This window comes from Apodemus sylvaticus, chromosome 7 (assembly GCF_947179515.1).
Source record: "Apodemus sylvaticus chromosome 7, mApoSyl1.1, whole genome shotgun sequence".
Classification (NCBI taxonomy): domain Eukaryota; kingdom Metazoa; phylum Chordata; class Mammalia; order Rodentia; family Muridae; genus Apodemus; species Apodemus sylvaticus.
The window spans coordinates 77,047,326-77,191,504 of NC_067478.1; the positions used below are offsets into that span (position 1 = coordinate 77,047,326).

General features: G+C 41.5%; 1 protein-coding gene, 1 long non-coding RNA gene and 1 pseudogene across 2 annotated transcripts; 1 reads left to right on the plus strand and 2 right to left on the minus strand.

Annotated features, from left to right (window-relative positions):
- Nucleotides 1–13,942: 13,942 nt before the first annotated feature.
- Nucleotides 13,943–15,166, minus strand: LOC127689077 (uncharacterized). The gene is made up of 2 exons (XR_007978829.1): nt 14,460–15,166; nt 13,943–14,353 (listed from the first exon to the last, which is right to left on the minus strand). It is a non-coding gene; the product is annotated as an uncharacterized LOC127689077 (long non-coding RNA).
- A 10,991-nt stretch (nt 15,167–26,157) lies between these two features.
- On the minus strand, nt 26,158–66,565 carry Rdx (radixin). The gene is made up of 14 exons (XM_052188344.1): nt 66,081–66,565; nt 52,452–52,523; nt 49,515–49,598; nt 48,252–48,347; nt 47,513–47,787; nt 46,072–46,155; nt 45,309–45,455; nt 44,716–44,812; nt 43,830–43,993; nt 40,815–40,945; nt 33,588–33,748; nt 32,299–32,391; nt 29,690–29,932; nt 26,158–28,554 (listed from the first exon to the last, which is right to left on the minus strand). Exons 2-14 carry the CDS (start codon nt 52,461–52,463, stop codon nt 28,390–28,392), a joined length of 1,752 nt encoding a protein of 583 aa, XP_052044304.1. The 5' UTR covers nt 52,464–52,523; nt 66,081–66,565; the 3' UTR covers nt 26,158–28,389.
- A 50,990-nt stretch (nt 66,566–117,555) lies between these two features.
- Nucleotides 117,556–119,534, plus strand: LOC127689076 (L-lactate dehydrogenase A chain-like; annotated as a pseudogene).
- The last annotated feature ends 24,645 nt before the right edge of the window (nt 119,535–144,179 follow it).

The following is a 144,179-nucleotide window of genomic DNA, read 5'->3' on the forward strand; positions in this document are numbered from 1 at the left end:
ATAATCATTATTTATAGAAACAAAGATATACTACAGCACTGACTTTATATTTAAAAAAAATGTAAGCTTCCGGTTATGCTAAATGGTAATAGTGCATATTAGAGTGGTTCCCGTGTGGCACTTTTATTATTTTATTTTTGTTTGGATGTTTCCTGTTAAGAAAATTAGTTATTTTAAATGGTCAGTTTAAAAGAAAGCAGATGCAATCAATGGAAAAAAAAAGTTTCCATTTTCTTTTTTATAACTAAGGCAAAAGCTGTAACTATTATAGGTTAAAGCTTTGCTTTCCAGCTAAAATGTGCTTTTTGAGAGTAGGAATGGGATTGGAGTCCTTGATTTCCATTAACATGTATTTTTAATCTCTGTCTTTGTGGGAGGCACAGTACTGGATGAATAACCCTTTCTCAGTACTTGCCTGTTTTTAATGATCCAAGTATTCTCAATGCAACTTTTATATTTAATACACTCTAGCTTCCTGCTATTTATTGAGGCTGGTCTGAGATAGTCTGATGTGTTGAGGATATGCAACATTTACTGATACTGCACTATAGAAATGGCAACGGAGGACTTGTAAATGGTAACTTAAAAGTTTTTGTAATATATTGTATATTTTCCATTTTCCTGAAGGTAGTTTTTGGGGGCCTGCTATATTACTAAGGCCAGACTCTTGCCACAAATAGTGTAGTTTTAGATACAGACTAAAGTCTGTTCTAGTATTAGTAAGGGATATTTCTGGTTGCAGAGTCATGGGTTTTGCTTGCTGTAGTGACCTTTCTGAGCATCAGGAGATAGAGGTGTGGTCAGTGCAGACAGTGCTGCAATGGACAGACGCTGCCTCAAATTTTACTTGTTGCAACGACAAGTCCAGCTCTGATCCTGGAGTCAGCCTGGATGCTCTGGTCTGAGCCCCTGCAGTCTGAGAGAGGCAAAGCTCTGCAAACCAGAAAGCACCTTTTACTGTTGATACAAATTGTATCTTTTTAACAATAAGAACTATTTTGATTTGTAGATCTAGTTAAAAACACAAATGTGTAACTATAATTAGACTTTTGGGCAACATTTTATCCCTTATTTAAATACAAAAATTTTAAAGGAAAATTGAAGCCTAGAATAGGATAGAAAATAAAAGTAACAATTAAGGTAAATAAAGGTGTCTGTCTTAGTTTTATATATTAAAATATATTAAATTTATTGGCATTTTCTTTTTCCTAAAACTTACCTAGTGGGAACTTAACTTAAAATAAAGGTAAAATGCTGCCTGAAAATAATGTCCAAGCATCTTCGACTAGGATAACATTTTCACTACTTGTGTGACACCGTGTGTTGCATGGAGTAGGATTTGGGTACACAGTAAATGCTTCTAAACAGCATTGTGCATATTAGCATATCCAATAATCTGAACCATGTTCAGCAAACTTAATTCAGGAAAGTGATGTTCTGCAGTTACTGCTGTTGTGTTTGAGTGAGTGTGGCACACACCTTTATCCAGACTGCTGCAGGTGGTGCCATCCCAGCCATCCCGAGTGCTGTGTCTGAGAGTGACACAGCCAACCTGTGAAACTGTCCTTGATTCTGTCAGTCATAATCTGAAGAACAAGTTGAAATGTGGAGGCTAAGTAAATGCCAAGAACAGGGCTGCAAACATGGGCTCCTCTTACCCAGGCTGCCCAGGTGTAGTGTGAGGCTAGGCTAAGAAGTCACTTAACCAACATGTCACTTTTGCTTCATAGTAGCACTGTGATTGTTTAGAAATGGGCACACTTGACTAAAGTGATTTAAGTGAGACCTTAGGCAAAAAGGATATGACTTAAAATTCGGCCTTCTTACGTTTTTAGCTGAAGTTGCCCTCCTTTTCATCTTTGATATAATCTTTGCAGTGTATGTCATGGAGTGGGTAGCTCTGACCCACCCACCCACCCCTATATTTCTCAGTGCCATTGGCTGTGTGCTAAGAAAGGGTTTTCTTATGATAAGAGGGCAGTCTGCCTGTCTGTCCCCTTTGATGAAGCACCAATGCTGCTTTTAAACGTTAAGAATAAGGTGATTGGCAGATTTTAGCTACATCGATTTCTCCAAAAAAAAAACAAAAAACAAAAAACAAAAAAAAAATCCATTCAGGAAATAAGTAAAAGGAGTCCATTGTTAAATTTGTAGCTGATCATAAACCTTGATTTTTAGCTAAATATTTCTTCTCAATCTCTAATTTCTCTTTACCAGACTAGTAAATCAATCAATCAATAACCTAAAATGGTGTGCTAATGAGTAGTAAAAGTCAGAATTGGTCAGCTGATTAAAAAGGACTCAGACTGGAATATTCTGCCCCTGAATAATAGACAGTCAACTGTACTTTATGCAGTAATAGCAGTTTGTTGTCCCTGTGTCTTAGTCCAGAGGGAATAGTACCTAACTGGCCAAAATGGCCCTCAGAATTTCCTCTTTTCTTGCATGTAATACAGACATTTCAGTCTTGTTATCCTAATGGGAGTTTGTCACTGACCTAAACAGTGAAAGTAATGGTTGCCAGTGTAAAATATTTGACACTGGTGGCAACTTGAATTTTTGTTTTTATGAAAATACATTTATGAGAATATGTAATTACCTAAAGAGGGTGTTTTATATATACACATGTTTGTTATGAAGTATTAAAAAATAGGGGTTGTCTTTTAATAGATAACATTTTCCTGAGTTGTCTTTGAGTTGTGAATGACCAAGTCTAGGGTCTGTTTGACCAATGATAAGATTCAGAACTACTTACATGGAAAGAAACACTTGGTTTTATTCTTGGTATTTTAAAGATTATTTTGATAATTTTAATAGAATGTGTAATTTTTAAATACACAAAAGTAGTATTGATTATACAAATGATTATTTAACATGTCTTTTATGGATGTATCTATATGTATATAGACAGTAATATATTTATAAAACAAATATACTTTATGTTGTAAATTTTAGTTTGTCATGGATGTAAGTATGACTGCGTGTATGTGAACGAGCACACACGTGTGTACATGTGCACACATGTATTGGTGTCTCTGTCTGCCTTTCTGTGTTTGAATGCTGAAACCTTTTTCCCTGACTTACTGGGATTTACTCTAAACTGTATTTGGGTTTTGCTCCTTTTACTACCCTTGTTCCTTATTCAAGATAAAATAAGAGGTACAGTTTCCTAGTCTGTCTGTTCCAGACGGCTCTTCCAGTTTATTAACCTCTAATTCTTAGAGAATGCCTGACATCAGGTCTATTATGGCTGGAGATAATGATTATGTTCCAAATATATTAAATGTGCCCCCCAGCTGTGATGTGAAAGTTTGAGGACACAATAGTGAACAGAATAAGCCTAGAAGATGGAGTCAGCTCAGACCAGCATTCGAGCCTGCTCCCTAGGAAAGGGAAGAAGCACATGCTCTAGACGCTATAGGTGATGTGCCAGCAGCTGTCTCTGCCGGGTCTGCTAGTGAGTAATTCAGTCTTCTGAGAACCGATGTTCTCTTTACTGCACACCTTTGCCTTTACAGTGTAAAAGCCACAGGTAGCTCAGAGATGAAAACGTGCCCTTTTACATGAAATTTTATTTACAGAAACAAGCAACAGGCCAGCTTTTACCTGTGAGCCATTACCCAGCCCTGTCCTTGAGGGAAAAAGCCAGATATATCAAGCAGTAAATTCTTGTGCATGTCAATATAATCAACAATAGCTGTATCTCAGCAACCATCTAGAGGTAGTATGATAGTCGCTAGTGTCCTTCAGAAGACAACTGTGCAACAGTCATAGCAAAGCATTTGTTAAGTTCATCACACCCATCATTTGAGATGTTACCTGTCTAGCCACCAAGAAATCTATAAAAATATCAGAATTGGGAATTTTGCTTGACTTATTTTTAAATAGGAATCCTTTATCTTTTGTTTCTTAGTGGCCTCGTGGGCCAAAAAACAGCCTTTTTTTAAACTTAGTCTCTCTCTCTCTCTCTCTCTCTCTCTCTCTCTCTCTCTCTCTCTCTCCATTTTTTCAAGGTAGTATTTGTCAGTTACATTTTTCGGTTCTGGTTTTTGTCTTCTGATGCTTAACTGACTTACTCTCCTTTACAAGTTAAAGATTAACATACTGTAACTTCACAGTTTCAGATTTTTCTGTAATGTTTAAACTGACTAGACCAATGAGTGCATTTGTTAGTGCCGCTCTTAGAAGCACGTGTCTTATTTCGTGTCTTCTTTCTCTGTCTAAGCGTTCACTGTGGAGTGTTTAGATACCTTAGGGAATGCCATGGGAGTGGCATGCAGATGCTCACCCATAGGTCTGAAGTGATTGAAGGGACGCACCACTGAGCATGCTCAGTCACACTGCTTCATTCATTTTATCTGAGCAATAACACTATCTCACAGGATTGTTAAATAGCTACGAAAACCAACGCCTACCTAAGTAGTTACACTTTCCTTTAAAATCAGTGCAGTCCTGGTTTTATCAGTGTTGGTGTTTTGTCTGTTCTGCCCTCTCACCTCCTGCCTGTCACCCATGTTATGACAACACTGTCATATTTATACATGGCTTTTCCCCTAGGATCCTCAATCCTTCAGATTTAAACACAATTTCAGGTTTTGACCATTTGTAGACAATGTCTATGCATGTTTTCAGTCCTTATAAACCTATAAAGTTTTACTTCTTAATCCATGTACTGAACTTTCTGCCCAGGTATTTCAGGTGAAAAACAAGATATTTCCCAGAAAAGCTTTTACCACTTCTAAAGCAGCTCTTGTCTTTAAGGAAAAAGGAGTGCAGTGATTGTTTTGTAAGGTATAAACACACACGCACATTTGTGTGTATGTGTGTATGTATGTATATATATATATATATATATATACATACATATACATGTGTGTGTGTGTATATATATATATTCATTCTCTGGGGGTTTTTTAATTATAAATTTTCAACCTTCTATGAAATGCTCACAAATGGTCAAATACTGCAGACAGGGTACACCCCCGCTGTCAGCTCTCCTGTCCCTCTTGTAGCTGTCGCTGGTCAACCTTCAAGCTTTCCTTACAGGAAAAATAAGGTAATGAATATGTTTAGAGCAGCCACTTTATAAACATATTATTCTGTTTATCTGTATCTGTTCTGTATGTTTCTGTAATAGGATTTTTATAATTCCAAAAACAGTGGAAACAGCTATATGATTCTGCCATAGAGGGGGAAATTCTAAAATATCAATTTTTCCTGTGGTAAGTTGTTGTAACATGAAAAAAATAGATCTCATATGACAGCATAGATGCTAAATAAACAAGGCATTTCCTTCTCCGTCCCTCTGGCTTTCTCAGATTCTGTGGTTAATGACATTGGGCTACTCTGAAAGTTGTACACATGTTCAGCATTGATGTAAATGTTAGAGCCACGATTAATTCCTATTAAACTGAAATTAAATGTCAGAAACAACTAGTCATGATTCAAAACATGGTGAGAGTGTTCTCTTTCTCTTAGTCTCTAAGATGTTTTATTTCTGGTGATTCTGAAGTGTCTGGTTGTTTAGCTAAGACGGTGTGGTTACAGATAGGGACCTTATCCACTGAGTTTATAGAAAGGCTGGATAGTGTAGGTGTGCTGGTTCTGATGAAGGCTAGCAGGGCATTAAAAGGTACTGAGCAGGCTTCTCTTCATGGGGCAGTGTGGATGGGGGTGGTACACCGACTTGGGAAACTGTGAACTCTAAACAGACTCCATGTGCATCCTTCAGGTCTCTTTCTGGTAAGTTAAAAAGAGTCTAAAAGCAACACAGTCAATATGAGCAAGTATTAGAAAAAGAAGAAAAGCAGACCAAACAAATAATAGATAAGTTTTATTTTGTTGCTAGTTGAGGCTCAAAAACCTAGATCACTATAGAAGATATTTCATTTCTTTCAGAGACTGGGAGACTGCAGGCAGAGGTCAACACGTGAAACTCGTGCTTGAGTGCATCTTGCCAACGTTAGGATGACACGAGACACCACACACAGTATGCTGAGTCAGGCCGATCAGCTCCCAGGCATTCCCAAAGCCCCCTGTAAAGTGGCACTGACACTGTTTTCCTGTTTCTAGTACATCAGGAGGAGGAGAATTCAACAGCAAGGCAGATGTGCTGCCAGGCCCTGCTCCTGAGCCCTGCTGCTGTCTGGAGCTCATCTTCCTGTTATGATGGGATTTTGGCCAGTGGAAATCTTCTCCTTCATTGTGGTCATTCTAACAAGATGTTCTGATTAAATTCTCTGGGATTTTCCTCCCCCGCCACTTTGCCGGCCTTTGCTTTGCCTCCAGTACTGAGACTGGTACTTTCCGTGGGCCGGTGTCAGCTGCATCTGTCCCCTCTCCCGCTTTATTATCTACATATGAGCTGAGAACTTGAGCCTCACACTATGCTCTGCTCTGGCTGCACAAACACACTGAAACATTGATGCTTAGTTACCAGAGATTCCAACATATCCAAACGCAATAAATCAAAAGCAACACTTAGAGGGAGAGACTTCCAGCCTTCCCAGGATTACTTGAGGCCAAAGAGCAGCAGTTGGAGTAGAGTGTGAAGTCCTAGTCCTTTCTTTTTCTCAGGTCCAGTCTTGTCTGAGGACAAATGTTAGCACACACTGATGAGTTAATGCGTGGTCCTGCATTAATACTCATCATGCATGAACGAGAAGTGTCACAAAACTGCAACTGTAATGCTGAATTTACTCAAGACACAGTACCTGGCCCTGGGCCTTTGCCACCCTTCTGTCATCCCCCAGTTCAGAGGCAGCTGTGAAGCTGAGAGCATCCTTATCTGCCTCTGGGAAAGAACCAAACCAAGACTGTCAGGGATATTAGGATAAGCTAGCTGCTAGGAACTGCAGGAAGACAGGGAGTAACTGGCTTTGAAAGATTCTCCATTTCTCTCACAAGAACAAGTCTCTATGGTGACATAGAAACTGACAGACCCCCTGGGAAGAGTCTGGAGCAAGGACACAGTGATTTTAGCATGAACTTTGGAGTAGTGCCCCCATGTGCATATGACTTTGATCTTGAAGCTTGCCTATGCCTTCCACTATAGATGGACTCATTTCCCACCTCGTGGATCTTCAATTCAGTGATGACAGAACTCACAGAACTGATGTGGGACTCAAGATGAAGGGGTCTGGGGATACATGCTTGGGGACCGCTGGTTCCTCTCCAGGGTAGCTTCTGGTCCAGAAAGTATCCTGTGGAGGGAGGGAGAATTCCTGGAGTGAGGCGCCCCACTGACGCGGTCTTCTGTAGTTCTGAGACAGGAGACAGGATATCACAAATCCCTTCACCCACACCTGGTCACTGCTGTACTTTAGCTTGTCACTTCGCCCCATTGAAGAAGCCAGGCCATAGCCTACTATCCAGCCCTGCCATTCCAACCCCTCTAAAGCAATGGCACACCCATGTACAGATGCCACTGACTGGTAAAGGGAAGAGGTAGCTGACAGCCATGGGTGGATATTTAAGGCTACGAACAGAAGCCCCTTACACACGCGCCAATGTTTTGTGGCACTCCTGGTTTTCTTTCTGAATGTCAGTTCCACCCAATCCTAACAACCAAGGATCCTAACAATCATGATCAAGATATGTCCCCTGGTGCCCATGTGACTAGAGGTAGGAGCACAAACAGCACATCCTCCACAAGGATGTCGGGAAGCTATATCTGGCCCTCAAGAACTAAGACCAGATAAATAACAGGACAGTCAGATGCTCATACTGTGGTTTGGTTATGCTGAGTTTCTGGTGGTGAAACCTTAGTCCCCAAATTGGCAGCATGAAGGTAATGTGACCTTAAAGGGGAAGGACTTCATACAAAGTGATTAAGTCACAGGACACCATCCTTAGAAGGATGTTAGAGTTTCCATAGGACCTGAAAACTTAGGAAGTGAGCCTGCCCTCAGCCCTTCCTCACTCAGCCAAATCCCCTTCTGTTTCTTCACTGGTGGTACAATGGGCACTCCAGCCCTCACCAGGACCACATAGCCAGGATTTTTGGATGATCAGATTCATAAGTCAAACTTCGTTGTCAAGTACCCATGTCTTAGAGTATAATACAAGAGATAGATTACTGCCCTCTTAGAGTTTCTATTGCGGTGATGAAACACCATGAGTAAGTTGTGGAGGAAAGGGTTTATTTGGCTTACACTTTCACATCATAGTCCATCAGTGAAGGAAGGAAGGGCAGGAACTCCAACTAGACAGGGACCTGGAGGGATGCTGCGGACTGGCCTGCTCCACATGGCTTACTCAGCCTACGTAATAGAACCTAGAGCAGCAGCACTTACAGTGGGATGGGCTCTCCCACGTCAATCACTAATTAAGAAAATACCTACAGACTTACCTACAGCCAGATCTTATCGGGGGATGTTCTCAATTGTGGCTCCTCCCTCTCAGATGACTCTCTTGTGTGAAGTTGACAAAACTAGCCAGCCTCCCTGGATAGTCTCCATGTTCAGTCTCGATGGAAACTCATGACCCTCAAAATGCCCAGGAAGAAGGGCATCTGAGGCTGTGGTAGACAACTGAAGGCAGCATATTGGAGCCTTTCTGCAATACAAATGGGATGGGGGGCCGGGGAGGCATTTCCACTGGGGGACCAGATTGCAGGAAGACTAAAAAATGGAGAAGTCTAGGCATGGTTACCTACAGAGGCTTGGCTAGGAAGCCAAGCTGGGCTGAGACATTAGAAGGCTTGGCATCTCGCAGCCTTGATGGTAAAAGCTGGAGAAATGCTTGATATGATTGTCTCAAAAGCCAAAGGGGTGAAAGGCATTTGAGGAAATTCTTGTGTTGGTGGGGTGAAATCAGGCAATGAAGAGTGTATGCCGATTAACTCGTTATATATGAACTCCAGTAGGTGAAATCTACAGGGATGATACCCCTGTCACCCCTCTTCAGCTGGTCCCTCGGATGTATTCCCATTGTGAGGACGTGTCATAAGGTCTCCCGATGTCCGGATATTTGACTTTTGCAATTCCATGAAAAGCTGAATCATATAACTCACTTCTCCTACCCTTGCTGAAAAGCCTGGCTTTGTGCTTGTTTATCTGTGTACTGGGCTCTGTCTATAGTTTTATTGAGAGAAAATGGGATTCTGTCCTTAAATCACTATTTCAGAGTACAAGTGCGGCTAGCATCTGTTTACCTTGTGTTCTACCCATTCCGAAGTGAGGGTAATGCAGAACCACTTGTTTGTTCCCAAGGCCAAGACCAGAAGAGGATATTGATTTGTAAGAGTTACTCATGCTGACCAAGGAATGTTCACTGGCCCCCAGTTAGCAAATGCCACCCAGCTGACTCAGCCTGGAGAACATCTGGTTCTTGCACAGTGTCTTCGGAGAACAATAAATACAACTCTTCCTTCCAAACAAGTGCTTCTAGGTCTCTAGTGTGGTTCCTAAGGAAGGAGCCTTGGTCTTATCTAGGAATGTGCTAGAAACGGAGATGCTTGAGGCAGGACTGGGGTCGGTCTGTTCTACCAGAAAGTCTGAGAGATGATTCTAGCATGTTTCTTAGCAAGCCGTGCAGGTGAGTCAGATGTACATTAAATGAGAAACACCGGACTGAGCAGGGAAGCAAGAGATGAAGCAGGTGGGGGTGAGGGTCACGGTAAGCCTCCCTGCTAGCTGGGGTAGCTGGCCCTCCGGTCTACCACTGAATCCCAAGGCAGGCCCAACCCTCCCTGAGGTCACAGGTGGAGGTAGTGGACTTTCAGCAGCCGGCCAGCTCCCCCAAAAGGAAACACGAGAACCTGTTGTCCACAAACTCTGTCAATGCCTGCACCTTCCTGGGAAGAAATGCAGAATGCACCCCCTAGCCCAGGGAGTGCTCATCCTATGAACGGGTTCTCTGGGGAGAAGAGAAACCTCCCTACTGCCCAAGTGCTCCTTCAGGAAGCCTGTCGGCATGTTGGTACCTGCAAGGTATTGACTTCGCTCTCTCCGATGGTGACACCCACCGTAGGCTTTGGGGCTCTGAGCCATCCACCTCCTGTCCATTTGTCCACTGACACGCAGGAACATCATAAACGCAGCATGGGCAGAGAGCCTGATGTGTTCTGCCTCTGCGTAGGGAGCTGGGCTTGGTGAGCTCTGAACACAAGCACTCTCAATCCTCCTGCCTCCGTGGCCTGTCTGTGCCATCCAGCCACCTTCTGTTTAATATTAAAAGTAGGTGACTTCTTTCTCTTTTCCAAGACATATTACAAACAGAAATTAAGTGTAGAAATGGAGGCACATGGGTCATTCCTTCCTTCCAAACACCCTATTCTATAGCAGAGGTCCCTGGCTGGAGCCACTGGTCCAAGGTTCAGCCACTAATCCCCACTCATTCACAGCAGGTCACACACTGCAGCTTCAGGCTTATCACCTGCTGAGGAAATCCTTAGGCCTCTTCAGCCTCTGCTTCCAGGCAGTCTCCCCAAGCACTATCCCATACCCCACCACAGCATATCTTTTCTAAGGGCTTCTGCCTGTGTCAGTCGCTAGCCCCAGCCGGGAAGGAACTGTCTAGAAAAGCAGCATTGGCTGTGGATAATGGGCTCTCTCTTGAGCAGAAGACTGGCATCTCTGGAGGGTCTGCTAGAAACAGAATTAAGAAATGCTTTGAGACAGCGTGGCCATGGTCTGTAACTCAGTCTGAAGAGCCCTGAGTGCTTCCAGACCTTGTTTGTTTGTTTATTTATATACACACACACAGAAAGTCTCTTTTCCATTACTCCCAAGCCCTCCCTTGCCACAGTATGTTCCAATCTAGCTGTAAGACAATTTCTGTTTATGGCCAAGGAGAGGCCTACTGAGAAATTTGATAAGATATCTCCACTACAGCAAAGTACATGATTATCTTTTAAGTTATAAAAAAAATGCTGATGACAAAGGACTCTCAGTACAGGAGGACTGAGCAAACAAACACCATTCCATAGTAGATAAACAGTGCTGCTTTGATAAAGAGCTCCGCCCTCATACCCTGAACACCTCTCACCAGTGGGAAAAAATCTATTGTGACATACTTTGTATGTTTATGAAAAATCTTTAAAGTTTACCTTTGTGCCTGGCAAGTATCTGACACGTTCTTTGCAGCACAACACATTCCTAAGGTGACAGTTTGCAATGTGGCTCAGCCACCTGAACAGTCACTCTAATGTCAGACTGCTGAGTCACATTGCAAACTGTCACCCAATGCTTCAGTCCTCGTACATTCAAGCCTCCCTCAGCCAGGCCAGGTGCCCCTGCATGAATTACTAATGCGGCCTCACATCCCAGCTCTGCCCTGAACCCTCCTCACCCTTCTCCAAACCCTGGCCTGCGTCTTAGTAACACTCACTCAGTGCAATGGTGCAATTGGGGAGGTTCCAGTGGTCAGGGGGACCTGTTAGAGTGTGACAGCCACTGCCTGCCACGAGGTGCAGAGAGAACTTGGAACCCAGGCTCCAGATGATGTTAGAATATATTTATTGCTATATGTATATACAATTATACAAACAGCCCAGACAGGAGCGGTAAGTCACATCGATTTCTGCAGATTCCACAGGAATATACATGGAAGGAGGTTTATGCCACCACATTTGTTCTCAGAGAAAAGCCAAAGATAAGTCACATACATTTTTTTTAAAAAAAAAAAGGTTGTAAAGTCTTGAAAACTCTCCCCATATATCCCATCTTGTGAGCTAATTAATCGTGCAGAAAAAAAAAGCGTTGTGGGGGAGGGGAACCTGGGGGATTTCCAGAAGCTTATGCCATCCAGTGTGTGTGACAAAGTGGCATCTCAGAGCCAAGCTTAGCAGATGTTGGCTCAGGACTACAGAGCTGCCAGCATTCCCAGTCCTGGCCCACCTCCTGAGGTCTGACCCTAGGACAGGCAGTAGAGAAGTAGAGGAAGATGGTAACGGTAACGGGAAGAGGGAAACTGATAGCAAACGGCCAAGGGGAGCAGCATTGGGGAGTGCCCTGCGTGATGAAGATACCAGAGTATGTTCAAGACTCAGGGCTGTCTCGGCATATCCTTAGTCTAAGGCCCACCATGGGTCAGCCACCCGGGACCTGTACAGAAAGATGACAGGACAGTCAGGGAGAAAGAAGAAACTTGAACTTAAATATTCCCAGGACAGGATGGCAAGGGCATGGCCTTGAGAGTTCCCGTTCAGCACTCTGGGAATGTTTAGGGGCTGTGCAGGGAGTGGAACCTCGCTGCTGAGGGGATTCCAGGAGGTACAGGCTGCTCTCTGACCTCAGACGGGCTGGAACTGTTCAGGGCCTCAAAAGAAATCAGCAACAGGCTTGGGAACATTCTGACCCCAGAATCATGTGGACGGATGTAAAGTTACAGTCACAGGCAATGCTGATGTGAAGGAGAGGGTAGGGAGGAGAGGCTGAGGAGCGGGCTCATCTGCTGACACCAGCCCCGTGCGACACACACCTCAAGTCGCTTCCTATTTCAAGGACCCCACACTGAAAAACCTGAGGTCAGATATAATCTGGCCTTGAACCAAAAAATCATCCCAGAGCTGTGCAGAGCCAAGGCCTGGATGCTGCGAACAAGAAGCCTGTGATACACAGACAGAGCCAGCAGTTCAATCTGCTCCACCTCCTGACAGGTGGACCTAGGACAGGCAGAGAAGTACAGGAAGACGGTAACGGGGAAGAGGGAAACCTAGCAAAGGGGTGAGGGGGGCAGCATTGGGGAGCGTCCTGGGTGATGGAGATACCAGAGTGTGGGAATGTACGTGTTCAAGACCAGGGCTGTCTCAGCATATCCTTAGTCTAAAGCCCACTCATCGGTCATTTGGCTATAATCTGGTCCTGAGACTGTAGGGGGCTCCACCACTCAGCAAACCAGACAGCTAGCTCCTGCTTTGTGGCTTTGGATGTCACTTCTAAATTCTTGCCAACAGAATCCTGCAGGCGGGCTGATGACAGTTCTGGAGGGAAACCCTAAAGATGGAAGAACCAAGGCCAAAGGGACAACTGAGTACTTTTCCACTAACAACCAACTGCAGAGGGCACAGCCCCTCCAAGGCTGACAACTGTGTGACATTTCAGCTTGAAAGAGGTGGCGACTGCCAGATCCCTCAGGCCCTTCATGAATTCATCTCTGGATAATTCAAAATTTGTCATTTGAGCTTGGTGGCTCTGGTGAGTCACACAGGCACCTTTTCTCTTCTTTTGGCAACAATAGCTTGGTGACAGCCTCCTTCAAAGGCCTCATGGTGAAGGGCACAGTGTGAGCAGGTGAAAACCACTGAGACAGCAGCAGAGCGAGCCAGCCTATTTTACTCTGGGGTTTTTACTAATCAAACAAAATAGCGCAAATGAATTTCTGTACTGGAAGACAGGTCTCATGGCGAAAAGTTGCAGAGGATGTTGACTGTAGCAACCCATGAATGGTTAAGATGCGTTTCCAGCAGAGATTTTTGTCCAAATACCAGGAATAAGAAAGCTGAGTTCTATAAATTTGTTGGCCACACCCATTTCTAAATGAGAGCAGATGCAGATGGGTGTCCTGCAGCCCTCGAGTTAACTTTCAAACTGTGACAGTTTCAGTGGCGCCAAGAGTCTGGGAGTCTGGGAGTCTGGTGTGACCTGCGCCTCAATTCACAGACTCTAAAACTCAAGGCTAAGGAAGTCATTTCTGAACTTCCTCCCCTGTCAGACATGTAATACCCGTTCCATCACATGAAAGGAGAGCAAAAGGCACGGTGCTGCGACGCAGCCTGTGTCACGCCTTCACGCTGCGCTGCATGTATGCCCATGTGTAGCACGTGGGGAAATACCTGGAAAACTCTCCCAGAACATTAGGTTGATGCTCCCTCAACCTGCATCTGTCACAGTCTCTAAGATAAACTGAAGTGCTGCAGTTTCATTTAGAATTAAATAATTATCTAACAATCTGTTGTCATGGTGAGCACGTTAAAATGATTTTTTAAATACAGTCAGACTGAGGGAGGTGCATAACAACTTTATTAATAAAGTCTATGAACCAGTTCTTTGGTCTTCTGGCTCAACATGCATGTACAACATGGGCAGCTGCATGACATTAACACTCCAGGAAATGGGAAGTGTCACGTGGGAGGGAGCACTCTTAATACCCCCTTTCTCATGTATCCAGAGAGTCTTTCAAAATCCAAGAGAACGTCCTACAAAAATAGCACTTTCAGTAATCACTTGACCAGAGTCACAGATAAAAATCTCACTTTCATAAACTCGACCTGACAGGGAGGTGATTTATTGGAGGATGGTGTCCTTCACTGGTCAAGAGTCTGGCGGATGCGGACTATCAAGAAGGTCAAGGTGGTGCAGGTCGGGCCGCTACAGCACGCTCTGCCTCAGCTCCTTCAGCTGGACAGGAACTAAAGGCTCTGGTCAGCAGGTGAAGGACATAGGTTCTAGGGGGTCCCCCAGGATCTGTGCATGTCTCCTGGGATCACGCCAGCAGCAGCTGCCAGCTCTACTTACCTCATGAGGAGGAGGTGCCATCCCGTTACATCTGCTTTATGCTGCTTTGGCAAGAACGCATCTGGAACAGTGCATAGAGTTTGGGTCCCCACCTTTTGAAAGAGACATCAAGAGGTTAGGAACCTGGAGTGCAGAGGAGCGCACGGGTAGGCGAGGTGGGGGCAGAGGCAGCATGCTCGGCAGTTTCAAAGCTGGGAACATTTTTGGGGGTAGGGTGGGGCTTGGATTATCAGAGGACCAACTGGGGAACTCAGCAACTAACCTGATATCCTTTCTACCTCTTCTTAAAACTCACCTTTGAAATTCTCCTAGTCCAATATGGAAGTAAGAATAGCTGAGGCCCCTTTTGAGGCAGGTGCTAAAGGGTCCTCCAAGAACTGCAGCCCGTAGTCACAGACTGACCACAGACTGACTAGCTACACAACCATCATGGCTCCAAAGCCATCCATGTCAGAACTTTAACAGTGGGTGTCCTTGCCTTGCTGTGTAGCTAAGGGTGACCCTTGAACTTCTGTTCTTCAAGATCTGACTGATAGGTGCTAGATCTATAGGTGTGTGCCACCCCCTGGTTCCATGTGGTGCTGGCGATGGAACCCAGGGTTTCCTGGAAGTTAGTCAAGCACACTTAACAAGTGAGCTACATCCCTAGCCCAGATTTTTTATATTATCTTATAGTCTATCCTGTGATCTAGGAATGTTCAAGTCCTTGAGGGAACAACCAGCCTAACGGACCTAACAGATTTTGTGGTGCCTACTTAGAAATCACAAGTTGCTGTCTCTGAATGAACAAGAATCCTCAGTGTCCTAGGAAGCTGACGTTTGAAGAGAAGCAACAAGACATCCTCACGGCTGCCCTGGCACTGGAGACCAGTGCTGGCTGAAGCGATTCCTTATTGGACTCAACTGACGTTCTCAGATGCAGACCAAAACCAAGGTGAGGGCTAACCCAACCAAGAAAGGACTGCACTGGCCACGCCCGCTCACCCACCAGCTCCCCACTAGTACACAGGGGCACTTTCTGCACTGATGAGCTAAGCAATTAGAAACAGAAGTCTCTGTCTCCTAAGTGGGTTGTGTGCTCAAAGGCCCCTGTGGGGGCTATTTCCCTATAAACTACTGTGGATGGTGGTTCTGTAGCCATGTCATTGAACCCATAACGAAAACCGAGCCCTTACAGTAAAATATAGAGCTCCAAATTTGTCAGATCTGATAATAAAAGGATGGAAATAATGAGTTACTAACAGCTTAATAATTTTCTTTAGTACTTGAGCTTGTTAAACTGAGCAGAATTAATTAGAAAATGAGTAGCAATTGAAACGTGAGGGCATCTTAAAGGGATTTCAAGCACTTGGAGGATGTTATAACAGCTGTCAGCTGAGCAGCCATTATATCTGTGGTACCGATGCCCCTGCAAATATTAGTCGGTTGTGCTTTTTCCTTTGGTTGGTAGTTCTATGGGCTCCAACACTAACCACTGCCGAAGGAAGCTTAGACAGGTGAAGAGACAAAAGGAGAAGGAAAGCGGAGGAATTAAAGAATGGTTTGATGCACATGTTAACGTTTAGACAAAGGAGGGCAGGGGGTGAAGAGAAAGGGGCGACTTGGAGAAGACAGCTAATAAAGAAAGCCCAGAGCAAGAGGGCAGAAATTCCCAAGCTGAACAGCAGGTGGCGCTACAATACCGCACTATGTTGAAGACCAGGCCCTCTGGAGGGGAGAAGAGGGAGGGACACACTGACCAGACTGGCAGGATAGTCACAGTGCAGGTGGCTCGGGACTTGTGGAGCACTGGCCATAGCTAGGACATATGTTACAGCAAGTTATTTCAAACACATAAATTTGCATTAACATTAGATATATGTTCATCTAGTTCAGAAGATTAACCAAAGAATTCTTGAACAGTTATCTCAATATGCACACAAATTACAATAAGATGAATTTGAAATCCTCTTTTTGTAAACAAATCTCTTAGCAAAAATATGAATAAGCCTATAAAAAGGAATTTTCATTAATCTGGTAAAGGTCATGTCCCCAGCCCTAGGACACAGCATGGTATAATGTTAGAAACCTTGATCTCAAGGGAAACAGAGGCCACCAGTACTCAGCACTGAACTGGAAAAACCCATCCAATCAGCAACAGAATGGAAATGATCAATACTGGGAAGACAGACTGAAAACTGTCATTACTGCAGGAAATTTAGAATGCCCCAAAGAATGTGCAAATTATTTTAAAAAACAATTTAAATTCAGGGGATGCTCTCAAGGCCGGCAGAGAAAACCTAGTTTCAGTTTTGCACCCTAGCCAGAATACTTTCAGTCACAACCCTTAAATGACTGTGAGATAGGACTATTGGTGATAAACCGAGCAAAGAAAACATGTCATTGGAACACCTTAAGCACCTTTACCTAGTCACATGGTGAGAGACGCCAGTACTGAGATGATGTTACTGTTTCTAGGAGTCTTTAATATTGTACCGATGTAATTTCTTCCCAGACTAATCTATTCAAACATTTCTCATCAAAACCCTTTTCACCATTCAGAAACAAACACAACAAGCAAACAAACAAAACCCTAATCCCAAGATTTACACAAAGAGCTGGATCCACCAGAGATTTCTCATCAGAATGAAGAGAAGAAACTTCAGAAGTAAGCTACATCAGGAATGAAGACCTGTCACAGTAAAGCAGGGTGGTGCTGACCAACGCCCGGCCATGTCCTTTACTAGAGCATCAAAGTGAGATGTGGAAGAGGAAACAGCAACTACAACCGGAAGCCAGCCTCCTATGGCAAGGAAGGGACCTGGCACCAGCGCCCGCCGGGGTCCATCTACTGCCTGGGAACCGCGCACTGGCTGCCAGCTATGGCCTCCTCCAAGCCCACCAGCAGCTCCTAGGAATTTTGCTCCTGGAGCCCAGCATGCAGGGCTACCATTAGAGTGGATGACCCTCCCTCCTCCCTCCCTCCCCCCCCTCCCTCCCTCCCTCCCTCCCTCTCTAGAGGCTGCCCGGGTTACTCCAGGACACCCCGCACCAGCTACACAGAGGAGGGGGAGCTTTCACCCCTACTCTGACTTAGTGCTCTCCTGGACATTGTAAATCACCTCCCCTGAAAGAAACAGGAGAGGGAAGCAGCTAGCAAACTAGTCCGGGTGTGCAGTGTAGAAGAGAAGAAAATACAAGAAAATCCCAAACACCTAACAAAAATGACTCAGAAGCACTACCATACAAAGAATTCAAAAGAATGACTATTGCTGTATTCAAGTTACTCAAGACACGAATATATATCAAGAGGGAAGGAGGAAGGGAGGAAGAGGGAGGTGGGGAGGAGGGAGAGGGAGGGGGACAAGGAAGTTAATCCAGGATATGAAAACATGAAGAGAATTACTGAAGAGAGCCCAACTTAAATGATGCTAGAAATAAAAAACTTTAATAAGCCAAATATAAACCTCAGCGGGAAGCCTCATCAATGAACAGCTCACACTACAATCAGAATCCGGGAGGGAAGATCTGGCAGAGGGACCAGATGACTCAGCTGAGGCTGATGTCTCTCTCTTAGGTGACTGACCCTCCCTCAGCAGGCATGCTGGTTTAAGCCCATGCTAAAAGGTTTTCAAAGGGCAGGCCATGCCATTTACCACAACCAAGTAAACCTCCACTGAGACCCTAGCAACACTCCTGACAGACAGCCGAGAAATCCACACTGCTCACCACCTGTGGTCTTGTCTTGAAGTGCAGGGCCTGGGCTAGCCAAGATTTCATTATGTAAATTTGTCTTATGTAAAACTAGCCTTAAAATTAAGAAGCTCTTGCAAGCTCCAGCTCCCAAATGTTGGGTAAGAGGTGGGAGCCATCTTCCTGGCCGTGGACTCCTGGTTGTGGATCCAGCGAGCCAGCCTGGGGAGTAAGTGAATCTGCCTAATCTACCTTCCCACCAGTTTGGGTTCTAACAGTGATCTATGCTTTTTCCCTGTTGCTTGCAAATCTAAAGCCTCCCTAACAATGAAAAAAAAATACATGAAATGTAACTATAAATGAAGCTATGCTAAAACCCAGGCTTACTATTAGCCACACGTGCGATATTGATTAACTGCCTCATGATGGCAAAAGTGTAGTTTCTGGCCTTTACATGAATGATTTGCCGGGCCAGGTGTGACAGCTCACATCTGTAATCCCAGCACTCTGGGAAGCAAAGCAAGAGGCCTGGGAGTTCAAGACCGGCCTAGGCTATACAGGGAGCCCTTGTCTCAAATAAAAGGTCATTTGCCAATCCACACTCTGATTTGATAACCACCACCTACAAATCTAAATGTCATCTCTGGTGATCCTCTCTTAATAGTGTAGTTTTTCATTTCAATCCCAAGTAAAAATGCTATAGTTTAATAGAAACATAAAGGTAAATTAGATCCCTGTTTACCTGGAAACAGAACATCTGTAAAATGGTTTTTTTCCCCCAAATATCCAAATAAGGCACACACAACTGACTTCATAATCACACTCAGTTCTGAGAGCTGATTTAGTATTCCTGTCACACACAGCTCTATACTCCACAGCTACAGGGAACTATGGTCCCGGTCAAGCCACAGCTGCCCTCCCTCCTCAGGCTGCCCTGCCCGAGGCTTCCTCCCTCCATCGTGATGTGGCCTCACTCCTCTGGCTTCCTTCCTCGTCTGTCCCCTCCAATCTCAACCTCAATCTCAACCTCTTGCATTTTTCCATCCTGAATGTAGTCCCTATGTCCCAATTCCTGCTGAGTCCCGACATTTTACTCAACAGCTAGTAGGAATCTGCATGAGCCTGGATTTATCTTCCTCTCCGTTCCTGCATTCTCTATAGACTTAACTTTAAGAAGAATTTCATACGGAAGTACTGTGTTTACATCATTCCCATCCCACTCCTGCCAGCGTGTCTGTGTCCTGCCCACTCCCTCAAATTCATGACCTCTTCTTTAATTATTGCTGCATGTGTACACATATGTACACAGACAGTTTGCTGAATACACTTAGTGTTGCTTCTACGTGTTTGCCTAGGCCAACCACTTGTCAGGATGACCTATCAGAGGGCTCGTCCTTGAAAGAGAATGATTCTCCTGCTCTCAACAGTGATTAGTTGCCTATAGCTCCTCACCGCGATCAAGGCCACCCTCTTGGGTGCTTCTCTTTGAGTTGGGGCGCTTTAACAGCCAATGAAAAGATAGATGCACACTCTCCCCATGCAAGAGCCAGTCACCTATCACAGTTTGAATTGAAGCCACATTCACCTCATCTTGAAGCAGCAGCAGGAGCCTAGTCTCCCACTGATGGTGTTAATTTTCAGTCCGCCACCACTGTTACATTTGAACTGAGGGTTCAATATATCCAACCTGGCCTCTAATGGATTCTCACCCAGGTATACGCAGACAAGATAGGCCTACAAGAGCACTCAGGCCTAGCTTGTCACTTTAATATAGAGCATCATGATGTATACAGAAGATATGGATATACAGATCTGGACAATTACAGTTCCCACTTCAGTACAAACAAAAGTTCAAATACAGACTCTGCCATGATGGTTGTCTTTGGACAAAGTACAGAGTAACTCACCTACCCTCAAAGCCACCTGCAGCCTGCCTGACACATTTCTGTGGGAAAAGGCAGAGGTGTCCTTCCTCCGGCAGGCGCATCGCTGTGCCTGGCTCATTAATTACTGGATTAACACCACGTGCACCCAGTCAGAACCCAGTGTTTCTTCACCCTCTGTCCCTCAAACTTCTACTGAAAGGACACTTTGGGCCTAACTCTGGGGATCTTGTCATTTCCAAGGCAAAACTGCTCGGTGGACTCATGGCCTAGGCACAAGGAACTAGGAAAGGTGTGGTCTGGCCCCTTTCCAACTGACTCCATACACGTCTCCTCTGACCCTGTTCAGCCATCGGTCATGACCCTTCCCTCCTTCTCCTGAAGCCAGCCCAGCCCTTTCTTGCCTGAAGGTCTTCCGTGTGCTATTCTCTCTTCCGGGAATGCCTGTAGCACAGACTGTGGACTGCATCCAGTGGGATCCTTCAGGTAAGCAGGTACATTGAGCTCGACTTGTTAAGCTTTTAAAAAAAGTTTTAAGCGGCAGATTTCACACAAAATTACATTTTATCTCCCATCTAATCTACTATTTTACTGAAATAATCACCCCCAGTTTGGAGAATCAACTTAGCATTCTTCTCCAGACATGCTGAGGTGAGCCTGTCTGAAGCTGTGTGTGACTTCACTTCCCAAGGCCTCCATCCCTGTCTTCCCTCTGATCCTCACTGCTAAACTGCTGTTTCTGGATGTCTTTCCAACTCATCTTTGAAGATAAGAAGGCACGGCCTCCTTACGTTAGGGGTCCTGTGTCTGAGGAACCACGTGTGCCCCAGAGACAGCACATGAAACTCCTGGACTAGAGTTCTGGCTAGGCCCAGACCACTTACCATCCTGATTTAAGTGAAGGAGAGATAAGGAGATTTCTCTTCCTTCAAGTGACAACTTACACACTACCTCTTCATGGGAACCTTCGAAGGGATCCTCATGACCTTCTAAACCCAGATTATCCGGCCCAACGGTTTCCCTAATTCAGTCTTATGCTTTCAGAGGTTAAGTGGAAATAAACCAGCTCAAGGACTGTTGAATCCTGCCCAGGTCGCACAATTACACCTAGTATGGAAATGTGCAGCGCCCTAATTTTGCTTACTGAAACCTTCTGCTTTTCCCCCAGAAAGTGAGGTCATTAGGGCAAGGACTTACGTCACGATGACGTCCTGGATGGCTAGCATACCGAGTCTGGAAGGTTCTAAGCACTAAACTATTTGAATGACTGCATTCGAGTTCTTTCCCCACCAAAGACCCTCAGCATTTCCACAACAGATCTTAATCTTTTCCCTTGACTCATCATGACCCCAGCAACTCAGCACTGCCCTGGACCCAGCTCCAGAGCAGGCTCCTGTCCCCAAATTCAGTCTCTGCCCACAGAGCTGATGCCCTTGGCCGAAGCATGGAGGCTACTTGGAAGTGTCACACTGTCGCCCAAGGGCAGAGGACCAGGGGTGACCACACTGACATCCGTAGTCTAGCTGACAGCAGCAGGAGCCCGGATGGATCTGTCTGCTGGCTGCTAGCTCTCCTCTGCTGCTTCCTCCTCTGACTGCACTCCTAACTGATCTGTGAATCCTCCAGGCCTTGTCATTAATAAGTGTCCCCAATAAGATTATGAAATTACAGAATCATTTAAGTGCCACATGGAGGATATTTACCCCACAAGATCATCAGATCCACGGTAAGCCTGTGGATCTGAGATGCTGGAGTGTCTGCTTTAGGCCCTTGGAGATGACCCAGGACTGTTAGAAAGAACACGCCCCTGCTCTTAGAGACTTAAGGATCACAGAGATCTATGAGAAACACCTTCCAGAACACCATACACTTCAACTAAACTGTAACTTCAAGTGCCCTGTCTCCCATGGCAGTGTGACAACTGATGACAGTGCCCCACTGTCTTGTGGCCCTGGAGTTTGAGGGGAGTCAATCTTCTACAGGGTCTGGGCTCTTCCCTCTCCATGTTCCTCTGTGTTGCTGCTCCCCAAGGTTCTGCCTAACCCCACTTTCTTCTTTTAGCATTTCCCCCCAATTCCATCAGCATCCTAAGTACACAACAAACCTACTTCCCCGCATGACTTCCCCAGGTCACATGCTACCTTGTGAACCTTGGCCTGGAATATTTCAATATGATCTCTTATGCTTATCGACATTTCCAGGATGGATTGCCCAAAGACACTGCGGCCAGTAAATAACTGTTCTGGGTGATCTGAAATAATCACCACTGGGTCATATCTTGATGACAAGGGCCCTTCACAGTGACCTGCAGCAGAAGCTGGCTCTCTAGTCTCTAGAAACCTGTTTAATGAACACATGAGATTATTTGGGTCCTCTAGGAGCACAGAATTACTGTAATATGCACCATATTGAGGTAACAGCTTTTCAACTACACGGAAGAATTGAAAAGTACATGCATATTAGCCAAGTTAGCCAGTAGTTTTCAAAAAACATATCTGAAGTCAAAGTTACTCATTTTTGAGTCTAGAAAAGTGCTCTGACAAGGCAGTCTGATTTAAAACTATGAACATGGTAGTCAGAATCAAGATACAGCATACTGCATACACTTAGATTAGAACCCAGCATCTTTAACTCCAGTTCACCAGGAATCCTCCCACAAAGTCACACAGGGTCAGAAAAAGGTCCTATGGGTCCCCAAAAAGATCCTTTAGCAAAGAAACAAGAGTACTGCCACATTCAGCAAAGCTGAGGTCATATCCACCTATTTCTTAAAGTTCCTGGGAGGTGACAATCTCCTCCTCAGGGCCACAGCCTTCCTGCAGGATAACTACTGAATGCAACCCCAGGCTTCCTTCAACCTCTGCACTTTAGTTATGTAGCACATTGCAACATTAGTTATCCAAGTGACCAGTTGCCCTTGCGTCAAACCAACGCACCCTGGCGTGTTTCCCAGCTGCACGTACCCCTGGCACACCCTCTGGCTGTGTCCTGCCGTCAGTGCGTGGTGACTCTTTGTCCACTCACTTCTCATGTCTACAGACTCCCATCTTGCCTTTTGTTAGTGATGTCTTCACCAAAGCCTGCTCTTCCTAAGTAAGCAGATAGTGGGCTTGTAATCCCAGCACTTGGGAGGAGGCTGAGGCAGGGGTACTGACATGAGTTTAAGGAAGTGCGAGCCCACCTTAATAACCAAGAATTCCACAACTCTGTCCCTTCCTTATGAAAAGATAGTATGAGAGTTTTTCAAAAAACTAATCATAGAATTACCATCTGATTGAGCAATCCTATTTAGGGAATATAACATTTTTGTACCAAAGTTCACAGCACCATTGGTAAAAATGTGGAAAAAATATGGTATAATAATAAAAATGTGGAAACAACTCAAGAAATGGATAGAATGTGGTGTAAACCGTGGGACATTTATTCAACCTCAACAAGGAATAAAACACAATAAAATGAGTGTCACATTAAGTGAAATACACTAAGTATGCCAGACACAAATGGACAAATACGTATAGTTTACTTTGATGGGCTGCCTAGAAACCCCACAATTTAGAGACAGAAAATACCAATAGTAGCAACCAAGAACTAGGAAGAGCTGTCATGGAGTGAGTACAGCTTCAACATAGATGACATTCTGCAGACGGATGCTAGTGACAGGTACACAACAGTGAGGATCTGGCACTCCCTAACTTTGTACCCTTGAAATGATTAAAACATTCCCTTCACCTTACACATGGTTTAACATGAAACCAACCCATAAATATTCAACCAAAAACTCCACTAAATTGTCCTGTAATACACATACTATGCTATTTGACGGGGTTATCAGCTGGGCTTGAATCTTGTTATAAAGTTACAGACTTAAAACCTGAAGCTTCTTCTCTTAGGATGTCTTTATTAACCAACGCTAACTGCTTGACCCATGAGATGGACAGTGCAACGCAGCAGAAAACAAGCACCCCGGGGACCCACAGCCAATACTCATTGCCTTGGCTACTCAAGTCTAGGTCTCATCATCATAAACTACCATCTTTTAGCCAATACCATGAGAACTTAAATGATTATGTTAATGGAGCAGTAACATAAAAGATTCAAAGGCTATATCTAAGTTTCACAGTTTGTAGTATAAATAAAATGAATGAGACTGCCTTAGGATTCTAAGAAATACATCTATTTCTTTCTCAGTCTAACATAATACACAAATTGAGAAATTGAAAAGGTTGTATATATTTTGATGGTGTGAAAAGAATCAACATCTAATGAGGAACATTTCTAAGTCATCCCCAAATCCTTACAGCATGTCCTCTCCTAAGCATTTAGCTGTAAGAACAAAGGCCAAGTAAACCTGGCACCATCAGTTTTTAGAAAACTAATCTGACAACATGCATATATATCAAAATAAAATCCAAGCTTTAAAGTGACCAAACAGAAATAAGCAATTAGGATATGGAAATAAAAGTAAACTTCAAAGATGGAAGTAGCCCTGTTAGCTGTAAGCATGGAAGACAATGCACTCAAAATAACACAAAGCAACAGCAGAGTACTGACATTTTAAAAGCAAACTGACTCTGTGACCGAGAAGGGCAAATCGATGAAAAGAGCCACAATAAATTAATACTTGAAGGCCATAGTCGCTTTTATCTTGCTTCAAGCCCTCAAATGTAGCAGGCAATTAATAATAAAATTTTTTTTGATTAACTGAAGGTTACTAAATAAGAATGTGGGACCAGGTATGCCCCAGAGCTCCACAGACAAGACACAAAGGTGACCTAAAAGAGGCTTTCTTAGCTGGGCTATATAAAGTTCTATATGAGATCAGTAAATACTCGAGTGCTTACGGCAGTTTGTGTAAGGGTAAGCGTAAAGGAACACGTCACCCCTCCCTCAAGGCAGTGTGTAGGAGGAGGAGAATGTTAGGCTTGAGGCAGGGCTCCAGTCAGAGCGTCTGGTTTCCAGAACAGAAAGGGGTCAAAGAGGAGACAGCACAGGGGTCACGGCCTTTTCCACCAGGAAATGGCAGCCCTTAAATTCCTCAAAGATGGGCTCATTATCAAGAGATAATAAGTCTACTAAGGAAAAATAGGAGTTAATAGTATTTAACTGGAAAATCAAGGCGGACAATGTGTTATAGTTTTCCAGTGTGTGGAGAACACAGGCGTGCCTGTCTGCTTTACTCAGCAGGACAGACAGACAGGGCTGCAGCTAGCCTAGCGGGGCCTTCACCTGATTCTCCTGCCTCCCGTCCTGAACTCTGGGATTACCACACCTGGCTTTTGGGCATTTGAGGAGACCACTGCCCTACCTGACAGGCCACAACTGCCTCACTGGTCAGTTAGCAAATTAATGTAAATTTAACACATGTTACTTCAAGTTTTAACATTTAAAACATGAGATTTCATTAGGCACATACAGGTGTGAATTTAATGTTTATCCTTTTGTTTCTTAAAAACAGTCCAAATCTTTAAGGTGATGAAAATTGAGGGGAAAAAATAAGAGTTACTCTAAACTACAATGGTAATATCAAGTCACTTTTTTCTATGTGTACTAAAATTTCCAATAATGTGTTAAATTTAAAAGTAGTGATTCTAGTTCTTAAAAAAAAAAAAAAAGGCTCTCTAGATTTAAAAAACCCATTCTATAAAAATGTCTTTGCTTTTCAAGATCAGTGAAATCACTACCTACTCCTGGAGACAGAAATAAAGTAACAATAGTTGGCTTAAAGTGTTCTAGATGAGAGCCATTATTCCTTTATTTATGAATATCTGCCAAGTATTAGTGAGAGACCATCTAAAAGGCAATTCTACATTTATGGTACCTGCCCCTACACAACTTTAGTAAGAACATCTGTCTGGGTAAAGGTGCCAGCATAAAGTATGGAGAGCACCAGAGACTTCAATGTGAGAGGAATCAAGAATGATGCCTTCCTTGGGAAAAAGAATCAGGACGGTGTAAGATAAAGCAATGCCTAAATTCCCTCGGACAGCTAGAGTTACTCATGAGTCACTGTGACCTACCTCCATAGTAAGTTTTTGAGGATTCAAGCTTTGTTCCTAAAGATATCTCATCATAGAGTTCACGACTCAATTCCAAGAGCTATGCGAGAAAACCATGTTAAATAACAACAGAGGACCTCAAAGGCATGAGCTTTTGTCACTTTATTGTTAACCAATGAATATTATCCAAAATTAGAGATGTAATTGTAATTTACTTGTACAACATGAAATTATGCTAATGGGAAATTACCAAATACTCATTAGTGTGTTTTTACATTGCTATATGAACATGTGCTCTCAACCTCTAATGATAAACGTTATAATTGATGCAGTCACTATGAAAACCCATTGTGCAAATGGCTGTTCCTGTTTAGAAAAATTCATACAGCTATAAAAAAATGGATTAAACCCACTTTAATCCTAATCTACAAAATAGACTATTAACAGCAAATATACCTGGTAGCCTCTCAACACTGTAACAACTGGTGTAGCAATGATAATGTACACAATGCAAATAGAAAAAATATCCATAAAAATCGGAGGGATTTTTCTTTTAGCAATTCTTTTAGCAATAAGGACTATTGCTCTAATGCTTTGGAAAAGTGAACATTTGTACTTCAAAGTTTGAACAATAAGGCTGACCATCTCTCCCTCTCCCTCACAAATGATGCACGTGCACAGCCACTGTACACCAGTCACCTCAAGGCTAGCCAGGTGTCCTTTGTCCTACAGAGTCCAAAAAATATATTAACCCTTTCCTTTTTTATAATGTCTGCCCAAATTAATCCTTTTTAAGTCAGCAAAAATCAAAAACCAGCACAAAAACAAGTTGAATCTACTGTGCATGAAAATCGCTTAATAAAATGGCAATTGTAATAGGTAAATGTTAAGTCTGAGTGCATAATACCAAATGGGAAGCAGCTGAGCCACACAGAGAAAACAAGGCTTTCTGAATCTTCAGACTCAGGTGCTTCATGATCAGAGAGCATAAGAGCATTTTTCTAGCTGCAAAGACTTCTTCAGTAAGACGTAATTGAAATTAAATTTGTTTTTAGAGATTGCAAATAAAATAAGCAGTGATTTAGAAACCAAATATGCTAAAACGAGGTCACCCATCCCATCAAGAGCAAAGAATGGGAACACTTCACGTGCAGCAAAGGCAGTGTCTTTCTCACAAAGGATCACTCCACTTCCTCAGACACAGAACACCCTTCAGGGAACAGCATACCAGTGAGAATATACAATCTAAACACAAAATCAGAGCCCCACAATTCAACAAAAAGGCAATTAAAACATCAGCACTGGAATCTCAAAGCATACTCAATGAAGGACATGATTGAGACTGCGCATGGGCAACAGACATGCAGGACAGACTGTGTGAACAGTCATCACATGAAGAGTGAGGTAGTATTATGTTCTCGGAACTTATGCTTCCATATGCTGCCCTTGCAGAAAGCCAAGGTTTGGGGTCCCCCTCCCCTTCAACAATTAGAATTAGCTATCCTCAACAGTTATCTCCTATTGGACATCTGTGTTTCTAAATCAACCTAAGAACAAAACTTGAATTTTTTTCAGAGACCACATACTTGCAGACAGTGCTTCATCAATGATTTTCCTAGAAGCAACTGCCTAGTGGCGCTCTCTAAAGTGACAGGCGGGGGAAGCCACGATAGGACTACAGAGCGTGAAACAGCATCACTCAAGCTATCAGATGACTTAAGCATCTGACACTTAAGCAAACACTCAATAAAGTAATTAAGGGATTTCTGTAATTAAACCACTTGCTGCATACTGTGCTATCCAACATTCTAATCATCTTGCGATGTAGTCCCATGTCTGTCTGTCTACCCCACTATCTCATTTTATATACCTCCAGTAAGTGATCCGTGTGACACCAGAATTACAGCTCTATCATGACAGGGCATGAGAATGTCACACTGACAAAACATGAGAATGAACATGGAGATATATGTAGCCTACAACATAGAAAGGGCAAAGGAAACTGAGTTCATTAACTAAGCATGCACTGAAATGTCCACCATTGTCCTAAGATGTACAAAGTGCTCAAAGCACACACACATTTGTCAGAAGCAGACATTAGTGTTAACATTCAACTGAAAAAGATGAAACAAACAAAAAGTGAAATGTACAAAATGGTGACAGAATGCCATTATCCATTCCCTGGACAAAAGAAAAATGACCAAACATGACATCACACTGCCTTAATGCTGAAGGACGCCCTTCAGTGTTCTGCTAGTGAGCACAGTCAACGGTCTGAGTGCTTTGGCAAGGTGGGGTGCATTCCACTGCATCTGCACAGGCCTGCTTTTCTCTGGTGGTGGTTCAGCTTATGAAGGACATGTATCACAAGAACAGCTCTCACATTGCTTCAAACTCATCGATGCGCTGCTTTGTGTTGCCTTGTCGAATCTGTCGCAGAGTCTTGTACTTGTCACGGCCTGCCTTGACATTCTCAGCATGAAGAACATCATTCTGTGTCTTCTTGGTTTCATCTCTGGCTTGGGCTAATTCTGAACTTAATGCCTGCATTAAAAATATATATACATTATTATTCCATAAAGTTATAAAAATTATGACAATAGGTTAAAGATGCAAAAATACATGTATAACAAATCTGACTTTTAATATATTAATCTTTCCAGTGGGGAATGATTTTCTGGGTGGTATGCAAGCTTCTTCTTATTTTTATTTCATGTGCATTAGTGTTTTGCCTGCATATATGTGTAAGGGTGTTGGAGCCCCTAGAGCCAGAGGTCTATAGACAGTGTGAGCTGCCAGATAGGTCTGGGAATTGAATCTAGGTTCTCTGGAAGAGCAGCTAGGGCCCTTAACCCCTGAGCTGTCTCTCCAGCCCATAAGCATCTTTCTTTAGTGATTGTGATTATAGGAGAAGAGGCCAAGATCTGTCTTCTCTTTAGTCAGCAGCTGAGACCTTTTATATATTGTGAACTACTTTAATGTTCTTCTACTTTAATTCATGGAACAGCTGATCGAGTCCAGTGCAGTCATTTTAAAGAAAAGAGACTGTAAAATTTAAAAACAATAGACTAGAAATTTTAATACAGTTAATACAACCATTCTTTTGCTTTATTTAGATTTCACCTACTTAAAAATTAGGTAATTTTTAAACTGTTGAATAACTCTAAAGTTTCTTATTCTGACCTAACAATGCACATTTAATAAATTGATCTTTTATAATTATAAAATACAAATAATTCCAATGATATCTTTTAAAGGATGAAGTATCAAGTATTACATTTTTTTTTTGTTTTATATATATGATGAGTACATTGTAGCTGTCTTCAGACACACCAGAAGAGGGTGTCAGATCTCATTATGGATGGTTGTGAGCCACCATGTGGTTGCTGGGAATTGTACTCAGGACCTCTGGAAGAGCAGTCAGTGCTCTTAACCACTAAACCATCTCTCCAGCCCTGCATCATTGTTTTAAAGACTAATTTCATTTTACACAGCACTAGAATACTTTCTTCCACTGGCAAAGCCCCTTGTTAACAGGGCTGTGTAACAGAAACACTAAGGGATCGCCACACTGCAGGACAAATGAGCCAGTCACAGGCCTGACCGTGTTAGCAGGGGCTCAGCAGGCTGACGTGAGTGGAGACTGCACAGTGTAAATGCACAGCTCCGCTGGCAGTACCTGGAGCTGCTGCTTCACGCGCTCATTCTTCTGGGTTTCTGTCACCCGCTCCTCCTCGCTTCGGTGGTTCACCACACCCTCGCTGGACAGCTCGGCACTGGCCTCCGCACTGTTCTCATCCTGCTCATCGTGCTCGTTCTCTGTGGGCGGGACCACTGGGGGAGGGGGAGGGGGAGGTGGCGCAGACATTACAGTTTTTAGCTCTTCTTTGGTCTTTTCCAAGTCTTCCTGAGCTGCAAAAGCCTGAAAATAAATATTAATCCAGGTTTACTCTTTGTTTCTTCTGTAAATGTTATGCAAATGCTTGTTGGAAAACAACTTAATGGGTATAATGCTGAGAATGTCATAACAGATTACACTTAAGCGACAAGCAGAAAAAGAACAGTCAATGCAGGAATCCAAGTGTCATTACTGTAACACAGGGATCAGTTGAATCACTGACCTAATGATGGGCTAACTACAGTGTCGTCTCACATCAACACGAACTATCCAAAAGCACTGATATTTGGGGGACAACACTTCCTGGATTGCCTGGAAAAGTCCCTTTTATAGTCTTGTCCTGTGTCCTTCTATTAAGAATACTATGTTACTATTCTCACAAAGCTCCTAAACTACTGAGATCTCCTTTAAGATTTCCTTAAGCTTTAAGAGCCACATTTCAGTTCACAGGAAATACTCAGGATATAAAGGGATGACACCATGAGAAACCAAAGAGACAAAGACACAAGGAAGAGTATCCTACAGGTCCCTCGGCAAATCAGTGTCAGAGGGTCTATCCTGTGCTAAGATTTAAAGCAAACAGAGATTCTAAACTCCTGCTTTGCACACGGCAAACTACCTACAAATTACCAACCCTAAAATCTAATCTAACACTGAGATGAAAATTAAATAAAATTGAATTATATAAATGGAAAGATTATATATACACACGTGTGTGTGTGTGTATGTATATATATACTTATACATGAACAGGAATAGAAAAGGATCTACACTAATGTTTTAAAATAACATCCTGGCTTATAGGACTATAATTTTCTTTTTATATTAATTTTTGTTGACTGTGTGCATTTTTAAATTGTTCATACGACTTTAAGATTTGTGTCTCTATAGTTCATAAAGCTTCCTTTAAACCAGGTCTATATCATTCTCACAACAAAAGCAATATAATGGGGGAGACTAACCACTTTACCCTTTTTCTATTTATATATGTTATTTTACATATACACACATGTAATATAAAACGTCCCAAATAATTGAACTTCTGCAAAGATATTTTTTGGGATTTTTTAAGATTTATTTTTATTTTCTGTGCACTGGTGTTTTGCTTAAGTGTGTGTGTGAGGGTGTCGAGCCTCTGGAGTTGTAAGCTTGTAGCAGTTGTAAGCTGCTATGTGGGTGCCATGTTGAACCCAGTCCTCTAGAAGAGCTGCCAATGTTTACCATGGAGCCATCTCTCCGGCCCTCTACAAAAAAAATGTAAGAGTAGATCAAAAGCATTTTATCTAGTAAGAGTATTTTATTGTAGAAAACCCACCATATATCTCACGTACCTTCCTTGGGTATAAAAATTTAACTGTACATACAAGTTGATGTTTCTGAATTCAACTTTTTTTCTTTCCCCATCCCTCTAATTACAAGCTTGACTTTGCACTTGTGAATTCTATTAGAATTCTTAGCAGTATCCACTGCTCCCTTAAGATCTGTAGGCAGTTAAAGGTTACTGTCGATCGTTAACTAATGAGCAGGGAGTTAATGTTCATTGAGATAGACATTTTCCCCCAGGAGCATAGCCACCAGCAGGCTGTCCTTGCTCCTGTAAGTAAGATTTCACCCCTACAGACTCACTGGTTCAGGAAAAGTAGAAGAGGCCACACGGGGTCAGTGGGCCAGCTGGTTGGACTGTCTAGGACACCCATGTATGAAAATGCGATAATGCCCATGCATAATTAAAGCATGCAAACAAAAACAAAATTGTACTAGTAGCAAAACTACGACCCTACCTCAACCCCGCCTCCGGTAATTGGCTGTCGTGACTGTTTCAGTCTATCACAGAGACTCTCTCCATTCTTATTTTCATTGCTACATCCTTCAGACATTTTAAGCATCCTACATCCCAAATCCATACTTCATGTTGGTAAGTTTTTGTTGTTGTTTTTAAAAAAACATACCTAATTGTGCTAATTGTGTTCTGAAATCTTCATTGATGTTTACACACACATTCTATACCAAATTGCATCAGTAGACCATTTTAAAGTCCCCTATAACTCAATCTTCTATTATCTAACTTGCCACCATACCTACTTTTTTGGCCTTATACTTGGTTGTTAGCATTTACTTACTGACCGTCCTCAAATCTGACACTTACACTCCTACCTTCTTGTACTCATCCAATCTTCTCCTTCTGGAACAACCATCAACACTTTAATCTGATTCCCTGCAAAATAGCTTATTCCAAGACCCCACACAAATGCTTATGGATTTCCCAGACCGTGTCTAGTCCCTGCGGGAGCTGATCAGCTCTTCCGCACTCCCCAGGCCTGAGCACACGCTGATCTCACTAACGCAGCACCCATTCCCCAACAGCTAGCCCACGACAGAACAGCCGTTACTTTGTGCTGCCACTCCGTAGCCTCCTCTTCCTTCTTTTTCTTGGCTTCTTCTAAGAGTGCAATCTTGGCAGTGAATTCGGCAAGTTCTGCTGCCTAAAATTAAAATGTTTATATATTATCAATACTAAAGAAAATATTTTTAATATTCTTCTGTGTTTTTTAGTCAAAAACTAAGTTTGGGCTGTTTTAAGTTCCCATTTTTCAAAAAAGCAGTATTTCCTGAAGGTCTTAATAAGTAGTTTGTAGAAAGTACTTGAGATAAAGTAAAGTAAAAAGATGCTTATTTTATAGATAAGCAATGACTTGTGTTTCCGCAGTAACCTTTGAACAAGTTGAACAAATAATTACATGATGTTCTGCAGTGCTGAGGGCACTGCCATTCTCATCTCATTACTTGGCAGTCCCATTTTCAAAGAGAAAGAACCAGAAAGCTCAAAGAACAACTGACAGGTGTGCTATTAAACATCTGGAATCCACACTCGCTTGGTATTTAGGAGGTGGGCGCAGAAGCATCAAGAGTTCAAAACCAGCCCAGAAACCAGCCCCGCTTAGCAGCAAAACTTTGTCTACAAACAGGATTAGAAGACACGCAGTAAATAAACATCTGCATTAATATGCATATTTAGGATCTTCCCTGTGTCATACATAATTTCATTATTTGCAAGTATGCTAAGTAAACAAAACTCCAACTATGGCTTATTACCATCATACAGAAACCAAACATACTGTGTCACTTTATCTACCCCACAGGTGCCATGTGGCCTCTGTAGAGGTTCTCATCCTGTGAGTTATGACCCCTTTGAGGATTAAACCACCGGCTCACAGGGTTCCCTAAGAGCATTAGAAAACAGATATACACATACAATACACAACAGTAGCAATATTATAGTTATAAAGTAGCAACTAAGATAATTTTATGGTTTGGGGTCACCACAACACAAGGAACTGTATTAAAGCAATATAGCTTTAGGAAAATTGAGAACCAGTGGTCCAAATGAATAAAAATATTTTGTGGACCATAGGCTCCATTTAAGAGGAAACCACAAACAATATATTATATGAAAGATAATTAATTTTCATTAAAAAAAAAAGAACTGGAAGACATAAATGCATGGACCCTTTATCCTGTTTGGTTTTCCCTTCCTTTTTTTTTTTCTGGCAGAAATAAAATGTCCAATGTCTGTCACTTTGTTGCTGTCCCTGTGGCATGCTCTTGAGAAGGTACGGATTTGTGGTCATCTCTGTATTTCCTCAAGCTTTGCTTTGTCTGAGAGTGACCAGGCCCTTACCAGCTGCTCCTGGTTCTTCATCTGGTCAGCAGCCTGTTTGGCTATGGCGGACTTGGCCTCCTCCGCAGCCCGGCGCTCCCTGTCCAGCCGCTCTGCCTCCTCCTTCGCTCGCTGGCGCTCCTGCTCCAGTTCCAGAGCTTTCCGAGTCTGTTCTTCGAGTTCTGTTAAATGTGTCACGCAGCCCACAAGCAGGTTAATTTCAATCATCCTCATTACAGCAAGAGACCAAAATGTATAGTTTTTAAGATCACGTGACTAGATATACAAATACTTCATTTTTTAACCCGGTAAACAGTAATAATTCTTACAAATTATGTAATTCAAAATTGTAAGGACACGAAAGCCCTTCTGGTTCAAGTTGTGTCACAAGGCTTTAGAAGCGCATGCTTAATTTTCCAAGTCTACTTTTAAGTTAGACCTGAAAAAATGAGCCAAGGTAGGGAACTGGGTGGACTAGCTCAGGAGAGCACTTGCCTAGCAGCACAGGCCCAGGGTACAATCCCTAAACTGTCCAAAAAGGAAGACTCAGCTGTTTATCTCAGTAGAAATCTATAAATCAATGCATTTTAAGACCAATGATGCTAGCCTTGTGTAGTACACAAGATGCTCCTAGGCTCCATCCTTAGTGCCAGGACAAAATATAGAGTCTTACCTACCTACACTAAGAACAGGCAGAGTAACCCTCATCTGAAATTTTTGGAGATTCAAAGTGTTTTGGATGTTTTTTTTTTTTTTCAATATTTAATGTATGTAGTGGAAGAATTTGGAGTTAAGGCTCTTTCTACCTTGAGAATCACTTGTTTCATATGTCCAGAACCTGGCATAGCATCTCCAGTATGTCTGCGCTACAACTGAGACCGGCTGCGTGAAGCATGCTGTAAGTTAAAAACATCTCAGATTTCAGGGGATCAAGATCTTTATGTTTTATTTTTGGTAAGTCATCAGCAAGCTTGACTGGCTAATTGATATTAAATTTGAAAAAAACGACACAAAAGCTCTTAGGTGACCTAAGACATGAAGTGACTGACAATCTGTCCACGTATCAGGCAGAAGTTCCTTTCTTATCCTAGTAAAGTGAATAAGAAAGGAAAATATCACTAACAAAACAACTAGGAAAAAACCTGATGATTCTGAAACACTGAATTTAAGAATTATTTTGGGTAAGTCTCACTAAGGACTGACTCTGTGAGGAGCAGAGTGTAACATCCGCGGAGCTGGCCCTTGCCTGCTGCAGTCTTCAGAGAGCCGTAAAGCAAACCAACCATAGCTAGATTCTCCTTCACATTTTTAATCTTACTGGTCTTGATCAAAACTAGCATAAACAATTTCAGTTAAGAAATTTGAGAGATTTTTGAGGATTAGAGAAAAAAAATGACTCTGGTTAAGCTTTAAGTTTTTGATAAATAGCATACAAATTCCACATAGCTACAAATTATAAAAGTACATAATACAGGATGCTACCATAGCTTAGTTATATGGTCCAGCTGGTCAAACACAAAGAGCTTGTGATGAGAAGTGGTTCTACACACACAGTGTGGCACCTGGGCCTCGTGGTGGTGCAGGGATTGGTCCCATGACCTAGATCTATGGAGGATGGCAGAGAAACGGTGTCAGGCCCAGACACTTCAGCAGAGGCTCAAAGAGTGTGGCCCATTGGGTCCTCCAGGCCCCAGAGGGGCTGAAAATGGTGCAAAAGAACCAAGATGGGAGCCGCAAGCTAACACCTCAGGGACAGAGAGATCCAGACAGGACCGCGGGACAGGTAAGCTGCCAACAAGAAGCATTAGAACAAAGGATGCTGGGTTAAAAAACTGCCTCATTCATAAAAATAAATAAATGAATGAATGAATGTTAAAATGATTAAATTCACTTCCAAAGAAAAAGTTGGGTAGTCATTTGGCTGTAAGTGGAAAAGCTGTTTTACCAGTGCACTAGAACAAGGGTTAACAAACTGGTCCATGGACCAAACCCAACACTAATTTATGAACATTTTATTGAGATATCACCAACACCCTGACTCAGCAGTTAAATACGACTGCTTTCACACAACAGCGACCTGGGTGAGACTCAGGCTGTATAAGCGTCTAAATTATTTACTAAAATAAGTAAGTCAAGACTGGTGATGGATTTGATGAGAAAGATAAAAAAATACTAATTTTCCTCCTATCTGGCTCATAAAAAATCTAGAACTTTCCATCTTATGGGTGGGGCAAGAAGGCAAAGACTATGATACGGCTTATTAAGATCGAAAGTCACAAAGACAAACTGCTTCTGTCTGACTCAAACTGGTCTGATTGGCTACAGGGTTTAACTGGAAGGTGAGAGAGAGTTAATGTAAATTCAAGCATATAAAATCTGAGGAAGCGGCTCCTTTCTTACTCATATCTGAAACCCAGCACTACATGATTTTGCAAGCCAAATAATTTCTTACCCCAGAACCAAGTTTAGAAGCTGTAATATTGCAGTAACATCATTAAAAACAAACCAAAACCTTACATGACTTAATAGACAATATAGCCCAAAATAGTTAAGTTTTTTCTTTCTCTTTTCTAAAGCAATGGTTTATCAACAATTACATTGATTTCCAGAGGAAAACACATGATCTTAGAAGAAAAAAATAGCAATTCAATAATAACAATTTTTAAAAATCATAGAACACTATGGTTGTAAATTATTGACTGAAAAAAAATGTTTAAATTTCTGTAGTACACCCAACTAATGATCCGGTTATATGTTATCATAAAAGTGAAGCTTTCTATGAATAGTGTATGGAGGGATTTTTAGATACAGTAATTGGAACAGTAGGGCACATACACACATATGCTCACACACACACACATGTTGCAGGCAGTGTATGCAGCCGTAGTCCTGGGTACTTTGGGAGGGGAAAGCCAAATGATCAGTTGACTCCAGGAGTGTAAGGCCGGCCTGGAGACTATGCAATATATCTCCTCTTAGAGCAAAATACCCCAGGAAGTAGGTCAGAGGCCTCTGTGTGACAATTAAGAATACATTTTCATGGGCTCTGTGTCTTTATTCTGTAAACAAAAAGGTATCTATTTGCTTTCCCCCAAAGTGGAATAACAGCAAAGCAGCACACCAGCTGGGATTAGCATTCTACTGAGCCAGAAAGACAAAGTATAGAGTCTGGGATCGAAGTAGTCGGGTCTAGGAGAAATCCCTGAAAAGGGGGGGGGGGGGGGAGGGAGAGCAAACAAGGACAAAGATCTCTTCAAATCTGTGTGCTAGTTTCCTTCAATCTATTTGCCAATCCCCAAATGTACACATAAGTGAGACACTAGGAAACATGAAGAAATTGTATCCTATTGATCAGTGGGCAGAAAGTTTGAACACCCCTACTCCCAAAATGTAGAAATACCCAATAAACACATGAAAAGATGTTCAACATCATTAGACAGAGGTAGCTAAGTCAAAACCCTAACATAGCACTGTAAATCATTTAGGAGGATAACCCAAAAGGCGGGCACTACCACATCCTGGTAACGATGGAGAGCTCACACACTGTTACAGGAACAGGGAGCCACTTTCAAACCAATTGGGCAATTCCTTGAAAAGTCAATATGGCCAGCAATATGAAAATGTAAAAAGAAATCTGTATGTGGTCATTTTTAACTTATACACAATACGGTGAAACAGTAGAAACAACGCATTTGCCCAGAAATTGATGAATAAAAAAAATAAAACATAAATTTAAAAAGAATGAAATGTTAATATATGTTACAACAGAAATGAGATGCACTTTGAAAATAGCAAGCCAGTCTCAAAAGAACACTCATGGTATGCACTCACTGATAAATGGATATTAGCCTAGAAGCTTGGAGTACCCAAGGCACAATGCACATATCAAGTGATGCTCAAGAAGAAGGAAGGCATGGCCCCCAGTCCTGGAAAAGCTCAGTGCAGCAGTGTCGGGAATGCCAGGACAGGGAAGTGGGAAGGGGTGGATTGGGGAACAGGGGGAGGGAAGAGGCCTTATGGGAATTTTGGGGAGGGAGGATCCAGGAAAGGGAAACTCACTTGAAATGTAAATAAAGAATATATCAAATAAAGAAAAATACCTGTGGAACTCCATACACTACCCCTTGGAGATTATTTTTAAAAGGGGCTAAGGAAATAATTGCTTAGATTAAATTTATCTTACCAAAAAACAACCCACAATTTTTTATTATCACAGTTCTCAAGGGAGAGGTAACATGACAGTCTGCCTGAGATCCACACGCTAGAGCAGAGCCAGAGATGAAGACCCTGAACTCTCTGATACTTGAGCTTTTCTGCGTCACCTGACTCCTACAGGGTAAAAGGACAAGCATGCAGAGAAGAAAGGGAATATTAGTTTTTAGTGCTAAAAACTATTTAAAAAAAAAAAAAAAAGCAAGCCAAGTAAGGGGATCCAGCCATGTGCTCAGGAAAGGCAGATCTGTGGCACGGTGAAGAGACTATCAGCTGCCCGAGGCTGTCAGGGATTACTGGAGGTATTAGCCAACCGACAGCTTAATTAGTGGGTATGGGATTTCTTAGAGAGGAGACGTTGAAAACCCACTGGAATGATAGCGCATCACTCTCAACATAATAAACATCATTAAACTGTGTGGTTTAAGTGGGTAATTTTATAGCATATTATATCTCAACAAAGGCATCAGAAAAAAATATGACTAAATCTAAGAGCTTAAGAATTAGAATGACAAAAATGATAAATGACAAACGTCTGGGAAGTAGTAAATACAAGAATGCCAGGATTGCTCCTTATCTTGTTCTAGCAAGCTACAAGAGTAAGTCTGCACAGCTTACATCATTTTAGGAATAAACTTCCCTGCGACAAACTACTGCTGCGTACCCCCAACAGGAGTACACAGACCTCTGTATCAGTCTTTCACTAAGGTAGTACCTTAGGTTCTCAGAAAATAAAACTAATTAAAAACAATCCTATTTTTTAAAAAATGGCTTATTTCCATTTCAGAATTTAGGAACCTAAGATGCTAAACTGATTCAGTCAGTCTCACAGTCACCTTCAGTGACAGTATTAAGCTTTACTCTAACCGTAAACAGTATTATCTAATATTCACCACATTACCATGCTGACTGCCCCTCCACAGAACTTCAAAGTACATCAAATGTTTGTAAATTATTGCTCCACCTGCCATCAATGAAGTGCATGCTGCATCAAAGCAGAGACCTTATCTATGCCCAGTGTCTTGTTCCCAGTGCTTCATAGGTGCTCAGAGTTAGTCAGACCACTAGACCACAGGTCCCTTCTGTAGTCTGTCCTATGGAAGTCCAACTCATTTTAATATTTGCTACAACAAAAAATGGATGGTAGGTCTGGTAACAGCATCTTTCAGGAATCCCCAACACATTTTCTTTATGTTCTAGAACAACTGATCTTTTTGTTTTATTTAATGAGTCATTTGTAATAATAATGTCAATAAAAATTAGAATATAACAAAATATAAATTTTTCCTCAAAAATATTATAGATTAATTTAAATATCATGAAATATGGTCAGTTACTGCACTTAAGTGAAAATTTAGGACAAATTACAAGACAACCATGTAGGTGTTAGGACAGCCTGGGAAAGCTTTATTAGAAAAACAACGAATACCCTGGTGTCCTCTGCCTCAGGACGACTGACTGCGACTGTCTTGATGAGGAGCTCTATGTTCTTTATGCTCTATCTCCCCTATACTCTTCAGTGCTTCTGTGAGGTTTCTATGTAAACCATTAATACTTTTATCATACATCCTAAATAAATGAGATTGAAAGATTTAGTAAGTAGCTATTCCCTCAAAGCAGTTATACAAACTTAATCTTTACTATGCAAGTTTTGGTTCTTTAAACACCCTTCAGCCATGTGTGTGGTACTGAGAGCCAAGCTGAGGGCCTCAAGCATGTGAGTGAGCATCTGGACCAATGGGGCTATGCGAGCCACGCCCTAAGCCCTGAAGTCAAACTTCTTCCCAGCACGAAAGGTGCAGCTAATAAAGGTCATGTGGTCCTGAACACACACCATGTCACTCTCAGTCTTCTACGTGTACTCTATCATCTGCACAGGCTTTACTGCTGTGTAAGTTCTATGTTCAGAGATAAAAGGTACCTAGAGCAAAATAAACAGCATCAAATTTGGAATTCAAGAATCATTTTGTCTCCATTTTGTGGTCTATAAACAAGTGGCATACAACCTTACAGTTTTGAAGTAAATTAATTTCCAGATGTGAGAGATAAGGTTTAGCTGGAGTTTAAAATTTTTTAAATTTTGCTTTGTGTGTGAGAGATAAACACATGGATGGAGGCCAGAGGTCTACCAAAAGTTACCTCCCTTATTGAGATGCAATGTCTCATGAACTGAGTCTGACTGATTTGTTGAGGCTGTCTGGCCAGTCAACTTCAGGAATCTACGTCTCAGTTTTCCCAGTACTGGATTGCAAGCTAGTGCCAACCATGCCCAACCGTAGCGTAAATTCTGGTGATCAAACACAGGGCTTCATGATAGTACATGAAGTATTTTACCAAACGAGTCTTGTCTCTAGCCTTATGCACATGCCTGGTAAGATGGCACACACCAGTTACCTTAGCATTGTTGAGGAGGGAGCAGGAGTATCAAAACATTTGAAGCCAGCCTGAGCTATATAGTGAAAATGTGTCCCACCCCCACAATCCACGACAGTCTCTACTGAAATATATCTCCAATACTCCTGGAATAACTGCAGATAACAGTCATTTAGGAGACCACCTCTTCTGGATACCCACTAGAAAATGGTTCCTACTGCTTCTGAAAAATATCTCCTCCACATGGGAAAATGATATAATCAAATTAAACCTTAAATAACACTGTCATTCCCAATAAAAGTGAATGGCTAATTCTACTATTTGTTAAGGAAGGGTATTATATACAGAGTAAGTTCACACTACCTGCTAAGATTCTGCTGCTTGGGAAGGAACAATTTAATTTGCTCAAATAACTGTTTTTCTTCTGTTCTTTCCACTAATGCTCTGTCAAAGTAGTGTACGCCAGAGTCACTCAATGTAAACTGTCCTTTCTATATACTGCAGCACTTTGGCTATAAGCAGAACAAGTAGTTCATCTAAATATGTCAGAAGCAAACAAGCAGCCTGGCGTGTCTGTGTGAGAGGGAGCCTGTTTTTGGAGCTGCATACTTTACACATCGCAGTAATAATCTTGAATTCACTGTTTAAAGACAGACTCTTTACCTTTCTGGGCTTTCATTGTTTGCTCTTCAATTTGCCTCAGGCGCTCCATCAGCTCTTCCTTTTCACGTTCTATTCTTTCCTTTTCTTTTTCTGCTATTTCTCGTTTCTTCTTTTCATTCTCTAATTGTGCCCTTAAATTACAAGTCATATGTTACAAATAAATAGGTAGAAACAAATAGATGAAATTTGTATTAACCCCAAATCAAAGTACAGCGTAAGTATTTAAATGTTTTCAATATATTTACCATGTACATTACACTTCAGTCTTTATCCTGACCTCCACACACATTTATGCATGTGTGTACTGCATGTACATACACACATACCATATACAAGTATACAAGCATGTTCTCAAAGCCAGCTCAGGTGGAAAAAAGCCAGGAGATTTAGCTTCTGCATAGAGAACAAATTATTTGTAACATCTTAATAGCTTGCTTCATTCATTGTCACAACTCAAGGGAATTCTTTGAGTTAGCAGGGGCCCTCAAGGCTTAAAGAGAACACACAAGTACCTTCAATAGCAAAATAGCATGAGGTAAATGATTTTCAACCATTAAAATAAACAAAAATGTAATTTCTGGGTGCTAGCCATGTATGCCTCCATAAAAGATGACTTCACAATTTCATTACGATGGCAGCAAGTGTTTACAGCTGGTAAAAGGGGAAATAATGCCATAGAGATCTAGCTGGCTGTTACAAGTTCTGATAGCATTTGGGGGAGAGGACTCGGGGACTAATATAGCCAAATCTGTCAACAGACATCTAGTAAGTGCCTACCTTTGGTCAAACTCCATGTTGGTGACCAAAACCAAAAAGATGAATAAAAGACACCAAGTTGTTACTTCATATACTGAATTTTCAAATTATTATTTCAATGATAGTATTTATTCACTAAAGTGATTCCATCTCTAGCATTTCCTTAATATTCACAAAACAGTATCATTGCCATCTAGTGTCTACTCTGAAGTCTATTCCAGGCATATCACAAAATGGTACTATCAAGGTACCATTTCTTAGTATAAAAGCCTGATTTTTGGACATTCCTACAGCTCTTGGGCGTCCATCTGTTCCCAAGAGAGAAGTGTGGAACACTGGAGGACAGCTGTCACAAGTTAGCAATAATTGCTGGCAGGACTTTCTGATACACAAAGACTGACACAGGGAGTTGAAGGGTCAGGATGCCTCCTGCTAATTATTAAACTTCACCCCATTTAAAAATCAAAGACCTGGGGCTAGAGAGCACTCGCTCTTGCAGAAGCCCCAAGTTCAACTGCCAGCATCTACATGGTAGGCTATAACTATAATTTCTTTTCCAGGGAATACGACATCCTCTTACAATTTGTGGGCATCTATATGGTGTACATACATATGGAGTCAAAACAGTCAATGCACATTTTAAAGGAATCAAAATCTTAAAAAGAAAATCCTTTAAAAGAACAAGAAAAACTAAAATAAGGTATGGGCCAAGGCTGGAGAGATGGCTCAGTGGTTAAGAGCATCAACTGCTCTTCCAGAGGTCCCAAGTTCAATTCCCAGCAACTACATGGTGAATCATAACCATCTGTAATGCAATCTGATGCCCTCTTCTGGTGTGTCTGAAGACAATGACAGTGTACTCACATACAACAGAGAGAGAGAGAGAGAGAGAGGGGGGGGGGGGAGGGAAGGGGAGGGAGGGAGAGGGAGGGAGGCAGGAGGGACTGGGCTGCTTCACTCAGGTTCTAGGTTATCTCTGATGTACTTAACACCAGAAGAGCCAATGGATCTGCCCTGGGTCTCTGCAGCATTTCTCTCATTTCAATTTATATAAAGTATATTCAGGCAGAGGCTCAAGAAGTTGCAAGTTTTTATACCTCTAGAAAATCTAAATCAAAAGGAGGCAAGTTTGCTCCTTGGGAGAAAAAAAAAAAAAAAGAGGCTCAGTGGCCTTCCCTTAAAAAGCCAGTTGTCCCCTCAGGCTTATTGTAGAAGCACAAGTACCAGTTTTCAAATAACTTCTTTTCTACAGCATGCTGTCTACAACCAGGGTGTTTGCTAGGCTATTCCACGACCCCAAGGCCTCTGTAGAGTCATGTCTAGTTCACCACAGCTCCTCAAGGCAAAGCTACCTTTCTTCCTGCCAAGCACCGAGATCCTTCCTCTTGAGGGTTCAGTACACACCAAGGCTACAGACCTACGGGTACAACCTATCCCATGCCTTAGAACCTTCTGGGTTCTAACACCCGCTTCTGTGTTCTGACACAAACATCTGCTTTTAGGAAAAGGTGTTGGCTTCATTTAGTTTTTCCCTATTGGTGTCCCATTTGTTGTTCTATAGAGATGGAGAAAAAGAAATAATGTAGACAAAAAGGGGGGAAAATGGTAAGGAACATGGCTAAAAGAAAGCTGGGACCAAACCTTGTTTTATTACTGAGAAGTTAAGTACACAGGAGATGAAGTCAGCTGATTGTACAGCAGTGCTGACACGCGCGTCTCACACCTCACCCCACAGACACACCAGACGGCACAGCACCTAGCTCAGGCTCACATCTCGTGCTCACACCTAGGGTTGCCAGGCTTTTCTTTTCTCCCACATAAAATTGGAGATAGTCTTCTTCTCTGCACACCGCTCAAAAGGACGAAGCTGGTCCACTTCCTGGTCCCTAGGCAAAGCGGACATTCTTCCCTCTACACATGTTTATGCTGGCTGCCCCTTCTGAATGTGTATTTCCCACATCCTATCCAAACCACACTTTACCCAGGAAGCTTTTTGTAATTACTCAGCTTATATAAGTAGACGTTATCATTTAGAGTTTGGGTTTCTAAATTGTTATTTCAACCTAGTTCTATTTTGAGGATATATACTGAAAATATAAAGTCCCTGCAGTAACAAGTTAAATTATTTTTGGGAATATATCTCAGGACCATCACCAAAACTGTACTCCAAGTTGAAAGTTAAAGTACACCAATACACCTGAGCACTAACACGTGGCGGGCCTGTCCAGAGAACTAAAAACCCACAGTGTGCATGCACACCTTTCCAGCTGCCTCTGATGCTTCTCCTCCCGGGCCTGAGCCTTCATCTGTTGGACTTCAATAGTATCAGGCTTTCTCCTTCGCATGTAGAGTTCATGGTTTCCCATACATAAGGCCAAAATTCGCTTATTGATTCTCAGACGAGGTGCATAGAAGACAAAATCCTAATAGTAAAATACTCAGTTTTAAAATTTTTCAGAGTGAATCCTTCACAGCTACTCATTTCAATATGAAATAGAAATCTGATGTCACTGCACATAAGATCTAGGGACTATGACCTCACATACTTCCAGCATAGCTATTTCCCCATTCCTCCACCCCTCATCTGTTCTTTAAAGATAAACTAAATGTCATTAATTCTTTTTATTCAAAGAAACTACAAACAGTTATCCTTACACTCTGAAACTGGTCTTTTTCCATGGCTCTTTGAATCTAGAAATGTTCTTCAAATATTTATCTTTGAGATAACAAAGGTAGACTACTAAAGGGCATATAACACTAATCTTTGAAAACCTACTTCAATAAAAAGGAAGCCTCATATTAAAAACTGAAAGTTCAGAGTGCAAGACCACAGAGTTAATTTAAAAAGGGTTACCTCTACTACATTTTGTAATCAATAAATGGTATTTAAATTATTTCTTAGGAATGACTGTTAATACCCTTCTAATACCACATTATCAGCATTACAAGTAAATCAGTTAAAACCCTTAAATCTTAAGAAAACTGGAAACTTTTGTATTCTTAATAACATTTCATCACTAAGGAAAATTTAACTATGAGAGGAGAATATCCCTCAGAAACAACCTAAGTGGCCAGTGTTCTTCTTTAAGTTATTTCTTAGAAAGTAGCAGAAAATTTTAAAAGTTAATAAGCAAAATATACTTACAGGTGCCTTTTTGTCAATTGGCTTTATAACGAATTTTTTGTCATTAAATGAAATATTTCGGATTTCACTCCAGGGAAAACCAATTTTAGGTGTTAACCTGGGGGTGGGGGTGGGGGGAGAATATTACTTTAAATTAAAGGTAGGAAACAGTGGGAAAATACACAGCCTACTGGGATAGGTTACCTGAATAACCCAACTGAGGAGCTCCAGACTCTCAGAACCTATCTTACCCACATGATACAGTTGATACTATCATTGAAAAGATAGAAGGTTTTCATAGATGTGTTATTTTCCCAAACTTACTCTAGGAAAATCTACCTAGTAAACCATATAGGACTGAGTATGGTTACCAAATGTCACCCACAAGGGACAAAACAGCAAATATAAATGCACCCTCCCGTTTAATAAAAAGACTCAGAAATAAACTCTGAACTACAAGGTACTAGAAATAAAACTTGGCATGGAATTAACTAATTCTTTAAGGACAGAGCAGTAAAGACAATGGGGACAGAAACTTTGACGAGCAGAACATGTGTGTCTGAAAGCCACTGGTCACAGAGGACCAACCAGCTCACCCACACCCAGTTACTTACTTGTCATCGTGCTCATAAATATTCAGACCTAAAGCATCAACACCCAGCCACAGCTCAGTACCCTTCTTATTCTTGATTTCAAAGTAGTTGACACCATACATCTCTAGATCTTGTGCAATCTTCAAGTATTCCATCATCGAATCTTCCCTATTAAATACAGCTCAATGTAATACATTAAAGGAGACACATCTAAACAGTAAATAAAACTAAAAAATACCTAGGGCTAATATTTAGTGCTTTATATTTATTCCTCCACATCAGAGGCTGGAAGTATAACCTGGTCTGAATCTTTCAAACATTCATTCATTCATTGAGAGAATGTATGAGTGTGTGTGTGTGTATAGGGGAATGTAACAATAGCACATGTGAACCACAGTACATGTGAGTCATTTTCCAGACTGAATACTGAAGTCATAAATGTTACTAGGGAAGGCTAAAACAGTTTTAAATAGCTTAAATTACTTTAATCTATGCTTTAAAATGGGTATTATATAGCTTACAAGAAATCAAATATTTTGAAATGGCTTCCTAAGTACTACTAGAAAACTAAGGAACAGACAGGAAAAGCCCAAGAGAAGGTGGGACACAACTCTCACAGTTGGTTCCCGCCCATCATGCGGGCTCTAGGAATTCAACCTGGGTCATTCATCAGGTGACAGCTTTACCTGCTGGCTGCACCATTCTCACCAGCCCAAGGAGATTTTTAAACGAGATGAAAATACTTTCACCTGGAGAGAACTCTACAGAAAGTCTCACCAGATACCTTAGCATCCCTCTGTGTTCCTCATGCCAGTTCTGTATTCTCTCCTCCCACTGCTCCTTGGTCAGTTTGTGTTGTTCCAAAACACTAAAAGGAAAAAATATATAGTTAATGCCTTTGTAATTAAAAAACCAAAGTATTTTCAAAGTGTAGAGTGCTTCCGTAGCTTAAGCGTGATAGCTATGACACAATCCATGCACATGCTAACACTGCACAGAACTAAGACCACAACTGAGAAGATCCATGATAAAGCATGGACTAGAACACGGTGGTGTGCTATGTCCGAGACAGCATCCTCGCTAAAGACTCAAGTCATAGAAGTCATGTTACTAGGGAAGGCTAAAACAAAGTTTTTGATAGCTTACATTACTTTAATTCATGCTTTAAAATGGATATTATATAGTTTGCAAGAACTCAAATGTTTCAAATGACTCATACTCTGAATTGAAAAAATGGCTATACCATTACTAACAGAAAATTAAGGAACAGACAGGAAAATAGAATTCTCGGGTCCCAATTACCCCTTTATTCTCCATATCTACTATTTTTATGAGTAAATTTAATTTTGTCATTTTATGGAGTTTTTTTTTTTATTTAAAAAATAAAATAGATTAAGCTGAGTGTGGTGGTGAACATGTATAATCTTAGTACTTTAGAAACTGAGGCAGGACAGTTCTGACTTTGAAGCCAAGATGGGCTGGTCAGTTTGTTCAAGGTCCATTTGTACTCTACACTAATTCCTATGCCACCAAAGAAGGCATACTCTGTATCACGGGCACCCCACACACCTCTCCTTTAGTAACCTTTGTATTGCCTCTGTGAACAAATAGAGTCTTATTTTTCTACCCTTAACACCAAAGAAGCTAAAGCAATGTACATATAATGTGCTAATACCATAGACTGATTAGAATTCTCTTTAGGTTACAGAATAATTATCCACTTTTGTTTACAGTGGATCCTTAGAGGTTACAAACCTAAGGTCATGAAACTAGCAGAGAACAGATTAGACTTAGTTCCCAAACCTCTTTCTTCAGCCATTTGTTTCCCATGAGGAGCTTTGAATGTTACAAAGGTACTGCAGACTATACCGTCTACTCCGCTTTTAAATTCTTTGCAAAATACAGAAAACATCACTCCATGGAAGAAATAGCTCTTGCCATTTATTGTTATCAGTGTTTATTATACATCTATCCGTGTGTGTTCCAATGTTGACAAGCAGCAATAACTCATATCCTTCCCTAAAGACTACAGCCTCCTTCAGCTGCACATCCTACAGACAGAGCAGAATTATACAACACGTAAATCTGCGTTGTGACTAAGTGATCATCTTTAAAAAATACTGTCTATGATCCACCTTACAACTTAAAAATCTTTTAAAGAAATTTAGCATACACTTCTGAAATCTAACATTAGAGAATATTAAATAAAGGTATGATTTACTTACCGCTGTGGTAAGAGTCTGTCATTAGCCAGATAGCCTGGTTTGTGAATCTCTTTATTATAATCTCCATACTTGGCTTGGACAGCATACGAAGCCAAAAGAACTGCAGTTTCTGGTGGGCAATATATCTCATCATTTAAGATGGCTTCTTTAACTTGCAAGAAGAAAAGTCTCTGTGTTATTTCTTGAATCAATTCCTCAGAAACATCTTCAGGAAAGAATTTAGCTCTAAACTTGAACTGTAAAGGATTTTCTTTTTTAACATCTTGCTGTGTTACCTAGAATAGTAATTTCAAGTATAATCAACAAAACTTTTAATTCACTATAAATAAATATATTTAATCATATTCTTTTTGGAAGAAAATATGCAGCAATGCTATGTAAAATGATAAGTTTATAGACACGCACAGGTGCTACAGAAGCTGCTGTGCAATCGTGAGGCTGCCAGCAACCTGGGACCCAGGCATCAGCTGGAAGACTGTTTTGTGTGCCCAAGCTCAATCTACAGACATTTACAGATGTGCGCTCAGGTTTAACACATGTAACACCTGCTTCAAAGTTCTATTTCTCACATGCTCAGCTCACACAGCGTGTGTGCAGTAAAAGTTGATGGTGCTTCAATGAATTAAATGCCATGAGTAACGATTAAGACAGACAACTGCAACAGGAGGCCTGCAGTCTGTCAGATGCCTTTTCAACACAGATTAATAAGCAAATCAAATTAATATTATATAAATCTTACCTTTTTATTCAGTTTAAGCCATGTAGAATACCCTTTGCTGTCTACATATTGCAGCCCAAAAAACCAGACCTCGCGCAAACCAACTGTTTTAACAACCTATAAAACAGATAAATTCAGTTCAACATTCACCTTGTGATAACACAATGTTACAGATCACAAGGACAAATCACCCAAATGGAAGTGCAATAGAAAAGGGCTTTCTTTCCTTTAAAAGTCTTTTCAACGTTTTTAAAGAACAATTTCGAAAACAACAACTCAGGTTTTCTAGTCTTATTCCTGTTACATCACTTCTCTCTTCCTTCAGTATTTTCCTCTTCATTTTGTTAGCTCACATCATAACAACAAACAAAACAGTCTGAAGGCTAGCAGCGCAGATGTGCTAAGCCTATGCTTCTATTTGATTCTCTCCAAGTGTGGCACTGGTTCCTAGGACAAAGCACATCACTTTGGTGACGAAGCCTGGTAGCTTCAATGCTCTACCATCCCTGCGCAGAAACAATTCTTGGGCCATGCCCTAGGCTTCACTAGTCCACATCCATCTCTTCTTTACTACACCTTCATTTCTCTTGAGCCCAAATAACAACACTCATGTTGACGTCAAGGACAATGTTCAGGCATCAGTTCTCTCCTTCCACTCTATGGGCTGTGGGAACTGAACTCAGGTTATTGGGCTTTGTCTTCGGAGCGTCTTGCTGGCCCCTTTTAGGCTTTTATGTATGTTTCTGAAAATTCACTCAAGAGTTATCCCATAAAAGTAGAAATGTTAATATATAAATATCCCCATAGCTATTCAAAGAACCTGAATAGGTACTACCAAAATTCCAAGCAGTTCTTGGTTGGACTATCAAGAAAGGTATAGAAAACATCAGATGTACGCAATAGCATGCACATGATGGTATGTATCTCTTGGCCTCGGAGAAGACGATTCACTGGTTAACAGTGATTGCTGCTAACATAGGAGGGCATGAGCTCAGGTTCTAGGCCCCATGAGAACAAGCCGGACCTGGCCATTCCCACCTGGAACACCAGTATAGTAAGGGGTAGAAACAGGACTTCTGTGGTTTGCTTGTCCACCAGCCTTACTCCAGGTTCAATGACAGATACTGTCTCAATACAATTAGGCAAAAATGATTTATACCCTCTGGCCTTAGCATATTCACCCTAAACACACACATACACACACACACACACACACACACACACACACACACACACGCACGCACGCACCATACAAGTTACATGCTTTGTGGGATGAAAAGATACCTGGTCAAAAAGTTGTTTGCCAGTTGTATTGGGCTGAATAGCAAATTCTAGCTCAGCATCCATTGTAGTTACTCTTACATTGATCTGTAATAAAACCAAAAAAGAGAGTAATTAAAACAGAATATATTTACAAAGTAGTAAGCATGAGAAAATTCTGTGGAATTTTCTGTGGAATAGGATGCTATAAGATCAAATCCAGGGCTTTGTGCATGCTATGCAAATTTCTACTACTAAGCTATATCTCCTAGCACTTGGTTTTTGAGCTAGTCTAACCATGTGACTCAGGCTTGGCCTATTTGCAATGCTCCTATCAGTCCCTTACTGTTTGGATTATAGGTATACATGTGTACAGTTAAAACATGAGAGGGAACAGTACTGGGAAATGAGACAGGCCCTCACACATGACAGCCAAGTGCTCCACAACTGATCTCCACACCATCCCTAACTTTATTAAAAGTGATACAGCTTGATTCTTATTACAGGAAATCTTAAAAACGGAGAGAAAGAAAATCTTAAGAATATCTCATTTGAATTACTGGAGGGTCATCAAGATGGCTTAGTGAACAAAGGCAGACACTACTGTCAAGCCTGATGACCTGAGTTCGATCCTGGAACCCACAGGACACATGGGTATTAAATACAGCAGAGCAGACTGTAATTCCCAAGTCTCTGAATGTCATCTACTATCTCATGCCGTCCACTACCTCATATTTCTTCATTATAAAACATGTATGATGATGCCACAGTAAGCTTGTTACTTTGTATAATAATTAAATGACAAATTAAAGAATATGCTCTGAGATTCTAGTGAAAATAGCAATCTTTAAGAAAATAAATGATAACAAAGGCTAGTCAGACTTTGGGGAAAGAGGGACTTCTTCATTGCTGGTGAAGCCTCCAAGGAAATCAGTATGGAGGTTCTTCAAAATATATTTTATGGTCCAGCTCCATCACTCTTGAGCCTACAAGTAAAGGATTCCAAACATACACAGTACACACAATGACACGCTAGACACTTGTACATCCATGTTTGTTGCTATACAACAGGCAGGAAATGGAATCAACTTAGGTATCTTACTAAATGGATGCCCCGTACAAAATGCCATACCTATTCACAATGGCATTTTATGCAGTCGTAAAGAAAAATGAAACTAAGACATCTATAGGAAAATGGATGCAACTGGAAATCATGTTCATTAAGTATGTCAAAACTCAAATATTTCAACCTTATGTCTTCTCTAATATGCAAAACACAAATCTGTGTAAAAGAGGGGGAGAAGGAGGGAGGGAGGAGGGAGGGAGAGAGGGAGAGAGGGAGAGAGGGAGAGAGGGAGAGAGAGAGAGAGAGAGAGAGAGAGAAGGGGAAAGGGAGGGGAGAGACAGTGGAACACAGAGAGAGGAGGGAGGGAGGGAGGAAAGGGTGGAGAGAAGATCAAACTAGAAGGCAGACAGGGAGAAGGACCTATAAGGTGGGAACAGACTAGGAAAACACATGCTGAGGAGGATGAGGAGGACTATGAGAAAAACACAGAGGACAGGCAGGAAACGGAAGGAGAATCAAGTACAACATAAAAATAACGGAGCACAAAACTATTAGCTCTTTATAATTTTTTTTGAAGTAAAAGAATTTCTCTGACTGGTTACAAAAGACTCACAACAGCTGTGATTGCTTGCGTAAGATCAAGCCAGTCAACCTTCTAGCAAGGAATGGGGTAGGGCTCAAGAGCCTCCCATTCCTGATGAGCTATAGAAGGTTGATGGCTTCTGGGCCTGTTTTCTTTAAGGGTGTGGTCCATAGTAGGTTGGTCATGATACAAGGGATGGTCCCAGCACAAACTCAAACAAGACTTAAAGAATTACTAAAATAAAATGTAAAAACCGAGGACATTAAACTCAAAAGGGAAGAAAGGGGAAAAAGAAGGTAAGGTGGTTCTGGGAAGAATTAGGGAGCTGAAATGGGGCAGGGTGAATATCATATGATAGTATCAAATAACAGAATGTATTTAAAAGAGGAAGATGCATGCATGTGTTTGTGTACTGCTATATGCCCCATATGGATGTAGGTGCCATGCAGGTCCCAGAAGAGTGTCAGATCTCCTGAAGCTGACCTTACAGGAGGCTTTAAGATGGCCAACATGGATGATGGGAACTAAACTTGGGTCTTCTCAAGAGCAGTATGTGTTCTTAATCACGGAGCCAACTACCTAGCTCTAATGATTTTTTTCCCCTCTCAGGTTGTGGGAATGTTTCACTTTTTCATTTTTTTTCTTTAAATTTTGTTTCTTTTACACCCTCCAACCACAATTTCCTCTCCCTCCACCCCTCCCATTCCCCCTCCCCCCACTCTGCTGGCCTATCTCCTCTTTCACACCCCCATCCAACTCCTCTTCCATTTCTCTTCAGAAAAGGGCCTGCCTTGATGCATATCAACCAGCCATGGCATATCAAGTTGCAGTACCTCAAGACTAGGTACCTCCTCTTCTATTAAGCCTAAACAAGGCTAAACAAGGCAACCCAGTAATGGGAAAGAGTCCCATTGACAGGCAACAGGCTTCAAACAGAAAGAAAACCATCATAGGCAGACAAACTTAGGCTATTATCAATATCACTGTCATGGCAACTATGCATAGGTCCTGCATACCTCTCACTATTTTCTCCTAACAAATTATTGAGAACTAAATGTATACTGGATTCTTCTTATATAATCCTGTCTCCTTCCTTGAGTAAATAGAAGTATATCCCTATTTTATATAAAGGAAATCAAGAGCAAAATGGATTAAATAGAAGTCACACAGATTAACTATGAAAGTCAGACTAGAAGTAGACAGCTTGGTCCCAAATATCATTGATTTTAACCTTAACTGCCCTGTCACCAGCGATTATTCTTCACAGCCTGCACAATGCTAAGCAGTATCAAAAGAAACAAAACACACTTACTGGTTTCGGCATTTTTCTTTTCTTGTTTGTTACCTTCTTTAGAAACTCTTCACTTCTATAAACAATTATAGCCTGTTAAAGAAAAAGAAGCATATTTTATTACCTTTCATGTTAGGTTTTACCTCTACTTTGCAGGAATAAAAGTAGAGTACTTTAACAGCAGGTTACAAGTGACACTGTCCGCTTAGGTTCACACTCAATCTTGGGCAAGCATTCCACATCCCCTAAGAAGCCTGGTGTATGGCAATGGAAGCACTGTACATCTCAAACAACACAGCATAAAGTATGCTAATCTAAAAGATAGCAAGAAAACCTGATCGCTACAGACTAAAGATTGCCTTTCCATACAAGTTCCTCGATGCATCAGCCTTATGTGGGAAGAGGCAGTACTAATGAAGATCAGCGGCCTCAAGTCTAAGGGAAACACTATTTCCCAACCTTTCTTCTGTACTGTCAGGTATTTTCTTTTTTAAAATCTGATAAAGGACTGGAGAGATAGCTCAGGGGGTAAGAGAAATGACTGCTCTTCCGAAGGTCCCGAGTTCAAATCCCAGCACCCACATGGTGGCTCACAACCGTCCCTAAAGAGATCTGACACCCTCTTCTGGTGTGTCTGAAGACAGCTACAGTGTACTTATAAATAGTAAATAAATAAATCTTTAAAAAAATCGGATAAAAACTTTTTCTTAAAAATTATTTTTCTTTTTGAAATTATAAAAGCTGAAAAACAAAAGGCACCAGCTTACTCATCTGAAGTGTGGCAGGCAGCCACAGCTCTACGGAGCAACACAGATGCTAGCCCCCAGCTCGCTAGTGACTGCCACTGAAACTCACAGCAGTCCTAAGCTAATGTTGACATGAAACTTCTTTCACTAAGGCAGCAGCAGATCTTAGCAGGGAAGGACTACCCTGTTGCCCATGGGTAAGCATTCTAAGAAACAACAAAAATGAGTTTGCCTTTCTGAGAAATCTACCAAGCCTTTATTAGCTGTCTAGGAAAAGAGATTCCAGCACCAAACCTTACTGTGACTAATGCTGTATCAAAGACATTAAAATGTATGTAGACACTATCACTGCCAAGATAGTTGTAGGCCCAGCTATGTTAACACACATTCAAATAAGGTAATTTCCCTAAATTTTATTCACACGAATACCAATAAACGTCTACATACACAGAAGCATCCTCTGGAGCTCTGTGGGCTGTTCATGTTTTATGTGAGTCACTGGCAATGACATTCAAGAGGAAATATAAACCCCCATTTCTAAACTTTCCCTAGCCTATTCCCTATCACCCCTCCTACATTTAGTCTGGCAGGCCATATTTTCTGAATTAATTGAGTTAATTCACAACTGAATTAAAGGAGTTTCAAATCAAACTTTCATGTTCATCAAAAAACCATCTAAGGACACAGTTCCCCTTTGGGGAGGGACTATCCAAGGGGAAAACATTTGTCATACCTTTAAGCTATGTCATTTTATACATTGCAAGGCCAATGAAGCAGGGTCTGGTTTGCTGCTGCTGGCTGGTGGTTTTTAGATTTTTTCCTGACTGCACAGACGGCCTAGAACTTCTTGCTCCCAGGCTGGACTACATACATCCTGGGCCATCCGCCCACCCAGTCCCCATCATGCCTGGGATGCCTCTAATTTTTATACATACTTCTCTTAGTCATTATTAAGCTCTTAAATGTTCAGTTTTCAACCATGATTTCTAATAACTATTTTAAAATGTCTTGTCATTGTGTTCCCACTTTAAATTTTCAAATTTGGGAGTTTTAGGTCTATAGGTAAAATACTCATTTTGTGTAGTTCTGCATTTGTTTCAATATTTAAACTTGAGTACAGTGTCACTTGTTCCAGAAAAAAAGACTGCACAGTATGTGTTAGGTTAACATGCTGCATCAAGCTAAGACAAGTGTTTGTTTTAATCTCCCATTCTTCTCACTTTAGTCTGCTTAGTCAATCTGACAGAAATACATTAAATTTTCCAGACTGACTTTTGATAAAATGACAGTTTTTCACTTACATAAATGTTTAGGCTGGTCTCGGTGGGAAAGCAGTTCCAGAACGGTTACATCTTTCCGTTATGAGTCCTCTCCTTAAACAGCATTGGATGTTACTACTTAGTCTGGCAACTCTTAGCTCTCAGGAGCAGTCAGCTGTCAATTTAATCCATTCCCCATGCACTGATCTGACTTTCCTTTCTACCCTAACAACATTTACTTTCTTTAGTGTCAGATTCCCTACCAACTGCCCGAGATCTAGAAACTTCCTCATTCTGAAGTCTTGGCTTGGACTCTAGAACCCGATTAGTGACCGCCTCTTCTTCTGTCCGGGTATTTTTCACTCAGTTCTGGACACATTCTGACATTTTCCTATCTAATCTTTGACCATGTTTTCAAATGTTCTGTCCCTTAAACTGAGTGATACTCCTCTAGCCAGTGGGTTTCTACGAATGAGCGTCTATCTTGCATTTTCAGGCACGTCTCACACTGCAGCTCTGGCTGACCTAGGACTCACACCTCTGCCTCCAGGGCACTAGAATCACGGGTGTCTGTGTATGTGTGTGTGTGTCAACAGGCCCAGTTTCTCCAGTTGTAAGACTAATTCTTAAGTGTATGTGTGCTTGTGTGGATGTATGCCTCCGTGTGTGCAGGTGCTCACTGAAGCCACAAGAGGCTATCAAATCCCCTAGCACTAGATTTATGAGCAGCTGTGAGCTATTTGATGTGTGGTCTGGGACTCAAACTCCAGACCTCTGAAAGCAAGAAATGTTCTTAACCACTGAACCATCTTTCCAGCCTCATTCTCAGATATTTTCTATGTATTTTATCCGTCTACAATAAAATTTTGGTGTTTTATTAATAGAAAAATATTTTTAAAGATTTTTTTAAATTTTCATTTCTATATGCATGAAGGTGTTTGCTGAGGCCAGAACAGTGTGTCAAAATCCCCTGGAGCTAGAACTGGAAGGGACAGTGGGTGGTCCTTTGGAAGAGCAGCAATGCTTCTAATCACTAGGCAATCTATAACATCCCTAGACAGTCTTTTTTTTACTGAAAAAAGTTTTTAATACTTTCATGGTATGATATTTAAAAATTATTTTATTCTTATATTTACTTTATATCTCTTTAAATTTTATTTTCAGCTCAAAGAAGCTTATTTTTCATAGCTGATCATTTAAAAAAGCTTACATCCGTAGTGAACTTCCCAATGTAGGAACCTTGCCAGCCAGCCATACTGCACTACATACATATCCCTGTGGAGGCATGCGCTCCTGGGGGTATTTCTTTGTGGCTGGCAATATTATTTATCAGTCCCCATCACAACAATCACAACACTCCCAAGAGTGTTTTTCTTTTCTTTTGTTTTTTGTAAGAATTATTTCATTTATATAAGTATACTATTGCTGTTTTCAGACACACCAGAAGAGGGCATCTGATCCCATTACAGATGGTTGTGAGCCACCATGTGGGTGCTGGGAATTGAACTCAGGGCCTCTGGGAGAGCAGTCAGTGCTCTTAACCGCTGAGCCATCTCTCCAGTCTGTAGAGGTTTCACTTTTAAGTTTTTAAAAGTCAGATATGAAACTCTGAAAAGCTATTTCACTGAACTGTTACCTTCCATAATGTGGCATGCACAGGAATTCTACCTTTAAAATTTCTAGGACAAACTGTGTGTAAGTGGAATTAAAATCTAAGTTTTAGTCAAGTTAGTGATCAATGAACAGTTTTCATACCAAGATATTATCTACCATGAATGGTGCCTATCTAGTTACTTCTAGGATCATATACTTTAAATAAAACTAGCATCAACCAGTAACAAAATAGAAAATAAAAGATAACATGAAAAGTCAAGAAACTACTTCATTTCTAACATGAAACTAACTCGTTTTCAGCATTTTATCTTCTCTATCTACATGGCTGCCAAACATACACACTGGTGACCCAACCACTGTTGAGTTCACTGACTCCTTTTGTCTTATATTCATAAAACAATGAATATTTAATTCTCCCCTTTAATTCTTTTAATGTTTCCCCTGAAGGCTTATTAATGTGATCAATTTTTGCCACTCCAGTTTCTCCCACTCCTGCATTACTTACAGAGGTTCCACCCTATCTCTTTTCCATACCAACTTCCTCAGATAGCAGCAACTACCTAGCTGTCAGATTAGGCCTCATTCTGAAGAGATGCTGGCTGCAGCTGTCTCCTATCTCCCACCACCTACCAACAGGAACAACAACAAAAAATGCCACAAAAGAGGAAACATTGCTCTCTCCCATCCTCTGTCCTTCACCTCTGAGGCTGACCCTCCTCAGACAATAGAAGCTGCCGTGGGCCACAGTGGCTCTGCTGCACTGGCACAGCACACCAACAGGTCAGGCACTGCAACAGGTGCTGCCCAATGGAGTCTATCAGTGCCTTACGCTGAAGCTTTAATAATTAACACCAAACTAATTTTACTTTCAAGTTATTCTTTTCCCAAGGCCTAATTGTAATTATTTTCAGTCTTTGGGGATTCAAATTATGGAAGAGCACAACAGTTGTCTTTATATAAAATTCTAAAAGAACTCTTGGCCAATTTACTGAGAAACTAGGAAGCAATATAACAAAAACAAATTTAAAATGCATCAATTAGGTAAATGGCAGGCAAATCAACATTTAGGACCCTGACAAAGAACTTATTAATCCTTTTTCCTCCATATGGGGCACTCGAGGGAAGCCTGAGAGCCACCTCCCAGAGGTGTTCAAGCTCATGAAATAAGTGTGTGAAATACATAAGACTACAATAAACCTACCATGCTTGAATGTAATTATCTAAACTTAAAATATATATAAATCTGTGTCAGATATGTCAGATACACAAATATATTTCTTTTCCCAACACTTTAAATAACAGTACTACTGGATTTAATCACCAGACTTGAAAGTAAGGATCATTATAAATACTATACTGAGGGCTAGAGAGATGGCTCAGTGGTTAAAAGCACTGACTGCTCTTCCTGAGTTCATTTCCTAGCAACCACACGGTGGCTTACAACCATCTGTAATAGATAGGATCAGATACCCTCTCTCTGGTATATCTGAAGATAACAACAGCGTATTCATATTAAAGAAAGAAAAGAAAGGAAGGAAGGAAAGATGGATGGATTCCTTCTCCTTCCTGGTAAAAGTTACAAATATTAAAAAAACAAAACAAAACAAAAAAAACTACTCCAACCTAACTTGAATGTATTATGAAGATCCCTGATAGGTCTATGGAAACGGCTCTGATACGCCTACATTCATAACAGAATATGTGAAAAATGATACAACTTTACCCAAGTTCACACACTCTCAGGCTTAAAACCATAAAAAATACCAAGAAATGTTCATTATACATATTAGCTTCATAGTGTAATAATATTTTTTTTAACTTATATAATTCTCAAGTGAAGTACAGAGGGCATGACTATCTTCTCAGCATCTCCAGAGTGCCGGCTTTAAAGGCACTTAGAGATGTGCTCTCTCAGTAACTGTCTGCCTATAAAAAGAAAGGAAGATGTGCTTAAGAAACTTGCCTGAAGGCATGGAAATAGTGAGGTCAGAGTCCTTCAGAGCCTGGGTTTAGGTTCTGATGGTCCTATTCTGTTTTCTTCAGGCAGGCCTAGGCAAGCCAATTCCAGAAAACAAATGGGACTTTTAAGAAGAGCCTGAGACAAGTGAGGGATGGGGCTGCCATCCCACAGTCAAAACTCTGACCCATAATTGTTCCTGCCTGAAAGAACTGCAGGGATGATAATGGAGAGGAGCCTGAGGAAAAGAAGGTCCAGCCACAGGCCCAAAGTGGGATCCAGCTAAAGAGGAGGCTCCAAGGCCTGACACTATCACAGAGGCTATGGAGCGCTCACAGAAAGGGACCTAGCATGACTGCCCTCTGAAAGACCCAACAAGCAGCTGAAAGAGTTAGAGGCAGATATTTGCACCCAACCAGTGAACAGAAGCTGCTGACCCCTGTGGTTGAATTAGGGAAAAGCTGGAAGAAGCTGAGTAGGGTGATCCTGTAGGAGGACCAGCAGTCTCAATCTGGATCCCCCAAGATCTCTTAGATACTGGAGCACCAACCAGGGAGCATACCCCAGCTGATATGAGGCCCCCAACACATATACAGCAGAGGACTGCAGGGTCTGTGTTTATTCAGAGAAGATGCATCTAAACTTCAAGAGACTGGAGGCCCCAAGGAGTTTAGAGGTCTGGCGGGTTGGGGGTAGGGAGTGGGGAGGAGGTTATGGGATGTGGAACAGTTGGAGAGTGGACTGGGAGGAGAATAAAATCTGGAGTTTAAATTAAATAAATAAAAAGAAAAAAGAAAACAGAAAAAGAATGTTTTAATAAAAAAAAATAAAAATTTTTAATGAAAAAAAAGAAGAGGCTGAGAGTTTTTTCCCTCCACTATCATCAAGCTGAAAAAAATTAAAGCTGCAAACTGATAGGTAATTCTAAAGAAATCTAAGACTTGTTCACATGGTGGAAGTCTATGTTTGAAAGATAATTTCAAGAAAATATTTCCAAGTTTCAAGAAATGTTTAATTTCTAAAACTAAAATGCAAAACTACAAAAATAACATTATCTTGAATTTCAATTCTGACCTAAAACTTTTTAAATCTTTATAATTGATACAAAATTAAAGTTATATTTTCTTACATTGGTATAAACTTTATTTTGATACAGATTTAAGATTTTCACTGATATTTATTATATTGGCACAAAAATTGGGATTAATATTGTTACTCTTAGACAGATATATTGCCTATGCAACTCATTCAAGAATAACAAAGCTTAGACCCAGCTTCCACTGCTGTTATAGACTGCTCGCAGATGACTGAATATGAGTTAAGAGCCAGAGAACAAACTCATGGTTCTGAGTTAATTATAAACAAGTGTTTTTGAAATTCAATTAGAAATCTCTGAGAGTATATCTGAGACTTGTTTATGTGGTAGTATTCTGTTTTAAAGATATTTTTAAAAAAATATTTGGAAGTTTTGAAAAAATTTTAATTTCTAAAACTTAAGTGCAAAAACAGGACTACAAAATTATCTTGAATTTCAATTCTGAAATTCTAAAATTTTTTTAAAATAATCTATATTGTTACTAAGATGACCAGAAAGGCAAATGAAACATTACCACTTGTAAATCTGTGCTAAAATGTAAGTAAGACAGCCATCTCCAGTTCACCTTCTTCATTTTACATTTAAGAAAACATGGTTTAGGTGCTGGAGAGATGGCTCAGTGGTTAAGAGCACTGAACAACTACATGGTGGCTCACAGACCATGTGTAATGGGATCTGATGCCCCCCTTCTGCTGTGTCTGAAGACAGAGACACTGTACTAAAATATAAAATAAATAAATCTTAAAAAACATACATTTCTATGCCGTTAGAAATGTCAAGAGGAAAGCAAACTCGTTCAGCAGTAAATAGCCAACGACTCCACACTGAATTCACAAACACCTGACACATTTTGAGACATTATTTAAAGTAGCTGGGGTCTGTTGCTTTTGATGATGATCTAGGCTTACAGGTAATACTTTAGCTGTTGGTTACTTTCAAGGATATTTTCCTCCCTCTTAATGTTATAAAATGGCCAAGCTAGTACGAATCAATAAGAAGACAACAAACACAAACTTAATAAAGCTTTATCTTGTTTCAAAACCTTTTCAGTTATTTCACTGACTTCAAGAATTAAAGTAGCCAAGCAGTGGTGGCTCATCCCTTTAATCCCAGAACTTGGGAGGCAGAAGCAGACAGATTTCTGAGTTTGAGGTTTACAGAGTGAGTTCCAGGATAGCCAAGGCTACACAGAGTAACCCTGTCTCAAAAAACAAAAAAAAAGTAAGTAAATATCACATTTAATAATGATTGTAGTTATCATGCTGCTTGTTTGAGGTGCACATAGTAATCTTTCCAATATATACACCTCTACTTAAAAACTAAGTTTGTAGTTTCTCTAAATAAAGAATCTAAAAATATTTAAATATCAGTTCTCATGACATCTAACGAAGTTTAATCCATCCCCCCCACACAATAAATGTCCAACTTGTGACACTTTCACATGGCACTGTCATCTACAGATGTGCTGGGATGCACACAGTTATCCTCAGAGACATATTAGCCCACAGACATAGCACACTTGAAAAGACACTGTCAGCTAACCACAGCTAAGATGTTGCACATCCTCACTGTCAGTTTTATAAAGGGAGGACTCTTTTTTAAGGACAAATACATCTACTCCGGCTGTATTTTACTCAAAGATTATTAATTCACAGAAACAGGAATATTTAAAAATTTTAAAAAATAGAAAACAAGAAATATCCAGAATTGCCCTCACAGATGATTCTTAGACCTTTACACACTCTTACTCATTCCAACTGACACAGTATCACTTGGCACTCTAGGTTATTCAATATGGTACATGTTCTTTACTGTCAACTCCTCAGCATCTTTCCATCTTTAAGGAAATCTTTAATTTCCATCCTGAACTCAAGAAGTATTTACCATACTGCAACAATTGCCTGGACATATGACTAACACCTTAAAAAACGTTCAGCAAACTTTCTCTGTAAAGGGCCAGGTAAATAAACATGTTAGGTTTCATAAGCCATAGTCTAGTGTTGCAATCGTTCCAATAAAACTTTACTTGTAAAAACTGGCAGGAGGCTGGATTTAGTCCTGTAGAATAATTGAATAAAGCACTTTAACAGCAATTAATGTTTTTTATTTTATAATTTAAGTTCCGAACCAAGAATATTAGTTGCATGTTCATTTAAGCATTACTAATGTATGACAGATCACTTTGGATCTTCTTCCACTTGGGGACAAAAGAACTCAATGCATTTGGTTTATTACTAGGAAAATCATGCAACAGAATCAAAAGAAAACAATCTGATCAACAGTGGCAAAACTGGGAGATACAGAATATGCTACAATTCTGACCAAGGAACAGACGACATCTAGAGAGAAGCTTCCGAAACTTAACCCTCCCCTCTTCCCGTGGATACTTTGTATCTAGACAAGGTACTCAACTCCTCTCTATAGATAACCAAAGTAAAAACTCATCTTAGTCTACGCTTATGGGAAAGGCCCCAGGTTGGAGTTGAGAATTTTCTATTACTCTTAGTGTATCTGAAATGATGCAAAGACTCAAAACCTTACAAATTCACTTGCAGCAAGTCTCTTAGTTAATCTCAACTTTTTAAAAATTAAAAGAAACATTTAAGGTCCTGAAAACCAATAACTAAATTTGGAAATAACTAAAATTTAGAGAAAAAATCATCTAGATATCAATTACTGGTAGTACAATTTATAAAGTTAGTTATCCCACTATCTTGGAGAAAATAATAATGTGGTACTCCTTTGCTATTACATGTAAAAACATACCCAATCTCCACCCCACCAATGGAGACTGAATCCTGTTAGCTACTCTATCATCGAACTCTATCTGATGCCCTTAATTAATTAATTAATTAATTTGAGATGGGCAGATCTCACTAAGTTATACAGACTGACCTTAAAACATACATAATCCCCTGCCTCATCCCAGGACAGCTAGGATCACAAATTTGTGATCCAAGAGGCCCAGTTTAAAATAGTCTCTAATACAGTAATATTGTTTTTCAATACTGTTTTTGTTCTTGTTTTCCTTTCAATTTGGAGATAAGCTAATTCTCTCTTCAAAAAGGCAAAGAGTAACTATTTTAGATTTTTTAAGTCATATGGTTTGCCATCATGGCTCAAAAGAAGCCACAGACAACATGTAAACAACCAGCATGTACAAACTCCAACAAAACTTTAATTTTTTAATTTTTGGTTGTTAGAGACATAGTTTCTCCATGTAGCCTTGACCATTCTGCCCTCAAATTTAGAGATCCACCTATCTGTGCCTCCCAATCCCTGTTGGGATTAAAGGCATGTGCCACCAGTGCCTGGCCAATAAAACTTTATTTATAAAAATATGAGCATGCGGGATTTGGCCTACTGGTTTTAACTGGCTAATACACAAAACAGTTACCAATCTTTCCAAGTAAATTAAATTTACTACTCTATTATTTCCATATAAAGCATAAGGAAAAGTAAGCAGCATTTTTTGGTTATATCACTCACTAGATGTATAAATTTAGTGACCTTGTTTGTATACATAAAACTTAATACATGTAAACTTAGAATTACACTTAAAAAGGTAAGCTATAAGGAAAAAAGACAAAGCTTACTCATACACACATTTATAGCAAATAGCTATTCAACAAAACTAGGTTATTTAATCAAGGTATGGTGGCATATCTTTAATCTCAACATTCTGGAGGCAGAACATCTATCTCTGAGTTCTAGGCCAGCCTGGTCTACATAGCAAGTTATAGGATAAAAACAAAACTCATACTTATTTTATATTGGTGAATTTGCAAGTAGTACTGCTATTCATAATTGTTGTTTAGTGTGGAGGAAATCCACATAGCCCCCACCTTTTCCACTAACCTGGTTACTAGTAGCTAGAGTCTACTATTAAAGATAGGGAAAAGTTAATCACATAGACAGCTATTCCTTTCTAAATAGTTTCCAGGTTTAAAAAAGTACTTATCAATACTGCTGTAAACTATAAACCTGTTTCAAAAAGACATTGTGTGCTTATGTGTGTGAGATGTATGTGTACGTACATGTTTTTGTGTGTGAACAAATTTTTACTGAGAATTTACACTGTACTTTAGGAAGGAAAAAAGTAGACCTCACCACTAATCATAAATCAACAGACTTACACAATACTTCTGAGAATTAGTATAGCAAATTCTATTCAATTCATTGAAATGATCAAAATTTGAAAAATACAATATATTTGATGTTCAATATAAAGACCCTGTCAGGGTTTGCTACAGCACAACCTTACACTATCAGGCTTGAGGCCCACAGACAAGATGGAGGCCACGGGCAGGACTGCAGAGTTCTGGGGCAAGAAGACCAGCTTTTTTGTTTTTTTTGAATTTGGTTTTTTTTTCCGCAGAGACAGGGTCTCTCTGTGTAGCCCTGGCTGTCCTGGAGCTCACTCTGTAGACCAGGCTGGCCTTGAACTCTGAAATCCGCCTGCCTCTGCCTCCCAGAGTGCTGGGATTACAGGCGTGCGCCGCCGCCACCACCACCCAGCTGAAGACGAGCTTTTTATTCTATGGCTTTATGTCTCTCTGGGTGTTATAACTTTACCATGTAGTGCATTATTTTTATAGTTTTTTAAATGATTTAAAATATACATCCATAAAAATACTAAGAAGCATATAGAAACTTAATGAATGGGTCAGAGGGTAGCTGTAAAACCACAGGAGAGAGAGAGGAACGCTGAGAGAGAGGACTGGATGAGCTTCCTACTGGAGTCTTTCCCAAACACCCTCTAGTGACACCTATGGTCTAGAAACAAAATAACCTTATAGAGCAACAACTTAACCCCACTCCTATTCTGGATGTCAAAGGGTAAGGCAGTGCCCACCAGCTCTCGAAATGCACGAAGCCCAAGACATCCAGGAAGGAGTTCCTTACTTCCCAGACTACAGCAATAAGAGACCCAAGCCATCCAAGAGAGTGACTTCATCTCCCAGACTGCACCAGTAACAGGAACTATTGCCTATGCCCTACAGATACGCTCTATCAGCACAGCTCAGCCTGCACTGCCTCAATGGGACAATATTTTAAAAGCCCTGGTCCTTGGGGAAAAGGTCAAGAGCTGCTGCCCCGTTTTTAAAATGGCTCAATTTTAAGTGTGATACGTTTTAAAAGAATGAAAATTTTGGACTCTCATCATGCAACATTTCAGAATTTTATATTAAGAGATTGAAGAGTGAAAATAAAATAAATCTCTAAGTCTTCCAACCACTCACCAGAGATTGAAAACCAGTTAATAAAAACACATTCTGCTCTTGGGAATGGTGAAGCAAGGAACAAACCTCAGTTGGTGCTCCTATCTCCCATCCCCCCAACTACTGACAGCTACTGAGAGGGGGGAGAAAGTAAACCTGTTGTTCCTAACACTGCACATGCATGCTGCAACGAAGCTGTGTAACTTCCACCCAGGGAATCCCAGTTCCCACAAAATTCAGATTCAACGTGCTCTTTTCCACAGCAAAATCTATTAAACCTACTCTACAAACATCTCTTGAGCTCCTCCTACACTCTCTCCTGGATGAAGCTACAGAGGAGCTACCGAGTACACAGGACCCACAGAGGCTAGTGTCACAATCAAACTCCTCCTCATGTAGACAAGTTAAAGACTTCCTAGTGACTATCCAAGTAGGTTCCAAAACAGTTTTCAAAGGGATTTATGCAAAGAAAGCCAGTGTGGTTCTTTTCACAGCATACAGACAATCTGAAAAGGAGTCTGCATTTTTGACATATTTGAAGAAATTATTATTATGAAAGATAAAGTACATACTGGTGCAAGTGACAGAATTCTAAAGGTTAAAAAAAAAAAAAAAAACGCAATCCTAAACATTAGGCTCTCTTTTCAGATCTGATGGGGCTGTTTTGGCAAGCAGATTAAGCCATTATTTATGCAGCAAAATGAACAAGGCAATTGTTTATTCTGTGCTCCGTCATAGTCTTATAAGTATTCTATAAAAAACAAAGATGCTCGGTCAACAATAGATTGCAGTGTCCAAGTACTCTTTTATCACACAAACCCTTGTTATCGTGAGCGTTTACGTTTACATCATGCAAATCTTGGTGTCTCCGCACAGCCAACCGGGCCATCTCACACCTCTTTTTACAAAATCTCAATGTGCTTTTAAAATATATATATAAACTTGACCCCTTAAAACACATTTCCAGTGAATAACCACTCTTTTAGAGAGGGAGGAAAAACAAACACCCAGAATGCTGGCAACGTCTACAAAACATCTGTGAAGGAACCAGACGTGCCATTTCTACTGAAATAACGCACTGCTCCCTTTTAAACTTAGCCGGGAGATGGGAGTTTGGGAGCCCCGAAAGGTAGAAATGCTCAGTTTCCTGGTGGGGTCTGCTCACACTGCGCCAGGCGACTCCGCGGTGCGGGCAAGTCGGGGGACCCGGAGGGCACTGGCAGCGACTGCAGCCCCAGGAAAGGGCGGCCGGCAGCCTGGCCGGGCCTGGCCTCGCGGGCTTGCGCGGCGAGACCCGGCAACGCGACGGCCTTTCCGCTGCTAGGGCGTCCGCACGCCCTCTAGTAATCCAACACCCCGACTTCCAAACCGGGGGCCGGGGGAGAAGTTCTAGCCTAGCGGTCCCCGTCCCCGGGCTGCCAGAGAGCATGCGACCTACGCTCCACGCGGCCCTCGGGGGCGCGCCGGGCCGAGCCCGGGGCCCAGTCCACAGCGGCTGGAAGCCACACCGCCGGACGCACACGGGGCACCCAGGCCGACGGCGGACGGCGCGGCGGGAGACTCCGGGTAAGTGGCTTGGCTCAGCCGTTAACGAACGCGGCGCCTGTCCGGCGGCCAGGCGCGAGCCCGTCTGTGAGGCGTGCCAGGCCCCGGGCCGCGGCGCCACAGCCGGGCAACTTCTGGCCGCCACCTCAGCGCCTCGGTGGGGAGAGCGGCACCCGGGCCTGGGACGGGGAGCGCGCCGAGCAGGGCTTACCCCGAAAATGAGTGGCTCCTTTCCTGCCTGCCGCCGGCTGGCTGAGGCGCGGCTCGGCGGGGGCGTCGCGGCTGACGGCGAGCGAGCGGAGAGTCGGCGGTGGGAGCCCTGGGCCGCCTGAGCGAAGACGCGCCGCAGCCGCTGCAGACAGCTCGGCAATATGGCCGCCCGGCGCCTCCTCGGGGGGGAAGGCGGGGCCGCCCCGCGCCCCCTCCTCCCGCGGCCCGCCAGTGGCGGGGCGAGGCCGGGGCTCGAGCGCCAACACCGCGGCCGCAGCAAGCGCGTGTCTCCCGGCCGCCCCGGGGGGCTCGGCGCCGCGGGCGGAGTCGAGTGGGCCTCAGCCGGGGGCGGACGCGCTGCGGGGCCTTCGCGCAGCCTTCCCGAGGGACGAGGACGCCGCGGGCCAGCCCGAGTCCGAAGCCCGCAGTGAACGAAGCGGAGCCGCGCGGCCCGAAGCTCGCCGCGCGCCCTCCGCCTGCTCCCGCCCCGCGAGTGGAAACTTGAAACTCCCGCTGGTGCCAGGGAACTCACGGAGGGCGTTTCCAGCGCCCCCGAGGTGGAGCTGTTCCCCGGCGGAGGGGGGGACCCGGGGCAGCCGCTCCGGGGTGTAGTTCGGTGCTAGGCTGAAGGATCCCAGGCGAGGAGAGGGAAATGGGCCCAGTGTTTGCAACAAAAGGACATTTAATTTGTGCAGGTTTTTAACCAACTAGAAAGGCTGATAGGTTTTCATTTGGCCGTGTTTTTAAGTTCCCTCAAAACGCCAGTGGGTATGACCGTATAATGCGCCCTGGATTTTTGTTCTTGTTAGCAGGGATACTCCTTGGCAGTTAGGAGTAGGTGAAGAAAAAAGAAGTTGGAAGTAGGGCCTAAAGAGCAGCCAAACCTAAATTATTCTAGACTTGGAAAAAAGTTACCAGTCTGACCATAGTCTCACTGTATGCAGTCCACTCACTAGAGAGAGAGACAGCGGCTGGCCTCTGGTGGGGCTAGCTCGGTCCTGCCAACCCTCCGTACTTTCTGCTGGGATTTAGAGTGACACTTGGCGTAACTTGTACACACTGCAACGGTTCAAACCTTACTAATCTACCGCATTCTGCTTACAGCGATTTACTCAGTATCTCTTTCTTTCGTAAATGAACTTGTAATACAAACATGATGCAAGTGTACTTAATTCTTACAGGACAAATAAGTCATCTTTAGAATAGCCTTAGACTTGCCTTTGCTGAGACAGTAGCTTTTCCCAGGACTGCAGATCCTTTCACAAAGCTTCCGCTTCAGTGAGCTACCACCACCACCCTCAGAGAGCTTGCTAAACAATTAAAAAGCCCCCAGAGACTCCAGGTGAATCTCAGAAGTCTTTAGATTGCAAATTCCTCAAGGATGGGAAACCAGGTGTGTGCTTTGTAACCAAACAGGTTTTCGTGGTTCTTGGAGACCACCAACGGAATACTTGCAGGCCCTCTCTCCACCGGTGCAACAAAGATAGGGACAGTTAAAATGTTATGTGAATCCCAAGTTGTACACGAATCAAATTAAAGTCGAAAGTCGGTGGTACACTTTGCAACTGAAAATGGAGCATTCACTGTTGGTCTTATGTTCAGAACAGTGAAGTGCTTTCACATGACTGCCTTGTTTAATGATTACAACACCCCGGGCTCAGGGTAACGCTATTATTGGCATTAAAAAGGCTCAAAAAAAAAAAAGTTATTTGTCAAAGTAGCCTGGCCAGGAAATGGCAGAGCTATGACCAAACCCAAATGCACGTTGACTCCAAAGCCGGCATCTAAAAGCCTTGATCTTACCCTGTGTCCTGAAAGAGCAGATGCAGCCCAAGCTGTGCGTCAGTTGCTATCATATTAGTAAACACTTAAGTACAAGATAGTATTCAAGCTGCTACGATAAAAAGGGTACTCTCACACGTTGTGAATGGCGATGTAAATGGAAACAAATACTTTAGAAAGCAATTTGGTAGGGTGAGTCAGTCTTTAAGAAGTTCCACAACTCAGAACGCATAACTATATATTTGGGGTTCTTTCTGAAGGAAATACTCTGAAATAGACTTAAAAATCCGTCACAGCAATGCCGATTAGCTAAGAAGTAGGAACATTGCTTTGTCTTTCACATCAGATATTAGCACATTTAAATGAAATAGTGAATACTCAAACAAATACCCCAAAGCCTTCAATGTTGTGGTGTTGTTATGTGTATCCCCTGGTGCTGAAGACTGAATTTCCTTGCTGAGTAAATGTCCTCCACTATCCCAAACCTAACCCCAAACAGTTCAGCTTCGGAGGAGGAGAGAAGCGTACATACTTCCTAAAACAGTCTTGTTCTTGAAAGATAACTGATATTATTCAATAGTTATCAGATACATTTTTAAATAACATATAAGATATTTTAAAATCATAGGTTTAGTGGCACACCTCTTTAATCTGAACACTCGGGAGGTAGAAGCAGAGTTCCAAGATAGCCAGAGCCACATACTAATGCCCTGTCTCAAAGAAAAATGTAAAATGATATAGTGCCAAAATGTCTACACTATACTCTTACTAGACTTACCACAGTATGTTTGCTCATTGTCATTTCTGGAATTCCAATTTTAATTTAATCTGGAATTTTAAAACATTGGCTTCACTAGCACACATAAAAGTACTTCCTGAAATGAAAAAAAAATGTATTTATTAAATGAAAATAATGTATAGATGAAGATGTTTTTTGTTCGATTTGTTTTAGAAACAAAGCTACAAGCCTCTTGCTGGTTTAAGTGAGTCTGGGGATCCAGCCTCTGTTTAGTAATGAGGAGAGCAAACTGCTGTGGAATATGCCTGTAGCAAAGGTTTACACAGTGTCTGGGGACACACACAAGAGAGCAATTAACCCTGTCCAGAGAACACCACAGAGGAGGTGAGAAGAAAGTGGTGTGTCGAAATTTCCTCAGAGAAGCCAGGAAAGGCAGCAGTGTGGTTGATGTCCTGGGGTGGGGTGGGGAATGAGGGTTAGAAAGGTAAGTTGGCAGTACAGAATTTTTCCTTCCTAAGAAGTAGGCATTGAAAAGAGGACTGCCACGTGGGAGTAACCACCAATATCTGATTGGATTTAAGGCCCGCTCCAAGAGCTGGAATTCCCCTGACACTGCTCGTATGGTCAAGAGCCTGACACCAGAAAGGACCCAGGGGAAAACCAAATACTACTGTTCTGTTAAAGGAATGTGGCTACAAAATTACTCCTAACTCTTTTCTACTCTACCCATAGATCAGCGCCTTGCTCAGCCATCACCAGAGAGGGATCCTCCTGTAGTAGATGGGAACAAATAGAGAGATCCAAAGCAAGACATTGTGCAGGGTGAGAGACCTTGAAACAGTCCTAAGTGCATGTATGTCTCCATCAAAGCCCTTCCCCCGGGGCTCAGGGACCCTGGTAGAAGAGAAGGTAGAAAGGTTGAAAGTGCCAGAGAGAATGGAGGACGCCGAGGAAACAAGGCCGTGTAGACACAGCAGTGCTGGTGTGCATATGGACTCCCAGAGTCTGCACGCACAGGCCTGCACAGGTCTAAGTCAGATGGGACCCCAGCACTGACAGGAGGAATGTATGCAAACTCCCATCTTTTGTTTTTTAGCTTTCAGTTTTGTGTTTTTATGGGATTCCTGTGTGTGAGAATGTGTGTGTTTCTCTGCCTATATGTGTTGCTTGTATTTCTTTGGCTCATTATCTTTTGTTTGTTTTGCCCTATTCCAGTTTGTTTTATTTTATTATTGTTCTTTAGATGGTTGTTTTCTACTGAAAGAAAGGATGCGGATTTCTATGCGAGGAGTTAGAGAGGGGAAACTGTAATCAGAATATATTATATGAAAAATCTGTTTTCAATAAAATTAAAATTTAGAAGGAGAAGAGGAATAACATGATCCACTTTATATTTTAGTAAGACATCTGGCACTGATGCAGATTGCGTGGTTCTGTGACAACAGACAATACATTTACAAGGGACACCTTAGACAGTTTGGCTACAAAAGCTGGCATGGGAGGGAGGGCAGGAGCACCTGAATTTGGGAGGCAGTAAGGATTGGGTGGGGGTGTAGAATTTTTTAAAGAGTTGGGGACAGACTAAAGAGAAAGAAGAGATGCATTGGTGCCATTAGAGTTTCTGGTGAGTTTCTAGAGGGCCAATATGAACAAAGAAGAAATGCTTTTACCACTGCTTAGGGAAGAGGTCCACACTGGTTAGTCTTTGTCAACTTGACACAAGCTAGAGTCACCTAGGAAGAGGGACACTCAACTGAGAAAATACCTGTTATTTTGACCTGTGGGAAGGTCTTTGGGGCATTTTCTTGACTAGTGATTAATTCATGTGGAAGGCCAGTTGTAGATGGTACCACCCTGGTCCTGGGTAAAATAGAGCAGGGCCCATTTGGCATTGTTCTTTATTTCTATCATAATCTAAAGGAAAGTTCTCATAATATCCAAAGTCCATGATGTCCTGTCAGCAAGGGATGTCATTTGAGAGGGATGTCTTCAAATCCGTTACAACTGGGACCCACTAAATTGCTCTTTTATTTAATATTCATTTTCTACTTGTTGCATTAAACATGGAGGATATCAGCGAGCATACCTCAGGGTATATCACAGGGGCCTATCCAGAAAGGATTAACGAAGAGAATAAGACCTTCCCAAATGTGGGGGACAATATCCCATGTGCTAGAATCCTGAACCTAACAAAAAGGAAAGGGAGAAATAGGCTGACTGCCAGCATTCACCTCTCTGCTTCCTCACCCACCCCAATGGTTCCCAACCTTCCTAATGCTATGACCTTTTAATACAGTTTGTCCTTTGTGGTAACCCCCAACCATAAGATTACTTTCATTGCTACTTCATGTTATGAATTATAAATATGTGATATGCAACCCCTGTGAATGGGTTGTTTCACCCACAAAAAGGTCATGACTGACAAACTGAGAACTGCTGACCTACCCAGATGTGAGCGTGTGTTTCCGTGCTCCTGTCATTGCGCTTCCATGTCATGATGGATATACCCTCAAGTTGGGAGCCCAAATCAACCCTTTCTCCCTTAGGTTGCTTCTTGTACAAGAATAACAGTAGAAGCAGCACTAACTTTTCATTTTCAGATGGAATAGTATGTGTGTCTACAACAGGACAAGGGACAGTCTGCATTGTAAATCTGAAGAGGACCTGAGCTAAGCTTATTTCCATTGAAAACCCTCCTAGGATCACCATCATGTCCTATAGGAATCCTTGATGAACTAAACTTTGCCTCTGACACTCCTACTATTGTTGGCCATTTTCCTACTGAGATGCACCAAGCAGATCTAGGGAGCCTCAGGGAACTGTTTTCTGATGGTGACTGATCCCAGGAATGACCACCAGCCTCTCCCAGCACCCTGCCAACTACTGCTCTGTAGCACACATTCCTTGCTCTGCTCTATGGCCATCACTCTCTGTGCAGTACAAGGGAACTGAGGTCACTCTGTAAATGTGATGTGGCTGCTGGACTGTGACGCTGTGTGAAATTGTAGCACCATCCCCATTGGTCACGGCTGATCTCTCCTTCTGTGGAGATCTGAAGAGATTGAAAAGGGATGGCAGGAACTTCATCCAGAATGGACTGTGCTAGACTCCATCCACTGATGCTTAGCCGTGCTCAATAGTCTATAGGCACACAGATGAGTTCTGTGCCCATACCTGCTGAAAACTGAATCTCTGCAGAATGCTCTACAGCCCTGCTTCCCAAGCCGTGGATGAGTAGGAGCCACCACTGAGGGGGCTTAGATGACTCTTCTGTAGACACTTAAGCAAAACTAAAAGGAGGGTATCGGGAAATAAAGTTTCAGATGGATAAGGACTGAGAGATCAAGTCAGTTAGGCAGCTCGGGAATCTCAGTTTTAAATATCTATGGAGAATCTAAGAATAGGTATATTTTCAGTAACTGGGAGTAGATGAACTACAAGGAGCTGTCGCAAAAGAGAAGAAAGCAGTGAGACAGGCAGGTGCATTCTCAGCACTTGAGAAGCCAAGGCGGGAGGATCAGGAGTTCAAGGCAGCTGGAACTACATGAGATCCTATTTTAAAAAACAAAATAACAAGAAAAATAAATTCTTGTTAAATAAATGCACATGCTAACACAAGTCTTTTTTCCACCTTTTTTTGAAAAATACAGCTTTATCTAAGCCAAGAATTTTAATAAAAATACTAGATATTAAATTAGAGCATATTCATATACTAAAATGGTTTTCCATTAAAAATTATTCACTGTTCTTTTAAAAACTGTAACAGTGCAGAAACATTTCTACTTTTAAAGCCTGAATATAGAAAACAGCTAAGAGAATTTGCGCGGTGAACAGCAGCTCTCACTACTAATACTATCATGTTTAAGCACACATATTCAATGTGCTCACCAATAAAATAGGCCTCAGTAAACTCAGACAAAGTAAAGAAAACTATCTTATCACTGATGCTGTGTGCCAAGTGAGCCGCACAAAGTTAATTGCTGATATGAGCTATAAAATTTCAGTGCAGTCAATAGAAGTATGAAGGTTAATGTGCCTAAGTAAGAGGCAGAAAACCATAGGTCTATTCCTACCTTCATTTTCTCCTTATCTTAGGATAAATTACATAAGTACATAATTCATGTGTTCACAGATATGAGCTTATTAGTCAAACAAAGACAAGGTAAAAGTTATAACTTAATCCTCTCTATTTATGTAGTGAAGGCAATAGTTTATAGTGAATGGCAATAAAATTTCAGAAGTCAGCAATAAATGGAGTGGAAAGAGGCTAAAAGAGGGGATGAACAAGTGTGGCTTTATTCCCATTCCCTACCAACAAGTTACAAAGTGCTCCGAAAACATCTTACAGACAATCCTGTCACCTACTTGCAAGAAATATTAATGAAAAAAAGCACAGGGGCCTTTCCCACATTTTGTTTGAAGATATCTCAGAGTTTTCAGGACCCAAAAGGTCTCAAAGAACACTGAATCTTGTCTCCAACAGTATTAGCAAATGATTATCTCATCAACAGTGCTCTCTGCCTCAAACCAAGTGAGAAATCTCTTGGCAACTGTGCATGCGCCCATGTGTGTACTTAGCTTTCTCCAGTCTGGCAAGAGAGCCAGACTAGAACATCAGAAAGCTTTCTTCAAGATGTGAAATTCTTTAAATCTCACTCTGACATGAAATGGTTGATTCTCATATAAACAGTAGAATTTACAGAATAAATTTCAATCTTTTAAAAAAAAATTCAGAATATATATGTACGGGAGTCACCGTCCATAAAAATCTCATAGCTGTAGACCAAAATGGAGACTGGTTTTATCTCTATAAACTTTGTGCATTATTATACTTTCCTTCTCTTATGGGAAGGAAGGGAGAAAGATTAAAAAAAAAAAACTAAGCAAATAAATATTCGCCAATTGTTGGCACTGAGGATTCTTGACAGCTACTCTCTTGGGTCATATCTGGCTTCTTTGTGTTTGGTTCTGTACAGCAGCACTATTTACTACTGAGGAAGGGTGCTTAGGACTTTGTGAAGTGCCAAGTACAGAAGATCAGAGCTTTAATGCAGTGTCTTAAAATATGGGGCTGGAGAGATGGCTCAGTGGAAAGAGCACCTGCTGCTCTTGTAGAGGACCTGGGTTTGGGTTCAGTACCCACACTGGGTATCTAGCCACCACCTATAATTCCAGCTCCAGAGGACCCAACACTCTCTTTGGACCTCTTCATGCACAGGTAGACATGTCCATATACAAGTGAGGACATACATGGACATAAAAATTTATATTTAAAAAATATAAACAAAGTCTCTCCACATATTTTTTGGTACTTCTTTCTTTAAAAGATGGAGCTGGGATTGACAGTGTGTATTGTGATCTAACAGCACTCTGCACCCTCAGGTGTGTGCTAAAATTTGATTGGCAACATGGCAGTATTAAGAGATGGAACTTTAGGAAATGATTGAGCCATAAGTGTGCTGCTCTCGTGAATGGGGTTAATACCCTTATGAGGGTCTTTCTTACACTACTTGTTTATCTCTTTCCCCTTCTATCTTTCTGCCATATGGGAGCACTTAGTTATAGGGTACCATCTTTGAAATAGAGAAACCTAGTGTTTTCCATGTACCAAATCTACTGTCACCTTAGTAGGAATCCCCAGCCTCCAAAACTATAAGAAATACATTAATTACCCAGTGATTTTAGTCAGCTTTCTATCACTATAATAAACTACCTGAGGCCATTAACCTACAAAGAGAAAGGATTTCTGTTGACTCACAGTTTTTGAGGTTCCAATCCAAATAAGGTGACCCCAGTGAAGACCCAAGCTCTTGCATAAGCAATCATGTGAATAAGCTAGTCAGAAGTATGCCAACAGCCTCAATCAACTGCCAGAAGACTACAGCCTCAGCTCACAGCCTGATGAATGTCACCCCAAGAAAACCCTGAACCTGAACTGCTCAGTTGTCTTGCTCCTGAGTCCCTGACCTATAGACAGTGTGAGATAATTAGAGATAATCCTCATTGTTTCAATAGGAATGGCCCCCATAGACATCATGTTTTCGAATGCTCAGCCCATAAGGAGTGGCATTATTAGGAGGTGTGGCCTTTTGGAGAAAGCGTGTCCCTCAATGGACCTACTTTGTGGTCTCATATATGTTCAAATTAGGCTTAGTGTGGCAGTCTCCTGCTGTCTGCAGATTAAGATGAAGTACTCCTAGCTTCTTCTTCAGCATCATGTCTGTGTGTATGCTGCCATGTTTCTCACCATGATGATAATGGACTAACCCTCTGTAACTGTAAGCCAGCCCCAATTAAACATTTTCCTTTATAAGAGTTGGTCATGGTGTCTCCTCACAGCAATAAAACCCTAAGACAGAAGCTGGTATGAGGAGTAGGGTATTGCTGTGAAAGAACTGACCAAGTTTTTGTTTGGAAGAATGTGGACCTTGGGACTTTGAGTTAGGAGGAAAGGAGTGGAGTGTTTTAGGCATGGATTAATGAGCCATACTAGTAGGAACATGGAAGACAGTGGTGCTGAGGATGAGAGGAGACCTGGTTCAAGAGATTTCAGAGAAGAATATTTGTATGCAGCCTAGAGACCATTTTTACGATATTTTGGCTAAGAATGTGGCTACTTTTTGCCCTTGTCCACAAAATTTATTTGAGGCAGCTCAGTGGAGTTACAGAAACCCAGGAAGAGACTAAATTGAAGAGTTTTGGATTAGTTACATTGGCAGAGAAAAATCTCAAAACAGCCTAGTATTACCTCTGTCAAGTATAGCGTTCACCCCTGTACAGATTTATAATACAGTGCTGTCAGATGCCATCATGAAGATCAAGGCCAGTGTATACTCCCTAGTGCAGGTAATTGTAATGGGAACACAATCACATGCTCCTCTCTTTTACATAACCACATTGCTTTCCAAGTCATACATAGACTGAAGAACCAATCAATACTTAGTTGATTAACACATAAGCTGTCCTTATCTGAGAGTTTGTTTGGAGGTTCTAGTGGGGGAATGAAGCTATTATATACCCTTGACCAAAGACTGGTCATGAAGCAGTCTGAGTAAGGAAAAATTCAAAATGTACAATTTGAGGAGAAAATGAGCATCAAGTAACGAATGGAGCTGATTCCTGTGTTCAAGAAGATAAACAGATTAAAGAAAAAGTGTGATAGTAAATAAAATAAAGGGAGTAGTGATCTCAGGGCAAAACCCCACCCAGCTAAGCTTCCAACTTGTGAAAAGGGATTAAAGAACAGCTTAGGACCAAGTGTGGTGATATATGACTTCAAGCACTCAGGAAACAGAGACAATCAGATCTCTGAGTTCAAGGCCAGCCTAAAGTATAAAGCAAGTTTCAGGACAGCCAAGCTTAGGCAGTGAAGGAAACCATTGAGAACAGAAAGCTGGTGAAGATGTAATTGAAGGAGGAGACCGTGTTCCAGCCCCAGCAAGTAGCAGAACTTGGCAGCTTCGGCCATGCAGTTCTGGCTTTAGAGTCAAGGATAGAAAAGGAGAGTTATGGAGTCTCCCTCATGACTAAAGAAAGCAGCTGAAGCAAGGCTTGTGTTAGGCTATCCCTGTGCGGAGGCCCAGAGCGGCCGCTGTATGAAGCTGTGAAGATGAAGCCTGGATTGCCTTGGAGACCCCAAGATGTTAGAGATGCCTGAGCTGTGGGAAAACTGCCGAGAGCTGCCAAAAGACAGTGGAAACAGCCAAAGAGAATGAAGTGTGCTGCAGTCAACAAAGCTGAAAGAGCTGAAGAGTGCTTCGACGTCAGACATGGAGACACAGAGTTTGGAGTTTGCCCAGCTAGTCTTCAGTCTTCCTTTGGTACAGCGTTTCCTCACCTACATCTTTCCCTTTTGAATGGTAATAAATATTTTGCTCCTTTCTCTACCTTTGGCATGGTGATATATATCCTGTGTATTGTGTTTGTATATTGTATATTAGAAGTATGTGATTTGCTTTTTATTCTGATTTTACAGGAGATTACAGTTAAGAGATTGCATGAATCTCAGAAGGACTTTGAACTTTACTCTTTTAAAGAAATTTTGAGACTGTTTTAGACTATGGGGACCTTTGCAGTTGGACTGAATGTATTTCTGCTTTATGGTATATAGCCTACAAGTCTTTAGGGGCCAAGGAGCAGAATGTGGTGGTTCAAATAGGAATGGCCCTCATAGACTTTGAATCTTTGGCCCATAGGGAGTAGCACTATTAAGAGGTGTGGCCTTGTTGGAGTAGGTGTGGCCTTGTTGGAAAAAATGTGTCACTGTGGAGGCCAGCTTTGAGGTCTATGTATGCTCAAGCTAGACCTAATGTGGCAGTCTTCTGCCGCCTACAGATCAAGATGAAGAACTCTCAGCTACTTCTCCAGGAACATGTCTGCCTGCATGCTGCCATGCTCCCTACCATGGACTAAACCTCTGAAACTGTCAGCCAGCCCCAATTAAATGCTTTCTTTATTAAGCATTGCCATGGTGACCAGGCAATGGTGGCACATACCTTTAATCCCAGCACTTAGGAGACAGAGGCAGGTGAATTTCTGAGTTTGAGGCCAGCCTGGTCTACAGAGGGAGTTCCAGGACAGCAAGGGCTACACTGAGAAACCCTGTCTCAAAAAACAAAAAACAAAACAAAACAAAACAAAACTAAAGCAAAAAACAAAAAGAGTTGCCATCACTATGGTATCCCTTCACAACAGTCAAAACCCAAGTTTTGATTATAGTTTGGGGTATGTTTATATTGCAAACGATAACCAATGTGTTTACCTGTAAGAAATTCTCACTCGGGGCTGGAGAGATGGCTCAGCGGTTAAGAGCACTGACTGTTTTTCCAGTAGTCCTGAGTTCAATTCTCAGCAACCACGTGGTAGTTCACAGCAATCTATAATGAGATTTGATGCCCTCTTCTGACAGCTACAGCATACTCATATACATTAGATAAATAAATAAATCTTTTAAAAAAAAAAAGAAAAAAATCTCACAACAGGCCACTCCTTGGTTTTGAAAAATGACTGAATTATAAAAGCAATCCAGAAGCTTTTCACCGAAAAGTAATACCCATTTTGCAGAAATAGAAACTAAGACCACTGGAGTGAGATTTACTCAAACCTATCCTTCCTCTCCCTCTCTAACTCCGTGCAAGAGGTAAGATGCATCCTTCACACACCCCTCTCCTCATAGATACATCACAACCTATTACTTGGTCCTAATGATTTGAGCTTTTACATCTGTCTTGCTATCTACATGATTCTCACTTGAACCCTTTCAGACTCTGTTAATAGTGTCCTGTTTTTCCATGTCCACTTATGTTCCATTTGAGTAATTCTCATTACTGCATTCATAGTTAATTTGTTGAGAAACAGTTATGCTGATCTCACATCTCTCTTGACCACTGCTCCCTCCTGACCCATTTGTAGACTTCCCATCACTCATCACTGATTTGCATTTGCTCTCCAAGCTCAGTCACCTTGGCCTTCTGTAATTATTAGATTACATGTACTTCCACACCACACCCAGACTGCAGGGATCTTCTACTTCTCTCTACCGATTCACCTTGCTGGCTGCTATTTGTCCTCTAAATCTGAGTAATAACTCAAGACTCTGCTAAGTGCCCTTGTATAAAACTCAGTGTACCTTTCCTTTATAATATTAAACACTATTTGCATTGTTTAGCTGTGAGTGTGTAAATGCAAGGACCCAAACAGTAAAGGCTGCTGCAGTTGGCAGCATATGTTCATTTGGGTTGAAAACATTAGGGTTAGGCCAAACTACTGACTAGGAAGGGTTGGGCTTGTTTTCACTGTGCTAGTCTTTAAGATCTTGATCCATATTCCAAAATCCATAGCTACCATATAAAAATCCTACTTAGTGCTATTTTTTTCTTACTTGACCCTCATTTGTATAGAAAGCCTGTTTCATTTTTGAATAGATATTGACCTTTCCTTTCTTAGAATGATATTTAGGTGTGGTGGTTTGAATAACAATGGCCTCCATAAATTCATATATTTGAATATTTAGACCTCAGGAAGTGGCACTATTTGAGAAGGATTAGGAGGTGTGGCCTTGTTAGAGGAAGTGTGTCAGTAGGGTATACTTTGAATTTTCAAGAGCCCAAGCCAGACCTGATCTCTCTGCTTGCTGATCAAAATGTAACTCTCAATTAGTTCTCCAGCCTGCATGCTCCTATCATGATAATGAACTAAACCTCTGAAACTGTAAACAAACCCACAACTAAATGCTTTCTTTTATAAGAGTTGCTTAGCCATAATGTCTCTTCACAGCAGTAGAACAGCAGTGGACACCTGGTAAGCAGTGCAAAGCTACCTGTGTCAGCTTTCACCACTGTTGTGCTCTTCCACTCTCAATATGAGCCTTTCACTGCATGACCAAAGGTAGCTGCTCCAGCCCTGCTATCATTTAAAGTCATTGTTAGCACTCTGTCTAAACTCCACCCCACAGTTACTTGGCAACAGCCAGGTGTGCTCCTCCCCACAATTACCTGGTAATAGCCAGGTAGGCCTGGCCCACTATAAAAGGGCTGCTTGCCCCTTCTCTCTCTCTCTCTCTCTCTCTCTCTCTCTCTCTCTCTCTCTCTCTCTCTCGCTCCCTTTTCCTCCCTCTTGCTCCCCCTCTCTCCCCATTCCCTTTCCTCCTCTCTCCAAGTCTCCAAATGGTCATGGCCCGCCTCTACTTCTCTACTCTCTCCCTCTCTCTGCCTTTCTCTGCCTCTACTACCCTCTTAACTCCCCTGCCCATGCCCTGAATAAACTCTATTCTATACTATACCATCCTGTGGCTGGTCCTTTAAGGGGAAGGGATGTCTCAGCATGGACCCGCTGAGAATTCAGGTACTCATGCTTGCCTTGTGAACATGATGTTTTCACCAACTGAGGCATCCTTCCAACTGAAAAATACTATTTTTAATAGATGGTAGGGAAGTAGCTATGATACATATATTAACCTGAAGAGCCTGAGGCAAAAGTTTACATATTGGTATTTGTTTCCCAGAAAGTTAAAAGCCAGGGAAACAGGACTGAGTGAGGTAGGGGATGTTGAAACAGGGAAAGAGAGCAGATGCTCAGTTCTTTACTGGGCTGGGCATCACTTGAGCCAAGCATAATTGGTTGCTTGATTTTAAAGACCAGTTCTCAGGAGTATAAATCGTCATATATCAGAACAATTAGCTCATATAAAGAACAGGGAGAAAATCTAGCACTTCTCCCATCTGCTGTCAGTTAAGAGTTACTCTATCAGCCATTCAGTCCTTGACATTCCAGTTGAGCAGACATGGACAATGAAAACCTCCTATGGCATCTCCCCCAGCATCCACAGGGAAGCCTAAGAGGAGTCAGTGTGTGACACGCATAAGAGGCCACATCATGTGGCACCTCCAGGAAGTCTGAATACAGAGTTAATCCACTGCAGTGGCAGCAATGAAGGCAAAATAAGAGACTGCCCTGAAACAGATGATGCTGGAAGATACCAAGTGACATCTCAGAGGCACTGTCTACCAGGAACACCCTGCCATCTCTATCACACTACTCCAAAGTCGGCGAGCCCCTGCATCCTACACGCTGCCCAACACTTAGATGTGTGCACAATGAGTTAATAACAAGCCACAGTACAATTTAATACCTACCTGCTCTGAGCTAGGTGGTAAGCTATTATCAAGTGCCCTTCCCATACTCATGGATTTCCAATTGACTGGGACTTGGTTACCAGTTGATGGACTTTGGAGAAAGCAGTTGAATCTCAAAGGATTTCATCAGTAGATTTATTTAGCAGAGTTATAATACAATGAAATTGTTGGGAGGTAGAAGGTAGACTGGGGCCTACTTGGAGAAAGTACTGAGGGAGTGCCCCAGAGAGAAGATATAGCTTGTCCTTAACAATCTCTTCTTCCTCTTTGCTTCCTGGCAACTAGGAGACAAACAGTCTTTTCCTCTACACACTCCTGCTACCATGATATTCTACTTTTCCTAAGGCCCAGAGTAATATAGCTAGCTGCTCATAGGTTGAAGCCTTAGAAACCATGAACCAAAATGTCTCCCTTCCTTTTCAGTCATTCTTTTAGGTGTTTGTAGGGAAAGGAGGAAACCCTGAGTGAATGTGTGCTATTGACATAGGCATAGCAGTGTCAAGAACCCCATAATCCCAGGCACAGAAGTGGCAAAACCTTCCCCTATGGTCCACATGTGGCTATTGATACTGTGTGCAGAAAATGTGCACTATAGCTCATTCTCCCTAGATATTTACTGCCTGAAGACTACTGCCCTACAGAGACTGCTATTTTGATGCAGCTGTATACCATAAACTCTGCCCTCTTGTTTATCTGAAGATAATAAGCCTACTGCCTCATTCATTTGTATGCAATAGCCACTGCTTCTCCGTTCAAGTCTGTATACTAAACATGTTGAGCTTCCTGGGTGATTAGGTTTCTCTGTCCAAGAGCCTAGGCTACATGATCCCAGCCTTTCCATGAGTCTGTGTGCTTGTCTTTCCTTTATTTCCCTGCCACGCCAGGCATGTCCATCCTTCTTTTGTGCTGAGCAAGGGACCAACAGGTATTGGTCACAGAAATAATGAGTCTAACATATGTATTAACTGACCCATAGGTGTTATTTCATTTAATCTTTATGATAAACCCTAGAGAAAAATAGTGTTTTCTGTTCTCCTTCTTGCCCTTCCTTCCTCTTTTTTTTTATTTCATTCACTTCTTTATTTGTCTGTGAAGAAACAAAGATACTAGCATGGTTGGTAATCCAGGAAGCGAGTATAGAGTAAATGAACACCTATCTTAGAGCTTGCATGCTTGCTGAGATGGGGATTGATACCGAAAAAGCTGCAAAATCTGTGTGTGGGAATGTAAAGTTATTCGGTGGAGAGGAACACATCAGGAGCTGATGGAGAGTCTCTACGGAATACATCATCTATTCCCATCTAGAAATTAGCAATGCTATAGGCAGAACCATTCTCTGTTAATGAACTCCTGAAGACCTTGCTTCTTTCTCATTTCTAAACTGCCCCTTTATTCATCTTTCCCCCTAGAAGGCACATGTCTGACTCTGCTTTACTTCTAGTAAACACTTTACCTAGGCTCCGTCAACACACACACTTTGGGAAAAACAATGTCATTATTTTCTCCTTCCTTCCCTTAATCCTATGACAAAAAAGACCATTTAGGTGTTTCTGAGATCACAAAATGAAAGAGCATATGGAGGACTGAACAACACATTTCAAACGTATAAGTAGCTAATAGGCTTGGTAGACTACTCATGCATTCTCATCATCTTGGGATGTTGACTTGCCTAGGTCAGTTTTTCTGAGGTTTCTACTTTTCTCTGGCCCATCGTTTTGAGAAAAATTAGTTTCAGATAATCCAATTTCTTGACCTCACAGATTGAAACCTCTGATGTTTACTTCCTCTGAGAAGAAAGGTATCATTCTTCCATCTTACCAATGCCTAAAAAGAATGGAAGTACAAAGGAGAGGAAATCGGGCAACTGTGATTTATTTAAATTTCAACGGAACCTTAGATGTTCACCTTCACATTTATTTCTTCATTCTTCACATAGAAGAAACCCATCAAAGGCTATCCATCCTGAGAGCAGCACCCAAAGCCCAGGGCTTTCTCCTTTGCTGGAGTTTCCTTATTCTCTACTTTTTTGTTTTAGTTCTAAGATAACCATTTAATCATCAAACTATTAATAAACATCTTATAGCACAAAATACCATCAAAGACACTAGAGCAAAGTAAGATACTTGCATTTATTGTTCAATACCACTGTTATTACATGTGCCTACTGCAGTGTCCAGTGTGCATTTATGTTGTTTGTTCTAATTCACAATTGAGATCATTTTTCCCTGAACAATTCCTCTTGACTTCATTCACTATATATTTACTTACTCTTTGGCCTCAAGCACTGTGACTTTTTGTCTGCCTCTTCTCTGTTTTCCTTCTGAAGGCCCTACTGAAATCTGGTCATGCTGTGCTTTTGGACCTTGACCCTCCCCTTAATTGTCTTGAGAGCCTAGGGCCCTTCCGCCTCTCGGACTTCCAGAGATTGAATCATTCTTTGGGGGTAGACCAGTGGGGACACATCCATCACTTGGCATGTGGTCAAAATTATCAAATTAAGATCAGGAACTGAATCCTTCACAAGCATGAAGATATATAGGGCCTGTGTCTCAGTTTTGCCCCTGATAGGACACAAAATCAAGAAACCAATCTAGATTAAAGACAGAGTGGTTGGTTCTTCACGGTTTTAACCATTCCTAGAACATGAGGTCACACTTGACAGTTATAACTGAGAAGTGATCACTTCTTGATACCAGGTTATCATTTCTGGTAGGGCTCTAATAAGATGTTAATCTAAAAAGAAAAAAATGCACTGGTCATTCTACCAGTTTTGTCTTAATATATTATATATATATATATATATATATATATATATATATATATATATATATATATATAACAAAGAGTTTACTTGTGTATCAACATCAGAGAGCATTTACGGTAGAGAATAAAAAAAGACATAATTAACATACTTGTAAGAATAACAAAGAAATAATGTACAGTTTGATGCAATAGAAATGAATGTGGCACTACATGTGAAGTTGAGGTGATACTTTGGGGTCTGGAGAGATAGCTTAGCAGTTAAGAGCTGCTCTTGCAAAGGACTTGAGTTCACTTTCCAGCACTCATGATGGGTAGCTCACAACCCTCTGTAATTTCCATGGCCTGAATTGGTACCAAGTACAAATATGAGGTAAATGTATACATTCAGCAAAACACTTATATACATACAATAAAAACAAATCTTTTTTAAAAAATGATCTTTGGGTAATTTTTATTTAAAACTAACTCATGTTTTAAATAAAATATGTTTTAGAGGATTTCCTTGTTAAGTTAAGCAGAGTAGAAAATGGTATCTCACATGTGTGTGCCAGGATCATTGGCATGCCAGGCATGTGCTCTGCCATTGAATTATGCTCTAGACTGACCTGACCTTTCTCTTTTCTTTTTTGTCCAACTTTGTAGTAGTCTGTATGGCTTTACAGTTCCCTTCCCTCCGCCAACACACCATTTGTTGAGAAGATATTTCTTTCTCTCAATAAATTACATTGTGGAAAGTTGCTCAATTCTATTTCTTGATTCATTCTTTGATTCCATTGATCTAAATATGTATTTTATGCCTCTTCCATACCACTTTGTACTCTTGATGCAAAACAATTTTAAAATCAAGTAATGGTGTTTATTAGTTGTCTTTATTTTCAAGTGTTTTGGCTATTCTAGATAGTTAGCATTGTCATATGACTCTTAGTGAAAACTTTTGATTACCACATAGTTTCAGGGTAAGAGCACTAAAGCCTTTATTGGAATTTAATTAACTATGTGTGTCAACTGATACTTTAACAATATTGACTTTTAACTTGTGAACAAATTGTATGTCTTCATAAATCCAAATAATTCCCTAATTTTTTCAGCCATATTTTACAGTTTTCTGCATACAAGAGGTAAAATGCTTGGACAAATTTATCTGAAGTATTTTATACCTTAAATTATAAACAATATTTTTATAAATATAAACATTTAATTAGCTTCATCTTATTCTTGAGATAACATCTCTCTCTGTAGCCCCAGCTGCCCTGGAACTCTCTATGTAGATAAGGATGGCCTGGAACTCACAGAGATATGCCTGCCTCTGCCACCCAAGTTCTGGGGTTAAAGGCATGCACAACTATACTTGGCAATAATTTTTATTTATTTTAAATTTTATTATTAAAAATATTGTGAACAAAAAAATCACACACAAAAATTAAGCAGACCCAAAGCCTACAATACAATAAACTTCCACAGTTAGAATAGATATTTGGGTAGTTAGAGAGACAGTTTAGTAGTTAAGAGCACTGGCTGTTCTTCCAGAGGTCCTGAGTTCAATTCCTAGCAACCACGTGGCAGCTCACAACCATCTCTGATAGAATCTGATGCGCTCTTCTGTCGATGCTCTCTTCTGTCATGCAGGCATACATGTAGATAGAGCGCTTATATATTAAGAAAATAAAAATTTAAAAATATCTTAAAAGAATAGATATTCAGAACAGAAGTTGTGGAGCTTCATAAAAACATCTTTATTTCTTTTAATATATTTAATAATAAATGGACCTTAAATGATTTAAATGTGAGGACTTCTCACGTTCAACAGTTATAACCAGATATGAGATATTCTGATAATCAGGCAGTTAAAACTGGAAATGTTTAGCCAAGCATGGTATAATGCCAGCAGGACAGAAGCTGAGGCAGGAGGATCTTGAATTCAAGGACAGCTTGAGCTACATAGTAAGACTCTATTGTTGAAAAGAAAAGAAAAGAAAAGAAAAAAGAAAAGAAAGTATGCAAGTTAAACAGCAACTGCTGTTTCAGTATGCTAATAAATTCAGATGCTTGCTCACAAGATGCACGCACAGCCTTGAGGTTTGTGTTACAGGCATGGTCAAGGAGCAGTGCTTGTTGGTGCTGCTCTTCCCCTTTGAGAAACTGGAGACCAAGCTGCTGCACGAACTGTGGGGTTCCTATGCTGTATGACAGTGCTCCAGCCTTTGTGTAGAATAACAAAATCAAAAAAGAGCCACTGAAAATATGATTCTCCAAATAAAAAAAGCCCATACAACAGATCCATTGTGTTTTTTTAATATAGGTGCATAATGTACCATTTGTTGAAAATATACAAAGATATTATCAAAACTTAGATTTCAGGAAATCCTCTCAGTTAAAAAAGAAAAAAAAGAGCCACACCTAATTTACTATTATTTGGAAAAACCCATTGGTTTGTGTGATAAAAACAAAAATAGGCTGATTACATCTGGCGGGGTGCCAAGTCCTTCTGTGAACACTAAGATAATGGACGGTCATTGTACTGTTTGTTATGGTTGCCAATTCCTGTCAGACTGGTCCTCAGCAGTCATGTGGGCTGCCGCCATTTATCAAGTCTGCTGCTTAAAAATTTCCTTCTATTTGTCTAAAGTAAGAACTCATTTGTTTGTTAAATACACAGTTGGTGAAATTTCCAAGATTCATGGAAAACTTCCACTATTTGTAAATGGAGGAAATGTGTGAAACCATCTTACCTTAGGAAAACTAGACAATCAGCTGCATTGGCCTTTGATTAACAATCTTTTTAGATGTCACTGAAATAAGAACTTCCTATTTTCTATGTTAATGGTCTTCAACAGACAGGAATAGTCATAGCATTACAAAATTATATAACCTTAAAGCAGTAAAGTTGATCTAATTTTAAGAATAAATTCTCATAGAATTTGTGTTAGTTTCATCCTCTAGAGACGAATCTCATGGAGACCTTTGAACTTTTCGCTATATAATTTCTATATTAGAGTGCAAGAAAATTATTTTTATATAAATTTGTTTTTTTCATTTTAGTTACAAAATCCTCTTGTCTGTTCTTTGCAAACCGGGGAATATTTTATCAACAAAGCTTTAAACCTGCTGAAGCACAGTTTTTTACAACCCTCCAAATACAAGTTCATGAAATAAACATGACATCAGCTCAGACATTAGCTTGTAGAAATCTAAGAATGTCTTCTTTTGTTGTTGTCAGAGTGTTTTCTTTTGCATGGATGTGTTACGGATGGTGCTCAGAAAGAACCACTTGAAGCAGGAGATAAAGGCATAAATTGGTGCTCAGTTCTGAAATCCTTAGGACTGTAAAATATCTCCTCAGACACAGACAGTATCAACCACACTTTGTGAATGCCACACTTGATTTTCAGAGATTCTACAAAACAGATTAAGGAAAGACAATGCTGAAATCTTTTTCGAGACAGGGTTTCTCTGTGTAGCCCTGGCTGTCCTGGAACTCAGGCTGTATACCAGGCTGGTCTGGAACTCAGAAATCTGCCTGCCTCTGCCTCCCAAGTGCTGGAATTAAAGGCATGCACCACCACTGCCTGGCAAAATCTTAAAGGAAAAAAATATTAGGAATGGACTTTTCAAAAATTGCTCCCCCCCCCCCATGATTCTGAGAAATTTCAGATCATGAAGGCAGCTGTGTCCTGTATGGACTCCCAGGCATTTGTGCCACAGAGACATGATGAGCCCCAGGCAGCCCTGGCTGCTGTTGCCTGTCCTAGCTCTCATGTACAAGGATTCAGAGAAATGGACGCCGGGTCTCAGCTCCAGCAGCCTGCCAGACACCGTGCTCCCTGGAGAGGGTGGAAAAGAAGGAATAGGACAGAAACTGGTACACATCAGCTAAGAGAGGTTGATTTCAAGGTCATTTTAATTGCATCAACACTGTGATAGTTGGTTTTAAGCTACCTCCTGCCCCGCTCCCCAGAGGCATGTCCTTTAGTGGTCTTGTGCTCTGTTGAAAGCAATGGTGACTACTTATTTCAGGGCCAGTTCTAAGATAAGATGACAGGATTTCCTGTGAGACAAGACAAATGCTTTTCTTTAGGATAATAAACATTCCACAATCCCACGGAGGCAATCCTTTATTTGTTCCCCCTGCTCTGACAATGGGAAGTCACAGAGCCTTTTTCACCTCTGGCCCAGGGCCACCTAGCAAGCAGGACTTCAAGGAAAAGCATAAAGATAAGGCCCAAATCCCTAGGAAGGAAGATGTTAGCCTGGCCTGCTGTTCAGAGCCCTGCCTTGTCCCACCCACTCTGCTCTTGGCCTCAGATCCTCTGGCTCCTCCCCACCTTATCTGCATCTGGAGAATTTCCATTATTTATCCAGATTTAGGTGTGCAAAATCAGCTTTCCTCTGGGTTCAGTTGGGACTTTATTGGAATTTAAAACAGAAAACTGGAGGGAAAGAAAGCAAATATGAGAGATACAGATGGATAAGTTTACAAACCCCAGATTTTTTGTTTGATTTTTAATCTCACTAATGTCTATCTTAAGCCTGGTTGGATGGTTGGATTGGCATGTGTGAGGGCGCCCAGCTCCAGTTCTTTCTCTTGGCCTCCACACTGTCTGGGCTGATGAGGTACAGGCTAGACTTAGTGCCTCGGATTCCTGGCACCATGTTACTGTGAACAATTCATCTCTGGTGGAATCTTAGAAAGAATATTTGGTTACTTTCTAGAATTTGCTCTGTGTTTCTTCTCTGGAATTAGCATTCAAGTTGTCAGTTCCTGCTGGGCTCAACTGACTTTCCTTCCCACAGATCCCTGAATCTTTTGGTTCAAACTTATTTTTCTGCCTTGCTAACAAGAAAGCCTTTCCCTTGGCGTTCATATTCAGCACAGGCACTCCAGTAGGTCTGTGGCTCTGCTCCCTGGAAAGATGGCTTTGGGGGACTGGGGAGATGACTCAGTTGGTAAGATTCTTGCACTCTAAGCATGATTACCAGAGCTTGAGAACCTAGAACCCATGTGGGTTTTGTTGTTGTTAAAAAGGCAGGCATGGTAATGCACACTTGGAATCCCGCTAGGGAAATGAGGATTCCTAGCCATCAGTAGCCAGCCAGCCTAATGCAGTTGGCTAGCTCCAGGCAGGGAGAAGCCTATCTCAAAAAACAAGGTAGACAGCACCTGAAGAATGACACTTGAGGTTAACATCTGGCCTCCACATGCACATACGTGCACACATACACTTGTATATATGCCCCTCCCCCCTGCATTTGGTTTCCTATTGGCTTTATCTGATGAATTTTTGGAGTGGTTCACTAGGGTTGTGATCACATGGAAAGGGGGTAAGGGAAGAGTCCAAGAGGGCAAGAGAGAAGCTAAGAGAATAAGAGGCAAGAGAGAGAGAGAGAGAGAGAGAGAGAGAGAGAGAGAGAGAGAGAGAGGGGCAAGTAGCCCTTTTTATAGTGGACCAGACCTACCTGGCTATTGCCAGGTAACTGTGGGGAGGGGCAACTGTGGGGCAGAGTTTAGACAGAATCCTAACAATTTGGCCTTACAAAGTTCAGTTATTTCTTCTCAAAATCAATTTACCATTGTTTTAAGAGAAAGTCAACCTAAAAATACATCTTTCTGTGAAGACTGTCTTCTCTCCCTTTCTACTTTCTAGTTTTCTCTTCCTTCCTTTACTTTAATAAACCTGTGGGTTTTAAGGCAAACTCCTTCAGGCTTTTATCATTACTATGTTAGTTATAAGCATTTTATAAGTGTTTCTCATCCAGATAAGGAAATGTATGTCTTATTTGTTGAGAGTTTGTATACTGAAGGTGTTCTGAATTTAGATGGTGGTATTATCTGAGCCTATCTAGCAAACTAATTGCATGGTTTTGGAGCCTTGTCTATAAATATGAAATATCACTTCATTAACTTTTTAATGCTAAAGCTATTTTTACATTCCTGGAATATATCTTACTGAGATCTCTTTTCTACCTGTTTCTAGATTCTGTTTGCTACTGTTCTGTTACATTTTTAATGTCTAAGTTCATAAGGAATATTGGTCTGTAGTTTGTTCTTGTGAGGAAGGTTTTGTATGATGAGAATATTGATAAATCAATACTATTAAAAACTATTGAAACAAGCGTTCTATCCTCTATTTTCTGAAATGCTTTATGTAGGAACAGTGTTATTACTATTAAAACATTTGATAGAACTCATTACTGAATCCTGTTTGTAAAGCCTTTGATTAAATATTTAATGTGTCCCATGTACTTCAGACACAGAGCTCAGAAGCCCCTATGCTAGAACTGACTTGAAAGTCTCCTCCCAGGGACTAGCTTTCACAGTACCAGAAAGCTTAGAAAGGAAGGATGCAGCCAACAGCCATACCAGCTGTGACACCTATGAACCATAACAGCAATCAACATAGCACCATAACCCTGAGGTTATAGTAGTGACACATGTACCTTGGTAGTAACCAACAGCTTTCTAATTGGATTTAAACAAGCATAATCCCTGCTCAATAAAAGGGAAATCACACTTGTTACTAGAACCTAGTCAACTACAAAAAGGTAGTAAAGTCATGGATCTTAGAGGAGAGCCTATAGCCACCACTTTATTAAACAAGCATTGTCCCCTAATTACATTCTAGATATTTGCCCTTATACCCACAGATAAATGTAGTCCGCACTCTTCATCAAGGAACCCTCTCTTTGCAACAAATGGACATTATAGAGAATAAAAACCAATCAACATGCAGAGTTGTAGAGTCCAGTTTGTTCATTCATATATTTACTTGCATATATATTCCTGCACCTAAGATTCAGGGATCATTGCAGAAAAGGAGGAAAGAAAGATTATAAGCACCAGGGCATTAGAGAAATTGTGAGATTTTGTCTCCTAGTAATGGCAAAAGCTATACCCATGAAGTCTGACCAACAAGACTGCCTAAACATCAGCTGAACAAGAACAACAGAATAGACATACCAACGAGTATGAGGGAAAGCCCAGAGGCCTCAACCCCACACAAAGGACTATGTGCAACTAAAGAATGTTGAGAGCAGAAGAAATAGTTTTCCTCAGAGAACAGCATTCACATACCAAGTGGTTGGCCTTGAAAAACATACAAATAAGTAACATTGTACAGACTAAGCAGGATGTATTTATATGTATTCTAGGAATATATATGTATATACATATATGTAACAATTAATTAAAACAGAAGCCACGAATTTAAATGAAAGTAAAGTAGATTATAAAGAGGACTTGGAGGGAGGAAAGTGAAGGGGCAAATGGTTTTATTATATTTTCAAAAAGAAATAATAAAAAATTACTGCTATTGCTGATGGTGCACACCTTTAATCCTAGGTCTTGGGAAGCAGAGACAGGTGGATCTCTGAGTTTGAGGCCAGCCTGGTCTACAGAATGAGTTCTAGGGCATTCAGGGCTATACAGAGAAACCCTGTCTCAAAAACAAAACAAAAACAAAAACAAAAACAAAAACAAAAAACAAAAAACTCAAAAACAAAAACAAAATAAATTCCATGTGTCCCTAGCAAAGTCATTTCCTTTAGTAGTGTGAGCACTGGTAGGTTCCTCGTACCCCAGTGGATGGCCTTACTAATTAAGACTCTCTTAAAATGACTGTCAAAAAAAATCTCAAAAAAAGACTGGGTTTTTTTGTTTGTATTGTTTGTTTTTTGTTTTTGTTTGCTTGTTTTGAAACAAGGTTTCTCTGTATAGCTCTGACTATCCTGGAACTCACTCAGTAGACCAGGCTGGCCTCAGACTCAGAGATCTGCCTGCCTCTACTTCCCAAATGCTGGAATTAAAGGAGTGCATCACCACTGCCTGGCAGAAAAAAAAAAAAAAAGATTTTAAAAGAGGAAAATTCACACCATAAAGGAAAAACAAACAAAAACCACAGTCCAAATAAATCCATGGAAATGGTGTTTTCTAATCCATAGGTGGTAGCTTTGAAATAGTTCCTCAAGTCAGGCCTGGTGGAGAATGATGTAATCTCAGCACTCAGAAGGCCCACACAGGAGGTTCTTGAGTTTGAGACAAGGCTGGAATCATAATGAAATCCCACCTTACAAATGAAGAACAAAAATCCTTACCTAATCCAAAATTACTCTTTTCAAATGATAGACCCTCAGCCCACTTCCTTCCAGTGTAGAGTGGCCTTCATGTTTCCTAAAATCAGGCCCTTATAAAGGTAACAGTAGGTGTCTTCCCACAAGTAGTCACAACAACACCCTACCACCACCACCAAATACCCAAATACTTTCATATCCTGTCCTGTGGGCTACTCACTTTGAAGGAAGCCAGCCATCTTGGTCACTCAGGAAGCCTGTTGAGAGGAACTAGAAACTGAATGAACTAGGGCTTCCAGCCAACAGCCAACACCAACACCAGCCAGGTAAGTGAGCCACCGTTGGAGCAGAAACTCTGGCTATGGTCAAGCTTTTGGGTGACTGTGACAAAACCTTGATGAGTATGCAAACCCCCAGAGCTCAAGCCCCAGGTCTCAGTAAAGCAGGTATGTTGCATATGCCTATAATCCCAGAATTTAGGAGGTAGAAACATGAGAATCAGAAATTCCAGGCTATGTTTGGCAAACAGAGTTCTAGTCTAGCCTGGGATATATGAAACCCTTCCTTTAAAAACTTTGCCTTTTCAATAATTGAATGCCTTTCATTAACCACCCTTTCCCCCAGTTTCTAAGTGGACCCTGACTACTATGGTGTTGGTATCTGAAATTGTCCCGGGAGAGACCCTCGGAGGCGAGTTTGATGATTAAGTAAAATGCTGAGCTTCTGGCAAGTGTGAGTTAGATGCTAGTAAGTTCTGCACACAGCAACATCACTATTACCACCTGTGCATAGCTGCAATTAAATGCCAATTAAACAAGTGTTGTGTAGTCGGTACAGCTGCTGCACTTGAGTGTGATGGACTTCCCAGCATGCTGGATCCCTTACAGGAAGGAACACAGGCTGGGCCGATTGAACTTTCCAGTGAAATCACGGTCTTAGTATCAGTTTCTAGGCCACCCTTGAAACACTCTTAATTCTGTGCAGCTGCGGATTCCTTAGCAAGACAAGGCTGGATTAAAAAGAGAACAAGAACATGCTATCTCTGAGAAATTCACTTTAAATTGAAAGCCATAGACAGGTTTTAAAAGTTAAATCTGATTTACTTGCCTATTTATTACCATAGACAAGAGTCCAAGCCCTGTTGTTCCCCTTTCTCCATGTGCAGTGAAGTCAGGTAAGAGAATAAAGACTTTTGGGGAACCAGAGGCCTTGGCCTCAGTTTATATATTTGCCAGAGATTCACTTGTTCCTTCCACTGCTTCACGATGCCATTTCTAAAATGACTTCTCAGTTATCTTTGAGCATTGCAGCTCTGGATAAGAAAAGAGATGTTCTTGACTATGAACTTCTCCACTGACCTATGTGAATTCTTCCACTTCTAAGGCTATAGTGTTTGATGACAGAGGCAACAACTATCTTGCAGTCCTACCACTCAAGATCCAGTTAGTTGTAGATCTTAATAGTTTCCCATCCTTCCCAAATTAAATTCAACTTTAATTCTCTTCTCAGTCCTAATTAAAAATAAGGAGTCTCAACCAGTTGCTTATCAAGTTCTGGCCTGTTTCTTTGAAGGAAACTATGATACTGTGGTAAAGAAGTGTTGAACATAAATTAGACCTCCATTCACCTGCAAGTGACAGGAAAACCACTCATGGCCACTTGAAAAAAAAATGAGATTTGTTTTCCTCATGAGAAGGCTACCTAGATTCACACCTTGGTTTTACAGCTGAGTTCACATCCTGTGCTTCCCCTGACCTTTATCTTGGTGTAAGTTGACATTGCAGATCTGACCATCAATTCTGTGTTCAATAGGGGAGAAGAAGATAAAGGGCAGGAGGCAACAACAGCCTGTCTTCATTTTTTCAGGAAAGCAGGAGCTTCTGCACAACCCTCAACTATGGCTTATGGGCCAGAACTGTGCCCCAAGACAATCCTGAAGCTTATCAGGCTGTATAATGGGAAGCGTAAGTGGATAAAGAGTTTGCCAATGATTTTCTTCTGAGTGACCATTCAATTACCTTCCCTAGTCCTCCATTCTCCCCCGATGAGTAAAAAACAGAGAAGAGAGAATTCCTCAGATACAACTTGCATCACAGCAACTTGTCATGTGAAGTGTAGCACCGGAGATAAGAACCACAGGCCTTTCACAGGTCCCAGAAAAGAAAGAGAGGAGCACACTGTGTTGAGAATTAGAGAAAATGTTAGAGTTGGAAGCAAATAATGAGGAGTTGCTGAGATACAGGGACATTGAAGAGAAGGCCTCAGCCTGCAGATTGAAACACATAGCAAAGGGAGCATTCTCACAGGACTGGGTGGAAACCAGGGACACCACCTTCTGAGAACAGTCAAAACCCCCCTCTACAGATATCCACACGAACTGAAGACCAGTTCAAATTCTCATTGCTTTCTTTCAGTTATTTTGCTCTTACCACGTGCCTCAACTGGAACAGGAAAACATGTTACAGTTAGTTGAATATACCCATAGCATTGTCTTTGATACATACCAGTTTCTATAATTGTGAAGAAAAACATAGTTTACATAATGGAGCTGAGACTGAAGCAGAGGTCAGGGCAGTGGGATGAAGAAGCGGGCAAATCTGAGCAATGATTTATGTATGGAAATTTCATAATGAAACCCATTATTTTCTATGCTAACTGGAGTATTATTTCAAAACTTAAAGAAATGGCTGGGGAAGTGGCTCAGAGGTCAGTGACTCACTTATAACCCTGGGTGGAACCAGAGGATACCAGCTAAGTCAGTGAGCTAGGGGCAAGTGAGAGACCCTGCCTCAGTCTGCAAGGCTGAGGAAGATACCCAGCATTCACTTCTGGCCACCACATCTACTGAACACACATGTGTGAACGTGCATGTACACATGTATGCCATATACTCACCAAAATAAAAGAGAAAATGTAGAGGCCCCAAAAGGAAATAAATTCTCCACTAAATTCCTTATTCCATTTTGTAAATCTCAATTATTTTCATGCTGTTAAATTAAATTCATTTTTCATAAGCATAGACCTGAATCATTAGAGTTGTGGTTGCGTGTGTCTGTGAATGTGCATGTGCATGCACACAAGACACACTCACACACACACACACACACACACACACACATGTACTTCCTTTCTATACCTTTCTTCCTTTTTATATCTTAACAGAGTTAAGATTAGAATTAGAGGTGAGGAGAATTAGGGTTGAGGAGATCATAAAAAGCACATTCACTCTGATATGCAAACTAAGCCCCATTCATATTCCCTCTCCCTCTCTATCTCCCCCTCCTCCCTTCTTTCTTCTCCCATCTCAGGTCCTGGAAGCAAGATCAGGCTAGGTATCAGTTACACATCCTCCTGGGTTGTCACAGTACTTCTCTGTTTCATTGCTTTTTAAATTAAGACAGAGTTGATACTCTTTCCTTTCATCTTTCATGTCCTACTCCTAAACAGGTCTGTTACACAGATAAATCAGATATTGCTGGTCACATTTCTCTGGGAAAGAGAAGCACCAAACTACACTTGATTTTTTTCAATAGAGATTTTCCAGTGCTTGCAGTGGGTCAGGTCACAAGAAGCACTGTCCAGACAGTGTTACAGAGTCCTCTGCCCTCTGCCTCGGCGTGGCTGCCCTCTTAACCTATGGACATTTACTAAGGGATATTTGCTTTCTTCACTACTTAGGATGAGACCAATCTAACATATAATACCTTATTTTAATTTCCCTTTTGCTACAACATTCCTTAGCTTTTATTTGAGAGTGACCTACTATGTCCTGAGTACTCATTGTTTTAGGTATTACACACAGGGTTGGGGAGAGAGCAACAGAGAGAGAGAAAGAGACAGAGACAGAGAACCGAGAGAGACAGAGGCAGAGACAGACAGACACAGAGAAAGATACACAGACATAGACAGACAGAGAGACAGAGAGACATAGTGACACAGCGACAGAGAGATGAGGTAGTAAGAACAAAAAGCCAGGAAGGAGGTAGGGAAGAATGCTATTTTGAAGTTGTCTCTCTACACAGCTGACATCTGTACAGACACAGGTAAGAACTAAAGAAGAGATCCACAGTGATATCTGAGTGAATGGTATTCTGGGTGAAGGAATGCAGATGACAGAGTTTCAGAGAAGGTAAAGGAAACTCAGTGGCAGTGAGGTGAGTAGAGGAGGTGAGCCGAGAAGCAGCAGACTGTAACCGGAACGGAGGAGTCACAAGCAAGACAATCCAGGAAGTTTTCAGGTGGAAAGAAGTCACTGGAAAGATACGTGAGAAAATGAGTGTCCGGCTTAGGAGGCTCTCTCAACTCTAGAGAGAGAAGAGCAAACGCTGGAGTCAGAGATATCGGCTGAGACTGTGCCAGGAAGATCCAGGAGGAGAACATGCTGTCTTCAGGGAGATACTGGTTATGAGCGGTGAATGATGTGGACCTTCGATACAGGATTAAAATAAACCCACAAGGTTTCCTGGCAAAGTGAGTATAAGAAAGAATATCCCAAGATCTTGGAGAGTCTGGTCAAATACCTTAACAGGGATCCTGTCTAGCATGCTAGCAGGGAATTGGACTTGTGAGGAATGAAGATTCAGAATTCATTCTAGGACGAGTTCACTTTAGGTACCCACTAAGTACCCCAGAGGGGATGCTGGGGAGGGATACAATACAGAAGCTAAAAATGCTAATCTAGGAGTCATAAGCATTTAAAGTACAGAATTAGAAGTGAAGAAATGTTTGAAAGTGAAGGGTTCAGTTAAAATCAAATGTACCTTGCTGCTTCACTTTCCCAGAGAAATGTGACCAGCAACATCTGATTTATCTGTGTAATATCCAGCCAATGTTTAGAGAAACCAATGTACAGTGAACTGAAAACGGCCACTGGGTTTGGTCACCCAGAGCTCAGTGGGACCTTGGTGAGACTGGATTCAGTACGGTCCTGCCCTCCAACTCGTCTTACATGGGCAGACCTGCTGTAGCCACCTCTCCAGCTGTGAAAATCCGATGAATGTAAAGTTGATGCTATTTTTGGTCACCTTTCTCTCATTATACAGAACACAGTAAGCATTCAAATAGTATTGGAAGAATATTACAGTATGTTTAGATTACTGGTAATAATGAAGTTTCCCTTGAGACTATAGAGTCCTTGGGACTGAGTGGTGATTTTTAAGGTGGTAAGAAAGGAATCTATAAATTAATCAAAGGCCACTACGTTGTTGTGATTTCTTTTGAGGTAGTGTCTCTAGTCCTGGCTGTCCTGAAACTTGATATATAGATCAGGATAGCCTCCAACTCACAGAGATCCTCTTGCTTCTGCCTCCCAAGTTCTGGAAGTAAAGATATGCACCACCATACCTGGCCTTCATTATGATAAATATTTAATGCTGACTTGCAAAGTTCAGGTGGTTCATGGTTGAAAACTATGAGGTAATTATGTACAGGAAGTGTATGATAACCCTAGGTTTAGAAGCATGCATGTTGTAAGTATTATTTCACATAAAAGAATGACCTTTGAGAGAAATCATAGGGAGAAAGAGAACGCTTCTGTATGTTCTGTATGTATTATTTTGTTTGTATTTTGAGATGGTCTTCCCATTTAACCTATTCTGGCCTTGAACTAGCAACCTTCCAGCCTCTATTTTCTGAGTGCCGGGACTACAGGCATGAGCTACTATGTCTGGCCATATGGGTTTATCCCTGAGAGGAAGATTAAACAATTTAGTGTCTAGAAACTGGGTTTGTACTGTTGAGTCCATTTCCTGTGTCCGTCAATCAAGCAACAAAATTGATTTTTTTGGAAAGGTAATGTCTGCGATTGCCTAGTAATTCCTAACCACTCAGACCTCCTTGACCTAGCCTCCTGGACTTGCATTAAAGACTAGGGAAAGTTGCTTTCCCCACTCCCAGCCCACCCCTGCCTCAAACGGATGTTTGGTAAATTGCCTCTTAGTGTGTGTACAATAGCTCCTCCCCCAAGAAGCTTTAATGTAGCTTCCCAGTGGTACCTGTCTTGCTTTGGGTATGTGTATTAAAAATCTGGCACAAACAACAACTAGATAGGAAAAAAAACACTGGATGTGCACAGCCCTATCTATACCCAGTGGAATCATAATTACCTATAGACAGGCAGGCCAGATAGAAGGTAGGACTGGAATAGACTTAAGAGGAAATAGCGACAGTCTGAAATAGAGGCCTGCCCTGTAGCTGTTTGAGGTTCTCACTGGAGTGACTCAAGTTTCATTTCCAAAGGACCTGAGACCTCAGTGACCCTGTCATGTTAAATATATTCATGATGACAATGGTGACTAAACACTGGCCTCCTGGGGAGGACATCTTTGAGAAAAAAGAAATGGGAAATTTCCAGAACTCACATTTTGCTATATGGTGTGATCATTAAGCAAACAGTTATCTTAGGTAAAAGGAGTAATAGCATTTGTAACAGAAACGGAAACCTGAAATACAGTTGAAAGACCAAGTCCCCCCAAGCCTTAATTATCACTGGGGCTGCAGATCCTAAACAATGCCACAGATTCCTGCTCTGTGCTCAGAGGCCTTCCTCTGCCCTTTGGTCAGGAAAGGGAGAGTCACATGGACCAGAGCCAACAGTAAAAATGGGCTAATTGGTTGTTATTTGAGTGATTTTTGGATTCTTGGGCTTGGATTCTAACTTGACCTTGCAGCTTCTCCATAAATAGTGCTACTGAAGAAAAAAAAAAAAAACAGTAATATGGTACGTGTTTTAGACCACACCGTTCACTCCCTCAGAATGTTTATAACAGGAGTTTAGTCTCAGAGACAATCTTGAGGCCAGTGGCACATGGTCACAAGTGAGCAGTCATGGGTGACAGTGTGGGGAGAAGGGCTCAGGGGCAGGTGGCTGGAGGTGAAAATATCTGATGCACTGAAGGACCGTGGGTTAATGAAGAGGAAAAACCTGGAGAGTGTGCTCTCACCGTCTGGAGGCCTGGACTGGGGGAGTGGAGATAAGATATTGCTGATGATATAAACCTCTGCCGAACTCTTAGTAGGCAAGAGAATCTGTCTTCTTTTCTAAAATGTGAACAGAATTTGTGCTTTAAAAGGAGATGTAACCCCAAGTTAACACTAGTCAGCCTGCTTGCACCTTCCAGGCTGGAACTCAGAAGCCAAACACTTGGATACAGTCTCTGAAACAACCAAAACCAATGTCTCCCTCTCAATTTGCTTTTACTGGTCAGCACTCTTTCCTTGTTTGAGCATCCTACACTTTGATCCCTGAGGGATCTGAGTCCTGCCCTTACCCATCTCCTGTTACTAATGGCTGTCACTGCATGCCCAACATGGTTACATTAGAAAGCTTATTGGCTCCTGGCACTGCAGTAGCTGTCTCTAGTTTTTTCCTGTTTCTAGTTCACATTCATCATCCAGCCACAGAAGAACTTTGTCTTCTGCTTGCCAAGACATGTCAAAGTCTGAGTTTAATTTTGCAATCCAGTGGCTACTCGGCATACCCCTTTCCATTGGAGCCTAAGTTTTAGGGCTGCCTTCCTTCTAGAAAGATAATGAGGATCTGCATAGAAGTCTGCTCATCCTCACTCATCCTCCAAGACCTCCTCTAAGGGGGGCAGAACCTACAACAGCAGGGCTAGTGATGACAGCATCCTTACATCAAAGAAGAGTCTCCTGAAAACCAGTCTTAACCAGTCTTCTTTTTCCTACTCTTACTTTTGTTGTGGTTGTTGTCTTTGCTTGTAGATGGGGTCTCTCCCTGTAGCTTTCTATGTAATCCAGAGAGCCTTGAACTCACTGCAATCCTCCAGCTTTGGTCCTTGGGGAGCTAGAGAAAGGACCCAAGGCCCTTGGGGACCCTGTGCTCAGTTCAATGACTGGCTGAGAGTGTCCCCCTCTGTATTTGTCATGCACTAGCAGAGCCTCCCAGGAGACAGCTATATCCAGCTCCAGTCAGCAAAGTGAGTTAACCCAATCACAAAAGAACACACATGGTATGCACTCACTGATAAGTGGGTATTAGCCCAGAAGCTTGAAATATCCAAGATACAATTCACATATCAAATGATGCCCAAGAAGAAGGAAGAACAAAGTATGGATACTCTGGTCCTTCTTAGAAGGGGGAACAAAATACCCACAATGGGAGATACAGAGACAAAGTGTGGAGCAGAGACTGAGGGAAAGACCATCCAGAGACTACCCCGCCTAGTGATCCATCCCATATGCAGTTACAAAACCCAGACACTATTATCGATGCCCACAAATACTTGGACATTTTCTTCTTGAATCAGAAAATCACACAGGGAATTTCCCATAAGGCCATTTATGTGTGCTAAAGGCTTAACTCCTACAGCTCCCCATTTAGAAGGGAGTGCTGAATCACACCAGCTGCCCCCACCCCCACCCCTAGTGGGAATCCTTCCCAGTAAATTGTGAATCCAAGAGAGTCAGGATTCATGTTCTCCTTCACAGAGGCATATTCAGCTACAAGACTGTAATCCTTTTTGACATTTGTGGATGTTTCGATCTTTATTCCATCTGGAAGTTCAAGGTCATCACCCAGCTTTATTCTGTTTTCAAGGACTAGGCTGTTGTCTTCAATGACACATTTATTTCCATTGCCTTATTACATAATCCAGTCATAATCTTATTTGGATCCATTTTTGTTACAACTACAGATTAACACTGGACCTCAAGCGACCTACAGTGTCTCTTCCCTGATGCTCTTTGACACTAGAAACTTCCTGGCTGTTGTGCAGATTGTTTTTATTCATCCAAACAAGTGGTTTTTGTTATTTTTGTTGTTATTTGTTTTTTTTTTTTTTTGACAAGTACCAAAAGAATTCTGTTCATGTTTTTGTTGTTGTGGTAGACTGAATAAACACTTTTTGGTTAGTTTCAGAGAAAATTGACATATTAACAATGGATATATTGTTTTTTGTTTTTGTTTTTGTTTTTAAAGTTTTAAATTTTTTTTAATTTTTTAAGATTTATTTTATTCATATGAGTACACTGTTGCTGTCTTCAGACACACCAGAAGAGGGCATCAGATCCTGTAACAGATGGCTGTGAGCCACCATGTGGTTGCTGGGAATTGAACTCAGGACCTCTGGATGAGCAGTCAGAGCTCTTAACCACTGAGCCATCTCTCCATCCCCCACAATGGATATATTGTAAGGCAAGAACATAACATGATTTTGTTAATCTTTGATTTCTCATTTCTATTTTATGCATATGGGGTTTTGGTCTGCAAATATGTTTGTATATCACTTGCTTGCCTAGTAACCAAGGGGGCCAGAAGAGGGTGTTGAGTCCCTTGGACCAGAGTTATAGACAATTGAGAGAGGTCGTGTGGGTAAGGATCAACCCTGCCCCTCTGGGAGAGTTGCCAGTGTTCCTAACTGCTGGGCATCTTTCTGGCACCTATGTCTTTCCTTATTTATGGAGTATTGATTGATAGGCACTGACTCTTAGTAATAAAAGGAGTTTCTCCTCCAGACATATTTTTGGTATTAATCCTGCTTTGACAAACAAGTTCAGAAAATTGTAATAACTTCATGTTGGTTCACTTAGGTCTCTTGACAGCTAGCATAAATCTTTGGGTATATTTCAGAGAACTGTGCTGTGATCATTAATGCTTAAAATCCTAGGTCAGGGATTATTTTGAACTGCCAATTTGGAAGTGATGCATTTGGGGGAAATGTTGCTTAGACCACCTTAAATACTTAGAAATCATCACTGAGTGAAGTCTGTTTATCGGGATGTCATTTGTTTAAAAACAGTGACTTCATCTATTTTAAAACAGGGATATCATCTTTTTAAAAACAGTGCCTTTCCTCTTAAGTAGAAAGGGAGGAGTGATGGCTGTAATGTACTCTTGGTTCCATATTTCCAGCATATCTGAAAACTGCATGCATGAAAATACTGACTGTTTTCACGTCTGCAGGTCCTAAGCTTATTGTAATGCTAACAAGACAACAGAGAATGACACATGTCAAGTTATTTGTCAAACCGATGAGGAGGCCGCTCTGCTTTCCTTCATTGTTCGTCTAACACTATGCCCGATAGCTTGGTATAGCTGAAGCCTACGCAGTTATTGAAGGAGTAAGTGGAGTTGTCAAGAAGACTTTATAGGCTGTGTGTTTAATGTCTGTGTGTGTCTGTGTGTGTCAGTGTGTATCACCAAGTAGTCCAGGCTAGCTTACCAGCAAGCCACTAGAATAAGCAGCACTGGGATTCCAGGTGCTTGCCTCCATGCCTGGCCTTTCGGGTGATGATGGGGACTGGAACTTAGGTTCTCATGCTTGTGCATTAACTCCTTTTCCGACTGAGCAATCCTCCAGCCCTGAAAATATGTTTTTGCTTCCTTTCATCTAGAAATTAAACTCACATCCTTATGAAAGTTAGGCAAAGTTTGTACCTCTGAGCCATACCCCCTAAATCCCATCCAATTTAAAAAGCAATATTGCCACAGTTGTGGATATGGGGAGTTTATGAATAAGATTGATGTTACGTCAGAGAATATAGAGAATGGGAGATCCCTATACAGGTAATCAAAGAAGGAGAGTTTAGGGCAGGTATTAAGAGCTGGAATAGAAAGCTAAGGGATGGGAGACCAGAGAACATCAAATACAGCCAAGATAGCTGCAGCCAAAGGCTGAACTTTTAAGTAACCTCACAGATAAATGGCCTGGGCAGTCTGGACTCATTTCAGTGTCCCAGGATGCAGTTGGAATAATGGAGAATGATGAGCTAAAAAGGCAGACATCAGCTCCAGGGAGCTGTTGCACCTAACTGAGAATTATTAAGCAAGAAGGAGACCTGAGGAACAGAGAAGCCAGGAACAGAGTAAAACGCCATTCCAGAAATAGAAATAATGGGAACAAATGGCTTTCTAGCCCTGAGCCATGAATTCTAGAGGTATTAGTTAAAGTAAAGAAGGTATAAACAAAAGAGATTCAAGCAATAGAGAATCTGGTATTCAAAGATCATGAAAATTCAGATATTAGAGTGATCACTTCTGTGGATCCACTGAGAAGCTGACAATTTAAGATGCATTATTATAGTTATTAGCCATGGTGACTTGGTAAGAATGTCAATTTTTAGGATTGCCCTAATGTTAAACAACACTGAGAAATTATTATTCCAGGATCACACAGCAGCTTGGGGCATAGCTGATACTTAAAATTTAGGACTTTTAAGCTCTGGATGAATCAGATATCCAGAGAAACAAAACCAACAGGATTTGTATTTACCCCTCTGTACCCATAGATTCAACCAGCTGACCATGGAAAATATTTGAAAATGAATCATTATCTACATATTCAGATTTTTTTATGTTGTAAATAGTATAATATAACCATTTATATTCTGTTAGATAGTTTAAGTGTCTGAGATGATTTAAAGTATACAAAGAGATGTATATAAAAGTCTGGAGAGATAGCTCAGTGAGTAAAGGCACCAAACCTCATGATCTGAGTTTAATACCAGGACCTAGATGCTAGAAAGAGAACTACTAACTACCCCAAGTTATCCTCTGACTTTTACATTTGTGCTAGGACACACACCATATTCAAAGAAATAAAATGATAATACTTATTTAAAGAGGATGCATGTAAAATATGCAAGTATGGTGTCGTTTTATATAAAACTTTGGATTCATGAAAGGTCCTGGAGCTAATTCTTCATTAATCTGTCACCAAAGGATGACTGTATTCAAAACTGTAAAATTGATTACAGGGATTTGCTCTTGTGATTTCCTGAGGCTGAGAAGTCTTGTGATATACCACCTGCTTAGTCGGAGAGCCCAAAGAGCCAGTCAAGCAACTTCAGTCTGAGACCGAGGCACAGAACTGTGACCTGGGCTCACAAGATGAATATCTCAGCTCAAGCCCAGAAAGTAAATCCATGCTCTTTCTGAAACCTTGGTATTCTATGCCTTCCCTCAGGGGATGGGCTAATACCTGCCCACATGGCTGATTCCAAAACTGATCTCATCCAGAAATACCCCAAAATATGCCCTCAGAAGCAAGTGTTCCATCAGCAGCTGGGTACTCCTTAGCTTAGCCAAGTCCACACATGAATTCAGCTCTCACTCCTCTCTCTCCCGGTGTAAAACTCAGATCTTCAATTCTGCTTTTATGGTTCAAGCACCCCTTCCAAAATATAAGTATTTATGATACTAAAACAAAAGAATTTTCAATGATAAATCCCTTCAAACACAGGAGGGGGAAAATAGCTAAGTGAACGCATGAATTCTGTTCAAATGCTTAGTGGGCCGACCTTGTCATATCCTCACATCCTCCCGCTTCTTTCTCTTCCTTTCCCTTTCCTTCCTTTACTTTCTCACCTGCCTCTTTATGGTAGCTTGAGTGAGAAGCGTGCCCTAGGCTTCTGTGTTTGAGTAGTTGGATCCACTGTCAGCAGTACTGTTTGGTGGATTCTGGAACTTTCCTGATGTGAACCCTCGCAGGAGGAAGCACATAGCAATCACTGGGGCGAGGCTCTGATCTTTCAGTCTTGCCCCTCTTCCAATCTCTCTCTCTCCTCCCTCCCACCTTTCCCTCCCTCTCTCTTTTTCTCTATTCTTTTTGTGTGTTTTGCTTTTCGTTTTTTGTTTTGTTTTGTTTAGTTTTTGGGATGAGGTCTCACTAGTTTCACCATGTAGCTTTTTCTATGGTCATTCTGTTTATCACAGCCACAGAAAAGTAGCTAATACATCTTTCATTCCTTCCCTCTGACCTTCCATCCCTCCCTTCCTTCTTTCCATTTTTCTTTTCAACACCCCACCCCATCCCCCAGCCAGCAAACATTTATTGAGAGCTAACAATGTATCAGATCACTCTTGGCTCCCTGGGGTTAGAAAAACCCAAGGTTTCCTAGCAATGAGAATGGGGAATACAATGTGGTTGGAGCCTAGAAAGGAAAAGCAAATGTTGAAAGGCATGTGACTTCTGAAGGGCCAGGACCAAGACATCAGGATGAAAAGGGATAACGACTTTCCCAGTCCGGATAGAAGCATGGCTGCGGCCGGGAGGGGGGAGTGAGAGCACGTGCCTCCTCATGAGATGAGGTCAGAGCAGGAGGATAACAACACAATAGAAGGCTGTGTGAGCAAGATAGGCCACTACCCCTCCACATGGATCTAGCACATGGGGTCTGTGAGCTTAAGAGTCAAGTAACAACCTTTGGCAGGCTGGAAGAAACCCTGCTTTTAGAGGGCATATTATCTGAAATTGGCTGGAAAAACTATCCGACTTAGAAAGAAAAGAAGAGATCTCTCCTGTGGTGATGGAAAGATCTGGAGCCTTGGATAAAGCTGTAAAGAGGGAGAGGAAGTTGTATTTTCCCCTAATATTTTAACTGTTTTTGGAGTCTCTCTCCTCCTTTCCCTCCCTCAAATTATAGTCTTTTACAATTCCATTCATTTTACTGCCAAGTTCATAATTTTATTTTTATTTATGACTGAATCAAATTCCATTTGGTGTATGTACCACATAGCCTTCATTCATTCGTCTGTTGAGAATGTCTTGCCCTGTCTCTGGCTGCTGGGAATAAAGCAGTGATATACATGGATATCGTCTTAGAGATGTTTGGAACACACCCAGATAGCATAACTAGTTATACAACAGTTCCTCTTACTTTTATTTTAAATGTATGAATGTTTGTCTGCATGCACATCTATGCACTGCTTACATGCCTTGAGCCAGTTGAGGCACAAGAGGGCATTGGATCCCCTGAGACTGGACTTAGCAGTGGTTGTGAGCTGCCACGTGGGTGCTGAGGACCAGACCCGGATCCTCTGCAAGAGCAGCAAGTACATTTAACCAGAACCATCTTTCCATCCTCTCACATAATAGTTCTATTTTAAGCTTTTAGAAAACTCTCCACACAGAAGATGCGCCTAATCCTGTGCTCCAGGGAAGGGGGACATTGGGGGGGATGAGATGGGGGCTGCATGAGGGTGGTGTGTGGGTGGGTGGGTGGATGGGAGCAAAGGGGAGGGAGGATGGGGTGAAAAGCTCTGGGAGGGGGACTGGGAAGGGGGCCAACATTTGGAATATAAATAAATAATTTAATACTAATTTAAAAAAAATACCTGTATACTAACTTTGTAATGGCTGCTCACTCCCGCTGACAGGCAGCAGCACATAAGGATTCCTCTTACCCCATATCCTTGCTGGTGTTTGTTGTCTTTTTTTTTTTTTTCCTTGATCATAGGCATTCTGGTTTGTATGAGGTAGAATCTTAGAGCAGTTTTAATTTGGATTTCCCTGATGTCTAAGGGTATTGAGCACTTTAAAAGCTATTTATTGACCAGTTGTGTTCAGCTTAGCAATGTATTTGTTTATTTAGTTGTTTGGATTTTTTGTTCAGCTCTTTAAGATCTTTGTAGGTTCTATTAATCCTCTGGCTAACTTGGAGCTGGCGAAGGTCCTCCCCGCCCTCCCCTTCCTATATACTGTCATTGCATTCCATTACCTGTTTCCTTTGCTGTACAAATGGATGGAGAGAAGAGGACTTATGGGATATATGGGGGGAAGGAACTGGGAAAGAGGAAAGCTTTTGGAATGTAAACAAAGAATATAGAAAATAAAAATATATAAAAAATGAAAAAAGAAGCCTTTTAATTTTAAGAGGTCCTATTTGGTGATTGTTAAGTTCATCGCATGAGCTACTGGAGTCCTGCTCAAAAATCCTTCCTCTACACCTGGATCTTGAAGTATTTCCTCTACTTTTTTCTTTAGCAGTTTGAGTTTTGAGTCCGTGTTAAGTTCTTTGAAGTATTTGAAGTCGATCTTTTTGCAAGGTGAGAGGTGAGAAGCTAGTTCCATTCTTTCACGTGTGGATAGTCTATTTTCTCAACATAGTTTATTAAAGAGGCTGTCTTTGATCCATTTATTTTTGGGGGATACTAAATTATTTGTTGTGTCTTAGAAAATGTGGCATAATGTGGCAGGAGGGAGCAGCTCAACGGGTGGCCAAGGTGTTCATCTGAGGACTCACCACCATGTGACAGGCCTGGGACAAAAGGAAGTTTGGGGACCTGGAAAGGGTAGAGGCAGAGACGACGGGGACAGAGGTCAGAGAGAGAAGAGCAAGAGAGGAAGAGGCCAGCAGGGGACATGTGGGGAAGAGAGAGAATAGGAGATGGGGAGAGAGCTAGAGGGGGAGAGAGGGAGGGAAGGGTGGGGGAGGGGTGGAGAGAGGGAAGGAGGGAGAGGAGACAGAGGGAGGGGAGCAGAAAGCCAGTCCTTCTTTTTTGGCTAGCATCTGGCAGGCTATGTAAGCTGTTGCTAGGTAGTTGTTGGATAGAGCCTAGAGGAATTGCTAACATTATTTAGTATCTAAAAATACTAAATTATTTTGTTTCTTTGTAAAAACTCAGGTGGCTATAGCTCTGTGCATCTACATACTGTGCATCATTCATTCTGTTTTATTGACTAACATGTCCCTTTTGTGCCAAGACTGTGCTATTTATTATATTATGGCTCTGTAGAATAACTTGAAATTGTGTGTGGTGATAACTCCAGCATTATTCTTTTTGTTCAGAATTGACTTATTATCTGCGGCCTTTTGTAGTTCCAAATGAATTTTAAAATTTTCTTTCTATGTTTTTGAAGAATGGCATAAGATTTTTATGGGAATTGCATTGATCTGTAGATTGCTTGTAGTAAAAGCCATTTTCATAATACTGATTTTTCAAATCTGTGGTTATGTAAAACTCAATATTTTTTCTTTTTCCCCCTTTGTATTTGTTTGTTTGTTGATTTTGAGAAAGGATCCCATGATGTAGCCATGCCTGCCTACTCTTCCTCCTACGTGCTGAATAAGAGCGTCCCACCACACTGGGCTAAAAGCAGATATCCTTAACACTTAGAGTCCTCTTTTCAAAGCGTCTTCTTAATTATTCAATGATACCATGTTTTAATAAAATGCTGGCTAGTTAATTTGACTATGTGCCTAATTATGATACAATCAGATTTACAGAATAGATTGGAGTAAGTTTTTTTCAAGGATTTTTTTTTTTTTTACTTTAAAAGTTTTCCTTATTTTCATGTTTTTTTTTCTGTTCATTTTATCCAGTATAATTGCTCTGAGTATAGGAACAAAAAATTCAGATTACAAAAATGATTATAGTAATTAGCTATCAGGACGGAGTATCTCTTTATGAAGCATGCTTATCCACGATGCTCTTTCCTTCTTATCTCAGCAGTGGCAGGAGAGAGGGTTGTGGTCTGAGGGACTGGGGATCCAGCTTCTAATCCAGGAGCTGAGTTCATTGTCCTGTGCTTGCCTTAGTCCACTCACTCTGCTTTGGGTGGACTTCATGTTTAAAAAGGGGAACAGATGGGATGACTGGCAAAGTCCTCGGAGCACCAGTGGCCTGTGTCTCCTTGTAATTTTAGAAGAGGAAATAGTTCTGAGAATACAATTTTAAATCAGCGTCTATTGCGAGACTAGCACTGCTGGTATGCAAAATGGTGGAGCGACTGAGAGATGGGGAGAGACACTGAACTCATGTGCCAGGGCTAGCTAGTTATTAAGTTTTTTCCAACCTGGAATTGTGATCTCATACTTCTTTAAAATGTTTCATAAGAGTTCATTTGTTTTTATCATTTTTGGTTCTCACAGGAATAGCACAAAAAAAAAAGGGGGAGAGCTTCTTATTTATTATTTTTCCAGGTTCCACAAATGGAGGCACTAAAGAGTAAATGTGCAGGCTTTGGTCACCCTGCTAGACGGGACAGAAGGCTATCTGACCCTTGCCTCTCCTCAGTGCTGCAGGGTTCCCAACTCAATAAATATTAACTACTAAAGAAGGCGACCCGACACAGAGCTACATTTTTTGAGTCTGACAGATGAGTGATCCTCACTGATAAATTCCTTTTCTGCCAAGTCCAAAGTGTTTGACTGAGCGCTTTGGGGTCATTTGTAAAGTCAAAATAGGTTAGAGGACACAGTGTTTACAAGTTCTCCTAAATCCAGAGTCAGAAATGCTGCAGAGAACATTTTTGCTTTCTCTTTTAAATGTGTAAAAGTTTAATAACTAATATAGTAAATTGTCCTTGACCTAAAATATATCTCCTAAAACTCTTGAACTTTTGGCCACATTGATGATAGTTTATAGCTGCTTATGTAAATTTATATACATATGTGAAGTGTTATTCATATGCTTATAGAAAAGATCACTAGGCATGCATTACTCCTTACTTATTTAAAATGCATAATTGTATGTACGTAGTTAGTATTGAAATTCCTTATTACCTTATAGAAGTTTCACATAGGCATAAGAATGTTCTAGTGCGAAGGGTTCAGGCCGCACTCCAGCAGCTCAGAGTTGTCACTGCTGTTGTTGATCATGCAGCAGTTGCTACTGTCATTTGAAATGTGCTTGTAGCTATTTCCCCACTCAGCCTCTATAGGAAGCATCTACTGATCTGTCTACAAAAGAGGACCAACATGCACTTACCTATACATAGGGGCTCACCTGTAACCAAAGTACTGGGGAAACTGAGGCAAGAGGGTTGTTTCAAGTTTGAGGTCAGCATGAGCTACAGAGTAAAACTCTTGTCTCCAAAAAAACAAAAACAAAAACAAAAAACAAACAAACAAAAAAACCCCAACCTCCACACTAAGCTAAAACCAAAAATGACACCCTCATATTGAAAATTATCCTTTCATATTCTTAATCAGTTTTTCATTTGAAATAAGTTCTTACTCTCTAGCTCCAGGTGACCTCAAATTTGTAGCCCTTCTGTTTTAGGATTATAAGTGATATAAGCATGAGCCGTCATGGAACCTGTTGATTCCCGTTTGTGTGAGAGGACACACCTCTTAGCTATGTGTCTGTTTTTATGTATAGTCATGCTTGCATATTTATATTCTACTGTAATTATAATTGGGTCTGTGAGGGTTGGCAATGATATTCCACACAAAGCACCCAGCACAGTGCACAAAACACGTCTGTAACTGTGGTCTATAGTTATCAGTGAATGATGTGTAAACCCCTCTGGAAGAATAAGACTGTGGCTCAAAGGACATTCTCCTAAGCTTTCAGGCCTTGCATCCATCCTTTCCTCCTGCCTACGTTCTTCCCCCAGTCCCTGTGACTGCTGCCTGCCTGCCTCCCTTCCCTCCCTCTGTTGCCTGTGTTCCTTCCCTGCCTGTCCCTCCTGCTGTCCCTCTCTCCAGTGCTGGACTTCTCTCCTTCTGGTCCATGCATGCATGGCATTGCTTCGTGTTTGCTTCCCAGGGTGCTTTGGAAAGTTATTTAATCTTGCGTTTGACTGCCAGTCTGAGCAGCCACAGATTCCAATATTTATTCATTTATTGTCCTTCAGAACTTTGAAGACATTCTGTTAGCACAATAAAAGATCTCTAAGGCAAGATCTTTGCTCTTTGAGTCATTGAAAGATGCCATATCTGATACACTGAAACCTCAGACAATATACAACACACAATATATGTGTTATATGTACTTATTATTATTATTATTATTATTATTATTATTATTGTGGGGGGGGGTGCGCACGCTCTCGCGCATGCATGTATGTATCCTCTACTAGGATGATATTCACTGTGTAGGCCAAGCTGGCCTCAAACTCACGCTTCTTCTGCCTCTCCCTCTAGAGTGCTGGAATTAAAGGCATGAACTACCACCCCAAGTTGGTGAAAACTTTTTGACAGCAAACTGTAATTGTTTAAGATTGCAGCTAGTGTAAGTCCTCCTCTGGTCCTAATTAGCATTTTTCTAGTATTGACTTCAACATTCATTTCTTTAATGAGCTAATAACACTCCTACTGGGAATATGATACCATTTGTGAGTTGATTGGTTTTGAAAACCATCATTTTCTTTCTTGCTTGAATTATCTCGTTCCTTCAGGTCAAGTTGCTATATCTGAAGCTTTTACTTCTGTACTGTTGGGTTTTTCTCTCACAAGTCTGGTGTTCCTTGTTTATTCTGTGAGTGAATTGAAATTAAGCGGACAATCTGATGGAAATAGTTTTGTGGATTCTTCTCCAGTTATTTAGATCTGTTTTTCTCCTTAAATAGAATTACCAACAGGAATCCTATCCAAGATGGTGGGACTTACATACTGTATGATGTCTCTAAAGGGCCTCCAGTGGACACAAAAGTCATTTCAATGTAGGGGAGTATACAGCAACCAGGAAGGGCAGGGTAAGGACAGAATGCATCAAAGTAGTCAGATAGTTGCAGACTCTAGTCCTAATTTCTGACAGCCTGACATATATAACATACCTATTCCTACCACGTATACCAGAATACCCCCTCTCTGTGTCTCTCTCTGTTTCTGTATCTCTGTCTGTCTCTTTGTTTCTGTCTCTCTGTCTCTCTGTCTCTCTGTCTCTCTCTCTCTCTCTCTCTCTCTCTCTCTCTCTCTCTCTTTCTCTCTCTCTCTCTGTTTTCCACTTTATTCTTTGAGATGAAACCTCTCACTGGCTAGCCAGCCAGCCCCAGGGATCTTCCTGCCTCCACTTCTGAGTGCTTGGACTACAGGCATGTATGCCACACGTAGCTGTTTACATGGGTGCTGGAGATTGGAACTCAAGTCCTCATGCTTTTCAGCAAGAACTTCTCTGACTGGGGAACCTCTCCGGTCCTGTTATGCATCTTAGGAAGAGCTACGGGAAAGGTTTGAAGACTCCAAATGAAATGAGAAAGATATAGAAATTATTGCACTTTCTACATGTGTAGAATCACCATATTGCTCCCAATAAATGTGTACATTTGTCAACTGTCAGTTAAGAAAGAGCAGCGGACCAGGCAGGAGTCTGAGGCAGCTGTGGTGGAGGTGGAGAGGCAGGTTCAGCTTGTTTGACTGTTTTCTGAGTTTATCATAGAGATTTGGGAGTTTCTTCCTGTCTTCTAGAAGGCCACACGACCCTTGTAACCTTCTCTGAGCTGACTGCTTGCTTTCTAACAGGCAGTATAGTACCCTGGCTTTTATCCTGAGGGCAAAGTCTCATCTGCCACACTATGTTTACACAGGTCTTTGGAAAGGGGCCCAGATATCCCAAGGCACAGAATCCAGCTCAATAATGAGGCCACTGATAATTACCCCACAGCCCATCTCAGCTTTGTTGACAGAATGCAGAGCCTTTCTGGGGTCCCCAGGGAAGGCCCAGAGCTCACGCTGTGCCCTGGCCTGCAGCTCCCTCTGTGTGTGCTCATCCGCCCATCTCCCCACCCACCTACTTTGAGTTGTTCAGAAATTTCTCAAAGCTTTCTCTTTGCTGATACCACACTCTTTCCTTCATGATTGCTATTATCACTTTGTTTTCTTTAAAAATACCTGTTGGGCCAGTGAAATGGCTCGGTGGCTAATGGTGCTTACTGCCAAGCCTGACTAGGTGAGTTTGAGTTGCCCCGTTATCTCCACATGTAGGTAGTGACACTGTGTGTGAGCATACATATAAATCTATATTTCCACATACATTTACTACGTAAGTAAAATTACTCATCTATTCAATTCTTTTTGGAGAAATTAGTCTTCCATAAGTTATCAGCAAATTTCTGGGCTTCATGCTTGATTATGTTTTACTGTTTATAATTATTAAAAAATAATGTTGATTATTTAAGCAAAGCACTCAGGAGGCAGAGGCAGAGGCAGGTGGATCTCTGAGTTCAAGGGCAGCCTGGTCTACAAAGGGCATTCTAGGATAGCCAGGGCTGCACAGAGAAACCCTGTCTTGAAAAACTGAAAAACAAACAAAAAACAAACAAATGATAGATAGACAGACAGAAGATAAATTTTTAAAATAAAGAATTTTTAAGTGACATTAAGATTACCTTACAGAATTATCTGTTTGTGGTTGCTAGCATGTTCTCTGCCTCTTTCCCTGGAATTAGGTGACACCCTGATGCTACAGCTAGGTACAAGCACACACTTGCTGAGGCTCTGTCTTCAGTGCAGTTCTCTAAGATGTACCAAAGAACTCTCAATCCCAAACACATAAATGGCCTTTTTTCTCCTTTTCTCTTTGGTTCTGGGATTTGAACCCAGGACCTTTCTATTACTAAACTTTGTGTCTGAACCACACCCAAAGCCCTTATAATTTAGAGTTCTCTATTTGAGATTCCCATCTTTAAAAGAGTGTTTAAAGAAGTACTTATCTTAAGATAAAAAGAACTACAAAATGTCTGATTGCACCAACGAACCCTAGCCCTGTGCTCTCATGAGTACAGCAAGGTCAGAGCCGGCTCCGGCTGAGGAGCTAGCTCAGTGGTGGACTGCGTGTGGGAGAGCCTAGATTCAATTCCTAAAGAACAATTGCGGTTCTGTCACTCATGAACCTTGAACAAATATTTACAGTTTCTAAACCTCAGTTTTCTGAACCTTAAATAACCATAATAATAGTACCCAGATTTTATTTATTTAAAATGATTCTTTAACACTGACCAAATCACATAGAAAGGGCCTTGTTAGATGTCAACATTCATTATTGATATCTGTACTTAATTACAGAAGAGGGGCTCCAGAAACAGCTCAGCAGTTAAGAGCACTAGCTGCTCTCCCAGAGAACCTGTGTTTGAGTCCTAGCACCCACATGGCAGCTCACAAGTCTATAACTCCAGTTCCAAGGGATCTGATGTCCTCTGCTGGCCTCCATAGTCACTGCATGCACATGGAGGCAAATCACTCATAGGCATGAAAGAAAAAAAAAGAAAAAAAGGTTTTTTGTTTTTATTGTTGTTTGTTTTAAGATTTGTTTATTTATTACATATACAACATTCTCCCTGCATGTATGCCTGCAGGCCAAAAGAGGGCACCAGATCTCATTACAGATGGTTGTGAGCCACCATGTGGTTGCTGGGAATTGAACTCAGGACCTCTGGAAGAACAGCTGGTGTTTATAACCACTCTCTCCAGCCATCTCTCCAGCCTAGAAAAAAAAGGTTAATGACAACAATTCTATAGTTGATGTGTAATCCCCTTGTCTTAAGACATCCGTCAAGTTCTGAGGAGTACTCATTGCTTTCTGGTTCCATCTGGTTGGTCCTTTTGGTACCTTATCATTGCACACAGGATAGCACACAGGACAGAAGTTCCCACTTCTCTCACTTCTCAGGCTGGAGGTCTGTGACATGAAGGACATTCATGTTGCTGTTTACCACCACCAGTGTTCAGCTCTATGATTATTTCTGCTTTGCAAAACTGAAACTCTATACCTTTTAAACTAGATTTCCCCATTTTCTCCCTCTTTTCAGCCTCAGGCAACCATTATTCTATTTTCTGTTTCTAAAAGTCTGTCTGCTTTATAGACTTGATTTGTGCAGAATTTTATGGTATTTTTTTCCTTAGTGACTGGCTTATTTCAGGCAGCACAATGTCTGAAGACTCTTTAGCAATTGTGAGAATCTCATCCTTTTTGAATACTAAATACTATTCCATTTTGCACACCTATCACACTTTATTCATCTATTTCTCTATCCATTCACACTTGGTTGCTTCCACCAGTAGGCTATTATGGATAACTCTATTAATATTAGAGTGTAAAGGGGCTAGAGAGATGGCTCAGAGGCTAAGAGCACTGACTGCTCTTTCAGAGGTCCTGAGTTCAAATCCCAGCAACCACATGGTGGCTCATAACCATCTGTAATGGGATCCTACCCCCTCTGCTAGGTTTCTGAAGACAGCTACAGTGTACTCATATGCATAAAATAAATAAATAATTTTAAAAAAATATTAGAGTGTAAATATCCATCATCCATTCAGATATACTTTCATGTCTTGGTATATATATCCTGAGGTAGAACTGTATTATACAGCATGGGATTTCCAAATTTCTACTCTTTTTGTTTGTTTGTTTGTTTGTTAGTGTTTTATGATCTCTGTTTGGGAGATTTACACACCAGGTATCAAGTTTGATTTTTCCTTAGTTTCACAGATAAACATGGTGATACATCTCTTCAAAAAGTAGAGACAGATCTCTTTTCTTAAGCCTAGCACACAGTCAACCTGGCCTATAGCACTGTAATGACCCAACAGGATCTGCTCAATTCTCCCAAGACTCTTCCAGGGACTAGGAGACTCTTCTGAGGCCTTGTTTTAGAGATACCCTTTTTGTTAGTTATCAGGAGTAGATCGGTAAGAACTTACCCTCATTTACTCTGTCAATGAGAGAACTAGAGGCTCTAACTTCTCCGTACCATGCACTTCCAATAAGCAGGTCTGAAAATGGTTTTCAAATGCTTTGAAGTGTGCCAGATGTGGATAAGGCAACAGAGTACAATTGCACACGAGTCTTGGTCCCCTGGGCCTAAGCAGGCTGAAGTGACACAGATTAGGACTAAGATAAACACGTCTGGGGAAACACCTACACACTGTAGGAAATTTGGAAGAACCGAGAGCATAACAAGGTGACCTGACTCTTGGTCTGCTATGCAGACATAAGCATTGCCAGTTTGGTAAATACCCTCCCATTTTCTTTATAACCACCCGGATTGCTAGCCTTTAGGTCTGTGGTGACTTTCTTTATATGACAATAGTGTGCCCTTCCCCCAGCCTTGAGCAGGCTAAATAGACCTTAAGTACTTGCCACAGTTGGACCTTAACCCAGGTAGAGTCTTTTGGCTTGCTGAACCTGCAATTTCCTACAGGAGTAGACTGCCAGATGAGCTTGCTTTGCAACATAATCCAGCTAAAACAAAGGATGGAGTCTGTGGGCTTTCCCTGTATAAACGCAGTGCTGAAGATTCAACTTTGAGCCTTGATCAGAAACTTTATCTTGGCTTCATCCTTCACTCTCACCTCATTCCAGGCCCCCTTTTAGCTATACCCAGTTTGTCCATGGCCGCTGGATGCCTACACAATAGTACTTGGGACAGTACAACAAAAATACATTTCTGTTTCTTTAATAAATACTTAGCATTCCAAGGATTTTTTTCTTTCCCTTATGAGAGGGAAAGAAAGCAAAAAAAAAAAAAAAAAAAAAAAAAAAAAAAAAAAAGATATGAAAACACTCTGTTGATCAAGTCCTAAGGGCAGACAATACACACAGCTGGATTGCACACACAGAAAATACAGTTGCTGCCACCTAAAGGAAACATGCTGAAAGTGAGAGAGTTGGTTTTTAAAAATAATTTAAAAATTTATTCTTGGATCATCTCATGTATTTTGACCATACACACCCCTCCCTCCTTCCCCTAACTCCTGTCAGATTTTTTTATTGTTTATTTATTTATCTGTTTGTTTATTTTTATTTTGGTTTTCCAAGACAGGGTTTCTCTGTATAGCCCTGGCTGTCCTAGAACTCACTCTGTAGACCAGGCTGGCCTCAAACTCAGAAATCTGCCTGCCTCTGCTTCCCAAGTGCTGGGATTAAAGGCATGCACCACCACCGCCCGGCAGATTATTATTATTATTATTTTAAATAACCTCCTGGGTCCAGTTAATGTTCCCAGTCTAGGCATGGGTGTGGGACAACCACAGGAGCATGATCAACTACCAGAGGCCACAGCCTTAAAGAAATCTGACTCTCTCTCTCTTCAGGGTAGCCATCAGCTATCAGGGGCTCTCAGCCAGGGTTGGGTTGTGTGCCCGTCCTCCATCTGTACTGAAGCGTTGGCTGATTTGATCTGGCAACCACATTTGCCTGAGTTCATAGTGCCAAGGTCATGTTTGGAAGGCACTTGTTTTGATTTGATTTTTTTTTCTTTTACTGAGGTTCTTTTTTAAAAAGATACTTTAAATTTTTTTATTTTAATTACCAGCTAGTGTACTTATTGACTTAGAGTTTTAACTGACAAAATAGCATATGGTGAAATACGAATCCATGCCTGTCCTGCCTTTCCCTCCACAGCCTCCTCAAAGCTAATCTCCAAGAGCAGTTTCTTTGGTGTTTTTTCAAAAATAGCCTGTATAGATATAAAACTCATTGTGTGTGTGTGTGTGTGTGTGTGTGTGTGTGTGTGTGTGAGAGAGAGAGAGAGAGAGAGAGAGAGAGAGAGAGAGAATAATATCCTTTTCCCATGGGTGTTAATATTCTAGACTCATGTACTCCCTGACACCTTGCCCACTGGTGGCCTCTGAATGCCTCCCACAGCTCCTGTGTTTGAATATGTGTCCCCTGGTGGTGGTACTGTTTTGTGACTCTGTGGCTTCTTGGACCATGGGGCCAGGCAGTTTGATACAAGTCATTGGTGGCAGGCCCGTGAAGCTTTGAGTTTCGGCTGTAGCTCTCTTGACTTTCTGTCTGCTGCCATGGCCAATGTGACCAGCTGCCAGCTTCCACAGCCATAGATGGACATGCTCCTGCTGCCAAGCTTTCTCCACAATGATGGACTGATGTCCCGTGAAACCATGAGTAAAAACGTGACGTTCTTCCCTTCAGTTGCTACTGCAGCCAGAGGAAAGCACTGATGCATTGTGAGTCTCTTGTGAATGTCTGTGCTTTGTTTTCATTTTCTGGGTGTATACCATGCCAGCATATTGGGACAATTTATTTGAAGAGTGTTTACATCATATCCTGTTTAACCAAGATAGGATGAACCAATCTTTTTTGTTATTGCTGTCTGTCTGTTTTGAGATATAGTCTCACTCTGTAGCCCAGGTTGACTTCAAACTTGTGATTCTCCCATCTCAGCCTCTTTAAGTGCTGGAAATACAAATGGATAGCACTATGCCTCACTCAGATATTCATGTTATTTCGATTTCCAACTTCCCCAGTGATAAATGTGTTGACTTTATTTGTACATAATCTTTGCATACATGTAAAGACACATGTGCAGCCTATGACTCTAGAATGGAAAATTTTTTTTTATTTCTTCTTCAACTCCAGCTCTGCCTCACTTCTCTTCCCCCTGTTTTCCAGAAAAGCTATGAAATGGTCAGCCAGAAACCAGTGTTTAGGAGATGGAGAGATAGCTCAGTTGTTCAGAGCACTTGCTGCTCTTCCCGAGGACCAGAGTTCAGTTCCCAGCACCCACATCGGGTGACTCACAACTGTCTGTAATTTTAGCATTATGGGACCTCATCTCTCTGGCCTCCTGCACTCACAGGCCCACATGCTCATGCAGGCAGCCACATGTGCACACACACACACTTACATATGATTAAAAATAATAAACATAAATCATAAGAAAATCTAATGGCGTCTATGTGCTGTTATTCGCCACTGAGGCATGCAGTGTTGCCATCGTGCCTTCGTTATACAGAGTCTGTTTAGCCTGATGTCAGTAATTGTTAATCTTCCAGTCTAGGATAAAGAGATATGGAGATGATGGTCAGGGGATACATAGTCACAGTTAGACAGAAGGAATAAAGCTTTACTTTTAAAACTTTGAGGTATTACAAAGCCTGGTGAATAATGAGCCAATGTCAAGTGCTCTTACCACAAGAAAGAAAGCACTGAGATGCTAATTTTAGGGGGTTTAATGGTTCCTCATTGCGCTTTTAAGTCATAATGTTAATTAAATTTGTTGTTTTGGTTTTTATTGCCTCTGTGTCTTGCATGTATGCTGTGTGAGTTCAGGAGACCACTGAGGCTGGGAGATGGCCCTGGATTATCTACAACTGGACAAGCCAGGTCTTAAGCCTTACAGTTCATGTGCTGGGAACTAAATGGGATCCTCTGAAGAGCAGCAAGTGCTTTTTGGTGCTGAGCCATCTCTCCAGTCCGATATAACATCATTCTGTATCCTATAAATACACGCAACTATAACTTACCAATTTACGATGGTAAAAATAGAAAAATTAGGTGCTGGAGCCACTGTCGCCGAGCCCAGGCCACGCTGCTATTGCTTGCCCATCGCCTCCCATCATGCACTAGTGGTCTCAAAAGATCCAAAGTCCAAGATGGCAACCCTCAAGAATCAGCTGATTGCGAATCTTCTTAAGGAAGAACAAGATTACAGTTGTTGGGGTTGGTGCAGTTGGCATGGCTTGTACCATCCTAAGGAAGGAATTGGCAGATGAGCTTGCCGTTGTTGATGTCATGGAGAACAAGCTAAAGGGAGAGATGATGGATCTCCAGCATGGCAGCCTTTTCCTTAGAACACCAAAATTTGTCTCCAGCAAAGACTACTGTGTAACTTCAAACTCCAAGCTGGTCATTATCACAGAGGGGGCCCTTCAACAAGAGGGAGAGAGCCTACTCATTCTGGTCCCACGAAACATGAACATCTTTAAGTTCTTCATTCCCAACATTGTGAAGTACAGTTCACACTGCAAGCTGCTTATTGTCTCAGATCCAGTGGCTATCTTGATCTGCGTGGCTTGGAAAATCAGTGGCTTTCCCAAAATCTGAGTTATTGGAAGTGGTTGCAGTCTGGATTCAGCTCTGTTCCATTACCTGATGGGAGAAAGGTTGGGGGTTCACCCGCTGAGCTGTTATAGGTGCATCCTGGGAGAGCATGGTGACTCCAGTGTGCCTGTGTGGAGTGGTGTGAATATTGCTGGCATCTCCCTGAAGTCTCTGAATCCAGAACTGGGCACTGATGCAGATAAGGAGCAGTAGAAGGATGTTCATAAGCAGGTGGTTGACAGTGCGCATGAGGTGACCAAGCTGAAAGGTTACACATCCTAGGCTATTGTCCTCTCTGTGGCAGACCTGGCCAAAAGCATAATAAAGAACCTCAGACAGGTGCATCCCATCTCCACCATGATTCAGGTATACCCCATCTCCACCATGATTCAGGTGCACCCCGTCTCCACCATGATTCAGGTGCACCCCATCTCCACCATGATTCAGGTGCACCCCCATCTCCACCATGATTCAAGTGCACCCCATCTCCACCATGATTCAGGTGCACCCCATCTCCACCATGATTCAGGTGCACCCCATCTCCACCATGGTTCAGGTGCACCCCATCTCCACCATGGTTCAGGTGCATCCCATCTCCACCATGATTCAGGTGCACCCCATCTCCACCATGATTAAGGGTCTCAATGGAATCTGTGATGATGTCTTCCTCGGTGTCCCATGTATTCTGGGACAAAATGGAATCTTGGATGTTGTGAAGGTGACTCTGACTCCTGAGGAAGAGGACCTCCTGAAGAAGAATGCAGACACCCTCTGGGGAATCCAGAAGGAGCTGCAGTTCTAAAGTCTTCCCTGTGTCCTAGCACCTTACTGTCCAGGCTGCAGCAGGATTTCTATGGAGACCATACCACATTGAGCTGTGGTTGGTGGTCTGGGGAAAAATCTGAGTTCCCACAGCTCTGCGCTGCTGCCAAGTGGTACTTGTGTTGTAGTAACCTGGTTAGTATGACAGTCCCACTGTCTCTGAGACACATTGCTAACTGTGTGATTGCTTCGATTACCCTGTGAGCCTGCTGCATTGCTGCCCTGAGCACCCTCACCAAACATGCCTAGGCCAAAAGTTCCCAGTTAGTGATAACCTGGCTCCAGTGTATAAGTTCATTATGCATATCTTGTGCATAAATGTTCTACAGGATATTTTATGTATTATATGTGTCTGTAGTGTATGTGAAATGTAAGATCTGCATATGGGCAATGGAACCAACCACTCAAGTGTCATGCCAATGAAAACACCAAATAAACCTTGAACAGTGAAAAAAATAGAAAAATTAAAATGAATGATGTTTATTTCCTTCCTCACTTAATAGTTTGTTAGTTTTTATATATTATTTTACAGTCACCTCTTCCCCCAAGAAATTCTACATTTGGCAAATTCTTCATCATAGTTTTCCCTCAAATTTGGCAACACATGAAATAAATATTTCTACTCTTCTCCCTAAACATCTTCATTATACATTTCCACTGTCTTCTGGGGATATTTCTTGCTAGATATGATAGATATTTCAGCCGAATTATAGATATTTATATTATATATATATATTATATGATAGATATTTCTTTCAGAATTTTGAGAATGTATAATTCTGTATAATAGTGGTATTGAAGAGTTTGGTGCCAGTGAGATTGCTTACCCTAAAGTAGCATGTGACCTGGTTTTTTGTTTTTGTTTGTTTGTTTGTTTTTCTGGAACTTTTGGGGATCTTCTGAGATCTGAAATCTTAGGATAGCATGCTGTAGAGCATGCAGCAGACAATGGTATCAGAGCTCCATGGAGTACATCTTCCCTCTACAGTACAGAGCTGCTGTACAAATGCTTGTCTGTTCTGTGTGGTGATTCTTAGCTCATGCTCCAGAAAGAAGCACGTGACTAGCTCTTTCCAATAGAAAAAATATGGGCAGAACTGATGTATACAGTACAAGTTCAAGTGGTGGCATTAGGCCTGGAGGTCAGCACCAGGAATGCCCCCAGCTCTTGGTACAGTGTTGACTCAGGCATCAAGGCTATGTCTGTAATCCATCCTGTCCTCTGCTTCCGCCCCATACCCCATTACTCATCTACTTGGTGACTCTATTTGGCCTCTGTTGACAGCTGACCCATGTCTTAACATCCTCTGGTTGATATTATCTCTGCTAAATTGCTTTTCATCCATTAATTTTCCATCTTCTAAATATTTGTCAAAATTTTTTCTGTTATCCTCTCTGTATTTATGAATCTTCCATCCTTTAACTGTTGCTTGGAGGGGCTTGGGTGACTAGAGGAGGGTGTTAATTGGCCGGAGCTGTTGTGACAAATAAATATAGAAGTAGTAGCTTAAAGCAACAAGTTAGGTCTGGAGAGATGGAAACTTCAGAGCACTGAGATGGCTTGAGTGCAGATGGCTCTTGGAGGCTCCCATGTGTGGACACTTGGTCCCCAGCCTATGGAACTGTTTGGAAAGCAGAGAGAGCTGTAGTCTTGTTGGAGGAGGTATGTCACCACTGGGGGACTTTGAGGTTTCAGAAACACACACCATTCCCAGTGCGCTCTTGATCTGGTTCCTACCTGTGGATCAGATGTAAGTTCTCAGCTCCAGCTCCATACCGAGCCTACCTGCCTGATGCCTACTCCCTGCCATGATGATCATGGACTCGTCCTCTGAAACTGTAAGCAGCCATTGAATGTTTCTTCTGCCAGTGTAGAGCCAGTTTCTTCTTAGTGTTCCAGGAAGAGAAGAACAATGAATGAATGCAGAGAGACACATAGGCTCTCGGGTTTTTTTTCCTAATAAAAGAGAAAAACCTTATTTTACATTTTGTTTATTCAAAGGACAGAGCAGAGTTACTGAGTCCCTGGGAACGTCAGGCCTCATTTAGAGCGTTGGAGGTCATAGGACTCAAAGATACCTCATGAACACTCTTCCCCCAAAAGCACAGCTACAGGCATTTTCCCCTGGCTATCAGATTGCCCTGAAGTATACTGTAAAGAAATGAAGGCCAAGGGGAGACAGAACTGAGTCACAGGTTCTCCTTGAATCCAGGTTTGCCCTTAAAAGGAGATCTTTTACGGGCCATTTGTACAGCAGCATTTTTTCTATGTTATCTCTGGTTGTGGTGTTGTATAAAGACTATAGAAATGTAGCTAAGTTAAAACACATACTGCTCTGACCAAGGACCCATGCACTCATGTCTGGAGGCTCATAGACATTATTACTCTATCTACAGGGGATCTGATGCCCTCCTCTGGATTCCAGGGGAGACACTCAGGCATACACATTCCCACACACAAAGAAGTATGCAACAATTTAAAAATAAAATAAATCTCTCTTCTTTTTTCAGCAACAGAAACTTGTTCTTGTATAATTCTGAAAGTAGAAGTGTGAAATCAGTTTTATTTGTCCAAATCAAGGTGTTGACAGGGCCTCATGCCCTCTGAATCAGCAACCACACACCTGGCAAGAAGTGATTTGGGAGGACTTATTTTAACTCACAGTTTTACAGTCTGTCATGGCACAGAAGGCACAGTGGCAGGAGCAGCTCAAGACGGTGGCAACAGGAGTTAGGAGCTGTGTGCTCCCTAGATCAGAAGCCAGAGGAGCTGCAGTGTGGCTGTTAGCCTCAAGGCTAGCTAGAGTCTCTCTAGAGTCTCCTTACCTTGCATTAGCCTTCTTAAAGGTTTTAGAACCTCTCCAAACAATGCAACTGTTTGGGACCAAACACTGCTAGGCAGTGGGATTTATTTGCCCCAATCAATAGCATCACTTGAGGCTTGGAGGGGGGGGAGACAGCCCTGCCTTGTGTCTTCCAGTTTCCAGCAGCTGCTGCCATTCCTTGGGTTGTGGCTACATCACCCCTATTTTCACTCCATAGCAACATTGCTTCCTCTTCTAGATGAGTTCTAGAAGAATACTTGTGGTTTTGTACTTCAAATGCACCTAATAATCTATAATCTCGGAATCTCAAAGCCTTCAATTTCATCTGTAAAGGCTAGCAGGTTAGACAGCATTCACAGGTTCTGTAGACTGAGCTGTACACAAATCTTTGGGCACTGAATCACAGCTTACCACAAGAAGAGAAAAGCAGGGCTGAAGAGATGGCTCAGTGGTTAAGAGCACTGACTGCTCTTCCAGAGGCTCTGAGTTCAATTCCCAGCAACCACGTGGTGGCTCACAACCATCTGAAATAAGATCTGATGCCCTCTTCTGGTGTGTTTTAAAAAAAATGGGCCTAGAGAGGAGTTGCCCTCAGAAGGGATTAATTGAAAAAAAAAGATATAAGCATATGGCCAGTCCACATTTTAATTTTTTTTCTTTCTTGAGGCAGGATCTCACTATGTAGCATTGGTTGGCCTTGAATTTACCATCCTCCTGCTGCAGGCTCACAAGTACTTGGTTTACAGGCAAATGCCCCAACATCCAGCTTTCCATCCTATTAAGTGGACTGCAGGTCCGAGTTTGCTTCTAGTATCATTAGAATTCTTTTCTCTTTCTTTATATCTTTGTTTCTTTCTTTCTCATTTAAAACTCTCATCTGAGTTTTATTTTTGAATGAAACTTTTTTATCCCAAGCTCCAATTATTAAGTATTTTATTTTCCCAGTCAAAATAAAGAAAGCGACTATATAAAAACAAATCAACATCAAAGCCACTGCATTTATTTTCCTATAACAAATACAAAAAATTAAAATAAGGGTTTTTGTTGCTGTTGCTTTGTTTGTTTTTGTTTTAAATCAATACCACTTTAAGAAAGTTTCTTTGCTCACTTTGGGTTCTGGTGAATGACTGTTTCTTCTTGGGGAATGGAAAGTCCCTTCTGCATGTCACTCTCATCCGTGACAGCTCCCCAGCAGCAGGCTGGCATATTATAGGCACTCAGCATCACTCCTACAGACACACAACAGAGGGAAGGCTGTGCGGGTTAAGAATGGGCGCTTTTCCACTCATTCACTGCTCCTGGCCTTCCAAGCAGCAGACTCTGCAGGGCCTGGCACTGTCCTTCATGTGCTAGTTCTTAAGACCAAGCCAGGCCAGGGCCTAATCACACTCCCAGGGCTTGGAGGCCTGGCTGCTCTGCAAACTGATCCAGAAATATGCAAATTAGTCGCCCTTTCCCCCCCCCACTTCTGGCACCTACAATAAATAGCCAATAAATAGCCAGTCGCCTTCATGCGTGGGTTGTTGTTTTGGTTTTTTTGTTTGTTTGTTTGTTTGGTTGGTTGGTTGGGTTTTTTTGTAAGGCTGTGCATAAGGATTGTTCCATTCCAGCCATCTTCTCACTTTGTGCAGGATAATTTAGAGGCTGCCAGGGTGACTGTTTTGTTTCAGAGCAGTGTCATTTATTTCTGTTTGGGATCTTCTGTCCATGAGCCATTTCAGTAGTGGTGCTGAGAAAAACAGAAGATTTCTGTCAACTTAGGGTGTCAGAGCTGGACAATTCCTTATTTGGAGTGTGTGTCCCACAGGTGTGCGGTGGGCACAGGACGCCTTTCAGGAGTTGGTTTTTTCCTTCTGCAGAGTGTGTCCTTGACGAACTCAGGGCAGTGGCTTGGTCGGAAGCTCCACAGCCTGCTGAGACATCTTGCCGGCCCTCATGATGGACCCTTGAGTTTTTTGCTCGTTTTTTCTCCCTCTCCTCCCCTTACCCATCCTCTTCTCATTCTTGTTCTTTCTATTTCATTTTTTCCGCTTAAGACAAAGTCTATTGGCCAGTGATGGTACACACCTTTAGTCCCAGCTCTCAGGAGGCAGATGCAGGTGCATCTCTGAGTTTTATGTCAGTCTGTTACTTGTCCAGGTTGACTTCAAATTTAATGGCTCAAGGATCTTCCTGCCTCAGCTTCTTGAGTACCTGGAAATATAGACACTACAATGACTAGCTTCGCTTTAGTCTGAATTGTGACTTTCATTTTATTGAAAGGATGGCATAGTTTGAATCTCTCTGTTTGCCAAGTACTAATATAACAAGTGTCTTTCAGTTTTACACCCCTCTCAATTTCTCTCTCTCTCTCTCTCTCTCTCTCTCTCTCTCTCTCTCTCTCTCTTGTGTGTGTGTGTGTGTATGTGTGTGTGTGTGTGTCTCTGTGTGTGTCTGTTTGTCTCCACCCCTCCCATCTCTATATTGTTCATTTTATCTAACAGGGGTTTTTCTATATAGACATGGCTGTCCTGAACTCACTATGGAGCCCAGGCTGGCTTGATCTGGTGGCAGCCCTCCTCCTTCAGCATCCCAAGTGCTGGCACAATAGGTGCCACACACCGCTTCTTTTATACATTAGCCACTATTGGTTGGCTTTGTTCTGCAGTCCTGAAGCGCCCCCCCCCCACCAGGTCAGTAACACATGTGCACATATGGCCATCCTGTAATGAATCTTTCTTTCATGGATGATCTAGACTTTTGCAAATTCTAATCTGTTACTTTCAGCATTTCCTATGTCTAGTACCCTCTTGAAATAGAACTCTCCCATGCTTGTCTGGCACCAATTCTTTTACCTTATTTATTGTTTCTGATCTGCTCTTTTTGATTTGGAATGTGCCAAAAAGAAACAAGAATGAGTCAAGTCAAAGTGAAGCAGTGGAAGGAAGAAGAGAAGAGGGAGGTGCGAGGATAAGCAGAGACTCGTGGAGAAATTCTGACATTTTCTTCTTTAAATCTGGATCCTAATGCAAACACATTCAATTCAGAATTCTAGTCTATGCTTGCTGTGTGGATAAACAGCACAGCAGTAAAGAAAGCCGAGGCTCTAGGCACCCTTCTTGGATCTTTCTGCCCTGCCCCTTAGTTCTCTTGTAAATGCCTTAGTATACCACAGTGATGCCTGCTTTACAAAATGTTTGTTTCCGGAAGTTGTAAAAGTGAAGGGGGGCATTTAGAATTACAGAGATGAATCCAGATTTAGCTTGGTGACCTTGGACAAAATATAAAATTCTTGAAGTTTTAGCTTTGCCATAGACAGTGTTTACCTCATCAGTAGCTATAGAGAAAATGCATAGAGAGGTCTTAGAATAGTGGCTGACATGTAAAACAATCCAATCATCAGCAGGGAGGAGCCAAGTGAGCTGTAAGGTCAAGGGAGGCTTCCACCCAGCCAGAAGAATGAACACCAGCTGCAGATGCCAAGAGCTGTTTAAAGCAGAGGAAACTGGGTCACTGGCATAGAAAGAGATTGAGTTCTACTTGCTGTCGGAGGCCAGCAGTGCAAGGTTCCACCCTGTCTACTTATAACCTGTGTCCTTCTATAGCCTTAGCCACTGAGAAGATTCTAGACAGTACCTGTGACTTTCCATTTTTTCTAGCTCCCTAAGTTCAATTGTAAGTCATTCTGTTCACCTCCTTGAGTGATCCTTAGCTGCTCCATACATCTCATGGTCCTTTTTAGTTATTGGGCCAAGGCAGGACCTTTTTTAACTGTAACTCACCAAACTACTTCATATCATTATCCATAGAAGGATGATCTGCAGTTTCCTTGACTAACACATTGGTGTGTCATCCCTTCCTATGTTGAAGATCAATCCTACATGTGATGTCTTAAGAAACGGACCTTGGGGGGATGGGCCACAAAGTCCTGAGGGTTCTGCCCCTCTGAATGGAATTAGTGCCTCTATAAAGGAAACTGAAGCGAGCCTGTTTTCCCACTTTGGTCGTGCAGTCACATGAGAACTCAGCAAGAGGCACTATCTAGGACTTAGGGTATATTTCAGTGGTAGAACACTTCTGTAGCATTCACAAGGCCATGATTATGTTTCCTACCACTGAGAAAAGAGAGAGGAAAACACCAATGTTTGGATGATCTATGAAATGTTGTGGGAAATATTTAGAACAAACAACAACAACAAAAAAAATGGCACGTTCCCTCTTGTGCCTCTGCCCCAGCAGTCTGGTCCGCCAAGCACTGGCCAGCCTGTTTTAATCTTGTGGAGACTCTGACTCAGAACTCCACAATCTCTCCACCAAGCTTGCTAGGTTCCCACTGGCGGGTTGCTACCACACCAACCCCAAGCTTCAAATCCCCCCACGGCCTTTGTGGAGCACCTCAGACAAATCAATGCTTTGCCACTGCACCTTTCTCTCTTGAACCCAGAGGAGTCACTGAGTAAAGGAAAACACAACACAAACTTAGTTCAGAAATGATGGTAACTCAATTGCTGGGCGCAGCAATTAAAATCCTAATTTTGTATGCCTTATTAAATCTAAATCCTCCAGTGGTGAATCCTGACAGATCCACCATTGAAACCGGGAGACACTTGTAATACCTCTTGTCCTCATGCCATCCCATCCAAAAGAACCTAACTCTCTCCTGCTTCCTTGCTTCCTCCGTCCAACCTGGAAGTTCCTCCTACCCGCCCAGTGATTGGCTCCTTTATTCATTAGGGGACTGGTTCACAAGAAATCACCTGAGTACATGTGACTCACTCCTTGTCCACAGCCCATCACAGGAGAGCAGAATTAGCATCAAAATACAAACAGCACCAGGCCCATCCACAACAATGAAACATCCAATCTACTGGTGCATTCACCATGACATCTCTAAGCCCTGGCACTGTAAGTGACAAATCTCTTTTATTTGCAAACTATCCAGCCTAAGATATTGTGTTATATTAGCCTGGATAGATGAAGACATCAACACTCAGCTTAAACTTATGGAGGTCCCTAGGCTGCTGAGCAATACTGTCAAGTTCCCAAGGTCTTTGTTGTCTTCATTCAGCTTACTCTGGGCTGATGGGGGCTACCTTGGAACCTCAGGGTCTCAGTAAGTCACCCAGCTGCATATGCACTAAAAGCGTCATAACTGCCCTCCCTCTATTCTTTCTTCTCTCTCTCTCTCTCTCTCTCTCTCTCTCTCCCTTTCTGTTATTTTCTGAAACGGGGTCTCATTATGTAGCCCAGGTAACCCTTGAGCCCAAGATTGTCCTGCCTCTTGAGTCCTACCTTCCATTGGCAAGTCATCTATCTCTGTCTGAAATTTTTCTAGTGATGAGATACGTGACATGTTTTAAAGTGGTCGAAAGGCATATCTGTGGAATATAATCCAGCACATCTCATTGTAACTTTTAAAGGATCACATGATCAAATTATGCAGAACTAAACTCCTCTGAGTCAGTGGTCAGCTGCAGCTAGTTGGGGGAATTCTAAGCATCCTCCTTAATACCTTTTTTCTCCTTTCTCCCATGTACTTGTCCTAAAGTTACAGCCTAAAACTTTATGCTTTAAAAATTCACACCTATTTTGTTTGTGTGAGAGTATAGAGGTGCATGCATGGATTTCAGAGATCAACCCCAGGGTGTCTGTCTGTGTGTCCTGAGAGTCGAACTCAGGGCATCCAAGTTTGGTGGCAAGTGCTATTACCCACTGAACCATCCTGTCAGTCAATAGGTTTCGTTTTAATATAACTATTAATCTTTTACTTCTAATCCAAAGAGTGTCCCAAATACACCTTCAACCCCCTCATTTCTAAGGTTCAAAGTTTTGTGCTTTCACAAAAGCACACCCTTCGGCTCCGGACTAGACTGGTTTGTTATTCTTTGTACCTGGAGTTGCTGTGCCCAGCTGTTTACTCTGTTAGTTCACTTCAGGCTCTTTCCCCTCCCCTTACTTCAACCAACTGAGGAGGCTGCTGGCCCGTGCCCTTCAGGGCTGGCCTTGGAAGCTTCAATTTTTCAAGCTACCAGTGACTGTTTTCTGTTTCCTTGGGCTCCACCTAGTGGGCTGAAGTGGCCAGCACTGCCCTCACTTAGATCTGTTTACAATATTCTGGCTGCTTGGAAGATTTCCTCCTAAGATACTGGCAAATCTAAGGTCAGGATACCAATAGATATGGTGTGATGTTAGAACCAGAATCTTACAGATGACACTTTCTTATGGTATGTCATATGATAGAAGGACTTGTAGAGGTTTCAACCTGTGGGTCTTGACCCCTAGAGGGTGAATGACCCTTTTACAAGGGTCATCTAAGACTATTGGAAAATACAGATATTTATATTATAATTCATAACAGTAGCAAAATTACAGCTATAAAGAAGCAATGAAAATAATTTTATGATTAGAAATGTTGACTAGAGGATCTCTGTAGGGTCTTTTTCATTGGACACTAATCCAATTCACAGATATCTGCCCACTTAACCCAGTAGTAATTATCTTCCAAAGAGAATGACCTGATCCTTTGGAATCAGGTAGGAGTTCAACATATTAATGGGGATGGAGATGATATGATGCAAATATAGTATGTAGCACTTAGACTTAATGTTTCCTCTTTCAAACGTCTGCTCATTCTTAGAATTGCAAGACCTTATTGAACCTCATGGATACATTACTTCATTACCTGGACTAGGAGGAGCTCTCAGAAGATGCACCTTACACCCGTGTCACTGATACGCAACTGCTTGTTCTTCTTAACATTATCATCTTTGTTACTTAGGGACATAACTGCCAAGGCACATGTAGCTCCAGAGGACAACTTTGTGGAGTTGGTTCTTTCCTTCCATTTTCGTGAGGGTTCTAGAGAGCAGCCTGACTTTTAGATTGTAAGGGCAAGGGCTATAGTCTCTTAGGCCCTGATTGCTGTTTTTAATATGTAAACTTTGTCTCTCTGAAAAACCTTCTAGCTAGATACATCATTTATACAATCACACTCTTTTTTTTTGTCTACCTTATGTAAGGAAATCTGGTCTGGGGGTATATGCAAATTTCAAGCACTCAGAGTGAGTGTTTATCTGTTTCACCTTACTTAGACTCTCAAGTCCCAGGCGATACTTACTGAAAGGTACAATGACACAATGCTGACTTAGACATTGGGAGTACAGTATTAGAATCGCTAAATTCCAGGGATTGAGTGGGATAGGAAGCGTTGCCATGGGAACAAAACAAGCATGCATGAGAAGGGCTGATAAGTGCTTTAACAGTAAAGCAAGGAAGGCATACAGGTAATGAGGGAGAGTAGATGCTGTTTTACAATAAGCAAAGATTCACTGGTGAAGGGCCATTTGCAAAGGTCCCTAAAGGTAGCAAAGGAAAGCCTGGTGCACTGATGAATTGGTTACACGTGGTGTAAAAGATAGAACTTCTGGGCTAGAAAGATGGCTCAGTGGTTAAGAACACTGTCTGCTCTTCCAGAGGTTCCGAGTTTAATTCCCAGCAACCACATGGTGGCTCACAAACATCTGTAATGGGATCTGATGCCCTCTTCTGGTGTATGTGTATCTGGAGACAGTGACAGTGTACTCACACAGATGCAATAAATAAAATCTTTGTAGAATTTTTCCCATGATCACTAATTTGGCCTATGAACAACTAGAGCACTGGGGTGATGTTTAGCTCAGTGGAAGGGCGTGTGCATGTGGGAGACCCTGAGCTCAATTTCTAACAAAAACAATCTTTCAATAAGAAAAAAATAATCCAAACAAGCACCAACCAAGACAGAAAAACACCAAAATAAAAGTAAGCAAACAAAACTGAGTTTGGCTTCCCAACACATACATAAAAAGCTGGACGCAGCCTAAACCCAGCACTCAGGAGCCAGATAACCCCAGGGGCTTGCCAACAAGCCAATCAAGGCTAACCAGCAAGCCCCAGGCTCAGTTCGAGACCCTGTTTCAAAAACTGAGGTTCAAAAGCACTTAGCAATTGATGAAGGTACCTAACATTGATCTTTGGGCTCCATATACACATGTACTTACATGTACAAACAGATAGACCCATTGGAATCACTGTACCACACACACACACACACACACAGTCATTTTTATCATTTTAAATTAAAATATATGTTAGTCTCTATGTGGAGATGTTAAGTCAGTGTTGGGAAATCAGATGTGGAGTTTAGGCCAGTGGTCTGGCCTTGAGAGAAAAAGCTATGCTTTAGCAAATACAGATCCGTAGATGTATATTCATCCAGCAGCTGACTTGAGATTCCTTTAATAAGGATAGAAATAGAAGTTTGAGGATTTGTTCATGGAACACCCTAACATTTATTAGAGTTGGGGAAGCAAAGGAGACCCATGAGACAGAATAAGCAGTGACCAAGATAAGAGCGGAACTCTCAGTGACGCCAGTTCACACTGGGAGAGGAAGCGTGGCATTTTCTGGTGACATGACAAGAGGTACTGATGAAATAAGAGACAAAAATTGGAAACTGACCATGATATTTAGCTGGGTGGAAGTTATTTTTGACTTTGACTATTATAAATCAATGATGTGATAACACGAAAGTTGAAATGAAGCTGGGCGGTGGTGCACTCCTGTAACCCCAGCACTCTGGGAGACAGAGGCAGGTGGATTTCTGAGAGGCCATCCAGGTCTACAGAGTGAGTTCCAGGACAGCCATGGCTATACAGAGAAACCTTGTCTCGAAAAAAAACCAAATTAAAAAAAAAAAGCAAAAAAGAAAGGAAGAAAGAAAGAAAGAAAGAAAGAAAGAAAGAAAGAAAGAAAGAAAGAAAGTAAGTTGAAATGACCTGAGGAGGGACTATGGGGACAGGAGAGGAGGACAGTGTATACAGAACTCTTATGGTCTTTTATTTGTTTTGTTTTGTTTTTACAGAAAGACAGATGACAAAATATTATCTTGAGGGTTATGAAGCAAAAAAGCAGTGTGAATTTTTGATATGAAGACCAAGGATTCTGCAGGGTTCAGGGATCTTGAACCCACGAGTCATCTAGGAATGTGCTGAGACATACTTTTGATTTTGACACTATAAATCCTGTCTGTAACTATCCAAACATCCAGTGCCTTGCAGAACAGACCTATGGCCAGTGGTGCCAGCTAGTGAGAAACTATGCCACATGGTACTCCAGAAGAGCCTTTCTGCTGTTGGCTATAGTATTTGAGATGGTGGTGTATGGCCTGATGCACGTGCTCTGGGATACACGGCTGGGAGAGTAAGGTGCTGTGGAGCATTAGTGGACCCTATAGTTTAAAAGTTTAGAGGCCATCTTTGCAAAACAAATCTTACCTGGCATTTTTATAGAATCTGAAAGGTGACATTGTAACAACATCCTTCCCACTAGTCACAGATTGTTTTAAAAGCCATAGTTGTGTGTGAACAAGTCATGCTAGGTTCCAAGTACCTATTCTACACTGGCTAAAGATAAACCTTTATGACTAAACTTGGATCATTTGTTTCTGTGTGACATCCCAAATGGCCACAGCTTTTTCTGATAACTGGTATATGTTTATTCTTTTGATTTGATTATTATCATCTTTCCAAATGACTTTATTACTCTAGTTGAAAATTTGAATTTACTAGTGAACTATTTAGTACTCAAAAATCAATCAAAATGTTTTTAGTTTTTTCCAACTTTTTTGTGAGCATAGTTATTCACTCTACAGTCTTATATTCACACATACACACACATGGGGTGGGGAGGAGGGAGAGGGAGGGAGAGAGACAGAGAGAGGAGAGAGGGGGGGGGAAGGGGGGGAGAGAGAGAGCATATACCACTGTCTTTTGTAGGAATGTACCTCTGTCAGTCAGCATGCACCTAACAGCACACACCTACGCCTCATGGCTGGAAACCAAACCAAAGAGTTGGAAGCAGCTGCAGTGTGTGCTTGTGCAGGTGTGTACAGACTTGTTATGTGGGTGCTGGTATACAAACTCAAATTTCCATAATTGAGTAGCAAGTACTCCAACTGGTGAGCTGGCTCTCCAGCCACTCTGCTTTTAGTCCTGATAAGAGTTTATTTAACAATTATTCTTTCATATTTTGTGATCTTATGTTCTGTTTAGGAATTTTTTCTATCCCAGTAACAAGGTAATGTTTTTTAATATGTTTTATCATAAGACTTTTATATTTTAGCTTTTATATTAGGTATATGATATTTTTGATCCAACATTATATATAATATAGTATATTTACTATTTCCCACCCTGAAAGGATAGGCAGTTATTCTAGCTTTGTTTGTAGGAAAGATATTAATTTCTCATTAAATAAAGTTTGGATTATTTTATCAAGTCACTTGACCATACACTCTTAAATGTTCTTTGCTTTTTCTATTTTTTTATCTTCCTTCCATGAATTTGTCTTTCTTTTTATTATTGGAGTTAATGTTATACCTTGATTCCATTATTTTTTTACTTACTGTTCTCTGTCTCAGGATGCCACGTTACAGTTAGTCATCACGTTTGTTTGGTGGTGTTCTCAAGATTAGTGCTCAGGTTTAGATACGGTGTTGACTATGCTTCCTAAGGTTATCAATGTGGTATTGCTAGAGATGGTAGGAGCCTCTAAAGATGACTAGGTCATAGGAAAGCCAGTCAAAGCAAGGGACCAATCCTAGTCTCACAGACTGTGTTAATTCCCAATGGTGAGTAGTTATGAAAGGAGAACGACTGGCCCCTCAACTTCCCCACCCCATTTCTCACCTTACCATGGGACTGCTTCTGCTCTGCCTAGTTGACACCATCTACCATAGAGCCCTCATCAGAGCTGAAATGGATGGTATCAACTGATCTTCAACTGATCTCAACTGATCTCAAACTGGAAGCTAAGCAAACCACTCCATAGATACTCAGCTGTAGTCACTGTGTGTTCCAGATAGTTTCATGTCAATTTGACACAAGCTAAAGTTATTAGAGAGAAAGGAACCTCAATTGAGAAGATGCTTCCATAAGATTAGGTATGAGGTCATTTTCTTAATTACTGATTGATGATATGGAAGGGCCCAGATCCATAGTGGATGGTGCCATTCCTGGGCTGGTGGTCAGTCCTATGGTCCATAAGAAAGGTTGAACAAGCCAAGAGGAGCAGGCCAATATGCAGCACCAGTCCATCATCAGCTCCTGCCCTGAAGTTCCAGCCCTGCTTGCGTTCTTGTCATGACTTCCTTCATGATGACTACAATGTGCAAGTGTGGTGAAATAGGTCCTTTCCTCTCCAAGTTGCTTTGGCCATGATGTTTCATCACAGCAAGAGTATCCCTAATTAAGACACTGTGTGAAGGCAGCAGAACATGACTATCCTGTAGCTTCTGCCCCTGGCTCTGTTTTTGTTCAGTTTTGTTTTGTTTATATTCCAGATTACCTAACAGTTGTAGGTGTCTGCCTCTGTGCAATAGCACAGCTGGCAAATTCTGCTATGTCACTGGAAGCAAAGCACAGGAGTTGAAAGCAATTGCCTTGTGATTTAAGGTCAGAGAGAGACAACCCAAATACTAAGGGTTTCGGGTTTCTCTAATCTTCCCCTTATTTACTGTCAGTTCCCGGACTCCTGTGGCAAGAGACTCATCTGAAATTTCCTGCTTTTTCTATTGGCCCCTCAACTTTAGGACCTTGCTCTTTGACTTAATAAATAGTCTCTATCTGACTGCGAGCCATCATTTTGGAGCCTTTTGATTACTTAATTTCACTGTTTATTTTGCAGTTACTTTTCAGGACAGTATGTATTTTAATCTTTGGTTGTTTGTAATCATTACACTGTGAAATCAAAACAATTCTTGAGAACACAGCCTCTCAGTTATGCATTCAGAATACACATTTTTTACATTAATACTGATCTGTATGTGATTTTAGGATTATGAAGTATCACCCATTTCCAAGCAATTGTCCTTGCAAATGTGGAAGATGGGAAGTAGAGCATTTCCCAACCCACCAAAAAACCAGTAGGATTTCTCTACACATTGTTTTCGTACCAGAAGGTCTTGCTGGACAGGAAAGTCTAGCATAAGTTTTCTTTAGAAAGCCAGTTGTGTTGAATGGTGTTTTACATGAAGGAGTGTTATCCTGAAGCAGACACAGGATGTTTTGCTAAAGCAGACCCCTGAAAGGATACATGATAAAGACTTCTTCACTAACGACATGCATGTATTGGTTCACCTTACATTGTGTAGCTGAGCTCCATTTGTCATGAGAGAAACACACCAAAAAACTGCTGGTGGTGTTCTGGTGGCTTCTTGCTGCTTCCTCAGATTCAGGCCAATTGGCAGGGTGATGTCAGTTGAGTTTTGCTAAGACAGATTCACTTGCTGAGGCAAAACTGGTGGTGAGGCAAGACCCATGGAGGACATTTGGTGTTTTAAGGGAGTATAAATAGGACTCAACAGACAGTGACAGACTTGGGCTTGCATAGGTAGCTTTGCCTTGCTTCTTGGTCTCGAGTTTTCCTCTTAGATTCATTGAGAGAGGTACAGCAAAGAACTTCTCCTGGCTTCCCTGACTCGTGCCCTTTCAGCTGAGGCTTGGCTGTTTCTGCTGAGTCGTGCCAGCACTGCTGATTCATGTTTGCTATCCTGACACTCCAGAATGGCACTGCTAGTGTATTCCTGAAGTATTTGTAAGTGGACTGAGCTGTTGCTGCTGAATCCTATGAACTGAACTGATGATTTCCTGATGCTTCAGATGGGATTTGCTCCAAAAGAACAATTTTTAAATAGGGCCACTTCACTTGTATTCTAATAACTTTTGTTTCCACTACCTCTGGTAGATGGTGGGCTAGAAGGGAGGTTACAGCATCCAAGAGCCCATATTAAAAGTACAGTCTGAAAAAAATTAAAACTTACACATGTAATACATGTAATTCTGTGTTTAAGTATACACATATAGTTTAAATGAATTCTTTTTCCTCTGTGCTGACAATGCTCCCTTCAAGAGACCCAATATCAGGACTGTCCAAGAGACTCCCAAACACATACCCTATTGCTATTGTCCTTGATTCCACCAAGAGGTGGAAGTTAAGTCCCTATTGCTGAAGACATCAAGTACTTTAGTCATAGGGGACCTAACAGCTCCTAAGATGGAACTGATCTGAATGACTCCTCCTAAAGATTAGCTTTCATGGTACCAGAAGGTGCCATGCAAGCTTCCAAAGGGGGAAATCTACCAACAGTTCTGTCTAACTATGGTGCCTATGAACCACAATGACAACCAGCCTGACGTCATAACCCTAAGTGTGTGTAGTGGTCTGAATACCTTGGATAGCTCTCTAATTGGACTTAAGATCCACTCAATAGGAGAGACCATGCATGGTACTAAAACCTAACCCGGGGCAAGTGAAGTCATGGGTCTTGGAGGAGAAAGTACTATCACTTTTTTTAATAACCAGCACAATCCTAATCATATTCTAAATATTTGATCTTTTACTCACAGATAAAGGTAATCCTCACCCCTCATCAAAGGAATTTGTCTTTGCAACAAATGGAGACTGTTGCATAAAACCACAACCAATCAACATGAAGAGTTGTGGAGCCCAGTCCTGAGAGAGATATCTACAAAACAGTCCCAAACCTAAGGCTTAGAGAACATTGTGAAATATAGGGTGGAAGATTATAAGAGCCAAAGACACAGAGAGCTTGCTGTGAGAATGTGTCTCCTACTGTTAGAAGTTATACCTATAAAGTCTCACCAACATGACTGCCTAACGTGAGCTGAACAACTACAGCAACAATACACATAGTAACATGGATGGGAGAAAGCCCACAAGGCTTCATCCCTACACGAAAACTACAGTCAACTAAGGAATTCTGAGAATGGGAGAATTCGACTTTTTCAAGGACGAGCACACCAACTGCTTATCTAATACCAAATGGTCAGTCCTGGTGTGTGTGTGTGTGTGTGTGTTTGTGTGTTTGTGTGTATTCATACTGAACAGGTTATATTTAGGACTATATATGTATAAACATATACATATATGCATGTAATAACGTTAAAAGAAGAGGCCATGAATTTGAAAGAGCAAGAAGGGGCATATGGACGGGTTTGGAGGGAGGACAGGAAAGGGAGAAATAAGGTAATTATATTATAGTATCAAAATCAAAGAAAAAACAAACATCGGGAATAAATAATTATGGGATGCAAGAAAGGATTGTGGGTATGGATAGTGTTAACATTAAGGCATTTATTTAAGTGCAAGTTGCATCTTTTATTTTTAAATAAAACAAATTTATTTATTTATTTTGTGTATATTAATACACTGTAGCTATGTTCAGACACACTAGAAGAGGGCATCGGAGCCCATTACAGAGGGTTCCAGGAGCCACCCTCTGGTTCCTGGGACTTGAACCCAGGACCTCTGAAAGAGCAGTCAGTGCTCTAAACCACTGAGCCATCTCCCCAGCCCACAAGTTGCATCTTTAATGTATGAAATTCACTCATCAATATTATCAGCTATTTGAGTTTTAAATCATCTTGGGGTGGAGGGGTAGTTTTCAAAATGAAATTTATTTAGCAACAGAGCACTTGCCTGGCATGCACAGAATGTAGTTTGGCCTCTACAAGAGAGAGGAATAGGGAGAGGGAGAGAGGGAAAATCAAATCCTTTTCTGTTTAAGTAATGCTTTCTGACTGTATGCTTTTTTATGTATGTATGTATGTATGTATGTATGTATGTATGTGTGTATGTATTCATTTTATATCCTGATCACATCCCCTTTCCCTCTTCTCTTCCCAGTCCTACATTTATAAAGTCCTCCCACTTCAAGAAGGGTAAACCACCCTCACACACTTTGTTTACCACCTGTCTTAGTTTTAGGGTTTTACTACTGTGAAGAGACACCATGACCAAAGCAACTCTTATAAGGACAACATTTAATTGGGGCTGGCTCACAGATTCAGAGGTTCAGTCCATTATCACCAAGGCAGGAACATGGCATTATCCAGGTAGGCATGGTTCAGGCAGAGCTGAGAGTTCTACATCTTCATCTGAAGGCTGCCAGGAGAAGACTGGCTTCCAGGAAGCTAGGATTAAGGTCTTAAAGTCCATGCCCACGGTGACACACCTACTTCAATAAGGTCGCCCCTACTCCAACAAGGCCACACCTTCAAATAATGCTACTTACACATTCAACTCCCTGGCCCCCCACAGGTATATTCAAACACAGGAGTCTATAGGGCCCATACACAGTCACAGCATAATAAAAAAGTGCATTTAGTCAACTTCCAAAGCCCTCATAGTCCATAGCAGTCTCAAAATGTTAAAAGTCCAAAGTTTAAAATCTCTTCTGAGATCCATCCAATCATTTAACTGTAATCTTCAAAGCAAGACAGGAAACCAGCTGGACAGATTCCAAACTCTGTGTCTCCATCTCTGATGTCAAAATGGTCTCTAGATCTCCACTCCTTTTTCATCTTTGTTGACTGCTTTGTTTTTCTCCTGGGCTGATTCTACTCCCTGTTAGCAGCTTTCCTCAGCAGCTAGCCCGTGGCTCTGTCAATCTCTAAAATCTTGGGCTCTTCAAGTCAACTTTAATGTTACAGCTTCTTGTTTCAATGTCTGGGATTCACACATCATCTTCTGGGCTCCTCCAAAGGGCTTGGGCCACATCTCCAGCTTTGCCTTCTGTAGAACTGTAGGTTCTGGTTGACTCCACTCCACTGCTGCTACTGTTCTTGGTGATCATCCTAACATCTCCAGTACACTGGGGTCTTCCGCTGCAACTAGGCTTCATCAATTCTCTCTCTCTCTCTCTCTCTCTCTCTCTCTCTCTCTCTCTCTCTCTCTCTCTCTCTCTCTCTCTCTCTCTCTCTCTCTCTCTCGGGATCATGTCCCAAGACAGGGTTGCTCTGTATAGCCCTAGCTGTCCTGGAACTCACTCTGTAGACCAGGCTGGCCTTGAACTCAGAAATCCACCTGCCTCTGCCTCCTTGAGTGCTGGGATTAAAGGCTTGCACCACCACTGCCCGGCTATCAATACCCTCTCATAGGCTCTCTTCATGGTGCCAAGACTCAATTTCTTCACATGACCTCTTTAGTCCTGGGCTATCAACAGCAACTGAGGCTGTACCTTCACCAATGGCCTTCCTTAGCTTCTCACAGTGCCAAGCCTCAGCTGCTCTCTATGACCCCTTCATGCCTGCAAAACCAGTGCCACTTAGGTGATTCTTGCACTTTACCAAGTTCAGCTGCAACATGAGGTACAACCTTGGCTACCTCTGGAATACAGCTCCATTGTGTTCTCAGAAAACACTTCACAGAAGACTTCACCTCAGTGATGCTGGTCTCTTCTTAATCATTGCTAATTTCTTAGGTCCAGCTAAGCAGCACCAATTGTCCCAATAGTTCCTTTTATTCTTGACTCTAAAGCCAGATGCACATGGCCAAAGCTACCAAGTTCTACTGTTTGCTGGGGCTTCCTTTGTTCTATTATAATTACCAGCTTTCTGTTTTCCAACTCCTTCACTGCCTAAGCTTGGCTGTCCTGAAACTTGCTCTGTAGCTTGACATTGAACTCGGAAATCTGCATGAGCTCTGTCTCCTGAATGCTGGGATTAAAGATGTGTGACATCATGCCTGGACTTAAGCTTCTCTTCACCTAGAACCTGCTCTGTCCTAGGCTGGCCTTAAACTCAGAGATCTCCTTGCCTTTGCCTCCTGGGAGTAAAGGCTTGTACTGCCATGCCTGGACTTAAATTTAGCAAGAGGGGATCATGTCCCAAGATCACCACTTTCCTAATTCAATTTAATATCCTTGAACACAGGATTCAGCTCCATTTCACTTCCTGGTGCCCCTTTAATACTTGAACCATATATTTCATATTTTTCCTTTCTATGCTTGCTACAATTGTTTAAAACGCACTTTATGACAATCAGAGAACAAAGTCTCTGCTGGGCTTTTTTGAGACTTTCTTTGTCTATGCAATTAATATAAATTTCTTTACCTTAGCCTTGGGTAGACTCTTCATATAGGACAAAAAGCAGCCACGTTCTTCACCAAAATACTACAAAAACAGTTTCTACACCACATACTGAGATTCTTCTCCACTGAAATCTCTTGGGTCAGGTCCATACAATTCAAATCACTCTCAGCAAGAAAGTCTTCCATATTCTTATTAGGATGGCCCATTAAGCCCTATTTAAAGGATTCCTGTGTTTTCCAAATCCAAAGTCCCCAAATCCACATTCTTTCAAACAACACTTGGTCAGACCTATCACAGAAATACCCCAGTCCCTGATACCAACTTCTGTCTTACTTTTACCACTGTGAAGAGACATCATGACCAAGGCAACTCTTATAAGGACAACATTTAATTGGTGCTGGCTTACAGGGTCAGTCCATCATCATCAAGGTATGATGGTATGGCCACATCCAGACAGGCATGGTTCAGGCAGAGCTGAGAATTCTACTTCTTCATCTGAAGGCTGCTAGGAGAAGACTGGCTTTCAGGAAGCTAGAGGGTCTCAAAGCCCATGCCCACAGTGACACACCTACTCCAACAAGGCCACACCTTCAAGTTACGGTAGGACTGAGAACATCTTCCACTGAGGCCCAATCAGGCAATCCAGCTAGGGGAAGCAGATCCAATGGCAGAATCAGAGACAGCCCCAGCTCCAGTTGTTGGGAACCCATATGAAGACCAATCTACACATCTGCTACAAATGTCCAGTCCATGCTTGCTCCTTGGTTAGTGGTTCAGTCTCTGTGAGCCCCTAGGGCTCAGGTTAGTTGACTCTATAGATCTTCTTGTGGTATCCTTGACCCCTCCAGCTCACTCAGTCCTGTCCTCCACTTTTCCACAAGACTCCCTGAGCTGTGCCTCATGTTTGGCTGAGGGTTTCTGCATCTGTTTCCATTAGCTGCTGGATGAAGCCATTCAGGAGACAGTTCTGTTAGGTTCCTGTTTGCAACCATAATAGAGTATCATTAATACTTTCAGGGGTTGACTTTCTCCTGTGGCATGGGTCTCCAGCTGAGTCAGTCATTGGTTGGGTGTCTTCTCTATCTGCTTCATCTTTATCCCTGTACATCTTGTAAGCAGGACAAATTTTGGACCAAAGGATTTTGTGGGTGGGTTGGTGTTCCCCTCCCTCCACTAGAAGTCCTGCTTGGCTACAGGAAGTGGCCACTTCAGTCTCTATATCCCCAGCTGCTAAGAGTCTCAGCTAGGATCACCCCCATTGACTCCTAGGAGCCTCCCTTGCCCCAGGATTCTAGGTAGTCTAGAGATGTTCCCCACCCATTTCTGTTCTCTTTCCCAGCCCTATTCAGCCCCCTCCCCATAGCTGACCCCCATCTCCCACCCTGATCCCTTTCTCTATCTCCGATGACTATTTTATTTCCCCTTCTGTGTGAGATACTTGAATCCTCCCTTGGGCTCCTATTAGTTTCTTTGGAGTCCTACCTTATTCCTAAGTGTCATGGTTCATGTACAAATTTAAGTGTTTACTATTGAGTACAAAGTTAAAAACTATGGTTCTTTTACTTATACCCTAGACTTGAGACCAGTCTATGGTGGGCCTTGGGGGTTTTCATCTAGAAAATAAGAGAACAGGGAGTTTTTCTTTTTCTTTTTCTTTTTCTTTTGGTAACTAGCCTGTGTCCAGCATACAGAGTAGCTCACAAGTGAGCTAAGCACTATGGAGATTCCTAGCACACTTCCTAACAAAGGTATCGTCAAATATATTCTATGTCCAGGACACCATGCCAAGTGTTGGAGACGAAGACAAATGAGACAAAGCTGGGAGTATTCCATCTAAAGAGGCAGCACACGTTATTTGTATCAGAACTAAAAGTGCCATGGACCCCCCAGAGCTCAGGAAGCACAGAGTTGTTACAACTTTGTATACTTTACACAACACATTTTATAAGCATCATCCCATTTGAAACATAGGATGTGCTATTTTCTATGACAATAAGGAATGTACTGTAGATATTGAGTGCAAGAGGATGTGATCTGTTCAGAGGAATAGGATTGACATAATGAGAAAGATGGAATAAAGTGCTATGGTTTGAATGTATTCCTTCTAAGATCCATCTTGAAGTTTAATTGCCAACAGAAGACTGGCTAAAGGGTTGGATCGAGCTGTCAGGAAGAGATGAAGACTTTGCCCTGACAGAAGGGATTGATAACTCTATAAAAAAGCTAATAAGGGCTGGAGAGATGGCTCAGTAGTTAAGAACACTGACTGTTCTTCCAGAGGTCCTGAGTTCAGTTCCCAGCAACCACATGGTGGCTCATAGCCATTTGTAATAGGATCTGATGCCTTCTTCTGGTGTGTCTAAAGACAGCTACAGTGTACTCAATATACACAAAATATTTTTTAAGACTAATAGAACTACCAAAAGGTAGGCCTTTTGGCTTTAATCCTTTCTTTCATGGGAGGACACAGCTACGAAGTGTCATCTCAGAAGCAGAGACTAGGCTCTCACTGCACACAAAACCTACTGGCATCTTGAATTTGGACTACCCAGTCTCTCCAAATGTGTGAGGCCTTTGATCCCATAAAACTGATATTAGAGGCTATTGTTAGCTGTCCAACATGGTTCTAGGAACCAAATTCAGGTCCATTATAAGAGTAGCATGCATTCGTAGCTATCTGAATTATCTCTCCAAATTTCAAATTTTGTTCTTTATAATTTTTTCTTTATATATACTATATTCTTTGTTTACAATCCAAAAGTTTGCCCCTTTCCCAGTTCCCCCCTCCCCATATGTCCCATAAGTCCTCTTCTCTCCATCCATTCTCCTATCTTTCCCCTCCCTTTTCTCTGTCTTGGTACTCCCCTACAATGCTGGATCAAGTCTTTCCAGGATTAGGACCCTCCTCTTCCTTCTTCATGGAAATCATTTGATATGCTAATTGTATCTTCAGTATTCAGAGTTTCAGGGCTAATTAATATCCACTTATCAATGATTGCATTCCATGTGTATTCTTTTGTGATTGTGTTACCTCGCTTAGGATGATATTTTCCTGTTCCATCCATTTGCCTAAAAAAATTCATGAATTCATTGTTTTTAATTGCTGAATAGTACTCCATTGTGTATATATACCACATTTTCTGTATCCATTCCTCCATTGAGGGATATCTGGGTTCTTTCCAGCTTCTGGCTATTATAAATAAGGCTGCTATGAACATAGTGGAGCATGTGTCCTTATTGCATGCTGGGGAATCCTCTGGGTATATGCCCAGGAGAGGTATATAGCAGGGTCCTCTGGAAGTGTCATGTCTAGTTTTCTTAGGAACCGCCAGACTGATTTCCATAGTGGTTGTACCATCTTACAGCCCCACCAGCAGTGGAGGAGTGTTCCTCTTTCTCCATATCCTTGCCAGCACCTATATTCTCCTGACTTTTTGATCTTAGCCATTCTGACTGGTGTGAGGTGAAATCTCAGGGTTGTTTTGATTTGCATTTCCCTGATGACTAAGGATGTTGAGCATTTCTTTAGGTGCTTCTCAGCCATTCGATATTCTTCAGGTGAAAATTCTTTGTTTAGTTCTGTACCCCATTTTTTAAGTGGGACTTTTGGCTCTCTGGAGTCTACCTTCTTGAGTTCTTTGCATATCTTGGATATAAGCCCTCTGTTGGATGTAGTGTTGGTAAAGATCTTTTCCCAATTTGTTGGTTGCCATTTTGTCCTTTTGACAATATTCTTTGCCTTACAGAAACTTTGTAGTTTAATGAGGTCCCATTTGTCAATTCTTGATCTTAGAGCATAAGCTATTGATGTTCTGTTGAGGAAATTTTCCCCTGTGCCCATGTCCTCAAGAGTCTTCCCCAGTTTCTTTTCTATTAGTTTCAGTGTGTCTGGTTTTATGTGGAGTTTCTTGATCCACTTGGACTTGAGCTTAGTACAAGGAGATAAGAATGGATCAATTTGCATTCTTTTGCATGCTGACCTCCAGTTGAACCAGCACCATTTGTTGAAGAGGCTATCTGTTTTCCACTGAATGGTTGTAGCTCCTCTATCAAAGATCAAGTGACCATAATTCCGTGGGTACATTTCTGGATCTTCAATTCTATTCCATTGATCTACTTGCCTGTCCCTGCAGTACCAATACCATGCAGTTTTTAACACAATTGCTCTGTAGTACTGCTTGAGGTCGGGGATACTGATTCCCCCAGAAGTTCTTTTACTGTTGAGAATAGTTTTAACTATCATGTTTTGTGTTTTTTTTTTTTTTGTTATTCCAGATGAATTTGAGAATTGCTCTTTCTAAGTCTATGAAGAATTGAGTTGGGATTTTGATGGGGATTGCATTGAATCTGTAGATTGCTTTTGGCAAGATGGCCATTTTTACTATTTTAATCCTGCCAATCCAAGAGCAAGGAAGATTTTTCCATCTTCTGAGGTCTTCTTCAATTTCTTTCTTCAAAGACTTGAAGTTCTGTCATACAGATCTTTCACTTGTTTGGTTAGAGTCACACCAAGATACTTTATATTGTTTGTGGCTATTGTGAAGGGTGTCATTTCCCTAATTTCTTTCTCAGCCTATTTATCCTTTGAGTATAGGGAGGCTACTGATTTGCTTGAGTTACTTTTATAACCAGCCACCTTGCTGAAGTTATTTATCAGCTGTAGGAGTTCTCTGGTGGAGTTTTTTTGGTTTTTTTTTTTGGTTTGTTTGTTTGTTTGTTTGGTTTTTTTGGGTCACTTAAATATACTATCATATCATCTGCAAATAGTAGAAGTTTGACTTCTACCTTTCCAATTTGTATCCCTTTGACCTCCTTGTGTTGTCTAATTGCTCTGAGAAAAGCTAGAACTTCAAGTGCTATATTGAATAAATATGCAGAGAGAGGGAAGCCTTGTCCAGTCTCTGATTTTAGTGGGATTCCTTCAAGTTTCTCTCCATTTAGTTTGATGTTGGCTACTGGTTTGCTGTATATTGCTTTTATTATGTTTAGGTAGGGCCTTGAATTCCTGTTCTTTCCAAGACCTTTAACATGAAAGGATGCTGAATTTTGTCAAATGCTTTTTCAGCATCTAATGAAATGACCATGTAGTTTTTTTCTTTGAGTTTGTTTATGTAGTAGTGGATTACATTGATGGATTTCAATATATTGAATCATCCCTGCATCCCTGGGATGCAGCCTACTTTATTGTGGTGAATGAATGTTTTGATATGTTTTTGGATTAGGTTGGCAAGAATTTTATTGAGTATTTTTGCATCGATATTCATAAGGGAAATTTGTCTAAGGTTCTCTTTTTTTGTTGGATCTTTGTGAGGTTTTGG

What these genes read in the sequence shown, in the direction of transcription:
- Rdx (XM_052188344.1), bottom strand. An exon ending in CATCAGAGGCAGCTGGAAAG is followed by an intron (nt 40,946 to 43,829) that starts GTGTGCATGCAC and finishes TTGTAATTTAAG; the next exon opens with GGCACAATTAGAGAATGAAA. An exon ending in AACAATGAAAGCCCAGAAAG is followed by an intron (nt 33,749 to 40,814) that starts GTAAAGAGTCTG and finishes CACATTTAACAG; the next exon opens with AACTCGAAGAACAGACTCGG.